The 117,539-nt window shown below is 36.7% G+C and overlaps 3 protein-coding genes across 12 annotated transcripts; 1 reads left to right on the plus strand and 2 right to left on the minus strand.

The window, feature by feature from the left end:
* Positions 1 to 14,472: 14,472 nt before the first annotated feature.
* On the minus strand, positions 14,473 to 21,558 carry LOC137006813 (uncharacterized). Of its 3 annotated transcripts, none has more exons than XM_067367888.1 (8): positions 21,081 to 21,558; positions 20,614 to 20,640; positions 18,960 to 19,096; positions 17,795 to 17,847; positions 16,735 to 17,697; positions 16,479 to 16,646; positions 15,478 to 15,573; positions 14,473 to 15,400 (listed from the first exon to the last, which is right to left on the minus strand). In XM_067367888.1, exons 5-8 carry the CDS (start codon positions 17,695 to 17,697, stop codon positions 15,074 to 15,076), a joined length of 1,554 nt encoding a protein of 517 aa, XP_067223989.1. In that variant the 5' UTR covers positions 17,795 to 17,847; positions 18,960 to 19,096; positions 20,614 to 20,640; positions 21,081 to 21,558; the 3' UTR covers positions 14,473 to 15,073. The 3 variants fall into 3 exon arrangements, with proteins under 3 accessions (XP_067223989.1, XP_067223988.1, XP_067223990.1); XM_067367887.1 differs by having other exon boundaries at positions 18,960 to 19,099; XM_067367889.1 differs by lacking the exon at positions 18,960 to 19,096.
* A 26,756-nt stretch (positions 21,559 to 48,314) lies between these two features.
* Positions 48,315 to 98,273, minus strand: ccser2a (coiled-coil serine-rich protein 2a). 8 transcript variants are annotated; one of them, XR_010892492.1, is made up of 15 exons: positions 97,652 to 98,273; positions 80,751 to 81,891; positions 79,883 to 80,165; positions 79,551 to 79,759; positions 68,932 to 69,031; positions 65,632 to 65,737; positions 63,927 to 64,095; positions 63,688 to 63,753; positions 62,968 to 63,066; positions 60,732 to 60,842; positions 58,355 to 58,436; positions 55,711 to 55,823; positions 52,764 to 52,840; positions 52,514 to 52,661; positions 52,005 to 52,145 (listed from the first exon to the last, which is right to left on the minus strand). XR_010892492.1 is itself a non-coding variant. In XM_067366722.1 (13 exons), exons 2-13 carry the CDS (start codon positions 81,849 to 81,851, stop codon positions 51,516 to 51,518), a joined length of 3,069 nt encoding a protein of 1,022 aa, XP_067222823.1. In that variant the 5' UTR covers positions 81,852 to 81,891; positions 97,652 to 98,273; the 3' UTR covers positions 48,315 to 51,515. The 8 variants fall into 8 exon arrangements, 6 of the variants coding, with proteins under 6 accessions (XP_067222823.1, XP_067222824.1, XP_067222825.1 ...); XR_010892491.1 differs by having other exon boundaries at positions 52,514 to 52,840; XM_067366722.1 differs by lacking the exons at positions 52,514 to 52,661; positions 52,764 to 52,840 and having other exon boundaries at positions 48,315 to 52,145.
* Positions 98,274 to 103,336: 5,063 nt separating this feature from the next.
* sparcl2 (SPARC-like 2) lies at positions 103,337 to 110,626 on the plus strand. The gene is made up of 9 exons (XM_067366858.1): positions 103,337 to 103,384; positions 103,735 to 103,819; positions 106,571 to 106,643; positions 106,754 to 106,865; positions 107,881 to 107,999; positions 108,091 to 108,245; positions 109,827 to 109,939; positions 110,346 to 110,440; positions 110,544 to 110,626. Exons 2-9 carry the CDS (start codon positions 103,760 to 103,762, stop codon positions 110,594 to 110,596), a joined length of 780 nt encoding a protein of 259 aa, XP_067222959.1. The 5' UTR covers positions 103,337 to 103,384; positions 103,735 to 103,759; the 3' UTR covers positions 110,597 to 110,626.
* Positions 110,627 to 117,539: the final 6,913 nt, after the last annotated feature.

A 117,539-nucleotide genomic window follows, 5' to 3' on the forward strand; every position in this document is an offset into this window, starting at 1 on the left:
ATTTGTTCGGTAATGAGATTTCAATCACTGTCAGTAATCAATGACTGTTGGTTTTCTTATGTTACCAGATTTCAAAGACAGTCAGTTTTGTTTCGTTATGAGATCTCAGTGACAGTTTTGTTCCTTTATGAGATTTCAATGACGGTTGGTTTTGTTACTTTATGAGATTTCAAAGACAGTCAGTTTTGTTTCGTTATGAGATCTCAGTGACAGTTTTGTTCCTTTATGAGATTTCAATGACGGTTGGTTTTGTTACTTTATGAGATTTCAATAACAGTCAGTTTTGTTTCATTATGAGAGTTCAATTATGGTCGGTTTTGTTTTTTTATGAGATCTCAATGACTCTTGGTTCTAAAACAAAAACTGACAGTCATTGAGATCTCGTAAAGGAACAAAACTGACTTTACAATATTTCAATGATGGCCTGTTTTGTTCCATTACAATATTTCAATAATGGCTGGTTTCATTTTATTACGAGATTTCATTGACGGTCAGATTTGTTTCTTTATGAGTTTGTTTCTTTTTGAGATTTCAGTGATGGTCGGTTTTGTTTTATCTGAGATCTTTCTTTTTTCTCATTCTCAGATTTCAAAGACAAGTCAGTTTTGTTTCATTACAAGAGTTCAATGATGGATGTTTTTGTTTTTCTTTACAAGACCTCAGCGACAGTAGGTTTTGTTCCTTTGTTCCTTTATGAGATTTCAAAGACAGACAGAAATTTCATTGATGGTTAATTTTGGTCCTTTACTAAATCTCAACAACAATCATTTTGTTCTTTTATGAGGTCTGAATGGTTTATGGTTTTGTTTTGTAATGAGATTTCAGTGACGGACGGTTTTGTTCCTTCACGAGATTTCAATGACAGTCGGTTTTCATTGTCAGTCAGTTTTGTTCAGTTACGAAATCTCAATGCAGTATGTTTTGTTCTTTTACAAGATTTTAATGGCAGTTGGTTTTGTTCAGCTACGGGATCTCAGTGATGGTTGGTTTTATTCAGTTATGAGGTTTCAATGACGGCTGGTTTTGTTCCTCTATGAGATTTCAATTATGAATTATGGCATTTTTTTCAATGACAGTCAAGTTCGAAATGATTCAAACTGCTGGTTTTCTTCAGTTACGAGATTTCTGTGATGGTCGGTTTTGTTTGGTTACGAGGTCTTAGTTTTCTATCTTTTGTTAAAAATAAGTAATAGTAAGTAACTAGCTCTCATTGGGGTATTAGTACTGTAGTAGACTTTTAGGTTAGGGTTAGGTGTTAGGGTTCAGGTTAGTAGAATATGTTGCAGAGTTACTTACAGTCAGTAGAATGTCTAAAGTGCACCATTAAAATAAAGTGTAAAACATATTTTTACCAAAAATAATAATGAAACTTAATTTTCAAAGACACATATTTTGCAATTAAAATCTACTTACAAATGCTCTCTCAGTTTGAAAGGGCCAGATATTTCTGATTATAATAAACCTGTAATTAAAATTATGGGGTGCCAAGTGTAACCAGGCTAATTTCTTGGAATGAATGAAAATGGGACACAAAATGCAGCTCTTCATGACAAAATGCTGTTCCAATTATGTACTTTTCATTTCCACCAAAGGGGCAGTCTAGATCACAAAATGTATTTTGAATGCATTTTTGTGCATTACATGTCCTGATTTAACATGTCACGAAATGAATTTCCACCATGAAATGCTCCTTCTTTGATTTAGATATGCTTTTCATGTATTCCGTGGTCCAGACAACCCATTTCACATTCTGTGGTTTTTAATAGCTTTGATCTTTTTAAATTTGGGCTGTACCAACCTTGATTAATTAATATAAAAAACACAGCACCTCTCTCTCTAGAGGTAACAGCATTTCCCGTCATAAACCTCTCCTCTATTTTCTACTTAAAGGCATATTTAAAAAAGTCAAATGTGATATATATATATAATATATATAAACTTTGCGTGGCCTTTAGATTAGCTCAAGAACAGTGCGTAGAGAGCTTTATGGAATGGGTTTCCATGGCCGAGCAGCTGCATCCAAGCCTTACATCACCAAGTGCAATGCAAAGTAGGGCTGGACAATTAATTGAAAAGTAATAGAAACTGAAATTCAGAACCTCTAACCCAGGGGTCCCCAAACTTGTTCCTGTAGGGCCGGTGTCCTGCAGAGTTTAGCTCCAACTTGCATCAGCACGCCTTTCTAGAAGTTTCTAGTATGCTTAGTAGGACCTTAATTAGCTGCTTCAGGTGTGTATGATTAAGGGTTGGAGCTAAACTCTGAAGAGACACCGGCCCTTCAGGAGCAGGAATGGTGACCCCTGCTCTAACCAATGTAATTTTCCCATGTCGGTTATTTTGTTTTTTTAATCCTGTGAAACCTCCCCCTTAAAAACATGATACTGCGTAGCCACGTGACTCTGCCCCGTCCAGTCAATGGCATGGAAGCAACACGAAGGTGAATGCAGAGTCAACACAATGAGACGGTGCGCGAGCAGTGAGCTTTGCATCTTCACTAAACTTTGTCAGTTGTATGTGTTTTAAGGTTTGGCCCGTGTTCTAATTTATCTTTAGCAGGCCCATCATAAACTGTGTTTGAGCCTCAACTAATTGAACTTTGGTTTGTAAATCTCACATTGGCTCCAGCCTGGCGGACATTAACAGCTCACGGGACACATTTTATGGCTATTTTGATAGATTCCTGAACATCTCCCTCGCGACTTCAAACGTCCGCGGCCACCTCGGATCGAATTACTGCAAGCCATGTGCCCACATACCAGACAGCACTAAAATCGAATCCACATGCACACACCCACAGAGACAAACACACACAAACACGCATGAAGATTGTATGCACATATATGATTGTGCCTAAGTGTACCCACTGTTGTATTTCAAATTGCATATATGTATCCCTAGTGTATAAGCTTAGATGTAGTTGTGTTAGTGTCATTTTAACGATAAAATTGGGGTATAAACTATAACTTACCTTTTATGCCTGGCAAGTTTGGTTTCTGTGTAAAGCTTTCTTTATGCCTCATTCAACAATGTATGTCACATTACTGTAAAATGCATTGTTCTGTTTTTAATGGTACTGTGAAGAAAATATACTCCAGTCTGATACTTCATAAATTATGCAAATCGAGCCGAAGGACAAGACAAAGAAAAGTTTTGCCCGCCAAACATTACACCCGTATCATTGGCGGACTGTCCCAAGGAGGCGTTCTGGTTGTTGTTCTTAAAACACATTGACACACGTCTCCTCGTTGCACAAGTTTTCCTGTTGTCAAGCCTTCGCCATCCTCCATCACCTAGGAGACGGATTCTCTTCTTTATTTTCCATTTATTACTTTCCGTTATTTTACTCTTCAGTTTAAACCTCATTTGAAAAACCCGCCGGAAGACACCCTCCTGAAGAAGGACCAATTACCAAACCGAGTGCTCTGAAACTCTAAAATTACAGCAACCAAACCTATATGCAAGTATTAACCCAACCAACACAGCATGGTGGGGCCCAGATGGGTGTCACCTGGGCTGCCTAACTTGGGCCCAGACATTTTTGTCTACGGTTTCCATGGAGGCCCCACATGGGTTAGCCCAGATGAAATGAACACTGCTCAGTGTGCACACTACAGGCTGTTAAGTGTAACACAGAAACATGCTGGAGTTAATGAGATAATTAGGTGATAACGAGCAGAATCACTGAAGGACAGAGGAACAACAAGAGCTACAACTTCAGCCACAGCCTTCGATGAAATCAACTGAAGATAAAAGACATTACATTTCTCAAGATCTGATTAAACATCTCCACCAACAGCATTACCAGCTTCACTTATTACTAACCAGATTGACTTTATTTCTGATATACATATACAACAAGTTGTTATTGAGAATTACCAGAGGTTTAGATGTTGATGATTTGTTGAAAATAAGTTTGGTTTGATGTCACCGTGATCGAGGTCAGCGCTTACTTCAGTTAGGCAGTTTGACCCTTGCCTGTTTTACTGTTTTTATGGCTACTCTTGCTGTTTGTTATGGCAAGAAAAACAAGAGACAATGTGGTTAGCTGCTGGATGATAAAACATAATCATCACTTCGTGGCTTAATTCAATGACTGAGCTTTTTCTGAGCAAAATGTGTTTAACTTTGTATTGGATCTCTTCTAGAATTACAACAATAAAAATGTTTTAATGAGAAAATTGGAGAAACACATTGTTCATTAAACACTTCAAACCTCCTGCAAGATTTACTTACACACAGACATCAAGAATCAGCATATGAATCTCAAAAATGGTGACATGCTTCATGCCACAATGCATTCTGGGAGCCATGGATGAGTTTTGTATGTGGCACCCAGAATCCATTGCAGCATGAAGCATGTCACCATTGTTGAGATTCATACTCTGATTCTTGACGTCTGTGTGTGAATAAATCTTGCAGGTGTTTTAAAGCATTTAATGTACATTGTATTTTTCAGCTTTATTATTTTGATCTGATTTTTGTAAAAAAAAAATTTTCTGGAAAAGATCCAGCACAAAACATTTTTTTCATATAAAGCTCAGTCATTAGATCAGTGATCAAAGCCACAACATGACAACAATTATATTCTTATCATCAAACAGCTAAACACATTTTATCTCTTGTTTCTTGCCATAACAAACAGCAAGAGCAGTCAAAGAAACATTAACACTAAAGCAATCAAGTCAAACTGCCTAACTGAAGTAAGCGCTGACCTCGATCACGGTGACATCAAACCAAACTTATTTTCAACAAATCATCAACATCTAAACCTCTGGTAATTCTCAATAACAACTTGTTGTATATGTATATCAGAAATAAAGTCAATCTGGTTAGTAATAAGTGAAGCTGGTAATGCTGTTGGTGGAGATGTTTAATCAGATCTTGAGAAATGTAATGTCTTTTATCTTCAGTTGATTTCATCGAAGGCTGTGGCTGAAGTTGTAGTTCTTGTTGTTCCTCGGTCCTTCAGTGATTCTGCTCGTTATCACCTAATTATCTCATTAACTCCAACATGTTTCTGTGGTATACTTAACAGCCTGTAGTGTGCACACTGAGCAGTGTTCATTTAATCCGGGCTAACCCATTTGGGGCCTCCATGGAAACCGTAGACAAAAATGTCTGGGCCCCAGTTAGGCAGCCCAGGTGACACCCATCTGGGCCCCACCGTGCTGTGTTGGCTGGGAACTTCTTTAAGATTTGTGTTTCCTTGCTTCTATGTTTAGGTTCAGTAATTAATAGGTAATTTTCATTGCCATTAACCCTCTGGAGTCTGAGGCTGATTTGGGGCCTGGAGAACTTTTGACATGCCCTGACATTTGTGCTTTTTTCAGTTGTTCATAAACATATTAATGGAAAAAGTGTCATTACACTGTATTCAGCACAAACTAGGCTACAATAATATGTGAGGAACATGTATGTACATGTTTGTGTTTTTGAAGGAATAACATTTATGCGTGGTTGTTGAAAAAACAAAAAACTTAAGTCACTGAAATAAGGCCAAAAAAAGTATAATAAATCTGTGTTCATAAGACTTTAGGGTATTGGAGGTTGTAGACTAGAGTTTTTGCTTCAAAATTATGTAAAAATTATGCTGCCTACTCCTTCATATTTAACAATATATTGATTTAGTTTTTGTAAGACACTTTTTGCCAAGAAACACAGTATGCGAGGAGGCGTGAATCACCACTGAAAATGGGCCATTCTCACCTGAGAAGACAAAAGAATTGGATAGTAATGAGCTGAAATGACTTGCATATTAATGAGGCATTTCAGTCAGGTAGGCTGTGAAAAAAAACCTTCTGTGATGTCTCAAGCTCATTATGATATATGAAACATACAGAAAAATATTATTACAATATAAAGTAATGGTTTTATATTATACTTTAAAATATAATGTATTTCTGTGATGCAAAGAGTCTGAATATAGGCTTTTAGTTTAAAAGCATGCACATTTGGAGAAATATTGGATTCTCATATGCTTATGTCAATTTTCTATACAGATGAGTTATTTTTATTTAATATTCACTGTCATTACTATGAGCGCTGGTGTTTTCAATTCATCCTTGAAGTCGGAGGGCGCTCTGTGCATTTTAGTCCACAAATTCATCTAAAAGAAGAAGAGGCTATTCCATGAATGGAGTTTCCAATACATACAGCAGCAGGAGGGCGCTAAAGAAACAAAAACTCATCTAAACTTCATCTGTAGAAGACAAGTAAACAGGAAGTAACTGCATGTCTTCTAGAGATCGCTAACCATGACTTTTACATCCAGATAAACACTTTTCAAGACAATAAATACACGATTGAGATAATAAATGCATGTATTGACTGAATTAGCGTCTGAATAGCGCTGGCTCCGTGGGCGTGGCCGCATTAGCAGATAATGAGCTGAATCACGGATTTCTGACATGGCTCTCTTTTCATACAGATTACATAAACAAAGAAGGTTTGTTTTCGATTTGACTTACATGATTTAAAACCTGACATCTTAACGTTTTTTTAGACATAAGTGTAATTTTTTTGTCATTAGTATTCACTAAGTTACAGTTCATTTTCTGAGAACTATCAGATTGGAGTTCGTTCAGAGGGAGAGGAGAAATCACGCATCATGTTAGTTTTCTTTATTTTACAAAAAGCACAAAATTCTGTTTTTACTCTGAGTGTACACAAATGAAAGAAGATATTCCACAGATTAAAATGGTGTATAACTCTTAATTGTATGTGCAACATTGACGGAGTATTTTGAGTCTCTTTCACACTGATAAGAAAAAAACCACGGTGGTATCGCCGGCGATACCGTCAGACCTCAGAGTGTTAATGAGAAATAACTGAACATAAACATACAAGCTTTATAAAAATGCTCATTTTAGAAGAAAATTTCATATGGCACTTAGAGGCTTTTGCATCTGAAGTCTTCATATCCTCTGTGTATATTTAGCCGTATAACCTTTGTATTATCAATTTCATATATTAAATACATTATATTCATTCAGAAAAACCAAGTCACTTCTTTGTTGTCGATCTGGCAACACTGCTTTACGCTTTGATGCTATAATAGGAATTTATTCTTGTGGCCAGAGAATAACATTCTTTTTATAACAGTTTATGAGAAACTTAATGATTTGCTGCGGACAAACTAGGATAGTTTGAATTGATTAAATACTTGTATAATATCGCTAAAGATTTGTTACACTGATTTACAACAAGCAGAAATCTTTAAGAAATGTTATGAACCATTGATAAAATAACTGCTGAAAGTGAGCTGTTATGTCAGATCACTTTTGAACTGAGGGCAAAAAAAACAGAAACAAAATAATTTTTCATTAATTGTAATCGAGGTAAAATCTTCAATTAATCGAGGTTTTGATTTTAGGCCATAATTGTCCAGCCCAATGTAAAGCGTTGGATGCAGTGGTGTAAAGCACGCTGCCACTAGACTCTAGAGCAGTGGAGACGTGTTCACGCTGGAGTGACGCTGGAGAATCACGCTTCTCTGTCTGGCAATCCGATGGACATGTCTGGGTTTGCTTAACTGCTTTGTGCCAACTGTAAAGTTTGGTGGAGGGAGGATTATGGTATGGGGTTGTTTTTCAGGGATTGGGTTTGGCCCCTTAGTTCCAGTAAAAGGAATTCTTAATGCTTCAGCATGCCAAGACATTTTGGACAATTTCATGCTCCCAACTTTGTGGGAACAGTTTGGGGATGGCCCCTTCCTGTTCCAACATGACTGCGGACCAGTGCACAAAGCAAGGTCCATAAAAACATGGATGAGCGAGTTTGGTGTGGAGGAACTTGACTGGCCTGCACAGAGTCCTGACCTCAACCCGATAGAACACCTTTGGGATGAATTAGAGCGGAGACTGTGAGCCAGGCCAACATCAGTGCCTGACCTCACAAATGCGCTTCTAAAAGAATGGTCAAAAATTCCCATAAACACACTCCTAAACATTGTGGAAAGCTTTCCCAGAAGAGTTGAAGCTGTTATAAATGGTGGGCCAACTCCATATTAAACCCTGTATGTCTTAAGAATGGGATGTCATTAAAGTTCATGTGCATGTAAAGGCAGATGCCCCAAAACTTATTATATATATATATATATATATTGTAAGGCCTGATTTTCCTGCTAAACAAAAACTGAGATAAAGCGTCCTGCAATAAAGTAATAAAACTTTAATCTGGAAAGAAGATCTCAAAGAAGTAGCAATGGACAACACCTTGCCCCCACTCCAAAAGGACAACGCCTCCCCCCACCACACCCACACCCACACACACACACACACACACACACTCTCCTTCCCCCTGCCTCAAGTCACTGAAAGTTATTCAAAACATATAATGTAACTTTTGTATCTATTGTTTTTCCCTTTTCATGTTTGGTATCATTTAATTTGTCTCAGTGCGATTGGTAAAACGGTCTCAATTTCATAGCAGTCACTAGAATTATGAAGAAGATGGAAAATTAAGGAAAATTCTGTCCTCTTTTTGGGTGGTGTCTCTTCTCCTCTCCCCCAAAACAGGTGTTGGTGTAATAAACATTTACGATCCTTTCGTTCTGGTTCTGGTATAAAAGGTAAAGAGCAAAGCAGTCATGTGGGATCATCTGTAGGAGAGGCCCCCCAGAGATGGGTGAATGTCTGAGGACATTCACCCATCCCTGTGTATATGCATTTCTTTGAGTAATCGATGTTATGCATTTATCATTTCTGAATTGGCTTGCAATTGTAATGTAATTGGCATGATATATTTTTACTTGACAAATAAAATGTTATATTTGGTTGATTCTGTATTATTCTTAATCCATTATTTCTAGTAGATCAAAGCGAAGGTATTACCTCAAATCTGTGTTCAGGATTGGTCATACGAAAGGTTTAATAGATGGAGCATAGGGCACGTCAATTAAGTCCATTTCGATTTCTGACAATCACTGCCTTAAATAAGTTGCAGTTTTCGTAAATATATCAAAACTATGCTTTTTGTTACGAGTAAGCAGAGCGCGACCGACTTAAAGGTAGATATTTACCCTGCATCCAATGTTTAAGGTCAGACTGACGAGTTTGTGTCCGGGAAGAGTGCTCAAATCGGCCGAAGTAACTCTTCTAAAGCGATACCGGGACTGCAGTGAACGGAATAATTGAAAATATAAGGTAATCAGAATAATCGAATATCTAAATTAATACATAACAAATGATTAATTTCTAATTGGAAACACAACCTACATGTAAGAATCATTTGAAATTGGAGTCAGATTAAACGAGTGAAATTAAGTGAGCTTCACAGAGACGCTGAAAAGGCATACACGCTTAGACCTTCCCTGTCCTGTGGGAAACCGTCATTGGACCCATTAGGCGGGCCTTACAATATATATATATATTAGAGACACTGAAGTCTCCACCAGAACTTGTGTCCCCACAGAAACTTCTGTCCCCAGAGCCCGATCACACGAAAATGCGTATAAATAGTAAGAGTGTGTAATCTTGTAGAATATATACGCCAAAATGAGTTTTGGCATGCTTATGGTACGCAGTTTTTCACGTGCATATGATACGCACTTTATGGCGTATTATATGTACGAAACCCCCACCTCCATCTTACCCAAGAGCGTATCATATACACACCATAAAGTGCGTATCATATGCATGTGAAAAACTGCGTACCATAAGCATGCCAAAACTCATTGTGGCGTATATATTACAAATTTACACATTTTCATGTGATCGTGTTGGTCCCCAATATTAGCCATTGGCATTAGAGGACAGATATGTTTTCAATAATAATCCTTTTTCTGATAACATTATTTTGTTTAAGATGTGGGTAACACTAATGTCAACTTTTTGGAAACTTGCATTTCAGGAGTTGATTTACAAATTCTCTTTTCTCTTTATAGAAAAGATACAGAAAATAATAGTTATTTTCATGCTAAGAGTGCTCATCCAACTCCCTAAAAATGCGAGTTACCTTATAGCCAGTTTTTTAGACTTCATTGTATTTGTTCTAAGAAAGAGGATTTTGAGGCTAAAGCCCAGACATTTATGCAGGATATCCCAAAAAGTGGCTCGATACTGCAGTTGTGCGGCTGTGCTTATGCAGGAGGAAAGCATCTCGATTACAAATAAAAGAAATAAGAAGAATACTTTACTCTTTTTTTTTGTAAATTTTATTTAAATGATAAATTATATTATTTATTATTATTATTATTATTATCATTATAATTGTATGCAGAATTAGAACACTCCTGTTTTTTTTTTAAAATATGGGGTTTCTTTGTAATGTTTGTAATATTTGTATAGTTGTATATCTGTAATATTCTGCGCCACACATTGACTGCCATGCTCTCTTGGAGTTCTACTCTTGCTAATTGAATTCAGCTAATTGTCCCTAATTGGTAATCTACAAAAAAGGTTGAATATTGTAATGTGAGCACTGAAGAATCAATGTGCTGAAACGTCTGCTCGTGCTTTTCTAGCTTTTAATTCACCTGCACTTTGTACTTTTTGCATTATGCAATTTATCAAATAAAATAAACAAAAATTGCTAGACTTTTTTTTAGTCTGGACTGACTTCAGTGTGTGGTTAGAAATTTTTCAGTTTGTTCCTAACTAGCCATGGGCCAGGAGATGCCACCATGAGAACCATGAGAGCTATATTTCAGCCAGCTGGCAATGTTGTAAAGACATTATATCTGCTTAAAGCACCAGAGTGCAAAGAAAGAGAGCAGATGACTGTGAAATTAACCTTTGGCCTTTACTTAATTAACTGAATGTATTGCCTTGCTCTAAACGGTGGGCTGAAAATATACAATTTCATAGCTATGTCAATCATAATTCAGGCAGGCCAGGTGCAGTAGTCTGTAATGGAGCATATCATGTATAATAAACAGTTTTTCCTCTAAGATGGTTAAAAGATGGTCTCACAAAAATCAATTCATTTTCTTTTGAATACAGTGAAAACACATTTTCATGTAACAATACCCCTTCCCTTTAAAATTGCCATGTCTCTGCATTCAGAGTTTCTTGCTTTTTAGTTCTTTACTGAATGTGAACTTTCTGTCTCATTAAACTTCCATCAACCTTTATCACATTGTGCCTTTCTCTCTGTCCCTTCTTCACCTCATTCAGCAAGATGAAAGCGGGATTGAAGGATAACACCTTTACCAAGTACTCTAATTGGACTGAGCTGGAGCCGCCGAGGAAGCTGATCACCAGCATCAAATCTGTCGCTGTCGCTCGTCCTGATCTATTGCTTCACTGTGGGGTAGCCTTGACTCCCCTTGTGGACTAGAATACTTATTCTTTCAAACACTGTGCAACTTTTTGGTCAGGATTATTAATTAAATTCGAAAGATAAGAGATACCTTCTGGGAAAATAAACTAGTGAAAGAAAAATGACCACTGAGGATAAGCCAAACAAGGCCTTCTTGGCTCTTGGCTTTCAAATGTCTGTTTTTGTTATGGTTTATGTGATCCTGCCCACTGCCAATTTACTGAATAGCATTTCAACACTCCGGGTTGCCAGTTGGCAGAAAACACAGCGTACTGGGTCAGAGATCACAGATTATACCCGACCTAAAAAACCTCGGCATCCATCTAAAAAGCTCTGTGACCAAAGGCAAGGGTGTAGAATTTGTAGGGACGCTAGAGAAAAGTTCCTGTCAATATCCAGTAACTACAGAATTGTCCTTAGCTGTAGGTGCAGGAAAGGTTCGATGAAATTTTTATATCAAAATGTGCTGAATGCAACTATGGACTTTTTAAATATCTTAAAGGGATAGTTCACCCAAAAATGAAAATTCAGTCATCATTTACCCTCAAGTTGATCCAAACCTGTATAAATTTCTTTGTTCTGCTGAACACAAAGGAAGATATTTGGAAGAATGTTTGTAACCAAGAAGATCTCGCCCCCCATTAACTACCATACAATTTTTTTCCTTCTATGGTATTCAATGGGGGGCAAGATCTGCTTGGTTACAAAAATTCTTCCAAATATCTTCCTTTGTGTTCAGCAGAACAAAGAAATTTATACAGCTTTGGAACAACTTAAGGGGGAGTAAATGATGAAAGAAATTACATTTTCGGGTGAACTATCACTTTAAAGGCATGAATAATATAGGAAACATATAGAGCCTTCCATGTGACTTGGTAGGTTTAAAAAGAGAATTGAAAAAATACTATAACAATACTTCAAAAAAGATCAAAAGTGTGTTGCTTTGTTAAATTTTGGCAAGTCTTTGTGGCTGTATGGATCTTGTTCCTTTAGCGCCTGTGGTAATAGCAGCCAATCGATATGAGCTGGACACTGCAGACATGACTGAATACTTGACAATACTGTACAAGCCATTACACTGCAGAGGCACAAAGATATAGACTATACAAACACTCAGTCGCTCTATCATACAGCTCCAGGAATTGAATGTGAGGACAAAAGATCTTGACACATCTTCTGGTGTGTGGGAAGCAGCAAAATGATGGGAAGCTAAATGTTTCTATTTATTCCACATGAAGGCTGGATAGAATGTGTCATCACCAGTGTTGGGCACGTTACTTCAAAAAAGTAATTAGTTATAGTTACTGATTACTTCAAAAAAGTAATTAGTTATAGTTACTAGTTACTTCTCACAAATAGTAATGGAGTTAGTAACTGAGATACATCATTATAAAAGTAAATAATTACCAGGAAAAGTAACTATTGCTTTACTTTTTAAAAAAAACATAAAATATGTTGATTAACTTGGATGCCCCTAATATTAAATATAAGTCTAAAAAAAATTATTCTTGATCCGACTCGTGACTCATGATCCGCTCTTGCTCACGACATGAAATTTCTCTGTACTGTACTACACGTGTTGCCCGCTAGAAATTTTACGTTCCCAGAACATTCTCAGAACACCCCCACTGGTTTTAAAGACGTTGCCTAGTAATGTTCCCAGTACGTTCAGAGACGGTTACGATTTGGAGTTCTTTTAAAGTTTGGGGGTTATTTGACGGACCTTCATAGAACATTCAGGGCTTTCTCTGAACGTTTAGGGAACCTGCCCTTGTCAAAAAATTGAATTGAAAATTAGAGCTAAACTGACAACAAAAGTGGCTGTTCAAACAAAAACTTTTTTTTAAGTCTTACAAAAAAAAAAAAAAAAGCTCTTTACAGGTAATTCTTGGATTAATATTATGAAACCTTTTCTTTAAAATGCATGTATCACTGCATCAGCAGCTACACAGTTACTGCGGCTTTTAAAACAAGCAACATGCAGCAGAACATCAGTATTTCTGGATCATCATTGACTCAAGCACAGGCGTTACTCTTCAACACAATGGTGACCCCACAAAACTCAGATAACAGAAACAGAACATTAAACACTAACAGATCTCTAGATCTCAGCATCTTCACTTATTACAAACCACTCTGACTTTATTTCTTTCATACAAATCGTCTTAATGAGGCGTTGATGTTTTCTCAAAATGTATAAATGTCACCATTACAGAGGTAAGCGCTTACTTTAGTTGGGCTCCTGACTCTTGACATTTTAACTGTAATTTTTCTTCACATTATTTTTTTACAATTATACGATTGTTACAAAAAAAATTGTGAGAAAAAAAAATGATCACGTAGATTTGGTTCTTTGTTGATTTTATCACCAGATAGTGGTTTTCTTCACTGATTTCTGAATTTTTTTTTTTTTTTTTTTTAAAAAAAGCAAGCGTGTTTTGTAGTATGACATTTGAGCCGAGGCTTCGGAGCTTGTGTCGAGCATAAATGCACACATGCACGATTAGGCTTTTATTTGAGCGCATAACATGAAACTGTGTGGTGCATAGTTGCTTCATCCAGTGAAATTTCTTTCACAGGACTTTAGCGGTTTCTTTTTTTTTCTAAACACCAGATGGATGGCACTGTTTCCAACACTCTCAAAGCCTTGAACTTTTTTCCAAAACAATGAAGGAAAAACCTCATTGCTTCATAAGGCTTCATTTGCTCATCACTAGTGTTTTACAAACACAATTAAAGCAACCAGAGAAAAACTAACATTAAAATGTCAAGAATCAAGAGCCCACACTGTAAACCCCGATAAGTTAAGATAACTCAAAAAATTTGAGGAAACTTATTACCACAAAACTTTTAAGTAGATAAAATTAATTGTTTTAAGTTAGTTACACTTAAATCCATAGAACAGATGAACTCAAAATTATTTATTTGAATAAACTTTTTTCTATGCATTTTAAAACTCAAATTTTATTAATCAGAAATTAAATATACAAAATAGTTTGGCTATATATATATATATATATATATATATATATATATATATATATATATATATATATATATATATATATATATATATTATATATATATATATATATATATATATATATATATATATATAACAATATTTTCAATTTTCAAGAAATATTACCTAAAAATTAAAATCTTATTCCTTAAACATTAGGAAAGAAGACAATTTCAAACTCCATTTGCGTAAGTATGTTTTATTTTGCAAAAGGAATTACGATTCAAACCTGAGGCATTAACATTGCTTAAATGCCATTACCTTTTGACAGCAAACGAAAGTGTCACAATGTATAAACATTTTAGAAATAAACAATAACAATGCATTTCAAAATGCATTTACACTGTTGATGTCTTTTTATGTCACAGATAGAACAGTTTTCTGAGCTCAGCATTATAACATGAGCTCTGTATACAATAGAATGTAACTGTATTAACAAATGAAAAGAACAGATAATAAAGTGTACAAGACTAGTGTATCCAGACATATAGAAAAACTCTTTACCAAGTAAATAATTTTTTTTTAAACAGCAATCCGGGTGCTAGTGGCTTTCAGTTACGCAATCCCAGTAAATACTAAGTGAACAAAAAAAGTCTGTTCTGGAAAATTCACAAGTGAAATAAAATACAATAAACATTCTCGTGTCCCAATGAATATTAAAATGAACATGAAAATCTCCACTGGGAAATTTAAAATCTAGAGCTCAGTTCTTAATAGTGCACCTACATTAGTCACAACAACTGAAAAAAATTAAAATATGTAAATTGTATAGAGCTCATACACACATTCCTCTTACTCCTTAATCAGAAGATCATTTTTTAGACTCAGCAATCTGGGTGCTAGTGGCTTTGAGTCATCCAAGCCCATTAAGACTTTTTGGATGAAGTTAAAGGTGTGGGTCAGCTCTTTGGGGTAGTTGAGATGTAATGCATATATCAACCCAAACATCAAAAGAAAAGCCTCAGCCAACCTGGAAATGTCCCTCAGAACAATGTCACCTTCCAGCACAATAGCAATCCCAGCAGGGTCAAACTGAGCAGTGGAACTCGAGTCTCCATTCACCATGCTGACAAGAGCTACGGCTGAATCCGCAATGTCCGGCTCATCCACCTCTTCAGTCTGAAAAGCATGAGAGAACTTCATGAGCATAAGTGGATAAATAATATTAAAATTCAAATGAGATATATAAAACCTACATTCCACATCTTGAAAAACACAGCATCATCTTCACGCAAAAAGACAGGGAGGGCTCGAAGTGCAGCTGTACGTCTGTTGTTAATATCATAGTGATCCTGAAAAAGACAGAACTATGTTAGTGGTCCAAGGGTTTTAAACCAGGTTTAAACAATTAACAGATAGCGGTGTAATACTTGTGCACATTAAAGGGATAGTTCACCCAAAAATGAAAATTTGATGTTTATCTGCTTACCCCCAGGGCATCCAAGATGTAGGTGACTTTGTTTCTTCAGTCGAACACAAATTATGATTTTTAACTGCAACCGCTGCCGTCTGTCAGTCAAATAATAGCAGTGGATGGGAACTTCTACTATAACAGTAAATAAAACTTGCTTAGACAAATCCAAATGAAACCCTGCGGCTCGTGACGACACACTGATGTCCTAAGACACGAAACGATCGGTTTGTGAGAGAAACCGAACAGTATTTATAGCATTTTTTATCTCTAATACACCACTATGTCCAACTCCATTCAGCTTCCGGTGTGTGAGGTCTGATCGCGCTCTGACAGCAGAAGTGATGTCTCACGCTCATTGAAGTATATGGGCGAGACATCACTTCCGTCATCAGAACGCGTTTTTTGACCTCACTAACAGGAAGCTGAATGAAGTTGGACATAGTGGTGTATTAGAGGTAAAAAATGATATAAATACTGTTCAGTTTCTCACACAAACCGATCGTTTCGTGTCTTAGGACATTAATGTGTCGTCACGGCCTGCAGGGTTTCATTTGGATTTGTCTAAACAAGTTTTATTTACTGTTATAGTTGAAGTTCCCATCCACTGCTGTTATTTGTTGACAGACGATGCAGCAGTTAAAAATCATAATTTGCGTTCGACTGAAGAAAAAAAGTCTACATCTTGGATGCACTGAAAGTAAGCAGATAAACATCAAATTTACATTTTTGGGTGAACTATCCCTTTAAGCAATTAACTATAAATGTAATCAACATAAAATTTACCAGAAGATCATAGGCACGAAAGATGCTTCTCAGTGCTTCTGCTGCCTTGCCAGTGCGGGCAGCCTTCTGCCTGTAAACAGCAATCAGACGAGGAGTATGTTTGTCCAGCTCTGCATAGAACTTGTTTTTCAAGCTGATATTAGTAATTCTGTGGAATTCTGCAGCAATCTGAAAGCAAGCATAACAAATAACACAAAAAAAATGTTAAACAAGAAAATAAAAGTAACAGACACACAAACACAACAGAGAAAATTACCTGAGATTCCAAACAAAGTGCAGGCCACTTTTTCAAAAAGTCCTTCACTGGTTGTGATGGGTTATCTACAATGATCTGTTTGCGACGCAGTGCAAATGTTGTTTGCATGAGTCTCTCTATCAGCACAAGACTTCTTTCTGTCTTAGACACTTCTTCAACTATTTGTAATCTTTGTTGTTCCAAGCTTTCAGCATTCTCTCCTTTTGGAAAATTTGGTAGGTAGTTTACCTCAGCTCGACGAGCTCTTTTGATGTTGGAGTGGGGAGACTCACTCTCTGGGTTATTTTGGCTTCTCTTCCCCGAGTTCACAGCCACCTCTTCACAACCAGATCTGCTGAGTTTTGTGCGATAGTTGCCCATCTTAAACTTTAAACTTGTCTTCCAGCCATACCATCCACAGTGACTTCCAGGTTCTGTGAGGCAGGGGTGCTTAGAAATAAGAGCCTCAGCTGCTTTAGCTACTTCTTTGTCACTGGGGTAAGCCTTAAAGCTGTGCATTGCCTTCGCCATATTTTCTAGAATGTCATGTTTTTTGCCTTTTGTTAATTTTAAGAACTTTCCACTGTTTTCATAGGCCGCATTTCCAGCTTCTAGGGTGTGCTCGACATCATATGAAAATTGAGGAACTGTGAACACATCAGGCCAACTCTGGTAGCGTCCTGGGGCATTAGGGAGTATTTCTGTTTCTGAAGTTGCAGTTGAGCTGACATCAGTCTCAGATCTGTGTACTCTCAATACAGCCTTCTCCGGCAGTTCTGAAATGTCTGTTAGAAAGCAGAGTTGCCCCCCAAAATCTGGGTCCTCATATTGGAGGCTGAAATCAAAATCAAGACGAGGTCTGAATTTCTCTTTAATCACTGTAATCAACTCTTCTACAGTACTTGGGCGTGTAGAAAGGGTCATCTTGTGGGCAATGTCAGGAGCAATGTAAACTCTCAGTAAAAGTTTCTGTGATTCTGCCATCTAGGAGACCAAAACAACAAGGTAAAAGACAAGTTAAACAAATAGTTTCAAGATGGACAGGACATGGATTGGATCTAGATAATGTAGAAGTCTTTACCTTATTGTAAAGGTAGAAATCGCTTTGGCGTCAACAGCAACTGGCCCTCTATGCTGTAGGCAGAAAGGGGGGATGTGTCACTCAAATCTGTTATTGTTTTAACAGATAGATCACCTAAACTCAGATTAAAGGCTCTTAGGTGTTCAACATAATGTGACTTGTGCTCCCTGCATAGGAAGGCCACGTGATCGTTCACAAGGAGGATTGACTCAGTTTTACAAAACTGAGGTAACCCTGCATCAAACCCAGCAGAAATATATTCCCCAGTAGAAATATTCGTCCCATCAATGGTGATTCTAGATGCAGAGTATATAGTGTTACTATCAGTCTTCTGTTTTATGTACTGTATTGCCACTTCAGGTAGTGTTGAAACTAAAACAGATGTCACTGTTGATGCCTGCAAATGTGGTTTGAAGAACGCTGGCGCGCTTAGATGATAAGCCATCATATGCTGGTGTCTGGTTGCCAGAGTCTTTAGCACATTTTTAAAGTTCTGCGTATCGTGCACAACCCGCTTAAAGAAGCGGTGTTTGCCTTCAAATCGCATGGTCCAAAAATGTATGAGAGGTCCAAAACATCTGATCAGTTCTGGGTAATGTTCGATGAAGTGATGCTTTGGCCGAAGCTTAAAACCTGGAAATACTTCAAGAAGAATTTCCCTGTGGTCCCTAATTTTAGTCTGTAGATACTGAATCATCTCTTCAGTAAATGTTGGAGACAGCACTAACTCCACAATGTCTTTCAATTCCATTAACACTGCCCATGCACTATCTCCCTCTGGTACCTCACTGCCAACCATAAACGGAAGCAGCCGAAGTAATGCAGCATTTTCATGACCGTTACCACCTATTGTCATTTTTGTGGTATAAGTTTTGGAAATTGGCTTTGGTTTATCAACCTTATCTGTGTGTTGATATGGGAATGATTCAATTTTCCTGTTCAAATAATCAAGCGTGAAGTGTTTCAGATGAATCATTTCCTGAATGCATAAAGCCAACTCTACTGGCACAATACCTTCAAGGAGGTCGTGGAGAATATCAGGGGGGAAACCAGTGATTGGATGAAAATACTGCAGCTTTTGTTTTAAGACACAGTCTGCTTTCACACCACAATTACTTTCCCCATTTCTACTGGAGACATTCTGGACATGCAGATCATGACTTACCTTAGTTCTCAGACTGAATTCACCCTCAGCAACATCATGCGATTGAAACTGGTCTTGAGTTGCCAGACAGAATCTGCACACATAGCCAGAACGAAATGACTGTACAAAGCCTGCCAATCCGTGAGCTGCAAGATTATCTGCTGCAACAAAAAGAACAGTGCCTTTAACAGATTGACCAAGAGACTCAATGAACACACCATCTTGTTCTAATGTACATATGTCTTGCATTAAAGGGCCAAGCACAGCTTCATAGCCACATTTCTGGACATCGGGAACTTTACACAGAACTGCCAGCTGTATCACATGTAAAGCTGATCGGTATTTGCTGGGTAGATCTGCAAGTACCCAGTACACCGAACAGAGTTTGTGTATTTTCCTCGAAGTACCTAATGGATTTGCAACTTCTATCTCATCGATGTAAATGAGCAGTGGCAATTTAAACTCCTCTGATGCTGACAACAGTTCATTTTCTTTAAAGTACAAACCATCTCTATGACTTGTGTACTGACTGAATTGTGAAGAATGTGATTCTTGAATTCTGTTAAGTACATCAGTATGTTTAAACAACAACTGAATCATAGGCAGTATAGGGACATATACGCCTGTGCGCCCAGGTGCTACAACATACTGAAACGGCATAACCATTGGGTAGTTTCTCTCAATAAAGGTTTTTCGTCGCTTATTTGAGGATAATTCTGCTCCTTTAGCAGTTGCACTGACAAACACATTTCTGTCCATAACAACACTAACAATTTCATCAAGAGCAGCTTCACTCACAGCATAGCAATGTTTCTGTAATACGTCATTAACTGCCTCTCTCAGCAGAGGTCTCGACAAAGAAAACAGATCACACAAATGCTCTACTATTTCCTGCGCAGCTATATCTGACACATGAAGTATAGCCTGCATCTTCAAAAACAGAGAGGCTAAATTGCGTTTTAGTTGCGCTTTTAATTGGCTTGTGTCACACTGTATATTGTCATCAATATCCAACATTTCTGCGTTCTTAGACTGAGTAGGATCCTCATATGAAGGCTCCGCAGCTGGAGAACTGCCATCATCATCTACAGCAACTACATCCTCAAAAAGGTCCAACCAAGTTGAACTAACATCTACTCCATGGGCCCTGGTTTTGTGGGAATTAAATGAGGAGTAGACATTTGTGCTATACCTACAGTTTTTATATGGACATGTTACCATTTCATGACTTCTCAAATGCCCTCTTAAATGACCAAAAAGATTTTTCTCTGAAAAAGGTTGCTTGAAACCACATAAAGGACATGTGTGCACCACCTGAACTTCTTGACATGTGTGCCTCTTATCCGTCTCATTATGAAATCGTGATACATGAATTTTTAGTGCATTGAATGAAACAAATGTGCAAATGCAAGAGTCATAGAGACACGGTAAAGGGCTAACCTTTGAAAAATGGCTATGTTGCAAACCATAATGTCTAAGTAACTGTGCTCGGGTGAGTGAGGAGGAATCGCATAACCTGCATTTCCAATCCATCACTCAAATATAAATCATGAAAATGACCAGATATAAATAAGAGCTATGCCATCCTCTGAAATCATTTGGAGATGTAAAAATGTACTTTTTGTCGTTACAGATGTATCTCCACCCCCAAATTCCAAAATGTAATTTTACTCACATATGCTGTGGTCTCACAAGTTTTAACCTGTAAAGAAAATAAAACCCCAAATTAATATTGAGACAGAGACATGTCAAAGACATACAACAGTTTCAGAATGGGGAACATTTGGCTTCAATTACAGGCTAATTTAATTCTAAACATTGGTTAAAAAACAAGTTAAGGTTGAATGAAAGTGGTTTTAATCTCTTTTTATGTTTCAATTTAAGTTATGTAACTGAAAAGCTTCAAGAAGCAACTGCGATAACCAACAGTGCCACAAAATAATATCCATGAATATATCAACTCTTTCCCTAAATTTTTTAATCACGCTACAAATTACATTGCAACATGTAAAGTGTACGTGATCATTGTATTAGGTCTATTTGCTAAACAAGCAACAAGTAAATCGTTTCAGTTTGATGATTAACGTTATACTGTCAAATTCTGACCCAGATTGCTTTAATTATTTTCTTAAATGTACTTACCAGATTATAGCCGCTAAAAAAACTGCAGCAAACACAGAAACGATGATGATGATGACAGATATCGATTCCACAGAACCACGTTGAGTCAACGGCTCCTGCATTACATGCTGGGATTCCAAAGTTAAAATCTGAGCGCTCAATTTCAAATGGGAATTCGTTGATATTTTTAGTCATTTGAGTAAAACATGAAATAAACATGGCATGATAGCCTACATGTAGATTTCTTTTCACAGCGTTTTACCTGCTAAAAGTTATGTTTTAAAATTAGGCGAATAGTGCACAAGTAACGTTAGAGACTTTTTCGTTGAATTGGCAGATTGTAACGCAATAGCTCATTACCGCCACCAAGAGGCAAAAATTAGGCTATTGGATTCGTTTTATTCTATTGTTATTTTTAGTCATTTGAGTAGGCTAAACCATGAAATAAACGAACATAGTCTAGCCTACATGTTGACTAGTAAAAATGGGCAAATAAGTGTATTGAGTACACACACACACAAATTTAATATTAAATTAATTTAATGTAATATAATTGAATTGAATAATTCTTACATATTTTAATTGAATAATTTAACAATCCTTAATCAATTATTCAATTAAAATATGTAAGAATTATTCAGTTCAATTTGATGGAATTTTACTATTAACTAACTCTTTAAAAAAAAAAAAAGTCTTTAAAATGTTTTTGAGTGTAGACTCTTCTTCGTTGAATTGGCAGATTGGAATGCAATAAAGCTCATTACCCCCACCAAGAGGCAAAAATGAGGCTATGATAATAAGATATTTAACTTATTTTATTTGAGTTACTAGAAGTTAAAATGACCAAATTGTTGAACACACTTAAAAGTTTTAAGTTGAATGAACTGTTTCACAGTTTTGAGTACAGTTCACTTATTTTTAATAAGTATGTTATACTGTTCGGGAATACAGTGCATCTAAAGCAAACGCTCACCTCCATAATGGTAACATCAAACTTTATTATTTTCTACAAAACACCCACCCAGGGGGACATTAACAGAACGTTCCCACATGGTCCTTATGTTATCAAGCTTTACTCAGCCTCAAGCCATCCTAGGTTGATATGACTTTCTTCTTTCTGATGAACACAATCAGAGATATTTTAATAAATATCCTGATGCATCCAAACTTTATAATGGCATTGAGCAATACCAATGAGTATGAGCTGAAGAAAGTGTCTCCATCCACATCCATCCATCATAAACATATTCCACACGGCTCTGGTGGGTTAATAAAGGCTTTATGAAGCAAAGCGATGTGTATGTGTAAAAAAATATCCATATTTAACAAGTTATAAAGTAAAATATCTAGCTTCTGCCAGACTGCCTTCCATATTCAAATTATGAGAAAAACAACTGGCGTTGCGTTAGTTAAGCTTTTTCCCTAAGTTGAATAGGGAAGGCATAGGATGGAGCGTAAGCTTTTTGAAAAGCAAGAGATTTACACTTTCTTCAAGTAGAATACAGAAGGCGTTCTGGCGGAAGCTAGATATTTTACTTCATAACTTGTTAAATATGGATATTATTTTTACACAAACGCATCACTTCGCTTCAGAAGGCCTATATTAACCCACCGGAGCCGTGTGGAATATGTTTATGATGAATGGATGGGGATGGAGGCACTTTCTTCACCTCATACTCATTGGTCCCACTCACTGCCATTATAAAGCTTAGATGCATCAGGATATTTCTTAATATTTCTCAGACTGTGTTCAACAGAAAGAAGAAAGTCATATACAGTGAGTAAAGCTTGGGGTAATTTTCATTTGAAAGTGAACTAATCCTTTAACTCTTTTTAAAGTTTACTTGTGAGTTCTTGTGGTAACAGTCAATCAGTCAGTAATTTGTATTTCTATGTTTGTGTAAATTAGTTACAGAATATTGCATTTTTTGTTGAGGTGATTGGCAAGAGCCGCAAAACAACCCGATGGCAGTACTGAGCACCCAGAGAAACCATGAGTAAAGACTGCAGATTGCCAGCACAGTAAATGCTGCAGTGATGGTGTATTTTTATAATTCAACCAGGAAGTTCCCTCGGTTCTCTCGACAAAACTTTGGCTCCACTGGCATTTGGATTTTTGCAAAAAATGAGTTCTGGGACCAGCAAAAGTTTATGATTTCTTACATGTTTTTTTTTTTTTTCAATATGATAAACTTCACAAATAAAAAAAAAATAAAAAACTCTTGAATCTTGAAGCATAAATACGATCAAGTTTTGAGTACGAATACATTGCAAGAGCATGATTATAAATATAACTAGGCTGTGAAAGTAGACCAGTACATTTCCTAATTGGTGTGATGACGTTTAATGTCCCAACATTCTCTGTAGTCCCATTTCGCCATTTGTTAGTCTTTTTCAAGACAAGTAAAAGCTTTTAAAAAATCACAAGGGAGTATAACTGATGTATTTCATGTTGTAGAAAAAAACATGAAAATATCTTTAGCTTGTGTTAACCATAGAACTTTCAACATCCTGAGTAACCAACTCAGGATTTAAACCAAAAACCCATTAAAAGAAACCAAGTACTAAAATGCTACCCACGTAGAAGGCGACGTTCTCAGGACCTTGCGCAACGTTCCTTAAAAGTTCTCTAAAGGTGATGAAAATTCCGAGCCTTTACAGAACATTAAGGTCGTTCCTTAAATGTCCTCTTTTGGTAAAGTACTGCAGTTCAAGGTTCCTTATATGACAACATTGTGCAAGGTCACGAGAACATCGCCTTCTACGTGGGTTTTTTATAGAAAATAATAAAGTTTGAAGTCACCGTTATGGAGGTGATCATTTGCTTTAGATGGGCTCTTGATTCTTGACATTTTAACATTTGATTTTCTCTGGCTGTTTTAACTGTGTTTCCAAAACATACTTGTTACAGCAAAAAAAAAAAAGTTTCTGATCAGATGAATTTGGTTGTTTAATTATGGTGATTTGATTCTCATGGAGTGTCCTGATCCTCTCTGGAGATTAAACTCTGAGTGTATTAACTGTTAGTTTTGTATTAATTAACAGTTTTTTTTAATTATTATTCATTATGTAGACAAAGCTTTGAGCAGTGCCCATTAGACTCACACTGACATCTTGAATCAGCTTATGAATATCAACAATGGTGACAATAAACAAAAATCTTTTTTTTGACTTTAGTAGCTTGTTTCGTGATGCTCAGAGTTAATCTGTTTATCTGAAAATATTGTCACCATTGTTGAGGATCATACGCTGATTCATGATGTCTGTGTGTTTCTACAGGATCCTGTCTGAATTTCCTCTGCATAATGATAAAAACTTTTAGAATATCAAAGCAAAACATTCGGGTCGCACACCGGACACGAAGCTCAGCGCCGCGCCACGTCTTTAAAATTCGAACGCATTGTTTTCTATGAGAGTACGTAGCATTTTCTTTCCTTTTGCTTTGTTGTGCCATTTTTCCATATATACTAACCGCAGTGTGAAATATTAAAGCATAGGCATGTAATGTTTCCCTGTTGACGTAAAACCCTCCCATTGTGCAGCTTTAAGACGCGAAGACGGCGTTTTCAAATTTATCCGCTTTGGAGAGAGTTTTCCAAAAGCTATGTTTTCGTTGACTTAAAACGCTGTCTCAGTGTGGACGGAAGGCCAAAACGGAGAGAAAAATATACGTTTTCAAACGAAAACGTATTAGTGTGGACATGGCCAAAGTCAGAGTGGTTTGTAATAAGTGAAGATGCTGAGATCTAGAGAGATCTGTTAGTGTTTAACGTTGCTTCTGTTATCTGAGTTTTGTGAGGTCACCATTGTGATGGAGAGTAGAGCCTGTGTTTTAGTCAATGATGAGACAAAAACATGTTTTGCTGCAAGTTACTTTATTTAAAGACAGTGTAGCTGGTGATGCAGTGATACAGTAGTTACATTAGCTCATGCATGTGATGTTGTCGGCTAATTACTTACTACAAGAGATTTGCATTTTTAAAAAAAAGTTTCATAATAATAATCCAAGAAATACCTGTAAAGAGTTTTTTTTTTGTAAGTCATTTAAATAAAATTAGTTTTTGTTTGAACAGCCACTTTTGTTAGTCAATTTAGCTCATCAGAAGGGCAGCAGGGACATATTTCCAAATAAAATATGGTTCCCGAATGTTCTATGAATGTCCGCCAAATAACACCCCCCAAACCTTTAAAGAACTCCACATCATGACCGTCTCTGAACGTACTGGGAACGTTACTAGGCAACGTCTTTAAAACCAGTGGGGACGTTCTGAGAATGTTCTGGGAATGTAAAATTTCTAGTGGGGTACCTTGTTGCTGAGTTTACAGAGTATACTTGTATACTTTAAAAAAGTATACTTGACTTATACTGACAGAAATGTCTAAGTATATTTGGCCTATACTTGTACTCGATATTTGATGAAGATAATATTTAATTATACTTAAGTATTCCAAGTATACTTGGCTTGTAGTTGTGTTTACTATTTTGATTGAGTCGCCTATTAAATACTTTTTTCACATATAGTTTTACATACTGTTTTATAAACTTACACGTTCTGGCATCCAATACAATAGATTTGTTTGAAAATATTGATTTATAAAGAAAACATGTTCCTGATTCTGAGTATATGAATTTTTGTGTAGTCCACTGGTATTGTTCATAGGAATTCACAAATCTTCTTAACTCTTTCCCCACCATTGACAGAAATTTCCAGCAATCCATGTTTTCACTCTTATATGGTTCATAACACAGCCAAAGCAGCAAAAATAATCGACAAAAGCATTGCTTGCGTGCATGTTATCTAACGGGATCATCAGACACTAAACAGCATCATAACTGCCAAATGTTACCAAATGAAATGTAGACCCAGGAAGAGGAACGACTGTGAAGCTTTGGGGATGTTGATGGTCGTAATTTACTCCATCTAGGTTTTGAACATCATTCTGAATCCCATCCGGACTTAGTCTTTAACAAAAAGGTGATTTTCAAAGCTTTTAATTCAGAAGGTTATATTCAACAACATAGGGGCCTTGAAATTTTTGTGAAAATGATCAAAAATGCTAACACTGGCTGGCAGCAAACTTTAAAAAACCACTGGCAGAGAAAGTTTTATAGTTCAGTTAAAGGTATATTTCAATTATACAAATTAATACCCAAATAGGAATATAGTAGTACACTTAGGGGTGGTTCCCCAGACAAAGATTAAGCCGAGAATAAAATGGCCCTTTAAACCAGAATAACAGAAATTTGGTTTAAAATAGTCCTAGACTTAGTCTAGTCCAGAGTTTAATAAGCTGATTTCCTGGAGGAAGACTAGAGCTATTCCAGGACTAAATTGAGGCTTAAATTAAACCTACCAGGAGGCAGGTTTAACTTCAGATTAACATTGTGTTTCAAAGAAGACTCACGTATTACTTTGATATATATCAATATTGATATACACTGTATATATGTATATACAATATATTATTATTATTTTTTTTTTTTTTTTTTGGTGCTGTTCACTTTATTTATACAATTTATTTTGATTTAACACCATTGTTTCTGGTTCAAATGTGATTGTTTCATGTTAAATTGACTTGAAATGGTTACTAGAACTCACTTGATGTTTTCATTTTGAAATAACATGTTTCTGTCATGAAACTGGACTTTCACTTCCCATCATGCTTTGCACCGGGCTCAATTGGGAGAGTAAATGTTGAAAAATTGTTATTTTTATGCATTTTTTAGAAAGATGAGAATATGGAGAGACTTCTTACTGTAAAATGTTCTATTATGTAAATTTTTTTGTTATGTTAATGTTTTTTTGGTGATTACCGTTGTGGTGAAGTGTAGAGCTTGTGCTTGAGTTGAGGACCTGCTAAAGATTTTTTTAGTTTTTTTTTAAATATATATATAATGAAACAACCATTATGATAGTGCTTTGCAATTTTAAGATTTTCTTAGTTCATTCCATGTTTTCTAGGCAACCTCTCTCATGCTAATTCAGATTAGCACAGTTGGATTTAAATTAATCTAGTTTATTTTAATTCAAGACTCCAGGTTTTAGTAATCTGAATTTAATCTGTGTTTCAGAAAACTATTTTTATACCACGATTAACTATTCTGGATTAAGGCCTATCCTGGTTTAATTTAAACCCTGCCCAGGTAACCGCCCCATAAAGTGCAAAAATAATATAGTAAACTATAAGTATGATGTTAAGTTCACTTAAAGAAAACGTACAAGTATACTTGCAGTATAAAACGTCAAAACTAATAGTTTACTGAAAGTATACTTTCATAAACTAAAAAATGTGCTACATGCATTTAACTAGTAAACTATCAGTATACCTAAAAGTGCACTTGTATAGTTACAGTACAAATGAAAAACAGTTAATGGGCCCTATTTTAACAATCCAAGCACATGGTCTAACGCAGATGGCTCAGGTGCACTTAGGGCATGTCCGAATCCACGTTTGCTAGTTTAACAATGGAAAAAATGGTCATCGCGCCAGGCGCAGGTTGTACCTATTCTCTTAATGAGTCATGGCTGTGTTTTGGGTGTAACGCGCAATAAACCAATCAGTCTCCCATTCCCTTTAAAAGCCAGTTGTGCTTGCACCATGGTGGATTCGTTATTTACATGGCAGAATTTGCAAGCGGAAAGACTGAATGCTTCTCCAGAGAGGAATCATTTTATTTTTAATATTTAAAAATGTTTGTATGCTGTTGCTCATCCCTGTGTGTGTAACAAGCAGAGTGAACGCATGTTATGCACCCGCCTATAGGCACATATGACTAACTAACTTTTTTTTTGTTAACTTTAAATAACAAAAAAAATACTACTTAGTCGTTTTCAGTTGCCTCAAAACAGCAACGCGCCAACAATGCACCTGAACACACCTCGTTTTCAGACCAGCACGCCCCTGGGCGAACAGATGCTTTTGCTATTTAAACAACGTGGTGATGGATGTGAAAACGATAACTGCATCGGGCTAAAACAAGCAAAAAACACTTGCGTCGCACCTGCCGTCGCATTGCACCGGGTGTATGATAGAGCCCATAGGCTAAATGAACTTTACTTAAGTATATACTTAATAAGGCACTGATGTTTGCCTACAGAACAACCACTGGCTCTGCACCACACCTTAACTCACTAGCTCAGACTTATGTGCTTTCCAGAATCTTGCATTCTGCAAGTGAACGATGCCTTGTGGTGATCCTAAAGAGGCACAAAATCACTTTCACAGACCTTTACCTTGACTCTTCCCTGCTGGTGGAATAACCTGCCTAACTCAACCCGAGCTGATGAGTCTTTAGCCATTTTCGAGAAACAGCTGAAGGTCTTTTTCATTAATACATGACCCATTAATACTAACACCTACTGTTCTATTCTGTATATCTATTTATTTTTTATTTATAAAAAAAAACTGGCTAAAAGTACTGTGTGTGTGTATTGTGCTAGACTAACTGGGAATTGTCACAGCAATTGCATTGTTCTGTTGTTGGTTTGATTGCTTCTATTGTTCTCTTCATTTGTAAGTCCCTTTGGATAAAAGCGTCTGCTAAATGATTAAATGCAAATGTAATAAAATGAACTTGAAAAATACTTACAAAGTCTAAAGCTAGTTAAAAAAAGAGAGGCACAGAGAGTGGAGAAGCCTGTTGCTATAAACCAAGGTTAGAGAGATTTTATCGAGCTCTTCATCTCCATGGGTGGCAGAAGCTCACTCAGCTTTCCTATCAGACTCACCCCAGGAGCACCTGTTCTTCTGAAAAAGCATCCACTGCTTTCAGCAAGAGTGACTGAGAGGTCTAAAATATGCATATTCATCAATATAATGCTTGCAAATATGCATATTCATCACTTGCATGCATATTTATAACTACAGTCCTACTAACCTCCCATAACTTGTTTTGCTGTAAGATTTGCCCATTTCCCATTTCCAAAATAAAAATACACACGAATTGAAAATATCATCCTTTTGCCCTTTGTTTTTTCACTGAATGCTTAGACACTCATTGTAGACATAAACGAAAATAAAATGAAAAAGTCAATAACCACATATGCTTCAAATACCTGATCAGATCCACATCACAAAGGTGTTGTCTAAGAATATGTGGAAAAATATCATTAAAAATAAGTATTGAAAAACAATGTTAGAGTCAAAGCGTATCTATTTAATGTGTGCTACTCTTCAGTACTCCTCCTCAGTGAGTTGGATTTGTCTGAGAGGATTTCACCTGAATACTGTCAGAGAGCCAGCGTAGCACAGCAGGGGATCTCCCCACATCCTCTCAGTCTTACCTAGGGGTGGGCAAGTCCTGGAGCAGTACTGCCCCAGATAGGGAAGCCCTCTGCTGTGATGATGGAGGAGATGACACCTGGGAGGACTGCGCTTATTCATATCTGACAGACAAACCTCAGACCACATTCATTTACTCTCATCCATCCCGCTGGGATTGGGGCATATGGGGGTGTTTGTGCCTGGGATGGCAATGAATTCATGGGCCTATCAGAGACACTGTGGTGAGTGAACGTTCCTGTTGGACAGTCTCTTTATTGAAATAAGTATTCAGAGCTGGCCATGCTGAACATTTGCTGCATTAAAGGATGTTTATCCACTTTCGAGGAGCGTTTAAAATCATTAAAGATTAAAATACTTAAAGGAACAGTTGGTAGACGCACAAGTACTGGAAATTACACACAAAATCAGCCAGAGCATTGCAAATGTGAGCTGTAACTGTGTTTGCTTTATTTCTTGATGTTTTCCTTTTCTTCCTAACCTTTCCTTCCTTCCTTCTTTTCTTTCACCCCTCCATCCATCCTTCCTTCTTACCATTGCTTCATAATATTTCTCTCATGAAGCAATACTGAAAGATGGATTGACAAGAGAAAGACAAAAATTCTATAAAAGCAGGTTTTTAGTAACCATAACAAACATAACATAGTACTATAACAAATACATTGACAATGTGAAGGGGTTTTTGTAAGGGATTTCTAGTGGCTGTTGTAATATTACAAGAATTTTCTAAGTCTAATAAAGCATTTTAAACAAAATCTAATATGAATTTTTCTCTATTATCTACACTCTAAAATACTAGTTGGGTTGAAAACGGACAAACCCTGGGCAACTGGGTTGTTTTAACCCAGCGGTTGGTTTAAATGTTTGTCCAACCTGCTGGGTAGTTTTATTTACAGTTTTTCTTTTTTTCTTTTTTTTTCAATTGCTAACATACTTTTGTCCAATCTGTACTCACATTTTCAAAACTCTAAACACATTTAGCAGAATATCTGTCTGTTGTGACCATACCATTAACACAATTCATGTCATTTTCACACAAAAACACATTTTTAAAATGCTTAAATTTTCTTTTCATATAAGCTAACCTCATACCAAAATCATGGATCTTTCTCATCTTAATTGCAAATGCTTAAACATTTCTTAAACATTTCTGACAACAACGTCAGAAATGATGACCCAATGTTCCAATCATTAAATATAGGATAAAACCTATACTTTTGCTACAACAGCAGTCCTCATAAAGTACTGGAAAAAAATATAAAACAAATACTGAAACAATTGATAAGCATTTTAAATTAGCAGATCACTTAAATATTTCGAAATTCCAAAATTCCAATCTCAGTTGGGGGCAGAGTCAGGTGTTGAATTTATTTTCAATACATGGACACACAGTAAAATAGGTCTCTTTGAATCGGATTTGTTCAATGTGTATAAGGAACAACACAGAGGAGCAGAGAGAAAATAATATCTGGGTAAGAGAGAAGAATAGATGAAGGAGGAGAGGAGAAGTTGGATCAGGACAAGGGAGAAGAAGAGGTATGGAAGAGGAGGAAGAATGTGTGCTGGATTGTGCATCTCTATGGTTTTCCCCCTTACACATGTGGAACCAATGAAAGCTTATTTCTGCCATGAATAAAAAATAAAAAATAAAAAAGTTAATTGTGTCTTTTTATCTCACAATTTTAATTTTTTTCTCAATTCCTATAGTTTATACATCACAATTCTAAGAAAAAAGTCAATTATGAGATATAACTCACAGTTGCAAAATAAAAAAATAGAATTGTGAGATAAAAAGTTACAATTACCTTTTATTCTTTTTCATTCTGTGGTAGAAAAAAAAAGCTTCCATAGAACCCAAAGGCCATGTATGTTGGATTTTCCACTATATATACTGTTCCATATATGCAGAATGTGTGGTTTGCGTAAGGCACCAACTAACAAGGGGACACCATCCCACCCTCTATGAGGGCACCATCAACACCACACACCCACCTCCAGAAAGAGATTTCAACAGAGGGGCCAACTGAAGTTCTGCAGAGGGGATTCATTTGATCAATGGCTGCCCTGAGCAATTCTGTTACTTTCTTCTTCTTTTTTTTTCTACTGTACATTCTATAAAGTAATGACTTATTCACTTTTAGATAGTTGCTATGTTGCCAAGAATGCACACACTCATCCCTCGACCAAAAATGAAGAAAGGCTTACATGTGAGCATTCTACTTTTACTGCAGTAAAAGGAAACTGAATTTTAAAAGCTATGGATTTCATATTTTCTGTTGGTAACATTGAAACATGACAAGGAATACAGTTTTCAAAACTGTTAGTATTTTGAGAGTCATTGCACTATGATTGACTATATGTTCATGTTGGACAGAAAACTAGTGCTAGTGTTTTGACAGAACAACTTGATTTTGAATCAGGTTTGCTGTGTTTTGATAGAGTTAGTATGTGTTGAAAAAAGTTTTTAGCATTTTGAAATGTAGAGTTTGTGTTTATTTAACAAAATATGGTTTTGGGCAGAAAATTAACTATTTGGCTAATTGTGTGATGTATGTGTGTTTCTTTGTTAATAGTTTAGAAAAAGTACTTTAATTATTGCTAAACGCTTGTTAGCAATTGGAAAAAACTGTAACTGAACTATTGTTTAAAAATTACTGTATTGCTTGCTTGCCAAAGTATGTTGGAAATTAACATTTATTCATATGTTTAATAAATGAACATTTATTAATAAGTTTAATGAATGATAATTAGACAATACAATTTATTTTATTTGCTTATTAATAAATGTTCACGTTTTGAGCATTATTGTTGACTCTAGCAGTTATGTGTCTGATTTTTAATTTCCAACCTATTTTGGATTCATTTTAAGCCAGCCATATATTAATTGTTAAACAATAGTTTGGGTTAAATAAAACTGCCCAGCACATTGGGCAAACATTTAACCCAACCGCTGGGTTTGTCCATTTTCAACCCAACTTGGGTTGTTTTTAACACAGCAATTTTTTTTTTTTTTTTTTTTTGTGTATAGTGTATAATCTCTAAAATTATGCAGGATGGACTGAACTATACTGAAAGATTCCAATAAGGCCATTCAGTTTGTCTCGGTGGAATAAAACCCTCAAATTTATAATTTCTGCATATTTTGTGACAAAAACAAATCACTGAAGCCTTCTCTAAAGAGGGCAGGAACTATGAGAAAGGTACACAAAATGCAATAGTATAGTGTATATATCTTTTAAGTACTCTAGGCTGTCCAAATTCTTCCATGCAAAGAAAAGTGTTTGGAACTAAAATCTACAAGGACAACTGACATGTTCAAATACATACAGAGTGATTAAATTCAAAAGGCTGTTGACTTCCTATAACCCTGACATACAGTTTCTAAATGACAGAAATCTATAAAGAAAAAATATCTGCAAGGATAAAGATCTGATAAACTGAGAAGAGTTCATCTACTGTAATGTAACCTGCTATAATTTCACTTGCAGTGAGATTGTTTCTTTATAATGAGACTGAGCCATGACAGTTTTTCCTTTTTTCTGTCAGGTCCAGCTCTCATTTTTAAATATGACCACCACAGCAGCATAAAGCCACACCATTAGGGTCATATTTACTGTGCAGACTGTGTACTGTCAGTCAGTCTGCTCCGGAGGCCATCTGGATTTAGCGATGGGTCCCATCACCTATAAACACCCATTAGAGCAGGCAGGAACAGCCGCATGCAGAGTGAAATATCGATTAGTCATGTCTTAGTGTGGGGTATACGAGAAACGTCTCTGCAGCTGTCTGCTTACGCTCAGCCATGCCCAAAAGGAAATTCTGTCATGGGGGTTCAGTTAACACCTGAGCTTTTCTAGGTCCTGAGGGCTGGAGGAAGTGGATGTTTCTCCATCACAACGCATGGGATCAGGGACTCTGACACATAAATGCGTGACAGGGCTCGGTCTCACCTGAGAGTTCACAGTCTGTCACAGGTTTGGGGTGTGTTAAATGATCAGAGAGGAGAGGAGCTCAGCAGTTGGTTATTTTTGGTGTTTATCAGAAGGCTGAATCACTTCACAGGGAGCCTGAGAGCAGCTGTGCTGTCTGTCTCTCGCTGGCTCATATAACTCTCCCACAAACACCCTCTGAGAGAAAGATATTTCAGATATGTGGAAAGAGCTGGACGCACTACGTGCCACATTCTGAGGCTAGCTGTTGAATTCCCCAAGTTCTCTGCGTCAGCAAAATAAGAAATATGTATCTGAGAGGGACAGAAAGAGAGAGTTTTCAGTGAGGTGATAGATAGATAGATAGATAGATAGATAGATAGATAGATAGATAGATAGATAGATAGATAGATAGATAGATAGATAGATAGATAGATAGATAGATAGATAGATAGATAGATAGATAGATAGATAGATAGATAGATAGATAGATAGATAGATAGATAGATAGATAGATAGATAGATAGATAGGTTTGGTTTGGTTTATTATGGGCTTGTTCTTGTTTGGTCACCAGCATAAGGTATGCTGAGATATGTAGAGACAGACATACAATATAATTATGAAAAGTATGAAATGAGCTTTGACTATTTTGACTGTATTGAACAGAAATTAATACACTTTAGTTCCAAACGTAATGAATGTTTTCCGACATTGCTGCTTTCAGCAATTTTTCCTGACATCACATGAAATAGTAACACACAAAAGGAACGTCCATCCACCACTAAGTGCGGGGGTATTCCTGTGATGTGTATTGACTGCACACTTGTACAGAGCAAAGCTTTACAGCAGTGATATAAAATAGTTTCAGTAGCCTGTCATTATCACACACCCTGGATGTGTGTAAAGTCTTATATAAACTCTTATTGATCTCTTCAGAAGCGTTCAGGGACACCGACTTTTTCAGCGGCTGGGACCCATTTCTTTCGCACTCCAGAACGCCCTGCCTGTTTGATCTCTCACTTTGAATCCTCCAGCTGAAGCTGCTAATTGGGGGCCAATCGTTCGATTATAGAGGGCTCAGAAGAGAACTGTGTGTTTGGAGGATATCATTGTCTCTATCTCTGTTACTTCTGTTCACTTTATTGGCTTAGCTTCTGTTGGCTTTGTGGTTTAGCTCTTTATAAAAAATGATGGAGGTCTTATTCTTATGGAGAACATAGCAGTTGTGTTTCGTGACGGTGTTTGTCTGGCTTTCTCAGTTCACTGAAGGCACATGCTGTTTGAAGATTTCCCCTGAATATGCCCTTAAGCTGCATCCACTTCTTCAGGTCAAGAGAAGCTATAAATTCTACAGACTAGGAGCCTTTGAAATGGTAAAACATATGCATTTATCACAGCCTCTGTGAGGAGGAGGAAATCTACTGTATATCTTTAATAGAGCCAAACTCACTCAGCCAAACACTGGCAATTCATCAAAGCCATACAGAGGATTGTGACGGTCATGAACCAAAAAAAAGAAAAAGAAAAAAAAAGAATTGCCGCTCTTTGCTCACTTATCACATTTTAGAGCTAATCAAATTTCATTTCAAAATAATAATGATAGGAAATAGTTTTAAAATGTAACAAATAATGAATGAATGAATTAATAATAATAAACAAACAAATAAAAATGTAATTTAAATTTTCAAATTTAAACAGTAATAAAACCAGCATTAAAGGTGTAATATGTAAGATTTTTTCAGTAAAATATCAAAAAACCACTAGGCCAGTGTTATATATTTTGTTCACTTGAGTACTTACAATATCCCAAATGTTTCCTACTATTTGTAAATCGTGAGATAATTGCAATTTTAACCAAGGCTCCGGGAGGAGTCGCCTGTCAATTGCATCATACCCGCATTAACCCTCGGTCTGCCTCGGTTTCCGGTTTTATTTTGTAGAAACCATGGAAACACCAACGACACTTTAATATATTACATGTTTTAATAGACAAGGGAACAACTGTTTTGATACATTTATAGACAGAAAAATAATTATTGTACGTTTAGTCTAATTGCTTAAATCTAATTTTCTTGTACCATGCTGTACCATGCCTCAGAGAAACACTATTATGTGAAGTAGCTAACATAGCATAATCAGATGCGGCTTTATTTTTAGTAACAGTAATACAGAATTTTCTCCATCATACAATACGTTTTAAAATTAATTGCATGTCATTTATCAACACAAGCCATCCATTAATATGATATTCTAAAAATCGCATCCATGAACATGATTTCTTCCCAAGTCCTATCCGATTATTTTCCACTGGCTGTGAGGTGAAGACCACATGTCCCAAGATTCCATGCTCAAATTTGGCATCCTCAAGCAACACCCTTGTTTTGAATAGGCCCATAGCGACCTCTAGTGGACAGAAAATTCTACATACTGCACCTTTAATAGCAGTATTTAAAAGGTACACTGTAATTCTTGTAGGGTTTAAAAACAAAACTGCAGGCATTTTGTAGAAGAACATTGTTTTGGTTGTGCTTTGGCTCAGCATGGCTGTGCGGATGAATATAGTTCTTTCTCATAACTAAAAAAGAGAGATTATCCTACTGCTCACAAAACATTCACTGGATGAAAAGGATCTCAAGCTGACTAGCTGAAGAAGTTGGTAAGCTATACCCATTAATAGACATGGTACTTCCTTGAAAATAAACTCCATTGCTACAACAACCCATAATGCCAGTGCTACAACAACACATAATGAAATGACCCTTCAAAATAGATAATGCTCTACAATAAACTACGTTTCAGAACTACATATTTGTTCAATAAAATACTTTACCCACTGAGTAATAAAAACACAACACTTTTACAACATTTCAAATTTCTCAGTTGATTCTCATTTTATTATGAGCTCTGTCGTGTTCTCTGTTTGCTGGCAGATTCTCCTCTGTTCTACCTTTTTTTTAAATGGGTGATTCTCTGGTGGTTCGTGATTTAGAGAGCTCTATAACAGAGATTCTCAACCTTTTTTGAGGAATGGCCCCCCGTCATATTTGGAATCATCCTCAAGGACCCCAGAATAAAATTGGCTCATTGGTATCATTAATGACTTTGTGTCGACCAAATGCAATAAAGTATAAATTTACTACTACGTTGGTTGACTTGTCCTATGTTTAGTCATATCGTCAGTTATATTATATATAAATTATCTTCTTCTTTTATGGGAACATGTCATGAAATGTCAAAATATACAAAAATTCATATTCAGATATTTTATAAGGACCCCCTGGCATTATGGTATAAGGACCACTAGAGGTCTACTGCTCTATAACAACCATCCATGCATCTAAATAGCCAGAGCAACTTTTCTCTGTTTAGGGATATGACGAGAAATACAAGGGCAAGTGACAAGTGTACGAAATTCCTGAGAAAAACATCCTGTCAGGTCTAAAATATAAACACTTATAATAGACTTACCATAAGGTGCTTTTCCACTGCATGGTACTACTCGGCTTGGCTCGGCACGATTTGGCTCGCTTTAATTTCGGTTTGCTTTTCCATTGCAGTTAGTACCGCTTCAAAAGTGGGTGGGATAGACTAATCGTCAACCTCTTCTGCTGTGGATCCACTCCTCGTCCACCAACGAGTCTGCACTTCATCTACTGACCACTATACAGCCATTTCTTTTTTCAAGTTGCCTGCGACAGTCATTTAAAGCAAGTCGTTTCGTAAGCTCTGTAAGCCTGCCAAAGCCTCAATATTTTGATCATAATCATAATGTGGTTAAATGACACAAAATACAGAAGTGGATTCAACTGCAGTATGTTTACATTTATATTTTGTTATAAATATAGTAGTATAATTATATAATAATTGCATGTGCATAATTTTTATACCCAAAGCCTAACCACTGATATGAAATAATAATGATATGAAAAAATAAAGCATCATAAAAGTAGTCAATCATATGCACTAAAAATCTACATAAAATCAATAAGATCATGTTCTCCACAATTTTAAGACCCAGTAGTTTTATTTGTATTCTATATCTGTTTTTTTTTTACCTATGGGGCAGATTCATAAATTGCATAATTTATGCTGAAATTTTGAACTTATTTTTGAACTTGTAACCAACATGAGAAACACAGCTTGCACAAAGAGCCTGTGTTTATGTTGTTCACACTGCAGCATCTCTGGATGGATGGGGTTAAACGTCTAAAATGCACATACATCTCCATAAAGAAAGAGTACAGCACCTTAGAAGCAAACAAAATAAAACCATCAGCACTGAATCAGCATTTCGTACGACCCACAATGAAAAGTATAACTTGCAATTATTGGACTATAGACTCAGCTGCAGCAGAGCGTTTATTGACCAGTCCTGAAACATGGGCCAAGTGTGCTCAAGAGGAACCTGGTTACTGGTTACCGCCATTGATTATCCAAAAACCTATAATCGGATAAAACTAGTAGGCAAATCTACAATCCATACCTGACCGACCTGATATAAAAACATTATTGATGGATCTTAAAAACTTTGAGTTTCAACTTTAAGCCACTTATTTTAACTTTAAATGCTAATGGATGGCTCTCTCCAGGTATTGCAGACCTCATTGTATGAAGCCATCAAAGCAGCCTGCAGCTCTTTTTAAAAAAAAAACATCTTTCATATAAAAACAGTGAATGATTATGTGCTTTTAGGTGCTTTGGAAGGAAAAGGACTACGTGTTAAAGAAAAATTGAAACATAAATAGGCAAAAGTTTTGTCTGTAGGGGATTTTGCCACAGGCTTTGTAATCTGCCTTTGGCAAGTGCAGGGAAACTGTGATTAAACAGAAGCTCACTGTGCACAGAAAAAAAAGAAACTAAAGAGAGTGGAAACCAATTATAAGTAAAGAATAGCTTTTGTAAACTATGGTAAAGAAAGAGCTCCTAAGGATAGAACAAACACTTAAGAGGTAGAGACGCAAATATCCTGATCTTTCATGTAAGTGGATCGTATTCATATCATACCTTCACAGGTCTCCAAAATATAATGTAGTCCTAAAACAGAATATAGAGCCAAATTAATAATAATAAATTCACCCAAAAATACTATTCTGTCATTATTTTTCTCACCTTCTTCCAATAAATATGTACTAAGAAAATGACAAAGTTTTGAACCGGACAGTGTATAAATAAGACCTTTATAAATATTTACACCGTTGCAAATCCCCAGAGGCTTCCGGCAACAGGGATTTTAAATAAATAACCCACTCCAACAAATATTTATATACCATGCAGCCACCAATTTAATAAAATCTCTTCAGTTGAAACTAATTTCATGAGGTTTTCTGCAGAGGAAAACAGCCCATTTTTCATTCACAGTAAAATAAGTTACTCAGCTCCTAGTTAAACACTGTAAATGTAACTTTACAGATGCCATCTGAATGCTGTTGATTTGGCTCATGTCCCTCTCTTCATTTCAGATGTTGATACCCCTTCGCACCTCAAATGATCTGTAACTTACTGACTGTCAAGTAGAAGACAAACGGTCTAATTTCAAGTACATTTCAATATAAATTGTACACTGAGGGGTTTGGTTGATGTTATGTTTTTCTTTTCTTTTAACCCGGCTTCTGAATAGGTTTCATCATCCCGTTTCCACTCCCCTTTTGTTGTTGCATTTACCATGAATGAATTTCAGGAGATTGTAAAGAAACATAGGTGTCAAAATTGATTAAAACGACTCTTTTACGATATACCATTTTCTCCACTTGCTCGGTTACTGAATGAAACCAATTCAGGTCTGTCAAGGTAGTGGATTATACCCGTGCTTGGTGGCTTTCTGATTTTATTTTTTCTTTAATTCATTTTGCCTACAGCAGAATCCGTCCCCTAGCAAACTGCCGGAGGGAGACTGTCTGTCTCTTAAAATGACAGAGCCCTCAATCGAAGGGAGCACGGATAAACTTCATCTGTGGAGCCAATAATCTCATTCCAGCAAGAATAATAAGATTATCCTCTTTTTCTTCTTTATAACTATAAGTTTACGTGATGAATGGTAAATTATGTTTCACATAACCTTTGTGTATGTTATTATGGTGTCACTGAATCAGATTTATCTATTCTTAAATTTATTTGTTATGGTTGTGCAGTTGTGCTTGTATCATTTCACCTCTCACTAGATTTTTGCAGGTCATTTTAAATCCTACCAATGCCTGGAGCAGTATAAGTATTACACCATATTCTTTTTGAAGGGAAAACCTGTTTTTCGTGCAGAGAGGTTGAAAGCCTGTCTGATTGGACAAGCTGTGCATGACTGATATTGTATTGTGCAAAACTGTTTGTCTTAGAGTTTTTCATAGAACACTTTGTTTAAAAAAAAAAAACTAACAAAAAAAACCCCACCCTGATCAGACTTAAATATTAATGCATTCCTATAGTGGATATTACAAATCCCATCTGATAGAGAAGCTAGTTTATTTATGAAAAAATAAATCCCAAACAAGTCTTTGTATAGGAAAAAAGTGTGTAACAGATAATCATCAATCATTATTATTCATCCAAAATTTTGATTTGAGCTTACAACCACTAAAATATTTATTCTGATGGACAAAAGCGCATTAATCTTTCATCAAACACTGATGCAAACATAGGCTTTAACAATGACAAATGATTCATCAAGGATTGATCTGACAAAACAGCCATTAAAAATTGATCGTGCGACAGAAATACAGAGATAATCATTAATAATGAATTATCAATAAAGTATGAGACATGGCAGAGGATGTTGTTTGTGTCTATTTCAAACATTAATTTGCTATATAAATGTTTAACTCATTCAAATATGTATTTTTTAAGCGTAAGTGAAGTTGGATGGTCTATGGCTAGCAGATTTCTGACTGTTCAATGTTCTAGGTAATATTTCTCAACTGTTTTTGCTTCAAGACAGGTTTTACACTGAACATCAAGTGTCTCAACAAAGGCGCCAAAACTTACAACTTATCAAACAATTAACACGACATAACTAAAAAGCCAAACTTTCATTTCTAAATTGTTTTGATGGATTCCATGCTCTTGGCTACCAAAAATTCACTGCTCAAAACACATATTTTATTTAACTACACATATTTAATTTGAATACATTTTTAAATTAATCTTATTTTTTCCCTTTATTTATTTTGCCTTCCTATGCATTATTCATTGGTTAGAAATAATTGGAATATTATTATTTGCATTTGCATATTTGTGTTTTTTTCTTGTGTCCCATTTTTTGGGTTGCGACCCACCCGTTGAGAACTACTGAAAAATTCAGCAGTCATGAATTCCTAAAAACACTGAATTCATAATGAACAAAAGCACTCAGTGTTCTCTGTATGACATTAAGTATGATGGTCTGTCTAGAATTTCACGGGTTACTAATCTACAAAACAAAGGCATCTGGCAAACTGCCATCTTGTAAGAAATCCAGACAGTGTGCTTAAAGGATGGCATTGCACTTCACTGAATACATGCAGCAGGTTTAGAGGTGGGATCAAAGAGACAGATTTGGACTTTAACTATTTGTTAAAGCTCATGACTTGTAAACATAGAATCTCTTAGTTGAACAGTGTATTTGGATAAACAAAAATGTTATAATAGGATTGTTAGTGATCTCAGAGATGAACACTGGTTTTATATGTACCAGTAGTGTCCAAGTTTAGCCTGTTTCACACATCTTGCATCTGTAGCACTGCGTTGTACCTGCGACAGAAGGCTTGTGTTGTGCTTTCATGCAGGCAGCATTAGAGCTGTGGCTCTAAACAGAAAGTAAGTGATATCTGGGTTACTGCATTGAGCAATTTATTTAATAACATCAACAAATTTTGCTATTTACATCGGTTTAAGTGCTTACTGATTGCATGGTGATGAAGAGTGAAAGTTCAAGTGGGGTATGAGTGCTTGATACTTTTCTTTCATTCTTCTTCTCCAAGACAGGATAGCCTATTCAAGCAAGCTTATACAAGTTATATGTTTGTACATTTATCACTGCTGGGGGAAAAAATCTGCATTCAGGGAAAGATTAACTTGCTTCATCTTAAAAACCCAGAGAAAGCAAATTACATTACCCTGACACAAACAGCTTTTCATTTTTGAAAAGCTCTGCAGCTTCTGTGGACAATGAGTGATAATGAATTCAAGCAGGGCAGGACAGGTTACATGCTCCAGGGCCGCAGACAGCCAGGGGCCCAAAGCAGTCAGCTTAATGTTACTGAATAGTCATTGCAATTTTATTTGTTTTATCACACACCATCTGCACGTGGGATGTCTTCCCCACAGGTCAGATTATTCATCTATGTGATTTTGCTGGATGCAAATAAATCAAATATTTATTTTTGTTAATTATTATTTTACTTCAGTTAGTTTTTCAAATGCTGCATGTACTGTAGATGCAAGTTTTTACTTTTAGTACTTTTAAGTTCTTTCCATTGTTATAAGGAAAAAATGTGAACGTGCGACGCGTTCGTCAACCCCAGAGGGTTAAGGCCCCGATATACTCATGGTGAAGTTCTTTTTTGTTCTTCGTTTAGGGGTAAAACGAAGTTCGAAATACGTGAGCAGCGATATACTGTTAGTGTTATCGAACATCTGACGCCACCCTCACTGCTACAACAATGAAAAAACATTTTTATATAGAAAGCATAAGAAAAGCATCTGATCATATCTGATCATGAGCTCCTGTAGCACTCCAAATTAGCACAAATTAAAGTCACGTTATATGGCATTTTATTCAGTAGATTGTTAAAAGTGGTGGTTGATTATGATTTTACTTTTTTAACTTTAGTTAGTGTGTAATGTTGCTGTTAGAGCACAAACAACATCTGCAAAATTAGGATGCTCAAGTTCAATGCAAAGGGAGATATTTTCTTTTAAAGATTTCTCTGTTTAAGGACTACAACAAACGACTGGTAGGGACTACAACAAGCTTCTTCCCGTGTTGGTGGCATCACTAACCCTAAAGTTTACATAAACCCTGCCCCCGAGAACATGCAACAAAGGGGGAGAGGCCATGTTATTGCAATACAGTATATAACACAAATGCAATAGCATGTCATAAAAGCAAGATGCCAACATGACAAGTTATAACCGTAATTAAACTAAACTCTACCTGTTCTATCTTGATGCAGCATATATTCTCTGGCTCTGGCATCTTACAACAGTTCCCACATGAGCGGTTTATAGATTATCATGACAGAACATGCTAATCAATGACGTTAAGATAGTCAACTTCACATCAGCTACATAAATTCACCAACTAACCATTCAGAAACGTCCTGTTGCATTCTACATGTTGTCACTTCTTCTTGAGTCTCTCCATCATTGTCTGACTCAGTTTTGAACATAAAAGGCTGAACACTTTCTGACATTTTCAGTGAGTCTGTGTGAGGTAATCGGTGCTGCTAACACAAGCTCCTGAAACTCCGCCCTCTTCTTCGGAGCAGCAGCTCATTTGCATATAAAGGGACACACACACGAAAACGGAGCGGTTTTGCTCACCCTCAAAAAGTGACAAATTTAACATGCTCTAAAAGATTATCTGTGGGGTATTTTGAGCTAAAACGTCACATACACGCTCTGGGGATATCAGAGATTTATTTTACATCTTGTAAAAGTGGCATTATATGACCCCTTTAAAAACAAGTAGCTTTACAGTATCAAACATGAAAAACCAGTGCCTCATTTAATCAGAAGCACAACTTCATTTTCTACAATAGAGCGGTACTACAGTGCTTTCGATACTATCCAGTGTTCATATTTTCAACCGCGAAGATCTTACCTCGACGGACTCAACAGATCAAATGGGCCAGAGAAAAGCTCCACGTGAAAGAAGGCGGAGCTCAGCGCACACTACGCATTACGTTATCGTCACGGACCAATTGGTAGTACGAAGATGTTTTGCAGCTGGAGCGAACTTTTCCTTTGCTTTGGCAAGCCATTTCGAACTCCCAAAACGAACACAAAAGGAACTTTGTTTTGGCAAGAGATGCATCGGCACTGCGCAGACCAATCGGCGTATGACATCAAAGTACCGTGAGAGCGAATCAAAAGCATAAGGGGCCTTTCACACAGAATTAGTTTTTCTATTCCAATGCAATACTTTCCCATTGTTTTTCTATGTAAACACGAGCTTGACGGACGTGCATGACCATTACGCGTATCTGCAGCGCCTCGCACATGAGCGCCGCGTTTTTAAGACGCCGTGTCAAGTTAAAAGAATTTCAGATTTTACACGCAGCGGCACTCATCAATGTCAGTTCCAAAACAGTGGACCAATCAGAAGAACTCGGAGGCGGGGCAAGCGTTGCGAGTTGGCATGACAACTGTTTTGTATAATGGCAACATGGCAGAGGAGGCGCTCATTATTATCTTATTTTCTTTTTTCCATGTCAAAATATGTATCTGTCAATTAGCCTTTCGCCGAGCCCCGCCCCCCTTAGTTACTGTTGCTTTGTCCGACAAGCCGTGGCGCTGTCACTCCACACGCAGTAAAAAATACATCGCGGAACAAAGAGGATACTGACCACACATCGACAGACAAGACAGAGCAGGTTACTTATGATATTAAACAAAGTCCCAGATTTCAAACCGTGTAGTTATTAAAGAAATTCAAACAATAAAAACTGTTTTGTTGCTCTTTAATGTGTCGTGAACATGGTCGTGACAGATTGCTGTAGATCCTCAGCTCAACCGCTCGTAAAAACCGATCATCTCTTCCTATTAGTCCATGAACATGAGAATGAACGTTGTTTCAAACACGGAAAGACGTCAATATACACCATTTTTCAAGTTTAACTCCACCGAGGTTAATCTTTTAACTACTGGCTGCTTTGACGGACAAAATGGCGGATGCGGCGTTCTGATTGGTTAGATCGCTTGTCAATCAAACTCCCGGCGAAAGGTCAATTCTGCTGTTTGCCTATTTCTATTATTGTCGTTACTGCATCAGTCTTGTTCTATGCTGCGCTTTTTTTTTTCTTTTCTTATGCTCTCCAAACGCTCTCGCGGTACTTTGATGTCAAAACTAAAAACAAAAAATACATAGGTAGCTACATAAAAAGTAAATCATAAAATTTGTAAAACTAAAATTAAATTAAGTATGTAATTGCTTGTAATTTAATAATTTCTTTAATATTTTTAAAGTAATAGTTTTTACATTAATATGATTCATATTAAGATACTAAACTTGATATGCAGTTATGCGCCTCTGTAGTCCTTTGACCCAACACTGCCTGGAAAAGAATCTTATAGAGGGACAAGGAGGGATGGAAAGATAGAGAGAGAGAGAGAGAGAGAGAGAGAGAGAGAGAGAGAGAGAGAGAGAGAGAGAGAGAGAGAGAGAGAGAGAGAGAGAGAGAGAGAAAAGTGGACAATGTTGTTTCTTTTTCTTTTTTCTACTCTGTTTTCCAAGCCATCCTTTCTGTCGAGTTTTATTACAAAAGAATAAAATACTGTCAGTGCCTTTGTTTGGGACTGAAATAAACAAATGAAGAACAGAAAAACAAACACGCTCTGGAGGTCTGAATAATCAGACAACAATTGTGTAATTAATTTCTTTCACACTGCATTCTCCAATCTCTTTCTTTGTCTTCCTTTCTCTCACACACAATTTACCCAGTCAAGAGGCCATTAGACACACTCAGCACTGACTGCAAAGGTACCCATCTACTTTTTTGACCTCCAGATTACAGTTAGAAAACATGATTGGTGGAGCAGATGTGGTCAGAAGGTCAACACTTTGGTTAGCAAGAGTCCAGATAAGGCATACATTCAATTCTCTCTTTGTGCAATTCACTGTCCTGGTTGGAGTTAACACTCCTACACTTCAAAGACACATACACTTCAAAAGCACATATACGCACCTATTGGCTGACTGAGCAGCTCAATCTCACCTGAGCAGGCGCCTCTGACACTTCCCAGTAGATCAAAAGAAAAAAAACTTGACTCAGTGAAAAAGTAACTGAAAAAAAAGTAAAAAAAATAAATAAATAAATAAATAAAATAAAAGCCTCTAACTTTCTAAGCAGGGAATGCAGAGAGTCAGTTCCCTGCAAAACACTCATTTAGGCTGTACGTCAAAACCACTTGCATTGAGCCCTGAACTGCTGCAGGGAACTGGAGGACACAGCATCTACAGTTCAGTGCACTGAGAAATGAGAATGACTCATTGGCAGCAGCGTAGTGTCCCTGGATGTCTGCCCCTCAACCAATCTTCACAAAATCATCAACACCCTGAGATAGGATATAGGCTGACAGCAACAAGACATTTGAGAAAGACAGACGCAGATGTCTTCTATCTATCTATCTATCTATCTATCTATCTATCTATCTATCTATCTATCTATCTATCTATCTATCTATCTATCTATCTATCTATCTATCTATCTATCAAAGGCTTTTCCTCTGATGAGGCAAGGGAGGCAGTGCCTCCTCAAAAAAACTGGATGAGAAAATAATTGAGATTACAAAAATCAAACAATGTAAGTATTAAAATATTTGACATTAAAAAGTGGCTTGAATGAAGAAAATTATGGTGTTAATGGGAAAAGTAATTAAAAAATAACAACTCACCCACTTACCGCATTGTGTCACGTCAAAATCAAACTTAAAATGGCAGAAAACATCATGACTGTGGGGGTTTTATTGAGCAATCAACTTGGGGAAATTAAACGTTCATCTTCGTGTCTGTGACCAGTGTGAACAAGCTTGATGACTGCTGAAAATAAATTGACTATTAAAAAGAAAAGATGAACATTCGTTCACAAATAATATACAAACCTGTACAAATTGTGAATAAAAAAGGAATGCAATAATTTACAAATCTCATAAACTTATATTTTATTCACAATAGAATATAGATAACATATACAATATTGAAAGTGAGATATTTTGAAATGTCATGCCAAATATTGGCTCATTTTGGATTTCATGAGAGCTACACATTCCAAAAAAGTTGGGACAGGTAGCAATAAGAGGCCAGAAAAAAATGTACATATAAGGAACAGCTGGAGGACCAATTTGCAACTTATTAGGTCAATTTGCAACATGATTGGGTATAAAAAGAGCCTCTCAGAGCAGCAGTGTCTCTCAGAAGTCAAGATGGGCAGAGGATCACCAATTCCCCCAATGCTGCGGTGAAAAATAGTGGAGCAATATCAGAAAGGAGTTTCTCAGAGAAAAATTGCAAAGAGTTTGAAGTTATCATCATCTACAGTTCATAATATCATCCAAAGATTTAGAGAATCTGGAACAATCTCTGTGCGTAAGGGTCAAGGCCGGAAAACCATACTGGATGCCCGTGATCTTCAGGCCCTTAGACGGCACTGCATCACATACAGGAATGCTACTGTAATTGAACAACATGGTCGGTGAACACAATCCACATTCGCCGTTGCCGGCTAAAACTCTATAGGTCAAAAAAGAAGTCATATCTAAACATGATCCAGAAGCGCAGGTGTTTTCTTTGGGCCAAGGCTCATTTAAAATGGACTGTGGCAAAATGAAAAACTGTTCTGTGGTCAGACGAATCAAAATTTGAAGTTCTTTTTGGAAAACTGGGACGCCATGTCATCTGGACTAAAGAGGACAAGGACAAACCAAGTTGTTATCAGCGCTCAGTTCAGAAACCTGCATCTCTGATGGTATGGGGTTGCATGAGTGCGTGTGGCATGGGCAGCTTACACATCTGGAAAACCATCAATGCTGAAAGGTATATCCAAGTTCTAGAACAACCTATGCTCCCATCCAGACGTCGTCTCTTTCAGGGAAGACCTTGCATTTTTCAACATGACAATGCCAGACCACATACTGCATCAATTACAACATCATGGCTGCGTAGGAGGAGGATCCGGGTACTGAAATGGCCAGCCTGCAGTCCAGATCTTTCACCCATAGAAAACATTTGGCGCATCATAACGAGGAAGACGTGACAAAGAAGATCTAAGACAGTTGAGCAACTAGAACCCTGTATTAGACAAGAATGGGACAACATTCCTATTCCTAAACTTGAGCAACTTGTCTCCCAGTCTCCAGACGTTTGCAGACCGTTATAAAAAGAAGGGATGCCACACAGTGGCCTTGTCACAACTTTTTTTGAGATGTGTTAACGCCATGAAATTTAAAATCAACTTATTTTTCCCTTAGAATTCTACATTTTCTCAGTTTAAACATTTGATATGTCATCTATGTTGTATTCTGAATAAAATATTGAAATTTGAAACTTCCACATCATGGCATTCTGTTTTTATTCACAATTTGTACAGTGTCCCAACTTTTTGGAATCGGGTTTGTATATATTGTTTAAATTGTTACTGCCTTTAGTTAGCCTATTTGGGAATAAATGTAAAAATGCGTAAAAACAATAACTTTTTAAAACCCCACCGCACACCACTATCTATCTATATAGTATCTATCTCTTTTTTGAAGTTGTAAATTAGATTGAGTATGGTTTTACAAGACAAAACTATTTCAGTCTTTCTACTTTTAATTCAATGTAATTCCATTTTTAATGCTTTTATATTTATCGTATATATTATCTACCTACCTCTATCTACATGTATCATGTCTTTCTGTCATATCTTATCTACCTGAAGCATCTATAGCATATATTTACTATATACCCATCCATCTAAATATTAATTAGACTGTTTTCAGTGTCTTGTATGCAATTGCACCATGGACCTGGAGGAATATAATTTTATTTCTATGTATACAGTACACCTGTTTGGAAGAAAAAAAAAAAAAAAAAAACTTTAGAAAGTACTAAAGTTCAGTTCATCTTCATATTGTCAGTGCTGTTTATACATTGTTGTTTGGGGTAGACTGAGAATAACAGACAATTCTTCCAGAATGTGTGGATAACGAACATGGTGGTATAAAACAGCCCTGAACATAATGCACTAGGAACTGCAGTGCAACACTGCGGAGTGTAGGAACAGCTGCAGCAAGCTATATATGAATGAATGCCTCTGACACAGAGAAAAGGCAACAAAGAGAGGGAATCTTATTCCTTCACTTTATTGAAGTCTCACACCTTCCACTGGAACAGGGCATACAGGGGCAGAACATCAAAAAACAAACAGCCAAATAAAAGAAGTTGCACACAATAAAATGACAGCAAATCAAACTGATCAGGTCAAAAAGACCACAGTCTCTCCATCGTGGAGGTTGAAACGGATCATTTAAAGTGCTTGAATTCATTCCTGTTAGTAAACATCTCTTCTGTCCAGACCAACGGGTTGGCAGCTGTTGTTTTCATGAAGCTATAATGGAGCAATGGTATAGCATTCTGACAATGCCACATACTCTTGGGTCACAACAGGTGAAAAACATGTTAAGACATGAACTATATATGGAAGGAAAAATTGAAGATTTTTTGAAAAGGAATTCATGGCAAGTTTTTATTGGTTCAGACATTACATGCTATCAAAGTATCATCCAGGTGAAAAAAAGCCCAGAAGGCAGCATACACACATGGGCAACAAGTCATAAATGCATTTTACACAACAGTAAGAGGTCTTTGTATGAGTGCATTTTTATTTATTTATTTTTTTTTAGGAATTTGGAAATCTAAAAACTAGTGTTTTAATTGTGTAGTTAACTGATCTTTTTTTAAATCAATGCAGCACCTCAATGGTGATTTGTTAAAGGAAACAGCATCTTTGAGTTTTCAGATACTCATGAAGTGGGCTGAGAGTGTTTTACTGCATGAACAGAGATGTAGAGAGCCTCACATTTAAAGCATCTATTACACTATTATGTTTAAGAAATGCCAAGATGCATGGTTTACAATCATTTTTAAACAAAACTTTATGCTGCTTTACTGCTTTATCTCAGTTTAAAGAAATTTTAAAGAATGTTTTTGTCCATTCTGTGAAAAATGGTCCAAGACACGTTGTTGAACTTTTGAGAAGACAGGATAATTTTTTTTGTCGTTTCAATTTTGGACCCCATTGCCTTTAAATGTACGGACTAAGACATTTAGCAAAATATCTTTTAAGTTCCACAGAAAAAAAGTAACATGAGGGTGAACAAATGACAAAATTTGTCATTTTGATTGAACTGTCCCTTTAAATATGGATCATAATTGTTTTGCGTTAACAGGCAAGATCCTCCAAGCTGTAAACAGGCACCTCACTGACACAAGCAATTCACCTCTGACCACAGCAGACTGAATCAAATTTCTCTTGTGACTTTGCATTAGCAAGACTAAAGCGGGACCTCTCCTCCTGTACACGTATACAGACACAACAAGAGACAGAAAGAGAGAAAGAAATACAAACAAAGTGTCTCCAGAGCATTACAAAACAAGCTCTCTATTGATTTTCTGCTTAGTATAACCACAGAGTCGGCTGAGAGAGAAACACACACACACACACACACACAAATATCCACCTATTGATTTTCTTTAGTTGGTTTTAGACATGGCTGCCCATCACTGCTTAGGGTGTGTCTAGACTCTAGAAGTATGCAGCCCACATGAGAGCAAGTTGTAACACTCAAAGCCCCTCGTATTCTAGGAAAATGCCAATAAAATATATATTTTTTTGCATTGGATTAAACATCCACTGAAAAAGCTTAGGGTAAAGTATCTGTATATACTAGAATTTATACACTCTACATATATTGCACATAAACACACAGAGGTGTGCATATTTAAAATTATGGTACAGATAAGTCCATGTGCTTTCATGCAATGGATCTTACTGTATATTTGTGTATTACAGTGTGAATTATGTATCAAGGCATGCCAAAAGCACAAAAACTCAATTTACTGAATCTTCTAAGACACACTTATGTAATCTTAAGAACAGAAAACCTTTCTTTAAGGAAAAAAAAACATCCTGAATGTCCTACAAAACACCTACTGGGGTCAAAAGCAACTTACAGCACTAGAAAAACAGTCAGATTTATCTCTGTCTTCACCATTGTACCATAAATGGTACTTTGTTTTGCTTTTAACATTGCTTGCAAAGCCAAAAATAAGTTAGTGCAAAATCAAGATGAAAATCTTTTCCAAAAGTTAACAACTCTCTCAAGTCTCTGCAATAGAATTTGTGTGCCAAAGATAAGGCAAAAAATGTTATTCCCGCAGCACTGGAGCTGACTGAACAGCTTAATAAAGGCATTTTAACTGTAAACATCTTTATAATGTATAAATAATTAAAAAGCATTATAACAATTTTGTGTGCAACTAATGGGGGTGAAAAGGCAAGTTTATGCTTTGAGCATGCCATAATCCATAATCAAGAAAAAGAACCTTGTTAATACAGGAGGCATGAGCCTAATTAAAATGAAAAACTGCTGATCATGACTGAAGTCAAGGTGAAAATAAAGGAAGCACTGACAGCGGCATGAGCGCCCTCCTGCCAAAACACTGTGTCTGTATGTCAAAGCAACTCTTTAGCACTGAAAAACAAGACACAGGAACAAGAATGATGAAAAAAGAAATTTTGTAGCTTGGACCGGTTTTCTTCATGTTTATGTGGTAAATACAGACAAGGATGTGAAATGAGGCATGAAGTAATATACAAACAGATCAAATCACAGCAGACTGACAGGTTTTCCTGTGGAAACTGAAGATGAGACTTGGGTCACGTGACGTACTGACTTCTCTCTGTCTTTACTACAAGCTCTGGGAGGTTGCGTAGACAATAATATGTGTTTTCGCAGTTAAGCCTCGGGAGGTTGGTGATGTAAATGTCAGATTCGCCCACTAAATGAGTGGGCATCCAGAGGGCACGCCACATGGGAAAATATCCAGAGACTTAGGGCTTTGAAAAAGCCCCGCAGGCAGTCTATGGCACCGCACTCATGTCGTCTTTGACGTTCGAGTAATGGTGAAAAAAAAAAGCTCTCTAGTGCATTCCAATGCTTGTTTTCTCAAATCGTTCTTTTTCAGTCTGAATTACTGTCAGTCATCCTTTTCTCCTGATAAATATGATTATTTATGGATAATATAATAGTGAGTGGTAAATTGTGAGTGGTAAATGTTTCTCAGTGGCTTTGGAATGACGATCAATGACTTTTAGTCCGAACCAAACGAGCGGATTTGTGCGACAGAAGCGCTGATTGTGACACTACTTTTTTGTTGCATAGTTAGATGCGATAGCTTAGCTGCTTTATTTAGCTTAAAAGGTTTTCTAGCCACTAACAACACCATCTAGTGCAAGGCGCATGTGATCATGCGTTCAGGGAGGTAGCCTTATCAGTGTCTATGGCTGCAGCTGACGCTCAGTGGTTCTTTGGCTTTGCAAGTCTTGTGGAGATACCGAGCGGTACCGAAGCGTTGTGTTCTGGGTCAGCCTCTCTCCTGACCACTGCTGGCCAAGGCTGGGACAGCCGGCCACGAGTCACGACGTGGTTCCCTGCACTATAGCATGGTAAACCTCTGGACGGAGGAGGAGGAAGAAGCTGATGGGCCTTGTGGTTCACTGAGGGTCCTGGTTTTGGGTTTGACCCATTACTGCCCCCTATATGCAGGGCAGGGAGAGTTACCCGTTTGTGTAGACGTGGAGGCTGCAGGAAACGTGGGCTGAGGGACAGGGTGTGAGGTGTTTGCAGGAGTTTCTTTTGATGGCTTTCTGGGGTTGGTCTCACAATCTGTTCCCCAGCCTCTTGTGAGTTACTCTCGTTGTCTTGTATGCGAAGATGAGTGCTAAGCAACCAACTCAGCTCCTCTGGGTCAGGAAGAGATTTCGACTCCACATGTGGATCGGTGCAGGGGACTGGAGGACAAGACGTAGGAGTCTGTTCCCCTTCGGTGCAGGCATCATTGTGGTCCCCGGTGGGGACTGTTCTTGCTAGTTTTCCCTGCATGAGGGGCTCGTTGGGGATGTGACTGATGGGCTGAAGTATTTGAGGCTGCGGAAGACAAAATAGAACAGTATTTAAAATAATAAACCAGAACAAGTGTGACTCTCAAATGGTCCCATTCATAAAACAGCTTATGAGAGCAGTTAGAGCAATTTTGTATGAAGGGATAATTAATATAATAGCTGTGAATAACCAAAGTAAATGTCAAAGATAGTGAATTCCATAACATCAGAAAGTGTTCACAAATTTGAGATGAGAAAACTCCAAATCTTAATTAACCGACAATGGTATCACTGTTTTATTTTTAACAGACAGATACTGATGTTCAACTAGTTTCATTCACACAGCAAAGGTAAGTCAAATTCACTCTTGGTTGCCAGTCTAAGAGTCTCCATAGCTCTTGTTAAAGACTTTACATCATTCGCAGTGCTTCACTGGAGTGAGCAGTCGCAGAGAGTTCTTCTGGCATAGTTTCCTTGTAGCGATTCTCTGATTAGTGTAGATTTCTTTGCAGAATAATGGGTAATGTAGCTCATCCACCAGGAATTCAAATGTTAAACACAACTGTTTAAAACAAAAAAGTTCAAATAATGCAGGCTGGTGGCTTCAACAAATCATTAATTACCAAAAATATTCTCATATGTAGAAAGTGAATGAGATTTTTACTTGCGGATCCCGATTATTGCACTCTATCACAATTCAGTAAATTCCTCTTCCTGTAATTAAAATTCCAAATCAACTTCCTGTGGGGTGTGGCAGATTGTTCAGTTCAGAAATTTGCACAAGCCTGGTGTGTACAAAACTGCATTTAGCAATCTAAAACAGCACTGACAACTGTATTCTGTTGCTCTGTGAACATTGCCAGGTTGTGATAAGATGCGAGTGGCTGTGCTGTCAGCTGTTCAGTTCCAAACCGAGTGCAACTGTAATAGGGTGGATTTGAATGAATGAGCATGTACGCAGGTGAGTTTCAGTAAACGCAACTGTGCACTGTGACAGAGGCATAGGTCCTCGTTTCCTTCGCATTCACTGTGTTTGTCCCTCATGGCCTGTTTCTGCTGAAAAGCACAGCTCCACTGAAACCACAGCACCTTCTACTGGCGAACGGTGGTTTCATGCAGCCTGCCACATTTCTGTTCAGCCAGAGACCATTTGTAAGGTGTATTATCTCCAGATACAATCACAAAACAATTTTATCACATACTCGACCACAAGGGGTTGAGAAAATGTCAGAATGAAGAGAGGTAAAGCATTACAATTTAAAACACCACAGAAGAGTGCAAAAAAAAAAAAAAAAAACAGCTGAAAAACAACAAAATGATCATTCCAATACAGAACAAGAGTGTAGTGTAGGATCAAGGGAGTAAAAGAGTGTGAGAGGGTTTGTGTATGTGTGCAGGAGAGTCGTCAGTGAATTCAGTAGCGTGAGACAGTACAGACAGTCACATCCTCTATATGACGTCACAAAATCTCTGGGGTGGAGAGACGTCTGCGGACACCTGCAGATAACATCCATAATACATTAATCTATGTCTCTTAGTGAGAACAGACTAGTCTCAGAGACTGTAAACTTTTAAACCCTGAGACGACATAAAGCCCTGTTCACACCAAAATTTTACAGAAAAAAGAGCTTCACAGTCTTCACTCCTTTTGGTAATTGTCACATCCCTGCTCATTTTCATAAATGCGAAACTTCTCAATTTTGTCCAGTCGTTGGCCGAATTGCGCCCCGTCACCAGAAATCAGTAACTCTCATTGAAAATGACACTGCCAGTGTGAAAGGAGCTAAAGAATGAGAGCAGATGCAAAGAGCACCCCATAAGTGACAGAGAGAAAACCACACGACTTGACACGACTGATAACTCCATTAGTCTTTCATGCTTTCAGAAAGGAATTAAATGATTAAAAACAGATATTATTGAGCTGTTTATAATAATAATTGATTTGTCTCAGTCAACAGTTACACATCCAATTAATTTTAATGTCTTGCTTTAATGTTGACACCCCCCGTTCCAGAGGATGACTCTCCCATAAAAAAATAACAATATTACTTGGCAGATGAATTCTTTAAAGTGTATAAAATATTTATTGAACAGTGGTGTATTGTTATCTTATCGTGATGTCAATGCGGTTTCTGCAATGTTATAAAAGTAATAAGCCCCCCAAGGCCACATTTACAGTCATTTTACTATGGTTAAGGCATGTTCTTAAGCAGATTGCAAAGATGAGTAACCTAAAGCTTCCTTAATTGTGGTACTGTAATGTACAGTCTCACAGCCTTCTCGCTTTTATTAAACCGCAGCAACGGCACTATGATAAATGACACCAATGTTCAATAAACAATTTGCACACGATAAACAATTCTTCTGCCAAGTGATATAGTTCATTATACTGACTCTAGGCAGTTTTGGGGTTGCCAGGCAACATAGAAAGTTTAATACAGAATTGAACACATTTGTGTTTTTATCGGCTTTGAACAAGGCTTATCTAATTACAATTTAGAGTTGAAAATATCTGTTTTCCAATACAATATTAACATCATGAAAACAAAGGGACATGCAACACTAAACAAACAACAGCAACAAGACAGTAAAATGAAAATGAACAGATTCTATGCTGCTCTGTCACTGTGAATGGATTCAAAATCTACCCCTTTTAAAGGGGTTTTATAACTGCTACAGATGAGGATGTGTCAAAATTGCAAAATTGTAGGATGCTATCATAATGCTATCATAAATCCTAATAAATTATTAAACAGTAAATGTATATAATATATTTAAATTGTTAAATGGAATGAAAAATATAGATGTATTGAGGCAAGTAAAATGCTTTTTTTGTGTGTGCTGCATTAACTCGTTGCCTCACAGACCTAAAAAAAATACTTATTGTTAATCCATAAATAAAGTCAAAACTTTAAAAATGGTCTTTAGAATGCTTTTAAGACTATGATAAAAGAGTAATGCTTCGCACTGTATGCAAAGTCTTCTAGAAAAAGAATGTGAATTTATAGATTTCATTATGGAATTCAATTTAGGTGCATAATTTCCAGCTATTATTGCAATAATAGCTTTTTCTTGTAAAGAAAACTTTAGTAATTTAAATGAAACATGGGGAAATATTTTTATTAACTAAAAATGGTTTTAAAGAAAAAATGTATAATCTTTTGTGGTGGGCCACAAAAAAAAACCCTGAACTTTTAGCCTAGAAGAAAAAAATCCTTATTAAAAGCACCTAGATTTTAAAGAAGAGCAGGGAGAATCAACTGCCTGAAACGTTTCACAAGATAACCTTCGTAACACGATTGCTAGATATTACAACAGCAAATGCTGTAATAAAGTCTGGCTCTAATTCAGTCATTCATCTTACTATAAGATTTGGCTGATGAAATGTGGCCATTTTGATAATAGAGAAGGTTTTTAATATCCTGGGTTTGTAGAAGTGGAGGTTATAAATGTGAATCCCGAAGGAGTTATCGGATCATTTTATTTTAATTGTCCTCTAAAACTATTCAGCGCTCCCTATGCCGTCACAAGGCCAAATGCACCATGGGCAAATTTGCTGCTTGTGTGTGTGTGTGTGTGTGTGTGTTTGAGATGTTTAAACCCTGCTCCACCTGTGCAGACTGATGTCTGTTTGGATAAAGTCTCTGGGAGCAGGCTGAGAGAAGTGGAGGGTCTCCCAGAACACACCAGTAAACACTGTAGCTCCATCGGTGCAAAGACAGATCTAACACAACCACAGCAATCACAGCCCACAGAGGAATAGATGAGCAGAAACATTAGGACAAAAAAAAGAGTCGGAATAAAAAGTCTCATGCCAAGTCTCATGTACTGTATATGTGTGAAAAAATGTGATCGGTGCTTTAAAAATGAAACTCAAACAAGCATGCATTGGTCGTTCACGTCACGTAACCGTGCAAAGGGTGAAGCTTTTAGTAGAGGTTACTGTACCACGCTGTGTCACGGAAGTAATGTACAAGATGCTCCACCCCTTTCCAAGGGTATTATGGGGTAGGCAGAGGGGGAGAAATAACAAAGAGCACAAATTCATCAAACAGGAAGAGGAAAGAGAAAGGGAACCGTCAGAAGGAGCACATGGAGAAAAGAAGATAGAGCAGACAAAGCAGTGGAGTAAAACCAAAAGAGAAGAAATGAAGAAGGTCATGTTTGTTGAGGAAAAGACTGGACACAATCTAACATCTGCTCTATAACTGCAGCCATGTTTACAATGTAAAACACATTCTCTCAAATGATCACAGCTCTATTCTCACAAAATTAAATGACCTCAAAATTAGTGTCCTCATTTATTTTTATATTATATATGCCTGATTCATCCACTGACATGGGCATACAATAAAAGGTGTGTTTCTCATTAGCCCCTGTGTATAAAGCCCTGTGTTTCCCCCTGTGTTCCCTCAGTTGTTGTTATCTGAATGATGTTTTATTAACAAAGCTTGTGAGGAACCATTCAGCAAGAAATAAGGCATATATATATATATATAAATATATAAATATATAAATATATATATATATATATATATATATATATATATAAATATATAAATATATAAATATATATATATGCCTTATTTCTTGCTGAATGGTTCCTATATATACACACACACACACATAGCAGACTCCTCTACGTTCCTCAACGGTTTTCAGCATCCCTACACCACCCCGTCTCCTCACACTCGCCTGGTTACCATCCTAACCAGAGATACGGGTGGAGTACTCTGGGTTCGGGCCAAAACTCAGAGCTCAGAGCTCTCCCCTCAGACAGCATACCAAATACGCATATTTTTTATACTATCTGATTATTACATCTCATGAAACTCTGTTTGGATGTATCCTGTGTTTCTGTTTGCTCTTGTTTTGTTTTTCTTGTTTTGTTCTTTTTATTTATCAGAACCTCTTGATTACTGCCTGCCCTCCTACCTGCCTGATGTTACAACAGCAAATTGAATTTTACTGAAATTCACAACTGTATTTTTATTTGCACAACTTTTCAAAAGTTTGGGTAAGAAGCCCACCAAGGATGCATTTATTTGATCAAAAATACAGTAAAAACAGTAATATTGTGAAATATTTTGTAATATATAATGTACCATTTTAAAATGTAATATATTCCTGTGATGGCAAAGCTGAATTTTCAGCATCATTACTCCAGTCTTCAGTGTCACACGATCCTTCAGAAATCATTCAAATATGCTGTTTTGCTGCTCAAGAAACATTTCCAATTATTATCAATGTTTAAAGCAGTTGTGCTGCTTAATATTTTTTAGAAACCATGATGAATTTTTCAAGAATTCTTTGAAGCATGCATTTGTTATTAGAAATATTTTCTAACATTGTAAATGACTTTAATGTCATTTTTGATCAATTGAATGCATTCTTGCTCAATAAAAGTATTAATTTCTTTTAAAAAAAACTTTTGAACAGGAGTATATCTCTTATATTTATTTGATTATTTTGACATTGACAGAAATTTATTTAATTTCTCACAACATCAGGTTTATTATTTTATTATCTTATTTTAAAATTTAATCTCACAATTACCCATTTTATTGTTTACTTCAAGACCAAAACAGGCTTCCATGCCCATCCCAGGTTAATGCGCAGAGACAACTATAAAGAATGCCATTTGTATGTTGACACTCCCTAAAAAGGTTGATTTCCTGTGGTATGTCATCTTCTAACTCAGTCAATGGGATGAGATTGTGGCAGGGCTACACGTTTGTTCATTATTAATTATATTCAGGAACAATATTCAGAAAATGTCATTTTGCCAAAGAGTAAAAACTTAACAATTAATGAATTTAGCTTCCAAAATTTGTGCACAAAAACACTTGAAGGCATGGCCATCTACATAGAAAACACAGAGTGAAACAGCCAATGTGGTCAAACCAAAGCAGTGATCCCCCTAGACCTGACAGAGACACTTCAAAACTGCCCAGCGGGGAACTGCTGACTTTGTCTAACCTCTTAAACCGCTTTCTCTTTCATCTCTCTCACATCACTTCTCCACCTTCTCTCTTCATATCAAACTGATATCCTACTTACACAACCCTGACTCGCTCCCTGATGTAACTATATTGTGTATTTATATTCATAATCCAACAGGGAGACAGCATATGAAAGAGAAAGAAAGGAAAAAGCAGAGAAAAAAAAAAAAAAGAGTCAGGGGGTGGAAAGAAAGCTGAAAATACTGGCAAAAGGAACTTGGGCAGGGGTCAGGGGCAGGGGTTAATGACTCACTTTGTCGGCGTTGAGGCATGCTGGCACGAGGTGCAGCCTGGTACTGGCACTGCCAGGGAGAGAGGAGAGGAGTGGGTACAGCCTGCAACACACACAGAAAAACTGTGACGCACACACGACACCCGCACAGCTGCGGAGAGAGACAAACCCCAGTGAATCAGGACAAACACACAGTTTAGAAAGGAAAACTGGTGCACATTTCCTCTGAGAAGACAAACTACCATCAATATCTGAACATCAGACTAAAATACCAGCGAGGAACAAGCCTTGAATGCAAGAGCCACAACATAATTCATGCATGCAATATTCCTAGCAAACGCATATGAATGTCACAGGTCATATTTTATATTTCTGTCTGAACTGCACATGCACCGGGAAATTTCTGAGATAAGGAAATCAGATCTGTTTTTAAACCGATATGTATCTTTACCTCTAATATTTTGTCACGCTCAATGTGAACAGTGTAAACATACAAACCTTATCTTGAAAATTGATTTCATACCATTTAATGGCACCTTAGGGAATTTAAGATATAAAAGCAAACAAAACAAATCATTGCTGTATAACACAAACCTGATGCCCAGAAAGTAAGCATGGTCTTACTGCCCTGTGATATTACATACAGTATATAGAAAATCTAAGACTAGGTCTCTAGGTATTTTATTATGGACAGAAACCAGACTTGTTTATTTACTTTTATTACTCAGTGAGTGCATTTACACGTACAGTTATAATCGAGCTACAGCTATTTCTCTCTTTTTTTCCCGCCTTGACGAGCTACGAAAATGCATAATATATGAAGGATCATTTTGAAGCAAGTGCACGAACACTAAGACCAATTGCAATCCAATTAATATGGACACTACCGTTCAAAGGTTTGGGGTTAGTAAATCAGCTTTTCCATCACGGGAATAAACTGCATTTTAAAGTATAATTAAACAGAAAATTAAAAAACAACAAATATTAACAAATATTACCGACCCTAAACTTTTGAGCTGTAGTGTACTGTATATGGCATGCAAGCCAAAATCAAGCTACATGTATATTCGCATTAGGTCTGTTAGTCTGACATTGCAAAAACCTGACCAAAAACTGAGTTTTAGTTTGACTGAAATTGAACCATACGGGTTTGGCGATTTTAGCAGCAAGTTAAATGGGATGTTTATTTACTTATGTCTGTATGTTAGAACCATTCATATAAACTGGCATTATTTGAATTTACAATTTATTCCAGTATGATTGATTTCAGATTCACCCTGCTTTGCCGTTCCTGGTACAGGAACCAGTCCCATCAACCAGTCATTGCCTGCTAATTTTAAGTACCTGTTTAGCATTAGGGTAAGAGTTAGGTCTATGTTTGGATAAGAGGAATGTTGTTCCAAGAACAACAAGGAAAGTAACTTTCAGAATGTCTAAGCTGAAGGTTCACATAATGACAATAAATAGTGACTCATGCACTACATACCAGGTCTTCTAAAGCAACATGACAGCTCAGTGTGAGGAACAGACTGAAATTTCAACTGCTAATGATGGATAATCTTGCTTGAAAGCAGTGGTCACCATTCACTTTCATTATATGGAAAAGAGCAGCAGGACATTCTGCTAAATCTCTTATTTTCCACAGGAAAAAAAATACAGGTATCCCTTTATTTTTAACACTAACATGTATGCAAACTGAACACCGGTCCAATTGTTCTCGATCCCAAATAACTATGTTTCTCTCGCTTCCTAATTTCTACTTTCAAATTCTCATCCATCTCTTGTTACCTCCCTCATCTCCCTCTCCTCCCTCTAATCTCTCCTGACTCTAGTCTTTCGCAGTGTTCTGTTAGCTTTACTGATTGTGTGCCGGTCTTCAATAACAAAACGTCCCCTGGTGAACGTCCCAGGCTGGGCTGTGAAAGCTAAACCACTGGAGTGGGTGCTGCACGGCTTCACTTAAATAGGAGATGACAATCATTCTGCACTCTGTAGTAGATGCCCGTTTTCCCCTAGCAGCTGCAAATTGGCCAAATCGGCACCTCAGCAAACGAGCCTCAGCTCAGGGCATCCCGTGAGAATGTCTGGCTATTTCACCACAAAAAACAAACGCGAGGGAGGAAAGGATGGAGGAGAGGAAAAGAACAGAACGAATGTGTTGTCCGATTTTTCACCCTGACAACACATTTGCTTCCCCCTTTTGTAAACAACTAGCCACCTACAAAGCCTAGAGAGTTTTAAGGGGAAACGGGAAATAAAAACAAGGCAGATGGCTCATCAAGGACACACACAGATACACCAGTCACACCACACTGACTTTTTGGAGAGTTCGGGGTGTCTCATTGATGCGATCATGTTGCCATGCATGTTGCTAGCCAGAGAGTGAGAAATGACTCACAGCGGGGTGATGATGGGGCGGTCGCCACACCGTCTGAGTGGATTTATCGTGATGCGTTCTTCTCTCACCTTTGGCCCCTGACTTCAGCTGATGACACTGACATCTCACCGGCTGAAAGAGAGAGAATTAAAGCAATAGTAACAAAATCTGTACACTTTCTAAAGAAAATATGAGTGGTTTGAGTGTCTTGGCCATTCAAAACTTTCGCCCACAATGCTAAAGTGGTGTGAGCAGTTTCCAGGGCATTGCTAGTAGAGAGAAATTGATAATTACTGTTTTGTAATGACCAACAACTATACCAAATTATGTTAGCTCATATTTTAATGGCTCGTTTCCACCAAGCAGTACAGTACAGTATGATTCAGGATGGTAAACCCTGATCTGGCCAGCGTTTCCAACGCCAACAGCACCCTTACTTGATAAGCTTGGTGTATGCCAGAAAATAGCAATCGGCGTAATTCTCACACAAAAAAGAAAGCGACCAGCTGCATGTGGTTTGCTTGCTTGCTGCGTGCCGACATTGTGTTGCAATGTTATTGTTTCAACAGTATATTTAAAAAATGGCGCCTTTTGAGTTGTCATTCACCTTGTAGCACGCAGAAGTGACGATTCTCTGTCAACTAATCAACGTTCTGCAGTGAGTCGCTCCACCCTTTAGGTACCAGTGTCATGAGAAATGGAGTCCCCCTCCAGGAATAAGGTCTCCTTTAGGACCCAGGCAGTAATGACTGATCAAAAGTTGTTATTGTGATGTTTTGACTAATTGTAACATATCTGTATGATGTTTATTACATTGTGCACAATCAACATGCTTGAAATATGAAATGAATGTCTATGTATTGCATAAAATAAAACAAACTGGAAACACAACCATGCCTAAAAATGATTGTTGGAACAAACTATGGTCTGCAAAAGTAATTTATAGGTCATTTTACACAATAATACAATGTGGTATAGTAAATAATATTATTAGAATACATTTGTAATAAATTCATTGTCATCCTAAGTACACACAAACATCATTAAATTGAAACGAAATTGGGAACTATATTGGAAGCAAAAAACATACCTAATATAATATAAGCTAAGCTAGCAGGCTAATAGGGTAGATGTATGCTATGCTAGTACATAAGCTAACAAAAAAACAGTAAGAACCAGAAATGCTTGATTTCACAGTTAACCTATAGAGCTTGTTATATACTACTAGTATATGAACCATGTATTTTAAAAGACATTAATGGTCATTATAACACATTTTAAACAATATAAATCATACGTGATTTTGCAGGAAATGTAATCAGATGCTAAAACAATGGGATCACTCAGGGTCCTAAAGGAGATCCGATTCCTGGGGGGACTCGATTTCTCACCACACTGGACTACTGTGCTAGGTACCCCAATGGAAGGGTCCCAAAAAAGTGGTTCGGATCAGTATGTTACCATTCACAACTTCTGACAATGAAACAAATATTTGCCAAGTAGTTTTGTAATCCGATTTTTTGTAGAATTGATTTTCTAGAACCATTTTAAAAACATTTAAAACTCTGAAAAAAGAGTCCACCCTCAAGGCTGTATGATATTTTGATTATCAAGATTGATTGACTGTTTTATTGCTCACTATGAGAAAAATCATGTTGCTAGTAACAGCACCTCTTTTCAACAACCCTCACAATTCGAGGTATCATTCATGCCAGTAGCATAAGAAGTGAGGAAGAGTTCGCTGAATTCCCTAACCAATATATAAGTGATACTGAAGCTTGCCTTAAGCACCACTAATAACATACTCTTGTTCTTATGTAAAGAAATCTCATTTGCTTTCATCTTTGTTTTGCAAACAGTGTAATGCAAAAGAGGTGAGTGAGTTTATCAGTGCTATATAATTGCGCTATGATATAATTGCTCAGCAAAGGTGATAGTAATTGGGATTAAAGGTTAAAGTGCATGTGTTGATGCAGCATTATCTGTGTGTTTTTTGTTTGTTTTTTTTTGCTTGGAGCAGTAAAGTTAATGAACAGTATGAGATGAGAGAGAGGTATGAGAGAGGTTTGTTCTGAGAACATCCTGTCCTGATTTCATCTCGTTCACGCAGACATGGAGTTAGAATGGCTTTAGTACAGCATCTTCCAGCAGACGCAGCAGGCTCTGATTGGCCACTCATGTATTATGTATATTCAATCAATACAAAATGTTCAAAATGAGCGTGAGTGTGAAGGTGTCAGGAATGTTGATGGCTCACAGATTCTTGATGCTGCTGATGAGTGAGCCGTGTGATGATTTTATCTTTATTTTTCAGCTCTTCCCTGAGATGCGCCACCTCCTTCATCAGTTCCTCCATCTGACGCACACAAATACAAAACAAATATTAAATTTATACACAAATAAAATGAAGCTATATTTGTCTACACATAAATAATACATGTGTATGAAATGGAAAAAGGGGGCATAGAGCTGTTGACGTCAATTTGTAGACCAAAACAGAAGATTCATTCACCACATGTTCCCTTAGGAATTACTAATGGCTTTTTAGAATAGCAGTTTATGAGTATAATAATAAGTTCTGTGGTAAACATTACTTGAAATATATTAATGTTTCATTCTACTACATAGCTTAAAATGTGATTTTTTTAAACTGTTGTGCGCTTTAAAAACACAAGCTGCTATATGAGGATTCTCATGTACCTTGAAATTTTAGTCTTTATGTAACAACGTGCTTAACAATAGCTTCAAACAACATATTTTAAGACATGACTGTATTATTTATGCAGTAGAACAAACCACAAAAGTCTCTTCCAGAATAAGCATTTAGCATTTGAAAAACACTTTTCTAAAAACACATTAGAAATTCCTGAGGGAGCCCCATGTCTTGAAAATGCTAATTTTCTTTCTTTTTTTTCAGGTTTTAGGATTGCAAGATGAACAGCTCTATTCAGGTGGGTGTTTATGGTAAGTAACGGACCTGCTTGGCTCTGCTGTCATCTTCGCTGGAATCCAAACCCTCTGGAGTAATCTCACCATCATCCATCTACATAAAAATGATTTATTTTATAAATTTATTCAGAGGATACGTCTCTCATGTTTACAACTTATCCCTTTTTTTGTTTTACACCTACACACATACTAAAAGCTACTCAGAGGCTAACAGTTTGCATATGTAAGTGCAAATTTGACTCGTCCAGCTGTGTGTGTGTGTGGTACCTGCAGCAGACTCTTGAGTTTGAGCAGCTGTGATTTGACAGACGAGCAGTCTTCTGCCACGTGTTTGAGAGTGAGCTCATCTAGCACCACCGTGTGACTGTCATGCTGAACTGTGGGATGGAGAGGCCGATGGCCTGTACGACAGGCATCGTAATGAAACCCGGCTAGCCTAAAAGAAAGAGAGAGTTCAGATTTAATATAATTTATAGAAAGAAACACAACATCAGTATTAAAGCATTTATATAATAAAAAAAAAAAATCATATTTCTCTTGATCTTTGAAATCGAAAGTGATGAAAACTGATGGCAACGTTAAGTCAAAACTTTTTCCCTAGTCCAAAAAGACTGCACACAAAAAAAAAAAAAAAAAAAAAAAACAGCTTCTACCAAACATTATACGGACTACTTGACCACATATATTCAGGGGCTCCTTTAGATAACCAGAGGCTCCTGGGCTACAGGATTACAGTAAGACCCCTACATCAAATAAAAATGTTACTAGGCATTAATCAATATTTAGACCTTTCGATTTGTGCTCATGTATAAATTCAACTGGCATAACTTTAGACATTTTTTTCCTTGTTTTTTCTAACTGAAAAGTTCTTGATAACATCATTTAAATTCAATTTTTAGTGAACATCACTCTCGATAGACATTTATTTGTTTATTTATTTATTTTTACCAAGGCCAGTTTTAAGAATGATTTGAGAATATGAGTGGATGTATGATGTTCACACCACCGCTTACAGTAACGTATCGAACACTGCCTGTATGAAAGTGCAACGGGATCTACAACTGTAACCATAGTGACAGTGACTAAAAATAATATTAAATAGGATGACATAAATAAAACTAAAGTCATATCACATTATAAATGGGTAGTAGAGGTGCAAGTTCACACGTTTTTTTTAAGGTTCTTTTATCCCCCATAGAAAGCAACATTACCACATTCCAGGTCCAGAATAGTAGTTAAGATATTGTTAAAATAGTCCATGTGACTACAGTGGTTCAACCTTAATGTTATGAAGCGATGGGAATACTTTTTGTGACCAAAAACAAAACAAAAATAACAACTTTATTCAACAATTTTGTCAGTCTCCTACTCTGTTTACGTTGTATAGACAGTGCAGGGTTCCATGTTCTACATCCGAATGCCAACTCGGTATTACATATACAGTACTTTACCACTTTTCTGGACCTTGAATGTGGTAATTACATTGCTTTCTAAGGAGGATTTAAAAAAATAAAATAAAAAATAATAATGGAAAATAATAAAAAAATAAATTCATTCTAAGACTCAGAGAGAAAGCGAAAAATTATCATGAAAAAATTTAATGAACTACATTAACTTAAAAATGCTTTTTCTGGGAAAAAAAAAAACTATATTATGGACCTCAAGGCAGAAAAAAAAAATATATTAAGAGATTTAATATAACCCCCATATTTTAAAATTTACAGTTCTATTCCTTGATGCTGAAAAAATTATTCCAGCTATGCTAAAATATAAGTTATAACAAAATTATATAATAATAGATAATAATAATACCTTTATAAAGCATATATTTGTAGAACAGCCACTGAGGTGAAACGCCTGCTCTTCATTCTGGTATGTAACACCCACTATGCATAATCCAATCAACTCCTGCCCTACATTTTGTAGTTGAATATTACGTTTAATTAGGAAATGTGTGTTCTGAGGCATTCACCTATTGTCATTATGAGCATGATCCATTCCACTCCATCTTTGCTGTCTCCTCCTCCATTGAGTCGGCCGCCCCCCCCTGTCAGAGCGCTCAAAGTGGGCCATCCCATCTGCATGCACAGAGGGGTCAATAGCAGTCAATGACAAACAAACAAACACATTGAACAAACCCAACTCACTTTTAAAACACACTTTTACACATTCAGTACTCGGTAACACTCCTAGACACGCTCAGAAACAAACAGACACTTCATGGAAAGAGAAGGTCGCCTTTCTTTGGGAGGTTGAGCAGGGCCCTTTCAAACGCAGAGGTCTTAGAGTTTCGATACACAGCACTCACAGCGCCTGAGGCGAGATATCAGGGCAAACTCACACTAAAACACTCCGAGGCATATGAAATCTCTCACACACACACACAAACAAGCACTCCCTCAATCTTTCTATACACATCTCACACAGCACAGAGTAAGACAGCAAGCAGGGCAGACAGTAAACTAAGCTCCAAAACAGACCTGTTACATTCCTCTTGTCCTTGCTGTCCGGTTCACTGCCAGAGCCTCAAAAACAGACTCAAAAAAGTCCAAAACTCACTCACACGAATACAAATAACCTTAGAACTAAGAGCACAGAGAGTCTGTTTTGACTGACACGTCCAAAAGAAAAAAAAGATTGAAATGTAGTTGGACAAAAACCCCCAAGGTTAAAAAATTCCAAAGTTGTGCGGTGTATAACTCAGAATATGTAGAAAACTTTTGTCAAACTTCCTAAGACTTTCTCACTGGCCACCCGAGCATCTGCAAATCCAATAACTTTTCCGCCCTGTTGGAACAAGGTTGTGTGTATGAGTTTGTGAGTTCTGGGAACTCCCTGGAGCTTTGACCAGAACCAGACGCACACAGAGACACACAACTGTAATTCCCGGAGCCACGGGGCTTTCTGAAGAGAAGAGGAACTGACGGTGGTGTTTTCAGCCGGGTCGACACAGCACTCGGCCAGAGGGATCTGGTCAAGGGAACCAGCGTCAAAACAGCAGGCCTTCCTGCCTGCCAAGCGGACAGATCGACCATGGAAGGAATGAAGGAGGGAAGGAGACAGACAGACGGAGAGGGCAGAGAAAGGGGGAGGGGGCCTGAAGTCATCTATTCCCTCCTCTGGATCTGTAACCCCACTCACATGACTGCAGGGCACGATGCCCGAGGCTATAAATACAACACACACACATACCACACAAATTCACAGCGGTGTAAAACTGACTGATTCCTGCTGATGGCGGAGGTCAAAATACTGAATGTAAACATGACAAAACACACACACAAAAACAAGTAAAAACACACAGTCAAAAAGAAATATCTTTTTAACTTGAGACAAACAGCTGACAAAATGGTGCCGTACAGGAAGGGCTTCTGCATGTCATTCCTGTACACAGAGGATGCAATTATACAATTAAATTGTCATTTGTAAAGTGTATGTATGAAGTCTTTTGTGTGGAATTTGTCTACGTATACAAGACTGGAATCTGCAGAACCCGTAACCACCCCTGTGACTTCACTAACACGCTCAAATCACACTCTGAGACTGAAGGAAACAGGAAGTGAGCTCAACAAAAGTACATTCTCTTCCAAAACTAAGTTTATCTGAGAGTTATTCGGATGATTGAGATAACATTCATTCAGTATTATTGGCAGGGGTTGTCTTCAATAGCTAATAATAGCTAACTAATTCATGATAGGCTATGTAATATACAAGTATTTAAAGTTATATACACTACAGTTCTAACATCTGTGGTTGGTTTTTAATGTTTTTGGTGATTCTATTATCTCCAATGGCTTTGATAAAAAAATAAAAAAAAAAAATAAAAAAAGCTGAATAGTAGTATTATTACAATTTAAAATAACTATTTTCGGTTTCAAAATATTTGAAAATGTAATGTATTTTTGTAATGGCAAAGCTGAATTTCAGCAGCCATTACTTCAGTCTTTAGTGTCACATGATATTACAGAAATCATTCTAATATGCTGATTTGGTGCTTAAGAAACATTTATTATTACCAATGCTGTAAACAGTTATATTATATTAAATTATTTCTTAATCTTTTGTAACTTTATAAATGTCTTTAGTGTCACTTGTGAACAATATAATGCCCATATCCTTGCTGAATAAAAGCATTCAGCATTTAAAAATATGTTGCACTAATAGCTATTTAACAAATGTAATAAATTCTTTATTTTGACTATTTAGCAGTTGAAATGACTAGTCAAGCAGTGATGGCAATGTCCTTCAGTGCAACATGCTCTACTTAATCTAAAACTATTTTAGACATTTTTAACATTTTCTAGTTTTGATAATTGTTATACATGCATTTTATGACCTCAAATTAATTGAGAGACTACATTAAATATTTATACATTTAAAAATTCATGTCACAGCACGGCACTATTAAACCAATTGCACAAAAGTTGAATAAAAATGGAGAAACACTTAAAATACTTGCACATTTATATGAAATTGTTTTATTAACCTTTTAGTTTAGGTTATTTTAACCTAAAAAGATTTGTTGGGGGGGAAAGTAACCATATTTACTAAAGCTTTAACTAATAATTCATCTAACAAACATACAAAAAAACATGAAGAAAGCTCCGAAACAACAGCTAGCAGTTGTGTAATAAATAATTCAGAAAAACCCTTTCCTCACTGTCTTAAAAAAGAAAAAGAAATACAAGCAGCTGAAAAATAAGTCCTGTTTTCAGATCACTATAACAATTTACATTCTACAAAACAAATAATTAAAATACAAATTATTCAACCCTCAAGAATCCCTTCATCAATTTGAATTGATTAAAAAAAAAAAAACAATGAGCTGCAGAAAACTCATTCTTATAAAAGCAATTCATATTCAAAGTAGTGACTATCACTTGCACTTGGCTGTGATCAATCATCACAATGATTAAACCTGATCAGCTATCATTATCTATGCAAATATTAGATGAATTAATAGATCAAAAGAGAAATCCAAGGCACATATTACAAATTCAATTCAAAATGACTACAGAGGTTATAAAGGTAAATAGATGTTGGTTATTTCATTTCTTGGGGTTGAAAACAATGAGAGAGACTCATTTATTTGGTCTTTTATTAGCCAGATCTACAAATTTTGAGAACAGTGAATGCAGACGTGATTTTATTAAACTCTTTTTTATTTCTCTAATCACTTTAGACATCAAATAGAAGGCAATTTTGGCTTAGTGAATGATAGCTGGTTATGCTACAGTGCTCAATTACACTATGAGTGTGTGTGCGCGCTAACCATTGTGTAAGGCCCCGTCCTCTGGCAGATCAACATCAAGCATTAGGTCATCATCTTCCAGGTCACATGAGCCAGTGTTATCCAAGTTGTTCAGAATGTCCTGTGCATGAGAAAAGACCAATAGAGAGAAATAGAGATGAAAACCACATTACATTTTTTGTGGTAATTCATTCACACTGTTTATGTAAGGACGACCACATAAAGTTGAGGGGATACACAGTCATTGGAAGCAACATGAACAGAAAACAGAATGTTTTTTTTGTTTGTTTTTTTTTTTCCGAGTAACATTAAGAACGGCCACCTGATTATTTGAAAATGCAAAAGAATGCCAAGGTGAAAATCGAGACACCTCAATTTGTCCTCAGACAGAAAATGAAAGAGGGCGTTTCAAGCTGTGTGGCAGGCACACAAGGGGCAGTTATCAGCTATTGGGGTGCTTTTTAATGCATTTTAAAGCGATTCTGAACATTGAGTCTGGCAAGGAAAGTTCAAAAGAAAATAAGCTCTTTGAAGAAAAATATTCTCCACATTTCTATGTGCGTGTTAAAATATTGGCAAGAAATACCAGAAAACAAGGCCTTACGGCTTAGCCTTGATTTGTACCAAGCAAAGAAATTACTCTGATGTGACTCAAGAAGGTTAGGGGGGCTGAATTGATTTCAAGGTTGAGAATAAAATTTGGGAGCATGGGTGAGTCTTACAGCAATGGAACCAACTGAACGGATATTTCACTTATTTAATTCATCATTCATCATTTCCAAAGCATACTTCTTAATACTGCATATTACTGGCATTTGTCTATGGTCATATAATCACTTGTGTACATGGAGAATGATAAACTTACATAAATTAAACTTACTCTTCTGGAAGAAGGACGTCTTAAAAACAACTGTTTTCAACAAATGCTTAACGTTGCATTAATTGCAGGGACATTTACTATAAACCAGTATGGGGTTAAGTGTCTCATTCAAGGGCACAATTCTGGTAATGAATCTCTGAAACACTTCAGTTAAATGGTTCATGCCCCACTTTGGATCAAACCGGTTGCCAGCCCAGTGATTAACCATTATTTGACACATGAGCTTCCAATGTATCTGTATCATTTTTTGACATGATGCACCACAACCATTTGGGACCTTCTACACTGTAATGATGATGTCTGATCTCTGTGCAAACAGAGCGCACAGAGGTATGCAAATACATAGGTTGACAGGCAGGTAGAACATCTTCAGAACGCATGCAATGATTTATTCTCCCAAGACTTCCAGGGAAGATTTTTTATATATATATATATATATATATATATATATATATATATATATATATATATATATATATATATATATATATATATATATATATTTAGATCACTTTAATTGATTGCTATCAGGATGTGAAGAGACTTTCAACCAGCATTGCCTATCCTACCTTTAAGTCATTAACTGTCTAAAGAAGGCTAGAGCAGAGTCAAGATTTTCATAGACTGAAAAAAAAAAAAAATGTGTAGAAACAATTTTCACTCAGAAATTGATAGCAAAATTCACAAACAATAACAAAGAAAGAGCAAGTAAAATTGAATTAAACATGAAATTTTGAAGTAGAAAAAACGAAATAGTAGGTTTCGTAATCGTTCAAAGGCGCGATTACAAGGAAAAATATCCACTTAAATTAATCTGCGTGTTTTGAGCATGTTATGTTGTGAGAGGCGAATCGCGACTACTTCAGAATGTAAAAGGTCTAACCCAGCATAAAAGAAGCTACCAGTGACGAAGGTGCACGCTGATGGGAAACACCAGGACCCGCCATTTTTAAAAAGCCGTGTACACACCCTAGTGTTGTCAAAAATATTGATTTTTCGATATGTATCGATACTGAAATATCTGAAACGATACAAATACTCCTTTCTGAAGTATCGATACATCGATACCAGCTGCGCGTGCTTGCTCTCCTCTCTGGCAGCGAGTTGAGACACAACAGTCTATGGTTGAGACACACGAGCCTCCTCTCATTCACAGCGCAGACACTTATGAAGCCGCATTTGACATTCAAGTGCCAAAATAACCTCCTTTTCGAGGTTTATTAATGGTCAAATACACTCAGCCAGAAACAATATCACAATGCCCATCTTGGAGAGTATTAATGTAAAACAGTTCAGGAAGGATGTGTCCGTGCGTTCGTCAGGTCTTAAAGGGACAGTAGCCGAATAAACGTGCCGCTCTCTATGTTATTGTTAATCAAAAGACAAAGAGAAAATCACTTACTGCTCTTGACTGATTAACTTCTGTAACTTTAATTGATTAATCTGTATTTAATTTTTATAATGAAGATTATCCAATGTTATTTTAGGCCTACATTTGATTAGCCTACTTTGTTTTTTATTCAGTTTCTTACCCGATTACTACAGTTAGACCTACCTGAAAATAGAAAGCAGTCTATTTAATTTCTATCTTTATTCTATTGTATTTGTGCTATAGTTAGTAATTTTTTCTTATATTATTACTGTTTACTTGTCTTTTTTAAATTCAATTTACCATTTGAAATCAAGCTTCCTTGTGATGTGTGTAATATATTGCAACAAAATTACCCAATTGTAAAAACAATACATTGAGTTAGCAAATATTTGTGAGATAACTGTAATGGTAACTGATCAACGTTTATTTATGAGAAAAGCTTAAAAGCTTTATCATACAAAGTGATCGCTTCAGAAGAAATTTGACTAATAATAAATAAAAAATAATATTAAAAATATCTATATGACAGTATATACATTGTTTTTTTATCATATCGAAGTTAGAAATTCCAGTATTGTGACAACACCAGCCTATATATTTACTCCACAAACTAACTCTACAAACATGGAAAAGAGTGATAGATGGACCTCTCAACCTTACGCTGAGGAGAAAATCCAGCGTGACTTTGAACATGATTATTCGTTCAAACAATGATATAAAGCTATTCAAAACATCATTCAATGTAAATTGTGATAATAGTCATTAATAATCGCAATTACAATTTCAAGGGAATAATCAACAATTATGATTTTTGTCATAATCATGCAGCCCTATGAAATAGTTTTTACTTCGAAAAATAATTACAATAATTAAAATTAAAACCTAAATTTCTGCCTGTTTATTACACAAAATGATAAAGCTGGTAGATCTTGAATGTAGTGCTTTTTTTGGGAGGGGGGTATTTTTATGTCATCATTAATTTTCCTTTATTGCTTTTGTTCCACGGAAGAAATTATGTTTGGAGTAAATGATGACAGAATTTTCATTTTGGCTGAACTCTCCCTTAAAGCTATGTTAAATACATTGTCTTTTCTAAATGGGGGATGTTCTTGCAAAAATAACAGTACAATATGAACGTTTCTGCATAATGTTCAATGTTTCATATACAGCAGGGAGCTGGGGAAAGAACCACAGTACAAATATGCTCTCAGCATACTTTAGAAAACATTATCAATCATGCAACTGATATATTCACAGAACAAAAACATCTCTTCAAGTCACTGAAGCTAACAAAATGTTCTCCAATCCCATCCATCACATAAATATGCACTTAAACAGAGACGGGCCCCTCTCCTGGACATTACTACACATACACACCATAGCTTTGTCTTACAAGTGTATACAAAGTCTATTCAAAGCAGGTAGAGTTTCTACACTTCACCTAGTACACACACTGTCTCTCAGGTTGCTCTCTCGCTGACTCTCTCCAACTCTCTCCATGTATAAAGGGGCTTAGTCACGGCAGGTTGCTTCAGAGGAAATGACATTTCACTGCGCCGGGCGGCAGCTTAGACACGCAGCCCAAGCCCCATCAGCACTCTCCTCCTGCGCTGAAAGAGCTGGAATAATGCAGCCCATTTCACATAGGCCTGCGCGAATCAGCCGGGAAGATCGGATTAAAGGTCCCTTCAGAGCCGGACCGATAGAGACAAGACCTCAGATAACATTTAAGAAAGGTCCTATCGGACAAGCCCAGAATCCTGATCACATTTCACACAATCGGAGCAGTGCGCTCAGGAGTGAAACATCATATTTGTGGGATCAAAAGGAATGTGTTTGAATTCCTGAATCACATTACATCCAGGACAAAATTACTCAGACACCTACAGATATACTTTGAACAGAGCCAAACTTGCAATGGTGATTTAGAAAAGAGGCCAATATGCATTGAGTTCAAATATTTTGATTCTGTAATTCTAAAAGTATTAGTAAACTTTAGTGAATGTTATATATATATATATATATATTTTTTTTTTTTTTTTTTTTTTTTTTTTTTGGAAAAAAGTAAACACTTTTATTTAGCAAGTATGTTATCATCATATAGCAGGGGTACTCAACGCATCCGGCCCGTCAGCATTACATTTGTGGCCCGCATCATGCTACATATAAATGTATTTTTATTATAATTTGCGTTCAAAATTAGCGTGAATATTACTTCGTTTTTTTACACGTACACAAGGGTAGGCGTTTAGTGCACGTGACGCTGTAATTATCAGCAGAGATCGCGTATAGTGTACGCGCGCAGCAGTTTTTCTAACCGCAAAGAACAATATAAACTGAAGGCACTTTGCACGCGCGCATTGAATAGTTTTTGCACTAATTTAGTTTGTCCACAAGGTGTCAGCACTGAAACGGGCTGTTGTTTCAGTCTGAAAAGAAACGGAGAAGACAGAACAAGAGTAACAACAAACACCTACCGTGTTGAAGAGCGCTCGTTTGAGGGGATTAAAAGATACCAGCAACTCTAATTTTAAACAAGTACAAAGAGATTTTATTGTAACTATTTGAGCGAAAAAGACTAGACAAGCATTAATCTCTCTAGTGCGCATGTGTCGAGCACTTGTGTTCGTGAACGCCACCAAAGGTTCGAGACTGTGCGCGCTAGTAAAAAACAAAGTAACCTTATTTTTCCATGATGAAATGCAGTTGACATTCCTCAAACTTTGCAGTGTGTAAGTTGCCGAGCAGCATGAAAAACACACCTTTTATTCTTAATGTCAATGTGTTATAAACAGAAAGCAAGCAGCGCTCCCATTACAGATCTGTCATCACATCATTGAGCTCACGGAGAATATCGGATTTATCATGTTAACAACGTTGGTTATAGTTAGATAATTCATAATAGTTAGATAATTCATAAAATTGTGATTGAACATTAAAAAAAAATAAAAAATATTTTTGGATTCTGACCAAATTAAAAGGTAGGTAATAATAATACAAATAATAAAACATTTATTCTCCGAGTATAAATAGGTGCTATAAAAAGTGTTAAAAAGGTGCAATGGAGTATAAAAAGACTATAAAAAAGTGCAATGTTTTCGTCTTATGGACAAACTCTCATCAGCCAGTGAACAACAGCCAGACCTTAAAAACCGCACTTTTAGTAAATAAACAGTAAAACTACAAATATTGTCTTAAGTAGGCCTAAATAAAAGTCTTAAGATCCAAGTTATAATTTGTGGCCCTTCGCGTTTCATTTGGTTAAAATGCGGCCCTCTTAACCTCTGAACTTGAGTACCCCTGTCATATAGTAACCAGCTTTTCATCTTTCAGCTTGTGTTCCAGTCACCCTGAATATGTGCTTTAGATTCAATTTCACATACTAGTTTCACACAGAGCTCTGCCAAGCGCTCCGTGTTTGTGTACATGTGAAAAGGCTCTCGAATGCCATTAGGAATTGCAGGTCTCAAAGAGATTAAGCAAAATAAGAAAGAGTCAATAAACCAGTTAGCTTAATAAATTGAGAACTGATTAGAGAGTTTTAATATTTATAAAAAATTATACAAATCCTGTTTACAGTCTTAGTAATGTCAGCAAATGATAAAGCATAAACAATGCTCTATAACTCACAGCTAATTAATACTGAAACAGCAGCAGATAAAAGCGTGTCTCAGAATCACTTATTGTGTTGAAAACAAAGGCTTATGCACCTAGATCATTTAGCAGCTAATGAATTGGCCTGTAAATGCCTCCTGCAAGACAGACTATATTTAGAACAAATAAACAACTCTTAAACGAGCCTTACAGGGAATTGCAGAAGTCATCCGAGGGATTAAACACACAAGTATACAATGTAAAGAAAGAGTGAAGGGGATATATTGAAGACATTTCTTTTGTCTCTTGAATCCATACTGCCCCCTTGTGGTCTTAAGTACAGTACGCGTTTTAAAAATGCCCAAAATGTACTGTCCTCATTGCCCTCATGTTGTTCCAAACCTGTAATACTTTCATTCATCTTTGGAACACAAATGAAGATATTTAATTTAAATTTAAATCTGAGAGATTTCCGTCCCTCCACTGAAAGTCTATGCAACTACTACTTTTGACGTTTCAAAAATTGATCTTCAGCAATAACCAATGAAGTTTGATATCGTGCAGCCAGGGCCGTTTCTAGACTTTTTGGCACCCTAGGCAAGATTCCTATTAAGATCCCCATCCCCCCCCCCCCCCTTTTTGGGAGTCAATTCTACTAGCACTCTGCATGTTATATATTTACAAAAATATTTATAAGAACCCATGCATGAAAAAAAGATGATGAAAAAAAAATTTTAAACATATATTTCAGAGCAAACTGAAACTCTTAAGCTAGTTAAAATTGTATTCTACTCACAAAAATGATAGTTAATAAAATAAACTACATGAAACTGTTATTAGTTTAACTCTAAATACAATCTAATGAAGATGGTATTTTGGTGTTCATGTAGCCTACAGAAATAAAATACTTTTAAGAATGTTTTTTTTTCTCCAAAGTTAAAAAATGTGTTGAATAACAATACACCACTCATTTATGTTCTATAATTGTTTTAGCTTCTCTTTCTACAGTAGCATCTGCCTTGTGTTTCTCCAAAAATGTGTTGAGTGCACCTTATGATTGTTTGTAGAATTAATATAAAACTCTCCAGCAGAAACAGATTCTCGTGATCTACACACCCAAATCACAATGCCTGTCTGTCTGTGACTTCAACTGCACTATTACAGCATGAAGAAATGTATATATTTGATGTTTTTAAGTTATTTCTTGATATGCACTGAATTCATGTAAACTAATTTTTATTTATTTATTTTTTTGTTTGTTTTTCTGTTGAAGCTATGTTCGTTTGGCAGGTCCACGCTGGTTGTCAAACTTGTCATAGTTATGGTACTATCACTTGGTCAATTTACACTAAACAGCCATCTCTGATAATGATTTTTTTATTCAACTTTATTATGCTATAAATTAATATTCCGTTGCTGAAATGAGCATGACGTGGTAAACCTGTCCTGTGTTAATATGCAGTGTCATGTTTTGCTCGTGATGATGGAGCAACTTGTATAGAACAGAACAATTAATCAATTAGTAACATACCTGCATATTTCGCTTTCTTTTTCTCATCCTCTTTCTGAAACTAAAACACTTAATCCAGTAAGCATGGATAACGACGTTCCCTGCCGCCTTCTACGTCTCATTTCTCTATTCTCTTATTAACAGCAGCGGTTGAATCTGAGAGCTCACTTAACATCCCGATGCGATCCACTAGCCTATCACCAGGAGACTTGTCACTCAGATAATCGCAAGTAACGTTAGCCTAATCATAATGCCTCAAAATAGCAAAAGTACGAAATAATAATATTAGTAATAATAATAATAATAATAATACAATAAATAAATAAAAAATCTTGGAGGGGCGGGGGCTCTCACTGGCGCCCCCCAGCTGTTTGCGCCCTAGGCGACCGCCTTGCTTGCCTATGCCTAGAAACGGCACTGCGTGCAGCAGGCAGGTTCGGTTGAACTTCTGTTTACACTGTGTGCAGAATTATTAGGCACGTTGATTTTCTGATGATATTTTTTTTCCAAGCACATTTTACCAATTCCAATCCACAATCTTAATAACTACTATTAATATTGTTTTTAATCATTTACAAGTGATATATAATTGTTCATGAAGGCCAAAAATGCCTTATATTCACCCGTTTTTGTATGACCTCGCTGACCCAATGAGCATTTTGCTGTCCCTTGGTCATGCTTTAACTTTGCATTTTCTAGTATTGCATTAGTATTGCGTCCTTCTCATGAGTATTCAATAATTTTTGACTTTTCAGTCTGAGTTAAATTTATTTTTTGGCCCATTTTGCCTGTAAAAGAAAACCTGCCTAGTAATTATGCACACCTGAATATAAGGCATTTTTCATTTCCAGCCTTCATGAACAATTATATATCACTTATAAATGATTAAAAACAATATTAATAGTAGTTATTAAGATTGATGTGGACTGGAATTGGTAAAATGTGCTTGAAAAAAAAAATATGATCAGAAAATCAACTTGCCTAATAATTCTGCACACAGTGTATGTCCGCTGATCAATGTTTAAGTGAATAAAAGCCTAAATTCAATCAGCTCATCATATAAAGCAATTGTGTCTTTTCAGAAAATTTAAACTAATCTGCTCAATTCATATGGATTGGTTTAACAATCTCTTTATGAGCTTTTTGAAGTGTTAAATTGGTAGCTGCGTGGACTGTCAATGGAGGGACAGAAATCTCTTAGTTTTCATTAAAGGTATAAGCACTTTTTTTTACAGTCCTGTTCCACATGTATATACTATGTACGCATTATAATTATTTTTAACTGGTTAAAAAGTACTCAGTACCCCTAAATGTAACATTAACATTAATTAGTTACCTTATATAACTGGGAACTTTGTTAGGTAAATACACTGTAATTACATGTAAGTGCACACAGTGTAAAATAAAGTACAACCAAAATATCTTCATTTGTGATGAACGAAAGTCTTATGTGTTTAGAAGGACATGAAGGTGAGTAAATGATGACAAAACTTTAATTTTTGGTATACTAACCCTTAATGATAACAACACAGAGCATTAAATTGAATTAAATTATTATTATTTTTTTTTTTGTAATTACAGTTTTGCAAAATCTCATTTGACCTCGTGTCTATACATTTCAAGCTTCAAATAAAGGTTGGCGTTACATCACTCACTGAAGGTAAGATCAGATGATATCTAAATAAAGCCCAGCCTCTATTTCATTATCCTGGAGACCAGAGGAGTCTTAAACTAAAGATAGAAACAATACAGGGATCTAGAGGAGATTCACAGCCGTCAGGAGACGGAGTTAATCATTCAATCACTGTGCATGTGGGAGGTAAGCCAATGATTTACATGTAACAGGATAAAACTGGGTTTAGCAAAAACACTTCCATTAAGATCCGGGAAAATAACTGAACTAAAATACTTCGGATAAGGGGTTTGATAAAATCCTTCACCCTAAGTATGAGCAATAACTATGATGCTTGTTGTAGCAAGCATTGCAAACACAGGCAAAATATTCAGTACCTATAGTAAACCACCAGATGTCACTCAAAGCCCAGCTCAACCTGAAGCAGTCACTGAACTGAACTCCTCCTCTCCATATAACTACATCAGAAGAACAACCCACTCAAGTACGATGAACAATGACTCAGTCGTGCTCAAATGTATACATGCTGCTATTACATAATGTCTGAAGTCACAGTCAAGTCAGCATGTCTGTGTGTGGGGGTGCATTTGTGTATATAATACAGGGGAAGGCTGGTATTTTACATCTGATTACCGTTTTAAATCCAGACTAACTCGTTCTGTATTCCACAGAGCCAATCTGACAGAGTGAATCAGAACACAAAAAAATAAGAAAATTAGGAACAATGTCACAGCCTGCTTTAATGGGATCAAAAGCTGGAATGTTAAGCGGCACCGTTCCACATTCCCACTCAATCATGGGCTTTGAAAAACAGCTAAGATAGTACAGGAACTCTGTTCAGAACAGCGGGACCCGGAGTCAGACTCCTGCAGAGTCACGAGTAAGAGACACACAGGCTAATCCCTAATTAGCAAGCAGATAATTAGCAGGATAGGGACAGAGAGATCCTGTCACACACAATCACACATACAGAAACCAGCAACGTGCAGTACAAGAAAAATAGGCTTATCAAAACACAGCAGAGGAAAGATTAGATAAGTCCCCAGAACATGTCTATGAAATTTCAGCTCAAAATACCCTGCAGATCATTTATTATAGCTTGTCAAATTTGCCCTGGTGTGAGCAAAAACATGCTATTTTGTGTGTCCCTTTAAATGCAAATGAGCTACTGCTCCTGGCCCGCTTTCCAAAATTGGGCAGAGCTTTAACAGCTTGCTATTTGGTTGCTCAACAACAACAAAGTTGGACAATCTCACGCAGCCAAAATGATGATTGGCAGTAACAGTTTTCAGTCTTACATTGTTCAAACTGGACAACAAAGAGGACCACTAACCCGGGAAGAAGCTCATTGTGGCCCCACCAGCCTTTTGTTGTAGTCCTTAAACAGCGAATTCTTTAAAAGAAAATATCCCCATTTGCATTGAACTTTGAGCGTCTTTGCAGATGTTGTTTATGTTCTAATAGCAACATTACACACAAGCTAAAGTTAAAAAAGTGAAATCATAATCAACAACCCCCTTAATACAAAGGCATTACAGTTGCGAGAATGGGTGTGGTTAAATTTTTGGGCTAGCAATGCAAAAATTGAAGATCCAAATCACAAAAATGCAATCCATGTATGTCTAATAAATAAACATATGCGAGTACTCACTATGCTGTTGAGGTCTGACTCATAACTGCTGCAACGGTGTATGTGAGTATTTTGTCCCAGTGGCTCCATGCCCTCCTCATCCCACATGTACGTTCCTCCAGAGCTGTTAGAGGGGGAGAGCTCCAGAGAGGAGGCCGCATGACGATCCACGTCAGGGGACATGAGCGGCGGCCCACGGAGCACACCACCCCTTAAATCTGCCTTGCCACCTGAGAGCAGACATGATATACAATAGCATGAAGTGCAGGCTTGCCACAACTAGGACAATATTATCTGCTCTGTATTGTTTGTCACATAAATGCAAGAATGCCAGGCATAACATTCAGCTTTACCTGCCAGCCCAATCCCAGTCCAGTCCATGGTCTCATTCAAGAAGCTCTGCATGCGTATCTGGGTGGGTGTGGCTAAAGGATTTTTGTTATGCAGGATGCCATTCTGCGATTGGTCCCCTAGATTATCAAAGTCATCTAGGAACTCCTCACTGGTGTCATTTCTCTCAAGAGAAGATGCAGAGGAGAGAGACATGTCCTCTGTTCCATCCCCAGTGTAGCGGAGGTTCCCATCCGACCCCGGCTCTGTCACAGGCTCCTCTGGGGAATCTATAGAAGCTGATGTCTTTTTTTCACAGACACAAAATAGGAAAATTCAGCCATGTTTCGAAAGCTTGTGGCACACCAATATACCCTTTTTTGCTCCAGTAAAACTACTAATAGTTATGCAAATATCATTAAAATTGGAACAGGAACATTAACTGACTACAAAATAATAAGATTCATATCCGGCAAAACAGTTTGAAACACAATAAATAAATCATTAGATAATAAAAACAAAACACATTATAAAGATGACAACATTAATATCTATTGTAACTATTATATAAATGTTTTAAATATTGCTGTATAATATTATATATATGCATATATAATGCATTTATAATGCATACAGTTGGTGCCAAAATTAAATAACACTAAGAAAATTTGGAAGAAAAATAAATACAGGTTAAGTATTTAATACAGAAAGGCTAAATTTGTTTACAAATTTAAAGATTGAAAAGATTAGAAAAGACTGATTTGTTCACAATTTCAATCTAACATTGCTAATCGACTCTTGAACTGTTTCACAGTAGGAAAAGTCATAAGACAATAAAAGAAATACCAAGACATGCATGTTAATAGAAAAATTATAGAGTCAGACACTCACACTCTTTGTGGCACAGTGGGGCAGCTCAGGAGTGAGAGGTGGGGTTATACCGTCACTCTCCACAGGGCTCCTCCCAACCACTAGAGGGCACTGTGGTTTGGCAGCAGTTGGTCGATTTAGCCTGTAGGCCTGTAACGAGTGCTTTGTCAGCACTGAATTAAGCAGAAGTGGCCTTTTTATGGAATTAGGAGGCGTTAAGCTCTCTGAAGGTGGAGTCCCAGCAGGTAATCTATCTGTTGACCCCTTTCCAAACCCCAGGCCCCCCAAACCAAGCACTAGCCGGCCCTTGCTGAGGGTCAGGGGAGATCTGAGTCCAAGTGTTCGCGGAGGACGCAACTGTGTATTAGCTAGTGGTTTGGCTAGCTCCACAGCCTTGTTGAAAGAAAAGGACCGGGTCATGGGTGAGGATGTTGGTGAGGGCAGTTGCTTGAAGTGGGTGAAGCTCTGAGAACGCACCATGTAGTCAGGCACGACCGACTGTCGTGAGAGGCTGTCGTTGGACTGGGACAAGCTGTCTTTAGAGGTGCTTCGAGTAGAGCTAGAGTTCGCCCTTGGTCGCTGTAGCCCCAAAAAGGCTGCTTGGCCTGTTGAAGACCCCAGAGATGACGTTCCATTTTGAGTTGGCTTGGAGCTTGAGCCTTTTTGGGATATTTCCTGACTTTTGGAAGTTGTCGTGATCTGAGTGTTTTGGGGCTTTGGTTTAGGACTCGGGATGGATTTAGGGGATTTGGCTACAGGTTTGGGGCTTCCAGTGGACAATGAGGAGGCAGACCTGCGCACTTTAGTAGCTGAAGTAGAAGGGCTTTTTAACTCCCTACTTCCTGGAGAATGTTGGGAGCGAACTTCTTTCTTCTCCTCTGGTATACCGCCCTCGACTGGGTTTAAAGGGTCCCCTGACCCACCACTGTCCTTCCTCCATTTCATGGAAAAGGAGGAGGCTCTGACCACTCCATTTGGCTTAGCAGGAGGATTTTTGCTCTCTTGGGTGAGCGCAGTCTGGGTACCATTGGGAAGGGGTGAGCTGGTACCATTGACAGGACGGGCACCAAATTTAGGCAGTCTGGAAACCATGGAGGACTTACTGAGGACCTTCTGTTCCATCAGCAAATAGCAGAGTCATGGATGAACATGAAAGAGACACCTAAAGAGAAGAGAGAGGGACAAACAGAGAAGAACAAATCTTTAGTGAAAATCAGTAATCAGCAACACCTGTCCTTACTTAACCCAAAATAATCTATTAAAATATCTATTTAAAAGCTAGTATTTAGCTTCAAATCCCTTGCATGCAATCACAGCAGAGAGTCTGCGACCCATGGACATGACCAAACTCTTGGTTTCATCTTTTGAAATGCTTTTCCAAGCCTTTAATGCAGCCATTTTCAATGGTTGCAGGTTTTGGGGAGTTTCTGCCTTTAGTCTCCTCTTCAGCGGATGAACTGCTTGTGCAATAGGATTTAAATCTGGAGATTGACTTCGCCAATCTAAGACTTTCCATTTCATTCCTCTGATAAACACCATGTTTGAGCTGGCAGTGGGTTATGGGTCACTGTCCTGTTGCAATATCAAGAGTATGGTGGCATTTTCTTGAACATTGGTAGCCAATATGGTTTTGTACAGTTTCAAATTCATTCTGCTGCCGCCATCATACATTAAGTCATCAATAAAGATGAGTAAGCTTGTTCCAGAAGCAGCCATTCATGTCCATGCCATGCTTTCCAGATGAGGCTGTATGCTTAGAATCATCAGCAGTTCCTTTTTGTCCTCCACACTGTTGTTTTCACATCACTTTAATTATTCTTTGTCTCATCTCTCCATAAAACTCTGTTCCATAACTCAACTGGCTCATCTCTGTGCTTTTTTGCAAACTCTAATCTGACATTTCTATTTATCGTGCTGATCAGAGGTTTGCATCTTGCTGTGTAGCCTCTGTAATTCTGCTGTCTCCTGCGAACAGTAGATTGTGAGACCATCACCTCAGCTTTCTGGAGGTTGTTAGTTATTTTACCGACATTTCAGGGTCCTTTTTTACAGCTTTTATGATTTGTCTGTCATTAACTGCTGTTTTTCTCTGCTGACCTGGTCATTGTTGGTTGCTGAAGTCGCTGGTGGTTTCTTTCTTTTTCAGAACATTCCAAACTGCTGATGTGGTTATGCCCAATGTTTGAGCCATATCTCTAATAGAGTTCCTCTTTTCTTTTAGCATCCAATTTGCTTGGTTTTCTCTCAAAGTCACCTCCCTCATCTTCATCCTGGCTTGTGTGTGTCATCACCAAACAAGACTCAGAATGCAGAAACAATGAACATAATGGATGACACATTCCCTGCTTTTAATGTCTGAACATATTCTCAATGTCTCATATTCATCTTTTAATCATATTTACAGATTTCTTGACTCCACAGCAAACAGAGCAATTTTGTCTTTACTGCCCCAATACTTAGGGAGGGCACTGTATATATGTATTGTCCATGATTTTATTTATTTATTGTAGTCCAGCATCTTAGTAACTAACTCTAAGAAAAGTCTGTAAAAATAGGGCCCAGTGTTAAAATGAAGGAATTTTCCTTCACTTTCTTACTTGTATTTTGAATTACACAGTGCATTGGGTTTCTGTTTTATGGTTAAAGGAAATGAAATGTCTTTAAATTTAACGGATAATGTCCTGGCAAAAAAAAAAAAAATTCCAGTACCTTCTCTTTTCTTTTTTTTATTACAGTGTTTTATTTCCTATATTATAACCCCTCCTTTAAATCTTATACAAAATAGGCATGAAACACACATGAAACAGCTTTTGAATGTACATCAAAACCCACTTCCTGTTTTACAACACTTAGGGCATTAAAATAGTGGACAGGTTTTTTTTTAAACTTCTGAATGGAATAACCCGCGTCTACAGTTTTCATTAAGTGATCTGGCTGGAAAGTTTCAAGGCACGTGACAGCACAGTTAAATCAGGGTGAGGATACAGGATCTGTTTAAAGGGATGAGCAGAACTGAAGCTCATAAAACAGTGTACACTGTCCTCCTGGTGCTGGAGCTTATGTGCGTGTGTGTGTGTAATAGACGGCATGTGATGATACTGCAGAAATCACACAGGATGTTTCAAAGCATGTTTGGAGACTGAAGTTCATAATTCATACGTCTGCTCTGGAGAGTGCAGACTGAGAAGCAGGGAACAAAATTACCTTTATTAAGTGCCTTATTGTTACTCTCAGTTGGCTGCTTTTTCTTTTTTTAGGAACTGCAACAAATGTATGGTTTAAATGAAATTACCCAACATAACCTTAAATATCTACTCAATCTAATTAAATTGTTTTTAATAAATAAGTTGTGAAATACAGTTTCATGACTGGTCAAGTATTTATTAAATATGGAACGGTAAAAGTGTATACTTGTCACTCCTCCATATTGATTTCTTTTTCAGAAAATTATGTCAAAGGCTCAAAGCAAACCAAAACAATTACATTCAAGAGTGAGAGAGAGGTTCTGGGCTAAAAGCCAAAACCTATAGCCAGATGAATGGAGCCCCTAGTCTATAATGTCTAATTTCAATTTATGCTAATCCAGTTTTATTCACAAAACATTCATAGTTTCACACAAGTACAATTCTAAAAGATAATTTATTAAGTATATAGATAAACAGTATTCCATACACAGCATCATATTTTGGTCCATCATAGCACCAATCCATATTTGAGTATCTGCGGATCAAGTTTTTGGTTTACGAGTTTATGACAATATAACGGGAAGTGTGCGTGAAAGCAAGGGATAAAAAGGGGGTGAATAGTACAGTGACCTTTATTCACACACTGACCCACATTCTGTGATGAGAGATTATACTAGCAGTCACACGACACAAACGAATGGACAGAGAGAGAGATTGCCGGGCTTTATAATCCTCTTCATTCTACCAAACCAGGTCATCCACAACACTCCCTGCCAAAGCCTCTTTAGTACCCAACAACACCACTAGTGAGGCCACTACATTTCACGTTTTCAACTGTCAAAATACACAGATTCCTGATCTTTCTTGTTCAGAAGTGAAATGGCATTCAGTATGAAAAAAAGTGTTTCCACTAAAATATTATGCAACACAACATGTAGATAATTTTTGAATGTGAAACTGAGGACTGGTTTATTGGCTGCTGAAAATTCAGCTTTGTCATCACAGGAATAAAAACAGTCATTTTAAACTGTAAACAATATATTACTGTAATTTACAATATTGCTGTTTTTCAAAAACAAAAAAACTTACCGACCAAGACTTTTGAATGGCAGTCTATGTCTGAATATTGTAGAATGTAAAAATATTGATATTTTATGCTTAAATTTAATGACTTAAAGGGATAGTTTACCCAAAAATGAAAATTTGATGTTTATCTGCTTACCCCCAGCGCATCAAAGATGTAGGTGACTTTGTTTCTTCAGTAGAACATAAATGATGATTTTTAAACTCCAACCGTTGCCGTCTGTCAGCCTTATAATGTGGGTCAATGGGAAAACAATATATAAGAGTAAATAAAACTTGCACAGACAAATCCAAATTAAACCCTGCGGCTCGTGACGACACATTGATGTGCTAAGACACGAAACGATCGGTTTGTGCGAGAAACCGAACAGTATTTATATCATTTTTTACCTCTAAAACATCACTATGTCCAAAGGCATTCATCACTCGATTCGTGAGCTCTGATCGTGCTCTGACAACGGCAGTGATGTCTCGCACATATACTTCAATGAGTGCTAGACATCACTTCCGCTGTCAGAACGCGATCAGACCTCACTAAGCGAATGCTGAACTCAGTTGGACATTGTGGTGTATTAGAGGTAAAAATTATATAAATACTGTTCGGTTTCTCACACAAACCGATCTTTTGTGTCTTAGGACATCAATGTATCGTCATGAGCCGCAGGGTTTAATTTGGATTTGTCTGTGCATGTTTTATTTACTCTTATATATTGTGTTCCCATTGACCCACATTATAAGGCTGACAGATTGCAACGGTTGCAGTTAAAAATCATCATTTGTGTTCTACCGAAGAAACAAAGTCACCTACATCTTGGATGCGCTGGGGGTAAGCAGATAAACATCAAATTTTCATTTTTGGGTGAACTATCCATTTAACTTCAATGTGTATAGTGATATGTTGTTCTGTTATTTCTTATCATCAATTGCAATGCTTCCTGTGGGTACACAGTCTAATACTTTTCTCTTTTCATACATTTTTAAACATTTCCTTACTTAAAAAAAAATAAATAATGCAATGTTGTGAATCATTTCAGAGCTGGCTGTTTTGGTTCAAGGCTTTGAACTCTTTACTGAAAGACGTTGTCAGGGATCAGCTACTGTACTAAATAAACAACTGCATAAATCTACATAAACATACAGCACACATCTAGAGGGGAAAAAGGGTAATCACTGAAGCCTGGGGTCAGATGATGTCATAGATGGGGTTACTATGGCAACACTTTAGACCATCTGTCAACTGGCTCCTTCCCACACAAAACTCACTCAACTAGAGCAAATAAGACTCTAAAACAGTCCTTGAAATGACAGTGAGGATACCTGCATCTCAAAACACATGCAAACCCACCCACACATATACACACACCAGCAAACATCATTATGACTCCAAAAGACATTCAGATGAGAATTATGGATAACTAGAACCAAGGAAACAAGGCGAGTCACTTCAGATCAAACACAGCAGAATGTGATTTGATGTCTAAATGTGATTTTAAATGGACCTCAGGCCTCAGCAGATAAACTATTGCCTTTAATCACATTTCCACCACCAATGCCAGCAAGATCAAGAGGACATTGTTTGTGTCTGTTGCAGTCCAAACTTACACACTAGATTACACTGTAAAAAATATCTTAAATATCTTTTAAAGTCACAAATACAAAGATTACTGGAGTGTGGTTTTACAAAAAAAAAGAAAATACTATTTCAGTCTTTATGCTAAACTTCATGTTTAATTCAATGTGTTACTTGCTGTTCTATTTCTTTTTAATTAATTGTGAAATGTATTTGTAATTTCTGAGTGTGAATTGTTTACACCTGATTTGTTTTCAGTCTATATGTGTGTTTATTGGGGCAAGAGACAACTTCTAACCACTTTTCTGATATATCCTAGTCGGCTAGAGAGCCAACATAATGTGTTTACAACATGTGATGGAGCGACCCTAATCAATTAGACATGGTCATCATTGTGTCAGACTATGGCTCTGTACTGAATCTGCTTGCACTTACTGATGGGGAGGTTATGCAAAAAGTCCTCCAACACATTGTATTATGTAAGCTGGTGTTTGACATCGGTTCGTTTCTATCTTCAGCTGAGCTGGCCTCAGGTGTGCACAGGTAGAGATTTGTCACAAAGAGCAGCTTACTGGAATAAGGCAGATCTGCTTGAGGGCTGGATTAAATGCATTACAGTCCACTTTAACACCAATAACAGTCTTTGTGGTATGTCCAAGTGCATTCTCTATTTGACATTATTTCTCAGCAGTATTTCTTTCCATTGGGTAGCTCCAACATCAAAACAGAATAAAGCCAATTTTCTCCTACACACTAAGCATTTATTCCAGACCCAGACATATTCAGGCCAGACACATAGAAAAATGCAAACAGTTATATGTCTGGAGAAGAGTAGAGGGCTCTCAGAGTCTGTTAATATTTGATAGATGCAAAATGAAGGCAGAAGATGGGACCAAAGTAAAAGAATCACAGTCAGGATCTTTATCATGCATATATAACCATCTCTTAGATTTTTATGTCGGAGGAAATGTCTCAAATTTTACCAGGCCTGTGTTTTTTCTTCAAGCCAGAGTGATCTACAGAAGAAGATTGTATCATTTTAAAGTTGGCACTAGTAAAATGGAATAAAATGGAAGCATGTTTCTCATTTACACGGCACTAAGGAACTAAACTAATTAGGAAAACCACCATCCACCACAAACTCACAAAACAAATGTAAACATGAAATACATTTGTACCACAACAAACAGGGCCTGCCGACATTAAAGACACCATGACACCAAATTGGAGTTTTGTATCTTCAATGTCTGTTAGCTTTGAGGCCAAAGTTAATGTACTCCTAAAAATGTCAATTTAAAAAAAAAAAAAAAAAAAAAGATTTAGTTCATGAATTGATTTTATTAATTGGGAAAAGTATAGATTCAGGAATTTATCCAGACAAAATTACAGTTTGCTAAAGCAACTCATAAATAGATACATTTGGCTTTTGGTTAACATTATTCATTAGTCCAGACAGCTTAAGTCTATGTTCACACTGCAGTTTTTTACTCATATCCGTTTTCCCCATGACAGTGTGAACATTACAAACCACAAGGAATCTGATCTTTTCAATTCTGTGCCACTTCCATATGTGGTACTAATTCTGATACAAGTCAGATGTTTTATAATGCAACCGCAGTGTGAACAGTCATATCGGAAATCATGTGATTTTTACGTCACTTGAGATCAACATTCTGCACTCATGGGAGTCTATTCAAAGATTTTACATACCTACCATCATCAAGACGGTTGCGAAAGGTAGTCAATAGAAGGACAGTGATGTGTCAGTACTCGTAAGTATTACAGAGATTGCTCTATAATACAAGCAAAACACGAGGGCTCGTATCATAAAAGTTTCAAAACTCAAAAAAAATATATATATATATTTTGCTGGCTTATATTGCAGATCACACTATAAATAAATGTGTAATCACTGACTTTAATGCCCTCCATGTTTACTTCCGTATGACAACGCGCTGTGTGTGTGTCGCGATTTTCCCTCAGTATTGGGTTTCTTTTTCACTGTCCATTGCCGCGGTTTGTTTTGCAATTCCATGGGTTGAAGGGTTTAAATAATGTGATATTTAACCCCTGGAACGATTTTTACCGGGATACCCCACGGAAGACAATTGGGCTAGTTTTGAACTAGTTTTGAGAAGCGATTGAGTAGATTTTGTGTTAAAAACCTGGCAACCCGTATGTATCATTCTTTTGCGCAAGCAGGTCAGTTCAGAACCATGATCTGTTCACACTGGAAATCTGATATTGCATAGACCCCTTAAAAGTTTGTAAACATTGCAACGTTTCCTGGTGGGCGGGGCTTAGCTGGAGGCAAAAAGAGACGCTGGACTCAATGTTGTCTAGCGTAAGCTAGCACGTTTTAGGCGGGATTTATTAAAACATAGATGCAGAAGAAGGTTCAGAACTGTCCGAATATGTACAGTCACTGACTCTGCGGGACCGTGACAGCTATTTTTGTAAATTAAGTTTTGGATATTTCCTAGACAACATATGAGTTACTTTTGGGTGTTTCGAGGAATTTTGTCAAGGCTTATTGTCTAATGTAACCTAACGCTGGGCTAACTATGATTATTAGTGGTGGGAGAAAAGCTCGATGCATCGATGCATCGCGATTCGTTATCTAACGATCCAGAATCGATTCTCAAAAATTCAGAATCGATTCTGTGTTCAATTCAAATGCGAGCGCTGTCAAGACTCACGTGACCAAACAAAAAAGACGTTGATGGACGACCGTTCATATGCCAAAGATCTGCGCCCGTACTCCGTTGTGGAAAACCAAGGATTTCGCACGATGTTACAGGTACTTGAGCCACGATACACTTTGCCCTCGCGTCTACAGTGAGTGTAAAGATCACATCTTAGAATCCCCAAGTAATACGGACAGAGTGGCAATAACATGCGATGCATGGACATCAATTACAACAGAATCGTATGTCACTATTACGGCACACTATTTATGCATTCCAGCAACCAGTGTGTCTGCAGAGAGGGTCTTATCCACTGCAGGTGATATTGTGACAGCACAGCGAAGCACACTTACTTCTGAACATGTGGACCAACTGCTGTTCCTAAACAAAAACTTAGTATTATAGTATTATATAAGATAAACTATGGTAGGCCAGCCTAGATGTTGAATATTTAAGTTTGTATTTAATTTGTTCCCTGACATTTTTCTTCTGCATTAGCCTGTTTTAAAGATTTTTTTTTTTTGTGTGTGGCTCTAGACATTTTTTGTTAAAATGTTCAAAATAAACTGAAAAATTGTCACACTTTTGTTTTGTCACACAAATTGAGTGTGTTTGAGTGTGCAAATTGATTACACAGTGTGCGTATTGATCACACAATTTTTTTTTGTCACATAAATTGTCATACAAATTGAGAACTGTTTATTCTTAATGATTGTTCATTGCAATTGTATGGCTTACCATTCATTCAGAGTTTGTTAATCCTGAAAATAACTTTGTTAATAAATTAAAAGTATTGAAAAAGAAATATTCATAATCATTTTTAATTTGGCAATACTGTCAAACAGATATTCTAACTATATACAAAAAGCATAGTAACTCCAATTTTGGTTAAAATAAAAAGTTTAGAGAATATTTTGCACAGCAGGATAATTAATTAAGAATAGTTTTGGGAATCGGATCGTTCCTCCCAGAATCGGAATCGGATCGAATCGTTAAGTGCCTTAAGATTCCCACCTCTAATGATTATGGCTAGCAATGTGGATTATTTTAAGAGACCATTCAAAGGATGGCACACACATCTATCGCTGTATGTTTGTTTAACATTTAAGCTAGCTAGTGCGCTGAAAGTTGGCGACTTTTCACCTATAAAACATAAACTTGCTGATTTGTACTAGATAAAACCAACACACCATTACATATGCATCGATTATTTTAACTGATGTGTGCTATTCTGGCAGCCAAAAACACAACAAGACGACATTTTAAAGTCAAAACCTCAAACTTTTAGTTCTTATTTATGTTTTGCCTCCAGCTAGAGCGGTGACGTCACAGTGACGTAGGCGATTAAGGGGTCTATTTGATTAAAGACGACGAAGACAAATTATTTTTCTCTTTGGACTATAACGAACTGATAAATCATTCACAATAAGACCAGGAAAGTTTACTTAAGTGAAAAAGGGGTTAATCTTTGAAGAGTCTGCTGACTGCCCGGAATTACATATAAAATGGTCTTTCTCCATACAGTAAAGGTTTGTTAGTTTATTAGCACTCCACCTCACATCTGCTAGTTTAATGTGTGCTAGCAACTCTTTAACCAGAGTTATTCTCTTATTAGATAATATGGTGATACTAGTTGCAGTGGCCTTCAGCAATGTTCTTCATATAAATCAATGTTGTTTTTGCACAGGCAGCTAACAAGAAATCCAACAGACTACAGCTGCATTAAGCCTGGGGTTAGCAGTGCTAACACCCCACATATAGAAAACTGATTGACAGTGATCTTAAGCCTGATGGTACATGAAATGACACAGAGCTCGATTAGCAATATACTGGCCAGGGTAAACACTTATGAAACATGAGAAACTGGATTTTGAAGGTAGATTAGAAAATATGCAAGTCTGAGTTTTCCAAAACATACAGCACCTCAAATCTTTCAACCTCAAATAACCTTCATCCAACAAGATTTACCCTCAAAATCTGATGTCATAGTATCAGATCAGAAATAAGCAGACAAAACTATAATAGACTCTAGTCTCAACCTTCTTATTAAACACAACAAAGAAAAGGATCAGACAGCTGATCCCTGAAAAGAATCACAGTAACATGAGCTATTACAATGAGCACGTTGTGATTAACTGTGATTACCAGCAAAAAAAAAAAAAACGTTCACCAGCAAAACCTTATCCTGCTAAGTAAGGCCATTTGATCAGCTTGAACTTACAAGATTTATAATGCACTTTAATGCACACAGAAAAGATTTAGAGGAGCATAAGAGAGACAAAAGAGACTAAATACAAGGCTTTGTGAAAACATCTACAACCTCTCATGGAACAATTCTGAACTGAACCTCCTTTTATTGTTTCTCACTCTCCTTTTATTGTTTCTCAATCTCATCTTTCAGCCTAACAAACCTAATCCACTTACGGTAATGCAAAATGTCCTTTCTGTTAACGCAAGCAACAAAATAAAGCGTTTTCAGTCAGATGACTTGGCAGTTCTTTTTCATTCCAAGCCATTCAATATTCACAGGATGTTCTGTGTTTTAGTCCCCATGACCTGGTCCATAGGGACAAGGAGCTGCTTAAAAAGACACACATAATGACAGAGAGAAGTACATTATTCATGGCAGCCATGTTCAATGACTCAACTCTACACAAAAAAAAAAAAAATCTATAATTCACACAAAATATTATACCATAATGACTGGGATAATAATGAATGCGATTTCCTATAAATTCACAAGTGTTAGTGACAACTTACCTATGTGATCAAACTTGATGTATTAAGATTATGATAAACTAAATCATGTCAGGTGGTGTCTAGGATCAGTGAGTAAACAATTTTGTTTCAAACAATAGTAATTTCTCTTCTGTGAAGGTCTTTCAGTTTGTTTTGTGTGGAAACGCCAGACGGCCAGACCTAATATGCAAACAGTCCATTTGAATTTCAGTCAGGGTGAACATGACATCACCCTTGACTAAACAAAAGAACAGACGCTGCGCTGATGTAGTTATTGTATGACAGAGAGCCCAAATAAGCATTACTCATCCACAGCTTTAAAAAAAAAAAACAGAAACAGATTTTTAAAATCCAAACACATACACATGTAAAGCTGCTGTGATTAGCCACTATCCTGCTAGCAGCTCACTTTGACTGTTTGACACTTTAAGCATCTTTCTCAAAATCCTTAGAGAGCTTTCTGTCACTTTCTCTGTCTTGACACACATAAACACACACAAAGTTCTAATACTTTGTGATTGTGATAGTAACGAACAAAAACTACAAGCTTTTCAGAGCTACTGTGACTTCCTGTCTGTGTTGACTTTGGCTCCATGGTGAATTAAATTTTAATATGCCTCTCCAATCATGATGTCACACAAGCAAATAGAGACAGTACATTAAAACGAGCCGAATCATCACAGGCTCATTTCTGTTTTATACGGGAACTCTATAATGAGTCTAATGCCAGTTAATGTCAACAGCAGGCACTAAGTGAAGTTCTCCGTTATCAGTTTATTATATTGTGAGTGATTACTATACTCATCCGGCATTAAGAGGATCCAGGACACAAGAGCATGAAATGATAATGTTTGTTCACAGATAGTCTTGTTCATTTAGAGAGGTGTATGCTAGATGTACTGCAGAGAGACGCATGTGTTTACACAAATGGACACAGCCACAAAAATATAATGCAAACACACAAACAATATGTATGGTATGGGGGTCAGTAAGACAAAATAAACATGATGGGCTGACACCCCCCCCCCAAAAAAAAAAAAAAGAAGTGAAAGATGTGAATGAGCTTTACAGGAAGGCCAGACATACACAGACTATACAGAAGAAAACTGATATTGATAAGAGTGTCTACGATGTAATGAGACTATGGGCAAAACTGCTGTCATAACAGCCACCAATGAACAAATGTACTAAACATACGCTACCATTTAAAGGTTTGGGGTTGGAAAGATTTTTTCTTTTTATGTTTTTTAAAGGAAGTCCCTTATGCTCAACAAGGCTGTGTGTTTATTTAATCAATAATACAGTAAAAAAAACAGTAATATTGTTAATATTAACAATTTAACATGCCTATGATCGGTTTTGATTTGGTGCTCAAAAAACATTTCTTATTTATCGGTGTAATATTTTAGTGAAAACTTCTTAAGTTTCTTTGGATAAAACGTTCAAAAGAATAGCATTTGTTTGAAATAGATATCATTTTTAACATTAGAAATATCTTTATTGTCTTTTGATCATTTTAATGTATCCTTGCTGAATAAAGGTATAAATTGTATCAAGGCTAAAAAAAAAAAAAAACATCACATTGGTACCATACCAACATGCATTGGTACCATACCAATTTTTAATTTATTACATTTGTCAGTATTGGATTAATTGTCATAATGTAATATAACAATACAATTTATAATATACTATAATTAAATTGTTAAATAACTTTCCTATTGAATTTAGATTTAATTTGCTGTCGTCTGACGCTCTGGTACAGTTATTCTTTAAAGGTGCCCTAGAATTAAAAATTGAATTCATCTTGGCATAGTCAAATAACAAGAGTTCAGTTCATTGAAATGACATACAGTGAGTCTCAAACTCCATTGTTTCGTCTTTCTTATATAAATCTCATTTCTTTAAAAGACCTCCGAAGAACAGGTGAATCTCAACATAACACCAACTGTTACGTAACAGTCGGGGAGTACGCCTCCAATATTTGCATATGCCAGCCCATGTTCCCAACATTATGAAAGGCATTAGACAAGGGCAGCCAGTAACGTCTGGATGTGCACAGGTGAATCATCAGACTAGGTAAGCAAGCAAGAACAATAGCAAAAAATGGCAGATGGAGGGATAATAACTGACATGACCCATGATATCATGATATTTTTAGTGATATTTGTAAATTGTCTTTCTAAATGTTTCGTTAGCATGTTGCTAATGTACTGTTAAATGTGGTTAAAGTTACCATCGTTTCTTACTGTATTCACGGAGACAAGAGCCGTCACTATTTTCATTATTAAACACTTGCAGTCTGTATAATTCCTAAACACAACTTCATTCTTTATAAATCTCTCCAACAGTGTAGCATTAGCCGTTAGCCACGGAGCACAGCCTCAAATTCATTCAGAATTAAATGTAAACAATATAACAGTATACAATACTCACATAATCCGAAGCATGCATGACCAACACTTTGTAAAGATCCATTTGAAGGTTATATTAGCTGTGTAAACTTTGTTTATGCACTGTTCAAGGTAGGGCTGGGCGATATATCGAATGCTTTTGTCACGCGCATTTCGTCAGTAAAGCCAGTTCCCTGATTACCACTAAATCGCCATCACCTGCTTTCAAATTGAGTGCCATTTAATAGACAGAGCCGTAGATCACTGATAAGCCACGCAATATCGCGTTCAATATCGGCGGCGATTCATATCGATATTGAACACGATATTGCGTGGCTTATCAGTGATCTATGGCTCTGTCTATTAAACGGCACTCCATTTGAAAGCAGGTGATGGCGCTTTAATGGTAATCAGGGAACCGGCTTTACTGACGAAATGCGTGTGACAAAAGCATTCGATATATCGCCCAGCCCTAGTTCAAGGCAAGCGCGAGCTCCATGGGCGTGGAGCAGGAGAATTAAAGGGCCAGTAGCCCTGAATCGGCTCATTTATAATGATGCCCCAAAATAGGCAGTTAAAAAGATGAATTAAAAAAAATCTATGGGGTATTTTGAGCTGAAACTTCACAGACACATTCAGGGGACACCTTAGACTTATATTACATCTTTTTAAAAAAACGTTCTAGGGCACCTTTAAAAACAATAACAATTGAATAACAGCATTAATTATAATATTTATCAAATCTCAAAAATTATACACTGTACATTATAATGCTGTGATGCCCAAATTCACTTAAAATGACTGGATTTAGTGTTTTTTTTTATTTATTTTGACAAAATAGTAGGCTGTAGAATTTTTATATCTGCCACCTAAGAAATAAAAGCCATAACATGAAAATAATTATCGGCTTATCAGGTCTGGAATGTTAATATCCCATATTAATGATGTAACTGTACAGCAATTCAAGCTGAACTCAACACAGCTAGTTACCATGCAGAACAGCTGTCTGGCGCTGAAGACAGACATTTAGCTGCCTGGATACTTCAAATTATACTGCATTACACTGACTGTAACGCAATATGGGAATCTAGCTCATGGCACAGAGCTCCCTGACAGGCCTCAGTATGATCACCTAACAGCCACTGCTGTTAATAAACACCCCTCAGAAATATTTGACGCTAGGATAGTCACGAGGACAAAGCAGCTATGGGAAGAATTTTATCAGGTACTAGTTTGATAGAGGCATTCAACTGGTGAACAGACACACACACACAAACAGACACATGCCTGACAGCTGCTGGGACATTCAACACACATGCAAACCAGAGCAATAAACAAAAGATCCTTGCACCTGTCAAGGACACACACATAGCCTGTCAACACAAGTGCTAAGTGAGGAGTTTTAATTTTGGGAGGGGGCGTGTTGATGCTTTGGCTTAACACCGTCTCGTCTGCATCTCTGACAGTTCATGGCCATTAACATCAGCACAGACTGACAGCTATGCAATCTTTATAAACAGATCAGACAGATGACAAGTGTAGTGGGTGGTGTGTGTCCCCACCCTGGTGCCAAGTGACAAGATGACAGGTACATATTTTTTACTAACATGATTCAAATGTGCAAATTAAGCCATATTCATTATATTGTTTCTAGATCAGTATGCTAGCATTCATTGAAATATACAGTAAAGCATTTTTAATAAAGGCTTAACCCAAGTAGACATCTAATAGGCATGTACTATTAAGAAGGGTGATGTTACTTCTGAAAGCATTACTATAATCTCTGGTTGTTTCCAGGGCTGGTTACTGAAAGACAAGACCACAGTGGAAGTCATTATGTCAGAGATCAAAGTCTTTCTAGGCCTCACCCACAGTACATTTTCCCATGATGCCCTATATATTTCATCACATGGAACTAGATGTAAGCAGGTGACAGGGTCACGTGTTTGCTGAAATCGATAATGAGCATGTGTGGAATAATAAATATCACACTTCTAGAAAATGAAAGCAAAACACATGCAATTGCCTTTCAAGAAGTGAAAATTTTCTTAAGTCTAGAAACCACCATGAATTTTTCCTTTAAAATACCAGATCCAGGCAGTCCTATTAAATGCACTGTCCAGCTAACATGAATGCAACGTGCATTTGTGATGTACTACATAACTCGATAGAGTTTTTATGAATTACATAAGTAGCTCTGAATACACATATTTGATATGGTTCAGTGAATTTGAAAATCTATTAGGTTATACACTATCCTAAAGGCAATGTTGTGTGTAAAGCATGTTCTGTCTGCTGCTTGGATGGACTCAAGTGGAAAGAGCAGTTGCAGTCTGGGGGGCAAAGTTCATCTGTTCTGAAAATAGCAGTCGTGTTCAATATTAGCATGAACAATGAGTGAATGCGGAAAACCATACAAACTGAGCTAGGCTTTTCAATCATATAAACTTAAGGAACCATTAAGAACATTTCATGGTTATGCACAGCACATTATGTATTCATACACTGTACAAGGTTCTATATCCATCACACTAAATTAATGCACAGAAATAAGCATAACGACAACAGATATTACCATTTGTTCTAATATTCTGCATTTAAAACAATCTTTGAACAAATGTGCTCTAACAAGTCAGATCTGTAAACACAGTTTGTGTAAGGGTTGGGAACCAAACTATATCAGATACCAATACAACAAACACCAAAAGTCATGGGGACTTTTTAAACAATACCAGACTTTTATGTAACATGATTTATTTCACAGGTGTGGACAGAACACTATAATCAGGTTGACGATTCTTTTTTGCCAATATTCACAATTTTAAATGAATTGGTTATTTGTTCTTTAATGTATTTTTGTAGTATAATTACTTGTTGATAGTGCATTTTTTTCTTTTTTTTCATTTTAAATACGTTAAGTATGGCCAAACCATGCCTTAAGCTGAACAAATGACTCATAAGGTTCCTTTAAATGACTTTTTAGTCACAATTCAGTCAGACAGCAGTCACTGACTCACTGAACAGTGCCATTTTAAATGAATGAATTACACTTTTTGTTTGTTTGTTTAAGGTTTTTAATAATGTTATACTAAATTTGGTTAAATGCAATATGTTAATTTATACTAAATTTGGTAACAGTAAATGCAATATTTTCCAAATATTTCTCGCTCAAAATGAATCGTTAATGAATACGAATTGGAATCAGAATCTATTCTCATCACTGTATGTGCGCAGATACATCAGATTAGAGTTAGATTTGACTCACCTGTTCGATGAAAATCATCCGCGTCTATCCATAATGTCAATGTTCAAGAGTTCATGGTCAACTTTAAACTCCTAACACAGCTCAGCATTGGGTACTCAGCTGTTTATTATAATGTATATTACATCATATAGCCAATTACACAATAAAACAGCGAAGTTATACTCCTACAAAGCAACAACGTTCCTAAAATAATCAAAAAGCTTCCTCTTAGCCAGCGCGCTTTTTCCAGACCATCGATTAAAACGGTTTAGCCTACAACAAACACAAATGCTCGTATTCCCGTTTCAGGATCGATATCCAGAATTATAAACGGCCTTTGGCGCGGTTTTAAGCGCTGAACAGTGTAAACGGAGTAAGCGCTAAACGGAGTAACAGTGATGCTGTACTGAAGTGAGACTCCATCGTGATGTTTCGTCATTCATCCCAGCATCCTCTTCATCTGCACCTTGCTTACAGCGATTTACTTGAGCTTCCGAATTAAACGCGTCGCGTACGATGTCAAAGCGCAGTTTGATTATAACGTTAAAGCAAGCTTGGCGGTCTTCCTCTACCTTGAGCTGATGTATTGAAAAAGCATGCGTTCGGATACAAACAACCTCTCAACCCCACCGAGCGCAACCGTGCTCTCACGCGCGTTGCAAGTGTGACTCTGACGTAGGACGTGATTCACAGTGCACGAGCTCGGAACGGAGCACTGGCTCTGTGGCCGGGAGCGCGCGCGACTGTTGAATGGCGACGTTTACATGTGGCATGGGGATCTTTTTATGTATACTAAAGACATGATCTGCAGTTTACGTATAATTATAAATGTGTGTGATATATCTGTTGGCTAGCCTATGGCTAGAAGGGCAAAATGTAGGTTTGAGGGGCCCACAACAATTTCCTGAATGTTATATTTAAAAACAAGTAAGCATCCCAGTCAGGTATTGCAGGTATGGCCCTGTTTTGTTGTTGTTGTTGTTGTTGTTTTGTTTTTTGGGTAGATTTCTGTGTACCATATGTATAGGCTATTTACAGCACAGACACACACACAACTATTAAAACACAAGTCATAGTAGTTAAGCAGATAGTAGGTAAAATTCATGGGGCCTGAGTCAACATGTTTAAGGGTGTGCAGCCTCTCCTGTGGGCCCAATATTAGGTAATGGGACAATGTTTCCCAAACTGAATCCCATTTCTTTAATTCGCTCAGAGTGAGAGAGACGCAAAGTCAACATGAAATGGAAATTTTTATAAATTCATGTTATTGGTATTATTGTAAGTGATTCATCCAAAAAAGGTTTCATTTAAAAAAAAAAAATGATTTGACCATGTAATTCTTAATCAAAATAAAATAACTGGATCTTCTGGTGAAACATAGTCTCTCTGGTGACATATGCCGGACTTCTCATTTAGGGGCCATTTACACGACACCATTTTTAGCTAAAAATTAAAAACTTTTTATGCGTTTTGGACGTTCATTTTTGGGGCATGAAAACGCAATCTTTTGAAATCTGGTTTCAAAGTGCAAGTTTCTGAAAATGATACCATTATTGTCACTGATGTGTAAATGACAAAAAAAGCGAATTTCTGAAAATGGTGACGTCATGCGCATATTATGTATTCAGTCTAGGCGCTTAGAAATAGGCGCCTAGTTTTTCTTTACAAAGTGACATCGCCAACTACTGGCCTGGCATGCATAATACAGCGTTTTTAATCGTTTTCGCAGTTCCTTGTGAACTGGTTAATTTGGTAACGCTGTCCCTTGAACACAAAAAACGCAAAGGAAAACATTTCCGTTTTTATAGTACATAATTCTCGTGTAAATGTACCCTTATGCAATGCAAGCTTTTAAAAACTGGTTTCAAAGTGCAATTTTTGAAAACAATAACTTCATTGTTTTTGTGTAAACTACAAAAACGCGAATCTGTGAAAACGGTGACATACACATGCGCATTATGTGTTTAGTCAATGGGCATGTGCTTTTGGTGTGAGTGCTCTGTGAAATAAAGCATAGGCCTATGTGCGTAGATGCTTTCTTTACCAAGTGACATCGCCAACTACTGGCCTGGCATGCATAATACAGCGATTTAGACGTTTTCACAGATCCGTGTGAATGGGAATCAGTGTGACAATGTAGCCATCTGCACAAAAAAAAAACGTTTCTATTTTTTGTAATTGTTGCAAGCTCTCATTCAAATCAGCCTCCATTTAATCAACAACTGATGGATAGAACCAAGTCCTCACCGTAAAGTTTCACTTGGAGTCACAGTACGAAGTAAAGATGTCACTACTTCTGTTACATCACCACTTTAATACTTCATGCATCATGTTGTCTGTCTGCCATACTGCTTGTACACAGTATGGTAGTGGTGTCTGGTGATTTTTGTGCCACTAAGGATTAGCATGTTTAACAATTCCATTGTACTTGTGCATATTGCAACAAGGTACTCTTGTCTCCACTACTACACACATGGTTCAGCACGTTTTTCTTTCTCCTTGATAGACTGGGAAAAGCTCTCAGCTCCAGCTATTAAAATTTCATCTGCTCAAAAACCTTAGAGATTTCAGCCTTTCAAACAGCCTGAGATTGTGAAAGTATAAAAGAGAATTGCTGCCAACATCTTTAGCAAGAGAAAGCACTACAGCATTTGTCCTGCCAAAAAACTACACTTGAGCTTCGGTGGATGCAGTGTTAATTTTGACAGCAAATTTTGATTTAGTTTTAGTCATAGTCTTTTGACTAAAATGCCATTTAGTTTTAGTCATATTTTAGTCATTGGAAATTGTTTTAGTTTTAGTCTAGTTTTAGTCGACTAAATATCATAAGATTTTAGTCGACTAAATCTACAGTAGAATTAGTCGACTAAAATCTAATTTAGTTAAATTGTAAGCATTAAGCATTTCCAATAAAAATGCTTCCACAGATCCAATACACTGATATAGGTACATCTGATATTCCCCAAACTGTTTATGTTCACCCAACTGTACTTTGCTCACCAAAGCGGACGGTTTTTGACCATTCAAGTGCAAAAACACGTGAAAGAGCAAAATTCAGTACTTTTCAGGGATTGACACACTTATCATTGAGGTAGGCTACTATTATAGATTTCATTTAAAAAAAAAAAAATTAGATTTGATTTTTAGTTTTTCCTGCTTTCATTGTAATTTTAGTTAAAAGTTTTAGTAATTTATTATGTCTTTTAGTTTTTTGCTTTTAAATGTCTATAACTTTTTATTTTTTGTTTATTTTAATACCTCAGGTTAAGCTAAAGCTTAGAAACTATTAAGTTTACATTTTTATAAGTTTACATTTTTATATATTTATCTTTTATTTCAGTTAATGTTTATTTAAAGTAATGAAGATTTCTTTGGTTTTAGGTTTAGTTAACTATAATAACTACTTTAATAACTATAATACTTGTAAAATATATTGAATAATGTGTCAAATAATGTTCTTAGTCTTTCCTTCCTGTGACAGAAGATACAGTAGTTTACTATGAATTAAACAGAAAATAAATTAAATACAGTTTATTGTTTAAACAAAATAACAATAATGACCAGGAAAAAAATAATAATTATAAACCATCCCGAAATACACCGTGACTCTTATTCTGAAATGTCTGCAGTCTGCACTGTAGCAGGCTGCTCATGAGGGAGATAAATATGCATTCTTTCAACCGTCTAAAACATGCTACCATATAAACATCGTGTAGTAAACATTGTCATAATTCATCAACATTAGCTTATAAGCAATCGGATGGCATAAATGTGCGCTATTCATTAATTGCGCAGCAGTCAGATGTGCTGCTGCACGAGCCTGTAGAGCGCGCAACAGCGCCGCGTTTCCCGCGGTTAGATCAGCACATTACAGTTCAAATGTGCGCATCTTCCACACAGGACAGCAGTCCTGACTGGATATCTCCCCAAATCGTCCCTCTCTTTCATTTTCGTCTCGTTTTTATTCGTTGACGAAAATTAGAGTAGATTTTAGTCATAGTTTTAGTCATTCAAAACGCATTTTTATTTAGTCATCGTCTCGTTTTCGTCCGTGAAAAAATGTCGTTGACGAAAATTATGACGAAAATTATTCGTCAACGAAATTAACACTGGGTGGATGCCTGCGCAGTGCGCACCTATTTGCAGATAAGGTTATGAAATATACTGATATAATATGATCATATTTTTTAGAATATTAAATATACTTTTATATATTAAATATGTCATAAGTCATTTCAATCCCTGCCCTTTGTAGTTTTATATTCACAGCATATACTGATTCAAAACATTATTTGCAAAAATATAACAAAATTACTAGTTTCTCCAAGGGGAAAAAACATCAACACTGTCATTTTCCTGTTTATTGCTGTGAGGCTGCTTTGAAATAATATGTATTGTATAAAGTGCTATATAAATAACTGTGACTTGACTTGACGTCTCAGTTTTACTAACACTTTATACTGTGAACACCAGATGGCGCCATCAAACAACTGCTTGTGCTCTAGTGCAGCGCATAATGGGTGTGCTTGTTTCCTGTTTATGCTAAATGAATAACATATGAATCAACATTTGGCAGATCTCTCACCAATGTGACAAAAACAAAAGCAAAAGTGATGAATGGAAAACAAACTGTCCTGCCGAAGTGATTCATGTTAAGGTCAAAGGGCACAGAGGTCAGATATGTAAGGCTGCAGGACACCACAGAGGACATTATTTATGTATTTGCCTGTGACTATAATCAAACGTCTTTGAAATAAACACATCAGCACCTGCAAAAGCTTTACGCATGGAAAAACATGATCATATGAAGTTTTCTGTGACTCAGTGTGAAGATTTGTCGATTATTATGACAGTACATACACAACCATTTAAAAAAAAAAAAATCCAAAGCGTAGTTTTAGACTCATGCCATCCGGCCCAATGCCCTCGATTTTGTATGTTTACATATGTGTGTGTGAGAGAGAGAAAGAGATAAAGAGAGAGTAAGAGGGCTCTGGTTCTCATTGAGCTTGGCATTACTCCACAGACAAAAAGATTTACAGGCCAAAAAAACAGATGGAAGAATGCAGTACAGAGTAGGAGGAGAGAAAAGAGAGAGTTCAGGTTTTCATGGTGTCTTTAGATGTTTTTCACAGGCAATGTGTAAGTGGAGGTGAGTGGGATTGTGTGTGCGCATCCATGCTGCTAATGGATTGCTAATTAAGGACTTCTCAGGTGAAGCCAGAAAAAGCAGGAGAGGAAATGGAGTGGAGGGCCAGGTAAGATGAGACGGTATAGAAATAGATTATCAAATGAAGAGAGAAAATGGGGTGGGGGGCAACCTGAAGGAGGGGCAGAGGGAAAAGAAAGGTATTTGTCTGTTTGATAGTGTGAGAGGGAATATGGAGAGAGAAGAGAAGAGGAAGGAGACAAAGTGATTAAAAAAGGCACTGAAAGAAAGATCATAAGAGAGGAGAGACTGGTAAGAATTTCAACACCAATTAAAAGAAATAGCAAAGAAATGAAACTGTGATTCTGTCAGTACGACTGCTCTGTTAGCGTAACTCTATCTGCTCTGAGCCGTAACATACACTAATGACTTCCCAGTGATGGGGCCACTACATTCTACACACACACACACACACACACACACTTCTAATGAGCACTCCGGGGCTTATACACAATACTGTGAGTTGTTTAAAGAGAAGAGCGATCAGACGGAATCAGCTTTGATCAAGAGAAGTGCTTCGAGGACAGTTGTCTCAACATTTATAAGTATGATCTTGCTTTTGTTTTTGTTTTGTTTTTTTGTTTTTTTACATATCAGGTTGATAGGATAGTGTAGATCTTTATACATGGATATTGTTTTTACTGTATGTATTGTGTGCAGTGTTCATTAGTCCTGTGTTTTCTTGATGAAATGAAGTACGTCTCTCAGGATGTCCTCAAGAAGATTCAAATCTCTGGGAGAGAATAATTAATTTTTAAACACAGTCCTCATTCCCCTGTACTCATACGGAGAAGTTTTAGTTCAGAGAAACACACTTTATACGTCTGAGTGCATTCTGGGTGAGATTTTTTGAGATCTTGAACTTTAAAAGTCACCTGTTGAACACATGTTTCAGATCCATAAACATCCTTCTGTGAGCCATGCACCTGCTCTGTCATCTGTTGTTCTTGTCAATGGCCTTTCACCTTGGTGTTGTCATGGTAAGTGGTTTATAGTTGATATGGAACATGTTGCTAATGCGCTCATATTTTAAATATGATAAGCAACTGGCAAATGCATTTTTTGAAATGTGATTTAAAATTGACATTTATTAAAATGATCATTTTATTGTTCTATTTAACAATATCTTACAGCATTAAATATTTATGTTTGTCAATTTAATAATTTATTTTAGCGTGATATTTAACTACATGAATCGAACAAGCATTTGTAGGTGTAGAAGTCAAATTAAAGATTAAAGATTTTGATGTTCAAATTGTCAAATTAATGTAAAATTATATTGTAGTCCTACATATGTTGTGCAGTATCACACAAAAAAAGAGTGTAAATGTAAAAACAGTGAAATGCGAACTCAGAATTTTACGCAAACTTGTAATAATTAACTATATTAAAGGTGTCATCGAACGTTTTTTTTACAAGATGTAATATAAGTCTAAGGTGTCCCCTGAATGTGTCTGTGAAGTTTCAGCTCAAAATACCCCATAGATGTTTTTAAATTAATTTTTTTAACTGCCTATTTTAGGGCATCATTAACTATGCACCGATTCAGGGGCTGCTGGCCCTTTAAATCTCATGCTCTCTGCCCATCGAGCTCATGACTCTATAATACAGTGCATTTACAAAGTTCACACAGCTAATAAAACCCTTAAATGGATCTTTACAAGATGTTCGTCATGTATGCTGCATGCATGCTTCGGGTCATGTGAGTATGGTATTTATTTGGGTGTTTATATTTGATTCTGAATGAGTTGCTCCGTGGCTAAAGCTAACATTACACACTGTTGGAGAGATTTATAAAGAATGAAGTTGTGTTTATAAATTATACAGACTACAAGTGTTTAAAAATGAAAACAGCGACTGCTCTTGTCTCCGTGAATACAGTAAGAAACGATGGTAACTTTAACCAACAGTAGCCTACATTAGCAACATGCTAACGAAACATTTAGAAAGACAATTTACAAATATCACTAAAAATATCATGATATCATGGATCATGTCAGTTATTATTGCTCCATCTGCCATTTTTCGCTGTTGTTATTGCTTGCTTACCTAGTCTGATGATTCAGCTGCTCAGATCCAGACGTTAATACTGCCTGCCCTTGTGTAATTCCTTTCATAATGTTGGGAACATGGGCTGGCATATGCAAATATTGGGGGCGTACACCATGACTGTTACGTAACAGTCGGTGTTATGTTGAGATTCGCCTGTTCTTCAGAGGTCTTTTAAACAAATGAGATTTACATAAGAAGTAGGAAACAATGGAGTTTGAAACTCACTGTATGTCATTTCCATGTACTGAACTCTTGTTATTCAACTATGACAAGGTAAATTAAATTTTTAATTCTAGGGCACCTTTAAACTATAATAATGCAATTTGTTACTGTATTTATTTATTCATTTTTCTAGGACTTGTTTTATTCTGAAAGTTTATATAAAGTTTATTATAGGATACTATCTGTATACAAAAGAGGTAATTTTGAAAGAGTTAAAGGTTGAAGAGTTAAATGTGAAAGAGATAAAGGTATAGAGTTTAAAAGTGAGTGAACGGAGCAGCCTAAGTCTGTAAAAAATCTAAAAGCTTTCACACTTACTGTGCTGTAATGGTTAACAGACTGCTGTAAATGTACACGTTCCACTCTTTCTCTCTCGTTCTTCTTTACATCTCTCTCTCTCTCTCTCTCTCTCTCTCTCTTTAAAGAGTATTTCTGCACACATGCTTTTGCAATATGACACTCATCCATCAAGTCTGAGTCCTAAACATGCTCAGTAAATCTCTCATATATTTGAAACTCAAAGATCAAGAAAAGCACTTAACATAATTGAAAAATAAATTACAGCTCATTTTTGTTTACTACAAAGGCAGTGAATGTAATAGATTTTTTTTTTTTTTTGGACCAAGACCATGATTGGGTGGTCCAGCCCCCCTTGTAGAGGGGTATTTTCTTGAACTATTTGTGGTTGACATTCATTGTTTTACAGTTTATATCTTTAAGGGCCATTCACATGTTCTCAAGATTTGATGAGGTTTGAAAAATTGAACTTTTTTAACTTGACACAGAGTCTTAAAATGTGCATCCTAAAAATGCTCAGAGTGTAACACACTAACACCAAGATACATCTATAACGTTTAAAAGTTTAGTGTCAGCAATACTCTTTAAATTGATTATAAGTTTGATAAAGATCAAATAAAATAAAATCTGTTTCATCAATGAAAAAAAAAAAAAGTATTTAGGTTTCCACAAAAATATTAAGCAGTACAACTGTTTTCAACATTGATAACAAGAAGGAATGATTCTTGAGCAGCAAATCAGAATATTAGAATGATTTCTGAAGGATCATGTGACACTGAAGACTGGAGTAATGATGTTGAAAATTCAGCTTTGCCATCACAGGAATAAATTATGTTTTAAAATATATTCAAATAGAAAATAATAATATAATATAATATAATATTACAGGTACTATAATAGTTCTAATATTTCACAATATTACTGTATTTTTGATCAAATACATGCAGTCTTGGCAGCATGACTTCTTTTAAAAATTGAAAATGGTTTAGTGTATCAAAAAATGTCCTTCTAGCACATTTTTACACTAGAAATGTAACAATATTACAGAATGCATCCCATGTGAATGACCTTATTTGTGTGTGTGTGTGTGTGTGTGTGTGTGTGTGTGTGTGTGTGTGTGTGTGTGTGTGTGTGTGTGTGTGTGTGTGTGTGTGTGTAAGGGTGGAAGAGCTCAGCGTAAACAAAGGCAGGCTGAAGAAAAGTTGAGGCCGTATTTGGGCAGAGTGGATCCGGGTGAGACAGTAATTTAATGGCACTACTTTTTGTCCATTATTGCTTTCTCTTTTTTACTATTAAACTCATTCTCTCATTCTATTTTCATCTCTATTTTTTTTTCTCCCTAGAATCACTGTGCCAGTTGTTGAAATGTCACAGTCCTATTGGTTCCTGGTGCCAAGTAGTAAAGGAGGGGGGAGTTCTCGCCCCTAAATGTGTGTGTCCAAAGACCTGCCCACGGTAAGACACACACACCGACAAATTAATAACAATTTTCCAAGACACCTGAGCTGATTTCAATGCCAAGCTACTTACAGTGAGCCAGCGGCATGAACAGTGAGGCTCAGAGTGTCATGATTAAGAACAGAATAATGACGTAAGACACTCCTTACGGCTCACAGACTTCTTGGAATCAAACCAGCATGCAGCCCAGACATTTAACTACTGGAATATTCACTCTGTGTGCACTTAGTCTATAATGCAGATAAAGGCCACATGCAGGAAAAGAAAAGATGTGCATAAGGGCTGTAACACACCACAAATATCGCTTTACAACTCAAGAAAGAGATTCATTTAAAAAAATATTATAACATTACATTATAACATATAGTTTTTCACAGGTTGATAGACAGTTGATTAACATCTTATAATAATCAAATAAACAGTTTTAAGATAAATTGATTATAACAAGCTTTACTTCTTTCTATATTAAGTGGTAATCCAACAAAACTAGTTATCATACAAAAGTAATCAAAATGTCCTTAAACGCAAATGTTGAAATTCATATTACTGTACCTTGAATTAACTTGAATCAAGTTTTGGTTTCTAAATGTCTCTTGGTTTCTAAATGTCTCTTGGTTTCATGCCAGTAATTCACTGCTCAAAAAAAAACATTGAGGTAGTCTAGGCACAAACTATTTTTATCCTCAATGCGAGGGAATTTAATGGAGTCTGTATTTCCTTTTATCTTGTGTAGTTATATTCAAGTTTTTAATGACACACAGCATGTCCATGTTGGCATCTGTCTAATTTGGCTGCTTCATGTGAGTGACAGATGAAGTAATGCCAAAATACTGCAGTTTGAAATGACGCACAGCCTGTGATGTCAACAACAAAAAGATATGAAGAGCATTTTCTCGTTCCTTTTACAAAATAAGCTTCTTTTTTGCACAATTATAGTTAGTAGCATTTTATTATATGCATTTAGCATTATTGTCTGCTGGGTATTTGTGTTTGTATGTGTTGTTTGCGACAGGCAGGGGGCACCAGTGTGCAGCGTTTTAGGGAAGACGTACAGCAACGAGTGTCTGCTTCACAAGGAGGCCTGCCGCAAAAAACGGCGCATTGGCAAGGCACATAGTGGAGTTTGTCTGGGTAGAAAATCACACACGCAAAAACTTCTTTCATTTCAGTTTCATTATACTTAAATGCACATTTATGAATCGTGATGTGGTTTCTCTGTCAGTGAGCAGGGCAGAGTGTTCTCAAGAAGAGTTCGGTCAGTTCCCGTACCGTCTGCTGGACTGGTTCTTACTCCTCAGCAGAATGGGCGAGAGATACACACCAGCGGCTCCCTCGCAAAGCTGCCTCACACACACAGAGCGAACCCAGCTCGCACAGGTTACACACACAAAAATGCCACCCTTATATCATAGCACATACTGCATACATGCTTTTTGCTTACCATACACACTACTCAAATAATGATGCAGTTGTGGTAAATATTGTGTGTATGTGTGATGCTTTAAAAATGCGTCGAGTCAAAAGTGTCTTGGTTATTGTAGATCAGCACTAACCGTCCCCATCTATGCAGGTCTCCAGAGAAAACAAAGACTGAAAAATTATACCTTTAATGTGAAGAACTCCTATAAATAGACAATAATGATCATTTGCTCTTTGATTATCTTTAAATGATTAAATGGGAACCCTAAAACTATGCTGTATTGAGTTCCAAAAGAAAGATCAATTCAAGGTTACCCTAAGCAGTGGAAAGAGAGGGGTTTATCATGCTAAAGCTAACAGCAACATATAATGTGACTTTAAAACCCCTCAAATGGAAAACATAACGGTGGCTGTTTCAGAGGAATGAGAGTAGGATCCAGATGCAGCAGATATTTTTTCAAACAAACATAAATGAAAATCTAAGCAAAACTGATAAATCCAGACACAGGCTAGGAAGGCAATTGGTGAAGGTGGAACAGGGGGAGTGACGGAGGGGCAGGCCAGTGTGTTGGAACTGGAGACTTAGGAGGGTCAGAGAGCCTGGGTGTAGCCGCAAAACAGATGGCCAGGGTGGATCCAGCAGGGTGGCTGAACGGAGCTGACAGGACTGAAGACCATCTCAGCAGAGCAAAAGACCACAACAGCAGAGTTGAAGGGTCTGAAGATCCCCACACCGGAGCAAATAACCACCACAGCAAAACAGACAGGTCTGAAGATCCCCATGGTGGAGCAGAAGACCACCACGGCAGATCAGGCAGAGCTAGAGACCACCATGGTGGAGCAGAAGACCACTACGATGGAGCAGGCGGAAATGTTTTAGAGAGCACAGAGAGGTTACAAATGGCCTCTGTGGCTGTTGCAGGGTGCTTAGAGCACCTCCTTGGCCAATACAGGACAAGCAGAGAGTTCATAGATGACTTCATGCTCGACCTCCATGGTCGTGTAAGGGCAGACAGAAAGTTCATTGTTGACCTCTGAGGTCGTGTCAGAGTAGGCAGGGGTCCAGGGATTACCGCGGTGGTCGGGTCAGAGCAGGTTGAGCGTTTAATGGCAGCCTCCTTGGGTGTGTTAGAGCAGGCAGAGTTCAAGCAAACGATAGAGAAGCCCTGTACTTTTAAATACAATTCCACACAGTGTTAGTGTTAGTAAGCAGTCTATAGTAGCCTACTGTACATCATGTGGGATGCAGCTCTTTTCTGAACCACTTAGCCAGTATGCTTGCTAATCAAAGGCTTAATGATCATTTAGCTTCAGTAATATAATGAGGTAAATAAATGAGGATTTAAAACAAATATTAATTGAGAATAAATACAATTCAATGTGATTTTCTACTATTTCTAATCAGGCACCAAATATCCCAGCTTGTGGAATAGGTGACCTTCTTTAAAATTCAGTTGTGAATTTGTGATAAAAGAATAAAGTCCTGATCTTTTTTCTTTTGTCTCACATGTTCTCTTCTTCTCTCCCTTTCTCTTTTAGAGGAGGTTTGTTCTGTTGGATCGTAACAGGGATGGGAAGTTAAGCAGGAGAGATCTGAGAAAGCTTCACTATAAGCGGATGCCACTGGAGCACTGCGCTCAAAGATTCTTCCAGTAACACACACAAAGAAAATGACACCAGTGCCTATAGACAATCATCCTCCACTGTGATTTTGTGGTGTTTTCTCCTGTCTGACCTTCTCTGTATTTGCATAATATTACTGCAAACCCTCCCCAGCATCCCTCTGATTATAGTACACATGCCTTCAGGATGTCACCCACCCCTCTCTCTCCCATCCTCTTTCAATCTCTCTCCTCTCTCACTCATCCACTTGATCTGTCTCTCTCTCATTCAGAGCTGTGAATGCTTATTGCCTTCCTACTGTTCTAATGTGAGTGGTGTCCTTTACGGCTGATAGCTGCGGAGAGAGACGTAGAGGGATGGAGAAATCAAAAACGAGATAGAGGCAAACCTACAAGGTGCACTTGTAGAATTCAACAATTCGGTATGTGTGTGCAGGTCATGTGACAAGAACAAGAATAAGAAGGTGACCCTGAGGGAGTGGACATCCTGTCTGGTTAACCGGTCAGAACGCTGGTTTCAGGATTTCATGTGTAAGTCTATATTCGTTTCATCTGAATATGAGATTCTCATGTGTAAGCATGTGCAAACACTTAAACACACATCATGTGTCCGTTCTTCCTCTCTCAACCGCAGCCGTGAAGATGGGCTCACCAAAGCTGTGTCCTGTCCCAGACAACAACCTTTAAATTTAGATGTTTTATCTGTGTATTTCAAAGTACTGATGGAACAGAATCCTGATCTGGTCCATTATTGATTATCAAAATCTGTAACTATATATATTATTATTATAAATCCTTAATACAGTATTATTCAAATGTACTCATTTATGTTATATGGAAGGATGTCGGAACAATATGAAAAGTGGGGAAACACATTACCTTATCAGATTGACTCATGAATATTAATTAATTGGGTGACATAACGTTCATCTGTGAACAGCTATCTATTATCATTCTTATGTTCTCCAAGGCTGCATTTATTTGGTGAAAAATACAGTAAAAATATAAATAATTTTCTATTTGAATATATTTTAAAATTTAATTTATACATGTGATGGCAAAGCTGAATTTTCAGCATCATTACTCCAGTCTTCAGTGTCACATGATCCTTCAGAAATCATTCTAATATGCTGATTTGGTGCCCAAGAAACATTTATTATTATTATGAATGTTGAATATTAATGAATAATATATATATATATATATAATATATATATATATATTTTTTTTTTTTTTTTCAGAACTTTTGAAAGGTAGTGTGCGTATATATGCATGCAAAATATGCAAAAATATTTTTGGGTATAATAGTTGCTTCACCCCTTTATATTTAAAGTCTGATGAAGCTGAAACATAATAAAAGTCTAAACATGTTACATTTTTGTTTCTTTGCGCATATATTTGTGTGTGTTGTGACTCACTGCTGCAATCTAGTCAACAAAAACTGCTTTTTGAGGGACAGCAGGCATGTATCATGGATCACACAAGCAATTACTGCAGAGGGACAGCAAGAGAGAGAGAGCGAGATTGGGCTATAACCTTAAACAGAGGGATGGAGAGCAGATTAATTGAGGGGTGGTGTTTAATAGGAGAGAGATGGAGAGAGAGATGGATGGCCCATGAGAGAGATAAAAGACTACGTGAGCAGGGATGAGAGGAATAGATAATATGGCAGAGAGAGACGGAGAAAGTGAAGGACACCAAAAGAGAGAGAGAGAATCTCGTAATGCACTCACAGAATGGGACGGGGAGGGGGACAAGTTACAGTAAACCATTGCAAATGGAGGAGAGAAAATAGATTGAAGCATGAAAAATGGATCAGAAAGAGAGAGACAGCGGGGGGAGGGGTGTGAGAGAGAGAAAGAGTTGCAGAAGGGTGTGATAAAGGGTGGAAAGAGATTGTTCGATGGAAAGAGAAAAAGAGGAGAGTAACTAAATGGCATCCCACCACAAAGTAACTTCCCCTTTCAGTACATCATTGATGTCTTCCACTTTTCCAAATACTAAACGCTTCTAATCATTTCTGCCAAGTGTGAAAAATTGATTCTCAACATTTGAAAACAAGTAGATCGAGTTTTCCATGTATATATGACCCCAGGAAGTGCAGCACAATAATCAGATCTCATTACATTTGTAGCTTTTAAAGTGGGTTTGGTTTCCTGTAGCAGTAGTGCAGTCAAGAATCATCTCATCTGGCAGCCTCTTCTGCATTGTTTTGGTTTATGGTGCGGTTTGATATCTGTCATCGTGTTGCGTGATCATTCTGTGTTGTGACATTTTGGGGTTATGTTGTCTTTAATGTGTGCTGTGTGTTTCTTGTGTCTTTGTGTTCTTAATACGCAATGTAGTGTTGTCTGTGTTTTCTTAGAAAATGTACTGCTCTGTGGAATACCTGATTGCCAATGGCAGCATATACATACACTGAATAACTGTAATAGATCTAACTGTACATTTAATGTAATTTTACAGTAAAATACTGTTAAATTTACAGTTTTTGGATGTGAAAACTAAGTCGTATAATTTAGAGTTAAAAAACATAAATTTACATTCCCTCAATTCCCTGTGTGACACTGCACATTTGATGTATAACTTTTGATAATGTTTGCATGAATGATACCTTTTGTATATTAGTATTGTCCTTCTCAGCTTTTGGAAAAGCTGCTTGTGATGAACTTTGATTCATCATGTAACTCTCATCACCACTGTGTTTGGTCGTTGTCAGTGTATTACAAAGGTTCAAAACAGATATTAGTACTTCGATAAGTTGGTAAATTAACATTATATCAGTTAATGAAATACGGTTTATTACTGTAAATTTAAGTTAACTAAAATGTTACTTCCATATTTTTAACGGGAAATTTCTGGCAACCACAGCTGCCGGGTTTTTTTTTACCGTAAATGTAACATATTCTTTTTTACAGCGTGTAAAATAAACAGTTATGAACCATAATTATTACAAAATAAACCTTTATTTCGTATATTGTAAAATAGACAGTAAACTGTGTGCTGTCCCATAAAACCTAAAATGTTGCTACCATATTTTTTACGGCAAAATTCTGGCAACCACAGCTGCCGTTTTTTTACCGTGAATTTTACGGGGATTTTTTTTTACAGTGTATGTACAAATTCTATTATATACTATATTTATTTTAAGCATAAAACTGTTCATAGATGACCAGGATGGTAAAAGACAACTCAAAATTTCATGTCCATATTATATTGGTTAAGACGTTGTGTATGTAAATGCAGCAATCGACCAATCAGAATCAAGTATAACAATTTATGCTGCCTTGCATACAACACTGTAAAAATCCCAGTAAAATTTATGGTAAAAAACCGGCAGCTGTGGTTGCCAGAACTTAACTGTAAAAAATACAGTAGCAACATAAAAAAATCTGTTAAATTTAAAGTAAAATAACGTATTTCATTAACTGATATAATGTTAATTTACCAACCTAATGAAGTACTAATATCTGTTTTGTACCTTTATAATACATTGACAGTCACCAAACACAGTGGTGATGAGAGTCACATGATGAATCAAAGTTCATCACAAGCAGATTTCCCACAAGCTGAGAAGGACAACACTAACATATAGACACCATCATGGTAACATTCATGAAATTTAAAAAAATGCAATAAACATTTATTTAACAACATTAGATGTAACATAAAACCCTAATGTACATAACTGATTAGAAAAAAATGAGAAAAACTAAGAAGAAACAGAGTTATTTCAATGAAAATATATCAAATGTGAAGTGTCACGCAGGGAATTGTGGGAATGTCAATTTACGTTTTTTCAATGTAAATTTTACAATGAATTATTTTTCACTTCCAAAAACTGTGAATTTAACGGTATTTTACCGTAAAATTACATTAAATGTACCGTTAGATCTATTACAGTTATTCAACGTATATAGTACGGAAACTTTCTGTAAACCAATTGACAGTTTTTCACCGCAGCATTTTTACAGTCTTTTACTGTTAAAATCACGGTCATTTTTAACAGTGTATATACTTTCTAATCTCTTACCTAAATATGTCTGTATATTATTACCAGAGAAATTTTACTTTTTTACTTAGTTTAAAAAAAAATGCATTTGCTTGGTTAATATCTGCATTTATGTAATATTTTTAAAAAAATAATAATAATAATAAATATTGTGAAATATTACTACAATTTGAAAGAACAGTTTTGTGGAAACTGAGGATTCTTTGATGATATATATATTTAAAAGAACACCATTAAATCTAATGCATCCTTGATGAAGTACTAATTTAAAAATAAAATACTGACCCCAAACTTTTAAACATTATTGTAAAAAGCTAGACCGGAATGCACTTTTAATGGAAGTCAATGGAACAATTGTATGTTTGCCCCATACGCTTCCATTCCAGTGCGTTAGTCAAAATTATTGTCTGTACTAATGTCAATAGAACTTAACTTGTATTTAACCCTGAATATTCATTTAAGGGTGTGCGTGTGTTCAGGAATGAGTCCTGTCTGTGTTTAAGGAGATAAAAAGGATTATAATAGATCTATTTTCAGTAACGTTTCAAAGCTTGGCAGATCTTTAATGAATGTGTAAGTCAGAAAGAAAAAGGAGAGAGCGAGAGCCTTTTATCTGAAAATATGAAATGAAATGTGGTCTAGTGGAGAGACACGACCCCTGGGGTCAAATCAGGCCCCCATCAGCTCTCTCGGGACCCTCCCCCTCAATCAGCTTTAACTGTTTCAGGGAGACACACACATACTGTCTCATTAACAGATCTATTGTCATATGCTCTGCTTCAGACTGTGTGACAGCACACACACACACGTTTGAACCTTACACCCAGTCTCTGGTCACATCTCTGTCTCTCTGAGGCCACACAGACAGATATCCTGCTGTTGTAATGGACACAGATGCAGAAATAACAGTTCCATATGGAATTGTTGTATGGATGAGATCATGTACATGTGTCATGCACTAAACTCCCATTGGACGCGATATCATAGTGACTCCATGACCTGCCACAGCCATGACATCACGCGCTGGAAGGTCAAGCTAAACTCTGGGTAAAAGTGACTTGTTAACTGGTTAAAAAGACAATACACATGACAGCATGAAGATTTATGAGATTTTTTTTTCTCTCAATCACTTTAATTTGTGTTTCTGTTTTTTCTGTTCTGTTTTCTTCGATTTTTATGTGCTTTATCGCTGACAAAAACTGTGTATTAGTAATGCCAATGAAAAATGTAAAAATAAAGTTGTGCAAATTAATAAGTAACATTAACTCAAGCTAAAGCTCATTAACTAATTATTATCCAAGCTTGTTTAGTGCTTCAAAACACAATATAATATAGTTTCAAAAGAGCCTTACAAAAAATCTTTACTAAAGGAGAAATGCTGGTAGTGCGTAATAAAAAAAAGTTAAAAGATTAATTGATTTAGCTGAATTGATTTAGTCAGTAAAGATGAATAACACTATATGTGCCAAAATAGTGACATCATGCTATTTTCATATAGCCGTCCCTGGAGAGAATCCAGTTTTAAATGGGCAGATGGGCAACTGTTTGTCATCTGCTGCTAAAATTCGGATCTACAGACCACTGTCACATCTTTCTTCTTTCTGTCGTTTTTTTTTTCTCTCTCTCTGTCAGTGTTGTGTTATGCAGGAGTTTGCACTGAGCCACAGAGGTCTTCTCATCATAACCACTGAACTGGAACCATATTACATTAATACGCTTACAATCTGTACAGGACTAATGGGCTGCATTTGTGAGAAACCTTTAACCAGACATGAATAATTGATAAAACCTGAAAATTCAATTATTTTAATTAAAGATACATTGTAGGTTTGTGTGTGAATGCATGCTCTACATAGACAGAAGCATCCAGCAAATATAGTGAATGAATTATTAAGAAGAACACAAGAGAACAGAAATTCTGCGTGGTCTAGAAAAAAAAAAACTAACCAGCAAAAGAGAACGAGGGAGCGAGTAAGAGGAACACCAGTTAGAAAGACGGAGGAAGTGAAAGCTGGTGGACTGTGAGTGTGTGTGCATTCATGTACATGTGTGACATTTTCAGTATTTCTGGCAAAATCCTAAAGATTAATCAGTTATAAATCAAAACTTCAAAACCCTGGCAGTATCAGAGAGAGCCAGACTTCAGGCAGTTCAAAGGGATTTTGAAGTGGGCCAGACCCATTTAAGGCACTCACCCAGCTCTCCAGGGGGGACAGGAGTGTGGGGCCCACCTCCTACCCAAAGATTTAGCACTGGCCCGATTAAAATATCACACTTTAAAATATAAAATATAAAAGATATTTTGAGTAAGTTGGTGAGATTCATTCCTGAAATATTGTCACCATGAATATAATCATGTAAAGTCACTATGAAATCAGAATTGACCATTCTTTTATTATTATTATTATTATTGAATATTGCAGTATATTCACTCTTCTCTGATCCTGTTTACACCTGGTATTATGCTGCCTTCACGTGCTCTCTGAATTATCGTATATACGAGTTACCTAGGTAAAAATTGCACATGAATGCCCTCCCATTTCGAAACTTGAATGCGATGAGCTTGTAAGCATGACTTCAGAAGTGGGGATTATCAAATTTGTGACAGCACGAAAAGGCAGCATAAGATGTGTTTCGGTAGATCAGATCACAAGTGGATGATGCTAAATACAGGTATAAACAGGGTCTAAAACATTTTGAGCTTAACTACTTCCAGAGGCTGTCGAAAAAGCCTCTGCTTTCGGATTGCTTTTGTGTTGTAAACGCTCGTGGTTGAATGCGTTCAAACATCCACAAAAGACCTGCTCTCCACCTACTAATCTAATGCATAAACATTATGTGAAGCATAAGATAAGATGGAATTTAAACTTTGCCGGCTTAAGACCCAAGTTTGGTTTGAAGACAAAAAATGTACCAATCACAATGTTCGCTCACCACTCCTGATTTCTAACACACACTCACAGCATTCAGCTGGTCTTGCGGCTGTCCGAGCAGAAACGAAAGCTGCTGCTCTCCGTGTGTTTTTCCGTCATCTCTGGGCAAGTTCATATGTAAATTGAGCTTATTTTGTTCATTAGATCGGAAGATCTGGAAAAAACCCTTACATTTACCTGTCCATAGACCCTCCCCTAGAAGAAATCAGGACAGAAGTGGTTGAAAGTGGACAAAAGAGATTAAATAACATACCAGGTAGAAACATGTATGTGTCTCCCTCGTCCACTTTTGATCCTATTGACCAAAACACATCTTGTTGATTATGAATATAGTTCTGCTTCATTCAATACAAAAAAGAGGAATTCACTTACAACGACAACTAATAAATAGCTGATATTAAGATTCTACACTATTTTTTTTAAATATAAATTAACATTAAAAAACAGAAAACAAAAATTAATCAATATTAATACTACAAGTGAATTTAGGCACCACAGCAATATAATGTACAGTATGAAAAATAAATATTCATGTTTAGATTTGTTAATGATTACATTTAAGAGTTTTATTACATTATAAGTGGTATTAAAGATTAACTTTAAATGAGTGTTAGATGATGGATGGCCAGTTTCTATTTTAAGTGATATTGATATTAAGTGATATTAAGTGAAAAAAAATCTAATA

The sequence above is a fragment of the Chanodichthys erythropterus genome, chromosome 18 (assembly GCF_024489055.1).
Source record: "Chanodichthys erythropterus isolate Z2021 chromosome 18, ASM2448905v1, whole genome shotgun sequence".
NCBI classification, from domain to species: domain Eukaryota; kingdom Metazoa; phylum Chordata; class Actinopteri; order Cypriniformes; family Xenocyprididae; genus Chanodichthys; species Chanodichthys erythropterus.

What these genes read in the sequence shown, in the direction of transcription:
- LOC137006813 (XM_067367889.1), bottom strand. Translation starts at nt 17,697, where the DNA reads ATGGCAGAATCACAGAAACTTTTACTGAGAGTTTACATTGCTCCTGAC. An exon ending in TTCGTGCCTATGATCTTCTG is followed by an intron (nt 15,574 to 16,478) that starts GTAAATTTTATG and finishes TGTCTTTTTCAG; the next exon opens with GATCACTATGATATTAACAA. An exon ending in TGTTTTTCAAGATGTGGAAT is followed by an intron (nt 15,401 to 15,477) that starts GTAGGTTTTATA and finishes CATGCTTTTCAG; the next exon opens with ACTGAAGAGGTGGATGAGCC.
- ccser2a (XM_067366722.1), bottom strand. Translation starts at nt 81,851, where the DNA reads ATGGAACAGAAGGTCCTCAGTAAGTCCTCCATGGTTTCCAGACTGCCT. An exon ending in GGACGGGGCCTTACACAATG is followed by an intron (nt 65,738 to 68,931) that starts GTTAGCGCGCAC and finishes CTGTGCATGCAG; the next exon opens with ATGGGATGGCCCACTTTGAG. An exon ending in CGCCCCATCATCACCCCGCT is followed by an intron (nt 58,437 to 60,731) that starts GTGAGTCATTTC and finishes TGTGTGTTGCAG; the next exon opens with GCTGTACCCACTCCTCTCCT.
- sparcl2 (XM_067366858.1), top strand. Translation starts at nt 103,760, where the DNA reads ATGCACCTGCTCTGTCATCTGTTGTTCTTGTCAATGGCCTTTCACCTT. An exon ending in TTCACCTTGGTGTTGTCATG is followed by an intron (nt 103,820 to 106,570) that starts GTAAGTGGTTTA and finishes TGTGTGTGTAAG; the next exon opens with GGTGGAAGAGCTCAGCGTAA. An exon ending in CTGGTTTCAGGATTTCATGT is followed by an intron (nt 110,441 to 110,543) that starts GTAAGTCTATAT and finishes TCTCAACCGCAG; the next exon opens with CCGTGAAGATGGGCTCACCA.